This window comes from Mya arenaria, chromosome 4 (genome assembly GCF_026914265.1).
Source record: "Mya arenaria isolate MELC-2E11 chromosome 4, ASM2691426v1".
NCBI classification, from domain to species: domain Eukaryota; kingdom Metazoa; phylum Mollusca; class Bivalvia; order Myida; family Myidae; genus Mya; species Mya arenaria.
The window spans coordinates 8717969-8862147 of NC_069125.1; the positions used below are offsets into that span (position 1 = coordinate 8717969).

The following is a 144179-nucleotide window of genomic DNA, read 5'->3' on the forward strand; positions in this document are numbered from 1 at the left end:
GCTTACTAGCCATATTATTAGAAGAGTAGAATTTGAGGAATTGTCACATCCATTTCTCACTTAAAAGAAGTGATGAATGGCACACTAATATCACCTTGTTTAGTGTTTAAAATAGCTGGTAGTTATGATATGACAATTGATTTCTGAACGGTTACAAATTGACTAACCCAATGTATACAAGTTAACCAAGATTGAGCGGTTACAAAGGAGAAAGGTTTAGAAATGACCATATCCCAACAGAAGTTATTGATTTTTATCGTTTTTTGTAGATCTAAGGTGTCATTTTATTTATGAAACAATTTTTTTTACTAAGCATTAAAATATTTCTTATTTTGAAATAACATTGACCGGTACAAGTCAATTTTGCTTGAAAAAAATAAGTTGTAATGATGAATTGATAATATATGTAACATATTGTTGCCATCTCATCTAATTTGTAATCAATTATAGTAAAAAATGCTTTTAAATTAAGAACCAGTTGGACAAGAAATACAATAAATAAAGGAAATAAAAAGTGTCACTTCCCAATATCTTTCAAAAAGAGTCAGATATGCTTGTTATAACTCTTGATTTAAATTTGTCTTACTGTCTCCAGAAGCAAATTGAGTATAACTTTAAGTAGCCTGGATAAGGTATTACTACAAATGTTTTGGGACAGTCGAACTTTTTTCTCAGTCAATTTTGGTTCATATCTAAATTAGCTTAATGTCATTCATTGGTTGTGCATGAATGATCATTCTAGAATATTAAAAAGAAAAGAAACATATATGCTGGTACAATGTACATTGATAACAACATGTGGGAGCTGTAACACATGTTTTCTAATGAACATATCAAACGTGCTTGTCAACCAATTAATCAAAGCACTAGGGAAAACATCTCTTAACTGTCATTTTTATTCCACTTCAAACATTTTTTTACGTTCACCAGCTGTTTCTGGTTATCTCTATTGAATGTAAAAGGACTAAAAAAGTGGTTGGTTGCAGTGATTTGTTAATCATAAAAGCAGTAATACTAAGCACACATGGATTCTTTATCATTGCAGATCTTGATTCTAGGATTAAAAATATTCTTGTGAATACATTATGCTATTCCGTCACAGTGGCAGCCAGGTCTTTAATATATGCAAATGATCATAAGGCCTTGACATTCTGTGGGCGGAGTTAATGCCTCAACTGTTTGATGCCTCAAAATCTTCAGTTGCTTATTTTATCTGTAAACAGTAGTATTGACAGTAAAAAATTTAAACAACATTGTCATTTTTTAACAGCATGATCGTTTAAAGTAAAATAACATTATCTTTTTCAGACACACTGAATGTCGAATGCACTTCATGAAGTGAATCAAAAATTACTACAAAATCAAAATGAGAGTGCGGCAAATGATTTTTGTTACTGTGTCAGTTCTTGCCATGTGCACTCTATTCATGTACCTGCTCAGAGAAGAGGAGCCAACATATACCAGCAAGAAATTGGTTCAGGGGATTATAGACCGCAGTAACCAAGTTGGCAACAATCTTACCCTTGCCAGAGATAAACTCGATGACATGGTTGTCAATGAAAATGATATTGTATCTGTTGCTAAAAGAGTGAGTAAGCACAACGGAACGGTTCTTGTAACAATGATAAATGACGCTTATCTTTCCTTTACATACAGCTGGTTGTGTAATACAAAAGACATGGATATTCATAAATCAGTGCTTATCATTACGACAGATGAGTCTTCAAAGACAAAACTTACGAGAGACTGGCCTGATGTGACAGTGTTTTCTATGGATATGACAGGTTCTAAAGGTGACCAGACTTACAGTCATGCTGGGTATGTTAGAATCATGGTGAAAAGGACAGAGATGCTTTTAGCTATATTAATGGCTGACCTAGAAATATTCGTATTTGAAGTGGACTGTCTTTGGCTGGCGAACCCTACTCCTTTATTGCAACAAGAAAAGAGTTATGATATCTTGGCAAACCCTGTTGAAGGGGTTGTAAAGACATATGCTGGTGGCTTTTTGTATCTGTTTACAACAGATAAAGCAAAGAGGCTTTGGAAACGTGTGACAGAGATGATGGTTTCTCTAGGCGAGAAGTTGGACAAAATGAAAGAGGACACATATATCTCCGAGGCAGATAATGACCAGCAGTACCTTACCAGGCTTATAAATACAAAGTATGTTATTGCCTTATTGCCATATATACTTAGGGTTTAAGCCATGGGTTAGTAAGGGCAGGGTCCTCCACAAAAGAGATAGGGTGCTATAGGTGAAAAGAGTGGGCTGCAAAGAAGTTTATCAAGTATTATAAACTTGACAAAAAATGTTAGAAATGTGTTGAATTGAAGAAAGTTTAGGTTTAAACTGTCAGATATATATTTACTTTGTATGTATTTATGATCATATTAAATATGAATTTTAATAAAAAAAATAAAAAATTGATAAACCTGTAACCATGAGGGCGGAGGAGTACTACGTTGTGTCATGAAAATCAGGGTGAAGCACTCTTCCATAATTATTTAGCTGAACCCTAACATATATATACCGGTATTCACATTCAGTCAAACATTGTAGGTATGAAGGAATTGCTGTGAAGGAGCTGTCCCTGGAGACGTACGCAGATGGGAAATGGTATGGGAAGTCACCAGAAGAACGGAACAAATTACATCCCCTAGTCATCAACAACAATTGGGTTCTAGGTTTGTTAATTTGTTAAACGGGTACAATATTAGATGATGCAAAGATATTTGTTTTTATTTGAATGCATTATTATCAGTGATTTTTTTTTGGAAATATTTTTACCGCCTGTGCCTTGCAAATTGGGAAAAAATGTCCAGATTGGGAAAAATACAAAATCAGATCAAAATAGCAAATATAATGGCTTACATACATATTTTCACCTTTTTATGCATACTTTATGCTGTTAAAGAGTTCGTCTTTTCAAGATTTTGTTTATTTTTCAAGAAAATGTTTGCTACTTATTCACTAACATATTAATGTGCAAAATATTATAAATGTACAACATGTATGGGGAAAATGTACAATTTTTCGCATCCATGGTGAAACAGCCTTTAGAAGGCAGTAAATGGCACCAAAAAAAATCACTGATTATGTGTAACTCATTTGACTCAAAATGACTGTATTGATCAAAACACGTAAAAGCAATTAATCTGTGTACAGTTTAAAGCTGCACTCTCACAGATTGGGCGTTTTAACAACTTTTTTTATTTTTTGTCCCGGAACGAGCTAATTTTAAATTTAAGTTAAAAAAAATGATGTTTTATGCATTTTTCTTAAACTGTTTACGGTTTAAGCCATAAAACATTAATTTTTGAACAGAAGTATGAAAATCTGTGATCTGATATTTTGTCAGAAGTCTTATATCATTGGTTTGCAGATTTTTATGCAAAATTTGCTCTTTCCAAGACAAAAAATAAAAAAGTTGTCAAAACGGTAAATCTGTGAGAGTGCAGCTTTAAAAGGAATTCATGATGTTTAGGTGCATTTTTACTGTAAAGTTCTGTGAAGTTTATGACCATGTATGAATTAGAAAAAAAAAATCTTATGGTCTATAATGTTGATGTTTTTATTGAAAAAACAACAACCTTTATAGTGGCTCTTGAACCGTAACTCTTGGCTCAATTTATAATAGAAGAAAAAAAAAACGTAATGTAAAAATATTAAGTTGATCAATATCTTTTATTTCGATTTTTTTTTTTCCATTTAAGCACACGGATAGGAATTAAAGCTCAAATTTTGGGCAAATATGAATAATAAACATGGGTGTGTGTGTAAACAAGCATAGTTTCTTTTAGTATATATAACAGGAATATAAATTTCCTGATTGGAAGCTTGTTCTTTAGTCAAAAGGTGAAATTACTCAACAAGTACCTGAGCCAGTGTTACAGATGCTACTGCATATTTGCCTTTTGTCTCTGGCAACATGTGTACCAAGTTTAATTTCAATATCTCATACATGCCATATTCCCTGGCGGGGGGAAAAATCCCCCGGAATTTCTACCCATCCCCTGGTCCCCTGCCGGGGGATCCATATCCCCTGGAATTTAAAAAAATATTTTTTTTTTTTTATTTTTTTTAAATCTTGCATTAGGTTGACAGTGAAAAGCATCAATAATATTATGAGTGTGAAATTCCATGAAGGACCATGATGACTAAGTCCAAAAATTATTGTAATTTGAATGTATTTCTGTATTTATTCTTATATTATAAATGCAGATATTGCGCAAATTTTCGTCGCGTAAAAATCCGCTGGTGTAATATCAAAATCCCCTGGAATTCAGACCAAAATCCCCTGGGAAGCCTCTCAGAAATATGGCATGTATGATATCTTTAAAAGTTTTTGAATTATGGCCAAATTTAAAGTTTATGCTCACCACCAACAACAATGCCAATGCTATGAGTAAAAAAATGAATAAATTTTGGATCGATTTTTAAGCCATTTTCTGTTAAGTCGGAACAGCAAGGTCAAAATTGGTCCAGACCCGCAGAATTGTTGGTTTTTTGAAGCATTGTTGTTGACTATACCTCAACTTTTTAAAAAAACAACAATAGAAAAGCTAAAGATCATCTGACCAATGTAAAGATATGTTTAAATATATTTAAACTGAATTTCAGGTAACCAGAAGAAGATAGAACGTGCTAAGGAATGGAAACATTGGTTTATACGGGAAGATTGGTCATGTGATATGGACCTTGTACGCAAAACTGTCTACCACTAGCTTACTCTACAATGAGCAAACACAGAAATCTCATAGTCCCAATGTACCAGTCATACATGTATCTGACAGGGGTTCTGAACTTCAGGATAAGTCCTAAAATCAAGATAAAATGAGAGTATTTTACTACAGATGAATGGAAAAAAAATGCTTTTACATTTTAAATCACAAATAATAGGAAGTACCTTTGAATGAATATAAATGACGTTGTAAACAATTTCAAAAAGGGTCTAAGCCCCTTAGCCTTGCTATTGGCATGAATCCTTCATACCCGAGCAGACCTGTGGCTATTTTTTAGGGAGTGTCAATTATTAGCTGTTAGAATTCCTGTGCAGATTGTAACATGTATTAATTTTCCTTGTTTTCCAAAGGAAAGTTACCTCATTCTTTTACCACTGTAAATTCTGCTATTTCTCATTATCATCAACTATATAAGCGTGATACATGTTTCCTTAATCATTGCCGCTGGTTTTAACTTATGAAATGTGCTTGAGATTAACTTGTTATCCTTCAGCTTTCATAATCGAGCTCATTATCGAGCTAAAAGATATTAGCATAAACTATATACACAGACTGCCATATTTCCATAGTGGTTCATTGTAATTGTGTGCCATACCACACTGTTTAAAATCATCATTTTTAATTTCATAACAGCTTTTTTTTTTATTATTGATGAATGTTGAGACAAGTGTGTAGTTTTATGCATATATTCTAGTCTGAACCTCCAAAAAACTTGTGTTCCATGGGAACTTGATGAAATCATGTCTCACTGGCTGTTCCAAGGGGGTTATTTAGTCATTCATTAATAAAGCTGTTTTGATGGGTGTAGTTTATTTGTGTTGTTTGTATGTTTGTGTCTCTTGTTCATTGTTGTTTGGGCCCTTATTTGCCTCATTTACCTCATTTACAGTGTTCATAATATTTTAATTTAATTTACTTGGTTTGTCCCTGCAGTTTTCTATGTGTTATTCATAAACCTTTTTAGTGCTGATCATGTCACAGTAGAGAATGAAACCCTGCTTTGGTGTCATATGACCTGTAAATTATATTTACAATGTCATAAAATCTGGAAATGCCTCGTGATTTCTGACATTGTTAAACTGCATAAACTCATAGTTATTTCATGCTAGCTTATTGGTAGGTGTGACCCCTTTGATAAATATGATGAATTTTTTTTTTTTTAATAATGTCATTAAATGTTACTAATAATTTTACAGGACATATGACACCAAAGTAGGAGTTCATTCTAATCAAACTGCTGTGGATCATGTTACAAATAATAGGGCAATACTGAACATTACATGTTCATATTAATTATTGGGCACTCTGATTCATGGTACTCTAGGCTGGTATTTATAAAATGCATTTAAGGCTATTTCCTAACTTAAGTCATTTTCCCAATTAAAGAATTTCACTGGTAATATGATATGATAATTTCTGAAACCCATTACTTCACTGAATAAACATACTTCATATTTAAAACACTAATTTTTTACTTTTGAACATTTAAATTAACTTAAGCAACTTTATGAATGACGCAGTATTGAAGTTATTTATAAACCAGGTAGTCAACTACAAAAAAATATGTAAAGTTTTACTGCATTAATGAAATGAATTCTGTCTTAACTGACTAATTAAACTATATCTTTCAAAATAGATTTAAAAAAAAGTATGCCACGGTAACTATTATTGTTATTTATTCTAATATGTATGATCCCTCTCTATGTGTAAAGGTTCATTTATGTTGCAGTCATGTACATGTATGTCCCATAAACACAGTCAAGTACCATACCAAAAAGAGTGTTCATATTGAATGGTTTTCTGTTTGGCCTTAAAAAACATTTTCATATCGGCCATTGCCAAATATTTTCATTCATCACAGGTTCGATTATGATAAATATGTTGTATGCCACAGTGCGTGTATACCATTTGATCGTAAATTGCATCATAAATGCTACATCGGAAGGCAACATTTTGCTTCGAATGAAGACTTTAAACAAAGATAACTTCACTATTTCTTCATCATTTATATGAAACAAAGCGCAGTCTAGTTACGTCGCTTACGGAGCCCCGCCTTTGGTCGTTTACCAGATTTTGATTGACATTTGAGTTAAGTTTTTTAAAACACTTCAACAAACCTTTTCATTAATTTGGAAATTGGTTTGTCGAAGTGTTTGAAGAAACTAATCACCTTATCAAACTTTTATATTAACACAAAGGTGGGGCAATGTAAGCGGCATAGACTGCCCTTTGCTTTATTTAAAATGGTGTAGTAAAACAAAAGTTATCTTTTGTTGAAGTCTTTATTTTAGGAAAAATGTTGCCTTCCAACGTAGCATATATGACGTAATTTATCACGTGGTATACACACACTGAATAACCTCAGCGTCATGTTTTCATTGTTTTGCTATATAATAGGAATATGAGTGAATTGAACTTCAGCCAGTATTAGAAATGAACCCAAAGTTAAGGAAATCAAAAGGAAAGGTGTTGTTATTTGTGATGTGTATACATATTTAATATTGGATAGATTTCTGTATTTAAGCTTTTCAATATTTCCAATTATTGTTTAAAGAAAGTAACATTAACACTGTAGCGTTTTAGCTAAGAAGTTATTGAAGGGTGTTGACCCTATCCATTTCTGGTAGCACCCTTCTGCCCTTATGGAGATCAACATAATTATACAAACCTTCTTGGGCTTGAGCACTTAAGATAACCAATATTTCCTTAATTTGTTTCTTTTAAAAGCTTATTAATATTTGATTATATATATATATACATACACACTTAAAATATCTGTCAGTTGAAACCAAAACTTCTTCAATTAAAGAAATTTCTGACATCATTGACAAATTCATAATATCTTCTTAGCTGAAAACAATGCTTTTCACCCGTTGCACCCCGTCCATTTTCTGTCTGATTTATAACTAGAGAAAGCTTGGACCTATGGTCCCTGAACTTGGTAGGGAGGTTGGTCATGACCATCGGATGACCCTTAATGATTTTGAGGTCAGTAGGTTGAACATCAGTCAATTGCTTGAATTGCTTCAAAGTTGACTTTCAAACCATACTTAGTATATTTCTATATGATACAATATTTTAAGGAAAATGTTTTCTGCAGGGGTAATATTTTTGAGATGATTTTCAATTTTGATGAAAAGATAAGAACTTATCATTAGATGTTTTCTATATACATGTATGGCCTCTGAGGGACCAGACATTCAGTAGATACTCTAACTGATGTATAGTTTTTATGTATTCAAATATCATCTTGCATATGGTATTGTTTTAATTTTTAATATTACAAACTGTGATGGGTGTTGATATTGCTTATTTGATAGATTTAAATATAATTATGTCTTTAGTCTTCAGATATTATATAGGTTTTAAGTGTAGTTTTATTGTTTATGGTGCTAGTGTTTTGTTTTATTTCTATTTCAGTATTTTCACTTCTAATAAAAGTGTCTTTTCACAGTAGCTTTTTAGACCATATTTTATTGAATAATAATTGTTTTCGAAGGTGCTGTTTTTGTTTGATGATTATGCAGGGAGGGTGCATGTCGAGGGGTGAAAGCGAAAAGGTTCTATCTGCTTCTTTATTTAATGTCACTTAGAACCTTTTCGCATTCACCCCTCGATGTTTGTCCCGGAAAGTCATAAAAAAAACTCATAGGCAAAAATGAGTCTTGTTGAGATATTCATGTTGACCAAGATATATGATGACAAAATAAACATATAACAATGCGTAAGTTAAAAATTAAGGAGCCTTTTTAGGAAATGTGTTAAAATGGCTGTTCTGCCTGCTTAAGAGGTACGAAACACCATATAAATTCAAATGTCACGTTTACATCAACAGGACTCCTTTTCGCTGACGATGTCAAAAATATTAAGCCAAGAGTATTTATGATAAATGTTCAGTCAAAGATGTGAACATGGTTATGCTAGAATTCCTTAAAGCTGCACTCTCACAGATTGAACGTTTTGACAACTTTTTATTTTTTGTCTTGGAACGAACCAATCTATGTGAAATTGCATGGACACCAGTGACATAAGACTGCTGACAAAAAAAAATCAGATAGCAGATATTCATATTTAAGTTCAAAAATTGATTTTTTCGAACGGAAATATGAAAATCTGTGATCTGATCTTTTGTCAGCAGTGTTATATCATTGGTTTAATGATATTTACGCATATATTGGCTCATTCTAAGTCAAAAAAAAAAAAAGTTGTCTAAACAGTATATCTGTGAGAGTGCAGCTTTTAACTTTAAAATCCGTATTCCTGTATCCACGTTTTTAAAATAAATTTTAATTATCTATGGCATTGTGTTGTCTTTTGAACCCCATTCCAAAGTATGAAGCCAAATTGTACTGATTTTAGCTAGACTATTTGAGGAATAAGACGAACCATATCAGTTGAATAGCAGTTGCAGCTTGGATATAACGCTTTATCAATTTTGTCCATATAATTATGCCCACCTTTGAAGAAGAGGGGGTATATTGCTTTGCACATAACATTCGGTAGGTCGGTATATCAAAGCTTGTACGTGTGATAACTGAACTATTCCTGGACCTATTGTCATCAAACATGACATGAAGCTTGGGCCTGACCAGTAGATGACTCCAATCAATTTAAGGGGTCATCAGGTCAAAGGTCAAGGTCACAGTGACCTTTAACGGAAAAAGGTTGTCAAAGCTTGTCAAAGTGATAACTCAACAATGCCTGAACCTATGGTCATCAAACTTGACATGGAGGCTAGTCCTGACCATTAGATGGCCCCTATTGATTTAATGGGTCATCAGGTCAAAGGTCAAGGTCACATTAACCTTGAATGCTATAAGGTTGCCTGAGTGATAACACGTCAATGCTTGCTCCCATAGCCCTTAATCTTGACTTGGAGATTGGGTTTGACTAGTAAATGACCCCTATTGATTTTAGGGGTCATCTGGTCAAAGGTCAATGCCACAGTGACCCTGAACGCAAAAAGCTTGTTGGTGTGATCACTCAGCAATGCCTGCAAACTTGGCCGTTAAACTTGACATTTAGGTTTGGGTGATCGGTAGATGACCCCTGTGGATTTTGAGGTGAAAGGTCAAGGTCACAACTCATCCTCACACTTAGAATGGTCATAATTTTAAAACTGCCTCAAAGGTATCCAATGTCAATGACAAATCAGCTGTCATTTCGGTCCATGCATAATCCATTCAAGTGTCCAAATATTCTTGACAACATGGCGCTCAGGGAGTACCATGAAATATGTGGTCTCTTCACGTTATAGATGGATAACAGACTAATATCCATATCATGAAAATTTAGTATGAGATAGAGGAGTTCAGGGCCCAGCCAGGGATTGAGGGCTTAGACACCTAGTGTAACTTTCTCACTGTGTGGGAACGTACACCGGATATGCCTAAAAAATATGTCTGTTTCGGGTAACCCGACCCTACCTTTAAAAATGCGCCGACCCTAACTATTTTTTTCCGTTTCTGAGCAAAAAAAATATTCGTTAGCGAATAGAGTGTTACGAAGGGCGGATAAATGCAGATTTTAATCAGAATTATTGTTTATATGATAAAACAAAGTCAGGCAATGACAGTAATGTAGGAAAGACTGCTATGTGCAAGAAAACACTCTGAATTTACGACAGATTTAAAAAAAATCAACAAAAAAAATCCCTACCTACCCTACCTAGAAATTTTGGGAAGGTTACCCTAAACAACCAATTATTATTTTTGGCCTAAGTAAACAGACAATTATGCAGTTGTTTTTCTTTACCACAGGTAATATCTTGCTGTGTTAACGCATATCTACCGTATCCACAAATCAAACAGGTGTTTGAACTAATAGCTGAATGCTAAATTTGGCCTATGGTATACTTTAAAGTGCTTACGATTTAGCAGACCTCGAAAAATGTTTCTTCAAATCTGAGATGATCACCTCGAAACTTACAGAATTTCGACAAGTATTGTTATTTTAAGGAAATATATCGAATAAATAAAAATCTGAATCGAAGGATTTCACAAGCATAAGCTCAACTATTTTTATTGTAAGAACTGGCAATGTAACTTTTAAACTGTTAAAGATATGCCCTTAGAAATTTTGAGAAATGTGTCCTGGTGATAACATGTAAAATGGGACAAAAATTGAAGGTAACACTGTTAATATACAATATACATGTATGTCTGTTTCCAACTTTCAAATAATCTGCCAAAAGTGGGAGTACGATTTGATAAGAAATTATTGAGCAAACTTTAGTTAACAATGAGTTTGATCCATGCTCTCCTAAATGAACGTATATATGCAAGCTGCTTAATTATCAGGGTTGGTCACAATACATACTTTCTCACTGAAGTGAACGAGCAGAGACCATTATTCTGTTCTATGTAATAGCAACATCGACCAAAGCTTAGAAAAAAACTTCACGTGTTCCAAATTTGATCACAATATCTCATTCCCTACTGATGACTTTCTGTGTGCAAAAAACGTACCTACTTGATTTACACAGCAATACTTTATATATGAATAGCAAACACCACATAAATTATACGGCCATATGTTTTGTGTTCCCCAATAAATCATATTACTGGCGTATTTAAAATATTTAGATATTTGCGACTCGAACGTTGATGCTTGTGAAAAACACATCATGGTTAACTAATCTGTATGAATGAAACAGTTTTAAGTGCATACAGATACAAAAAACAGCAACATTTTTTGCTCTCATCCCTCGATTTGGACAACATCGAACAATTTCCCTCGAGCTCGCGTATAGGTAAATGGCCGTTATCATTATCACAGTCTCTTTATTCTAAATACTAGTGCATCTTTACTATCCCCAGTCAACTTAATAGCTATCCCCTGCGCAGTTATTTATTTGCTTCATCTATCCCCAGTACACCAACAGGGCATCAAAACGTATGAATATCTCCGTAACAACAACACATATCGTATTGATATCTAACACATTACTAGATAATGTTATTACAAATAAATCGCTCGATTCAGTATTTATTTTGATTTTCAAATTGTTGATTTATGTTTGAAATCGTACCACATAAATGAACATTTGTGAGCGATCATGCAACTTTCGGCGAGAATTGGGCTATTATACAAAAGAGGAGACACATTTCCATCATAGTCGTATATTGCACATGATCAAGTTATTCGAAACTCTTCGATTTTGATAAATATATAACCATAAAATACAAAAAATGTTAGAAAAATTTTCATGTGTCAAAATCAAACGCTTATCGATTTATCACTTTTTGAGCTATGTCCATTCCCCCAGAGTGTTTCTAATTCTATGGTTTGGTCAAAGTTAGTCAGTATGTCATGTTTATTGATTGGTCCAATATATATCCAATTCTTACTCTTAACCAATTATATTTCATAAATGACAAACCAGCAAAAATACATCAAGTTATCAAGTTTTTATACAATTCGCTGCAATTTTTGTTTCAGTTTAATAAATAATGTGTTTTTCAAAAATGAATAAATATTCTTTTAAACAAAAATCGATATCGTATCTTCCACTTGCATCAGAAAGGGATTGAAATGGGTTTGTCCCGTTAGATGGTATCAATATTACTGTACATACTACAACCAGCTGTCGCAGGCATGCCGATTGCGACCTAGCCGTTTTAACTAATAGCAAAATACGGGCACTTGTCAATTTTAACAATTACGTGTCCTGTTTGTAAACATTGTCTTGTCAAGGAAGTTATTATATTGCAAATCCCGTGAGTAGTACGTTTTGACATTCATATTAGAAAGGTTTTGACTATTTTTCGTCTTTTTTTTAAACGATAAAGATTTTATGTTCGAATAATTAACGATTTATTTGCAATACTTTCGTATCGTTGGGAGGTTTTATTTTTTATTAAACAAGGTGTTTTTTTTTTAAAATTTTGTTCAGGCGTTTAGTTTTCATACTCACCAAAATGTTTCATGCAAAGCTGTTTCAACTAGTAGTAAAGGCTATTAATGCCAGTACTAGTAATATGACGTAAAAGTCCAAGAGGGGAAGTCCATTTTACTGATTTACTGTAAACCCACTTTACTCTTTACAATCTCAAAAACACATATGGCCATATAATATTGTGGACACCCAGTTGTCATAATACAATTGTTGACATTGTAAACTCTCTAACTTCTTGATACCAGTGCCACTATTGTCATTAGACTGACTCAATGGCTATGCAGTAACTGTGAAAGGGTACATGTATATTTATGTTATTCATATCAAGGTTTAAGTTACATGTATTCAGTTTAATTGTCATTTACACAGTGCATATGATTATCAGTTTGTACCAAAAAGGTGGGTTGTTAACACAAAGTGATAGAACAGTAGCCAATCAACCTAGAGCTTTACAGGACAGATATTATGCACCAGTCAATTGTAACCACGGTCCTCCCAGGTCCGGGGAACCCGGGGACTTTGACTTTCGGCCCAGCCAACCCCTGGTAAAATCCCCACCCTGCAGGGACAAACAGATGGTAAAATCCCTGCCAAATGCCCCCTCACCCCAGGGACCCTAGGTAAGCCCCATTCCCCGCTATATTTAAAGCGAAGACACCGCATTCACCCGGCACTGTGTGGCCACCTGAATGGTAAAAACACAGCCCATTTCTCCGACTATCCCCGGTATACCCCCGGACCTGGGGGGGGGGGGGCGTGGTTACGATTGACTGGTGCGTCATGCAATCAATAAACTCACAATGTGTCATCAGTGTAGGACCACATATATGCAATCATTAACAAACTCACTAGATTTATATGTCATCGTTTGACCACAAATATATCATCATAAACGAACTCACTAGATTTGTATGTCATCAGCATGGGACCACAGATATACAATCATTAACAAACTTATGTGCTACAGTTAAAAGTCTGTTTCTATGTCATCGGTGTAGGACCACAGATATATGCTTTCACCAACAAACTATAAACACTTGTATGTTATTAGCATAAGTCCACAGATACATGTATGCAGTGGCAAACAAATTATTTAAGTACATGTATGTATAGGAGTAGGACCAGGTTGGGCTCAACAATGTAATGTTCTGTGTTATGTATAATAAGAACATTAAGTAACATATCCTTGTAAATGAGTAAGTCAGACCCAAAACGGGATTTGTTTGATAGGTTTATTCTGTACAACAGTTTGACAACAACTAATTATGATTCTTGAAGTTTTGAATGATTATATTGTGTGGATGCTTTGCTGACTTACTAGCTGGTAGGCCGAGCTTATCAGATCATGCAGAGCATATCAGAGACCATTACAAAAAATCACTGCAAACTTTTCTTAAAACATTTACCCTCCAAATATATTTAACTTGCCCCACAAAAAATGGCTTTGATGAATGGAAATTCAATCCATATATAAGGAGACTGTTTTTACAGTAAGGTGCTGATTGGTCAGACTCATGCACGAGGATTTCATGATATAGGTGTAAAGTTGTTATGTGGTCATTCTACCAGTTGACTTCATGCTGTACACATCTTTTATTTCGTATGTGAATAATAAAATGAATCCAGACAAATGAATGAGGCTCAACATTCATACTTTGTGAGTCGGCACTTGGCAAATGAGCAACGGTTTCAAGGGTTAACCGTCTCTGGTTTTTCCTGGCCGGTCGGTGGCACAGTGTAGGGCACTTGTAGCCAATGCTTATTTTAGTGCTAAAATGTACTTGTTTTACATATATATCTTACGTGTGTTTTTCTTTGTCGGCTGCACATCATCACTCAATAAACTGCTCGTCTGGTATTGCATAAATGAGTTGTTTTTAGTAAAAAGGAAGTAAACCAAAGACTACTTAATTTCAGACTGAGGTAATAGACCTCTAAAGCCAACCATGGCAGACGGTTTTGATCCGTGTGAGTGCGTATGGAACCATGAAAGTGCTATGCAGCGTCTTATGAATCTTGTAAGTATTAATGATGTGATTATGTCTGAGCATTTTAGCGTTTTTTTCTCACTTTGTTCACCTTTTATTTATTTTTGTAAAGGCACCAAATTATAGTATCAAGCTGTTGACCATAAATAACATATTTTGATTCATAGCCTAGGTACATATAACTTCATGAAATTTTAGTAACATTTTGAATGGTCCTGCTTGCACTGATTACAATTATGTAAAATAGTGACATAAAAGACGTTATACTTAATTGACTTAAATAAGATACAGTTATATTGTATATTTTTCTTTATTTGAATTGGAAAGGGATGTAAATGAGCAATATTTCGTCACCACAAAAAATACTTTTTGATGTAATTTTATGTGACAATGTCTAATTTTACAATATTTTTTATCTGCTCAGGGAACACTTCAAAATGATGATGTGTATCAAAATAATGTGGGGACACCATGCATCCAAATTTAACATAATTGTATATGGGATTCCTTAAATCATCATTGGTGCATACATGCCATATTTCTGAGAGGCTTCCCAGGGGATTTTGGTCTGAATTTCAGGGGATTTTGATATTACACCAGGGGATTTTTACGCGGCGAATTTTTGCGCAACATCAACATTTATAATATAAGAATAAATACAGAAATACACTCTAATTAAAGTAATTTTTGGACTTAGTCATCATGGTCCTTCATGGAATTTCACATTCATACTATTATGGATGCTTTCCATTGTCAATCTAAAGCAAGTTTAAATTTTTTAATTTTTTTTTAAATTCCAGGGGATATGGATCCCCTGGGGGGGACCAGGGGATGGGTCGAAATTCCGGGGGATTTTTTTCCCCGCCGGGGGATATGGCATGTATGTTGGTGTATAATTATCGAGATAGTATCCATGCTAAAAAAAACAAAAAACATTGATTTCCAGTTTATCACATTAAAGTACACCATAGCCATGATGCTAAGAATGTGTACCACAATTAGATTTATAATTGCCGAACCTCAGATGAATGAAAATGGTCTGTCATTGTAATCAGATTCTTGGATGAACAAGCCCAAATCCTTTCACAAGTGCTTGGCATCAAAGCTTAAACAAGCCCTGCTATACAAAATCCAGAATTTGAGCAAGTCCTGAAAGCATTTTACAAGTGCAGGGCTTGCAGTCTTGTTTCAATTTTGACCACTTTAGACTTTATGTCTCTTGACGACTTCTGTAAGACTAAAACCGTTGTATAAAATGAATAACTGATGGGGTATTTTAAAAATCTTAACTTGCAATTAGAAGACTGTTTAGGATTATAATTCTAAATATTGATTAATTTGGTGCAAAAACAGTTTTCAATTTTGTACAAATGAACGGAAAAAATGTATTTATATTTTGCTAATCATGCCAACCATGCTAGATTTAGCCCATACAAAATCTGACAAACTAAATTGTGGTGGCCTAAAAAAAATAACCAATATTATGTTTCCCAGCAGATTGTTTAGTTTAAGCTTTCAATTCAAACATTGCATTTGTATAGCTATGTTACAGTCAAACATCCCATGAATTAATAATGGATATTCATATCATGATTTTCAACATTGATATTCTGTTTCAGCCTGATAATATTGATTTTAAAATTGATGGCTGATGTACATGTACTTCATCAGAATAATTCATGACAATGTTTATTCAATAGATATTTATAAATATTCAATGGCAGACAGTTACAATGTATCATTGACTTTCACCTGAACTTAATTTTTAGCTCGACTATTCGAAGAATAAGGAGAGCTATACTACTCACCCAAGCGTCTGCGTTGGCGTCAGCCCTTGGTTAAGGTTTTGCGTGCAAGCACACATAGGTTAATATCTCAGCAACTACTTGAGGTATTGCATTGATACTTGATACAATGGTACTCAACCATTCAACCTACTCAATTAATCAAGTTAGATAACTCTAGTTTGCATTTAATTCAAATAATAGGCATTTATTATTTGAGTTAGAAATTGGAAGGTTTTGCGTGCAAGCACACATAGGTTAATATCTCAGCAACTACTCGAGGTATTGCATTTAGACTCAATACAATGGTACTCAACCATCAACATAGAAATTCTGGTTAAGGTTTTGCATGTAACCACTTTTAAGTCAATGCTTCAGCAAAAACATCATGTATTGCATTAAAACTTTACACACAGGCTCCCAACCATTGAACCTTCTTATTTAATCAAGTAAGATAACTAACTCTTTCATATTATATAATTTTTGCCCCTTTATTATGCGACTTAGAAATTTTTGCCCCTTTATTATGCAACTTAGAAATTCTGGTTAAGGTCTTGCATGTTAGCACACATAGGATAATATCTCAGCAACTACTTGATGTATTGCATTGAGACTTCATACAATGGTATTGAACCACCCAACCTAATTAAATAATCAAGTTAGATAACTGTGTTTTGCAAATAATGGCCCTTTATTATTACACTTAAAAATTCTGGTTACAATTTTGCATGTAACCACATATATGTTAATATCTCCACACATCATGTATTGCATTGATATCTAATCTAACAGTGATCCATGCATGTTTCGCCAAAACTTTTCAATCCTTACACTGAAAAGCGGCGGAATAGTCGAACGCGCTGTCTCTGTGACAGCTCTTGTTTTGAGTCAATTTGTATTGAAATATAAAAAGTTCCTTTGTTTCTAGAGAAAAAAAGCTAATCTTGTTATTTAAACCTCATTTTAACTCGATGACTTTTAAGTAATTATTATATGTTCACCTGTCCATTAGATTGGTAATGCACCAATGGTCTTCACTAATGCATGAAATGCCTGCAATATGAGATGTACCTATAATTGCTGTAGTTTATTAGTTAAAACAATTTGTTAAGAATAACTACAGTCTGGCATAAACAAGACTTTGTATGTACACATATGATGATACAGGTGGCTGAGACCCCTCTTATTTGTATTCAGGGGATTTTTGATGGAGGACTCGTGACTCAAGAGGGTGTTTCAAATACAAATCTCACAATTTGGCATTGTATTTGGATAAGCAGACCCTAGAATTAGTTGAAATATTATAATTACTGTATTTGTAATGCAGGATTTTGGTTAAAATTGAAGGAGTATGCCTTAATGGGAGGGAGGAGGTTCAGGTGTTACATCCTAAATTTTTTAGTTGCAAAACCTTCATCATATTTTGTATGTTACAGCTGAGGAACTCCCAGGATGCCTGTACGGACACACAGTGCTTCAATGAGCGTAAGTATTAAACTATGTAACATTAATAAACACCATGAAAGCTACACACATGGATTTTTATGGGATAGTCCCATTTTCCCCCTGAGCAAAATGTATCTCATTTTCAAATAAGACTGTGTGATTAGTGTCATAGTTTAAATACATGTTGCAGTTGTAATAGATGTAAAATAAATAAGTTTTAACTAATGATATATTAGTAGTAAATTAATGATGTACACAAGCAGAGGATTATCTGTTTTCCATTTCCCCAATTTGATGTGATCACTGATTGCTAGCTTATGTACATTTACATGTATCAGAATCTAGATCAGGGGTTAGGGTTTGATCGTCAATTAGAGCTTCTTTGATAGTTAGATTGATCAGTACTGGTTATAATCAAGGGATGTCTAATGGTCTGTAATCAAATGCATGTAGCTAATTTGTAGTATATATCTACATGTACATTGTATGTATGTTACTACAAAAAGGCTCCTGAAGGTTTATAGTTGTTATTATGCCCCCCTTCGAAGAAGAGGGGTATATTGCTTTGCACAGGCATGTCGGTATGTCGGTCGGTCCGTCGGTAGACCAAAGCTTGTCCGAGTGATAACTCAACAATTCCTAGACGTATGGTCATCAAACTTCACATGAATGTTGGGCCTGACCAGTAGATGACCCCTATTGATTTTGGGGGTCATCGGGTCAAAGGTCAAGGTCATAGTGACCTTTAATGGTAAAATAATTTTAAAGCTTGTCCGAGTGATAACTCAACAATGCCTGCACCCATGGCCCTCAAACTTGACATGGAGGTTGGGCCTGACCAGTAAATGACCCCTATTGTTTTTGGACGTCATCAGACAAAAGGTCAAGGTCACAGTGACCTTGAATGGTAAAAGGTTGTCCGAGTGATAACGTGACAATGCCTGCACCCATGGCCCTCAAACTTGACTTGGAGGTTGGGCCTGACCAGTAGATGACCCCTTTTGTTTTGGGGGGTCATTGGGCCAAAGGTCAAGTTCACAGTGACCTTGAATGGTAAAAGGTTGTCAGATTGATAACTCAACAATGCCTGCACCCATGGCCCTCAGACTTGACTTGGAGAATTGGCCTGACCAGGAGATGACCCCTATGGTTTTTGGGGGTCATCTGGCCAAAGGTCAAGGTCACAGTGACCTGGAATGGTAAAAGGTTGTCTGCGTGATAACTCGACAAAGCCTGCACCCATGGCCCTCAAACTTGACGTGGAGGTTGGGCCTGGCCAGATGGTCCCTATTGATTTAAGGGGTCATTTGGCCAAAGGTCAAGGTCACAGTGACCTGGAATGGCAAAAGGTTATCCGAGTGATAACTTGACAATGGCTGCACCCATGGCCCTCAAACTTGATTTGTAGGTTGAGCCCGGCCAGAAGGTTGTCCCTATTAATTTTAGGGGTCATTGGGCCAAAGGTCAAGGTCACAGTGACCTTGAATGATAAAATGTTTTCCAAGTGATAACTCAACAATGCCTGCACCCATGGCCCTCAAACTTGACATGGAGGTCGGGCCTGACCAGTAGATGACCCCTATTGATTTTAGGGGTCAAAGGTCAAGGTCACAGTGACCTTGAAAGCAAACTCGACAATTCTTGGACCTATGGTCATCAAACTTGACATTAAGGTTGGGCCTGCCCAGTAGATGACCCCTATCAACTTTGGGGGTCATCAGGCCAAGGTCAATGTCACAGTAACCTTTAACGCAAAAAAGTGAACAAATCTTCCCCCACTGATATCTCAACAATGCCTGAACCTATGATCATTAAACTTGACATGGATGTTAAGTCTGACCAGTAGATTCATAGAGCCAAAGGTCACGGTCAAAGTGATCTTGAATGGTAAAAGGTTGTCCGAGTGATAACTCAACAATGCCTGAACCCATGGCCTTCAAACTTGACTTGGAGTTGCATCTGACTTGTAGATGACCCCTTATGATTTAAGGGGTCATCGGGTCAAAGGTCAAGGTCACAGTGACCTTGAACGAAAAAAAACTTGTTTTGTGATAACTTGACAATGCCTGCTCCCATGGCCCTCAAACTTGACATTTAGGTTCCTGGTGACCAGCTGATGACTCTGGATTTTGAGTTCATAGAGTCAAAGGTCATGACAGTCATAACACACTTTATCCTCACACTTTAATGGTCATAATCTTAAAACAGCAACAAATCAGCTGTCATTTTGGTCCATGCATATTTCATTCAATTGTCCATATAATCCTGACAACATGGCGCTCGGGGGGGGGGGGGGGGGGGCATAATGTTTGACAAACATCTCTTGTTTGTTCATTAGTTTCATATCAAATCATAAATAAATGTTACCTTCTTAAGAGTTTATTCATGTTTTAAAAGGGCAGAGTGCTTCAAAAGAGCCCCGACAGGGTGCTAATGGAGAAAAGGGCACTATTTGTATTGGGCTGTGAAAATCTTGAACACATGAATAGGATACCATGTGGGCTAAATTGACATTTTATTTAGGTTTCAACTGCCAAATATATGTTTAGTACCGGTATGTGAAAATTTATAATTTTTTTGTAAGATTTAAGCAAAGCATCAGAAATACTTCATAGTCTTTAGCATTTTAGTTTAAACATATTTATTTTACAACGATTGTGAAACAAGTTATTACAACATTATATTAATCACTCTCGTTGGCACGATTTTACGCGAGAGTGTGGTCTTGTGTTGTGGGGGAAACCGGAGAACCCGGAGGAAACCCACTTGTCCGGCTTGGTGACCACAAACCAAACTCACATGCGCCCAGGCCGGGAATCGAACCCGGGTCGCCTAGGTGAGAAGCGAGTGCGCTAACCACTGCGCTAACCGGACAACCAAGCATTTTATTGTATGAAGGCAGATGCCGGTGCACAAGCTGGTCTTAATAAGGGCAGAAGGGTGCTACCAAAGAAGGACATGGTGCAGCAACCTTTCATAACTCTTTATCTTAAACCCTACCTTCCCTCTTTCAGTGCCTGGCGGGGACCAGAGCCCAGATGGCGGTTTCAGCACGATGATGCTGATGTTGTTTGGATGGCTCGTCATGGCTACGGCACTGTTCCTGTTCAGGCCGAGGAACATGAGGAATCTGGGGGACACCAAGCCGGCTAACAATGTAAGGCTAACCTTGAAACATTGTTTGGTTGTAGTGATATGGCAGAGACGGGTGGGCGCTGACTTGATTTGGACATGAGACAGACTCAAATTTCAAAACACTGGAAAATATCAAATTTATATTTTCACTGTTGACAAAGTTATATTCACAGATAAACCTCTAGTATGAACTACCAGAAAGCATATGCTTTGCTTTTTAAACAATGTGACAAATATAGTATGTTTTTGTGAACAGTTTCGATAAAAAAAAAATGAAGTAATTCATGTCTCTGTTTCAGGATCCCGGAAATCCTCCGCCGCCATCCCCGGGTGTGCACTAGGGGCCATAACTCTGCACACAGTGATAGCCACATCTCCATGCAAGGGGGGCTACTCCTGACACAAATCATCATCTTTAAAAAAAAACATCCCTGGTTGTGTGACAGTCAAATTTAAAATCATTGTTTTGTGGAAATTTTCTTTAGCATTGTTCTTGTTTTTGTGTGAGTTATCTTTAATATGCTGTCACTAGAAGAACAATAAAACTCCATACTGTGGAAGTGTAGAACAATAAAACTCCATATTGTGGAAGCTATCTTTAATACCATGACCACTGAGGGAGTTGCCTTTAAAACCATATCAGGTGTAGCAAGTGGAATTTAGTATTCATGGAGTTATGTTTGAAACCATGGTGAAGATGCATCCTATAAGTCATAACTTGTGCATAATTACTATCATTAAAACAATTCATGATTTTATTACATGATTGTATGATATGCATGTTGTTAACGGTAGCTTTTTCAGTGCTATTTGACTTCAATTAGTTCTGTTTTAACAAAAGTCAACATTACTGCTGATCAGAATTTTCAACTCTTGTATGGATATTTGGCATTTTGGTGAGGGAAAATACAAAAAAAAAGAAAAGTAAAAAAAACTGTAACCATGAGAGATTGTACATCGAATCAATGGGCAGGATTTGAAATTACGGAATTTGATGTAACAATGCACTTGTATTGTACAAACTTTCCTGATTAAAGTTTTAAACACATGTCTTTATTTTTTGACATTTAACTACTCAAATTACTACAAACATGTGTATAGATATTTCTCATTCATTGGTATCCTGAGGCACAATATTTATTACAGTCATGCATTTAAATTCTGGTATAATGATTTCCATATTTGGATACGGTTTTGGTTAAATTAAATCATTTAAATTTGTGAAGGGTTGAATTTACATCGTAAAAGCATAATTCACATTCTTGCTTTAGTTGTGTGTGTATTTTTACCTTGTCTTGTTTTAAAGAAGAGTCAAAGCATAGTTATAGCCTAGGCGTCATTCTTGTTGGCGTGCATATAACATAACCTTGGCCATAATCAAGGTCGTAAGTACCGCTCAAAATATTCAAATAAAACATGGTACACATGATTGCCAGAGATTGAATGCACATGTGCAGCAAGGCCAGTAACTCTAGCTTTAATAATTGATGAGTTATGCCCTTGTTTGATTGGAGAAAACGAACAGACAAGCATTGGTGGTTGCTCTCCGGCGCTCTTGTTCAAAATTGTTATATTATGCACTCTGTCACATAAATTTATTTTATTGTTAAAACTTGATGTTTGTTGCTGTACTCATAAATATTTTACACAAGAAGTGTTATAAAATTAAAATCAAAAGGATTATTGTTGTTCAATAATACTTAGTGAGTGTTTTCCTTTGTTTAAAGTAGATTGAATATTTAAGTGAAGTTCAGATATACACAACCATTATTTATGAAAAAAAAATTTCTAAATAGTCTTGTATTGTATGCACCACTGTTATATTTTTTTCTTATATTATTAAGTGGTTTATGGCACTGTTTTATAATTCTTGTAAAATTCTCTCTTTTTTTCAAAGTTGAATAAGATCACTCCTACAAAATTGAAAAAAGAAATCTTACTCTCTTAATTGCTGTAGGTTGATTGATTTTGCAAGGTTCAATTTTTGTGATTATTTTGGGATTGGTCATTTTTCTTATTAAAAAAATCAGTACGCCAATGCTGTTTAAACCAGTAAATCAATTTTTTACATATTTTTTTATTCATGATCTGATTGACGCACTTTCATGATCTAATTGTTTTGCGAAAAATTGTGCACTTAAAACACTTGCAAAATTAAACTAACCTACAGTAGTCGTTTCTCATTGTTAGTTTGTGTAACTGTTGTCTGCTACATGCTTGTTTCTTGTTATTGCATGAGGTTAATAAAGGGTCATCACATTTAAGAGAAGGAATCTTTTTTTCTAGTCCCTGCATTTTTGCACAATATCTTTTGCACTCTTTTATTAAAAACAACTTGCATGCCAGGTAGTCCCTTTAAGACAAGATATTGCTTGCTGCCTTGTCATGCCCCCTTCAACAGAACCCCCCCCTCCCCCCACAAAAAAGGGAGAGACTTTACTCCCCTTCAAAATGATGTTGATCCCTGTGAAGAAGAGAGTACTGGTATGAAGCTTGACTTTGTTATGTCCCTCCCCCCTCATGAACAAGGGAGACTACACTTCCTTTAAAAGTCTTGCCCCCTATGTTAACAGATTGGTATATGAAGCTTTTCAAATATTATTGGTATTAACTTTTTTAAACTTCTACATGTGTGCTGTATAACTATGGCAGCACATTTTACTGCATAAGAGCCTTTTTGAATGGTTATTATACAACTCCATTTAATTGACCAATAGATGAAAGCCTTATGACCTGGCATATACCGTTTCCAATTGAGCACTCTTTTTGGGCCTTTCTGATTGGGCATAATACGTCGGTTTTACCAAAATTAGGAAATCCAATTTTGTCTAGAAATAAGAATGGCTTAAAAATAATGCAGACAAAATAATTTTAATTAAAAAAAATTGATATATATATATATATTAGGGATGGTAACGAGTACCCCAGTACTCGATCAATCATCCGAGTACTAATTCACTACTCGAGAACTCGGAAAAAAATATTTGAAATTCACCAAATACACGACGATGTAACAGTTCTGGCGCGTTACCAACAAGACACTGTACGGTCCCTCTTATCCCCTTTGCGTACACAACTGACCACTAAAATTAAATGACAGTTGTGAGTGTACAAACTTCCAACAAAGGGCCCTCAATTGCAATTAACATTGATATCAATTAGCGAGGTTTTACTACCGGTCCATCTCCTACACAATTATATTGTTTACCAATTAGTTTTCACCAAACAATGCACGTTGACGAGGTAACTAGGGACATAAGTCATAAATGGGCGTTTTTTGCAATTCGAGCCATGTATATCATAGCAGACCACACCTTCGAGACATCAGTATCATAGCAGCAGACCACACCTTCCCGCCATTAATATCAAAGCAGACCACATATTCGAGACACCTATATCAAAACAGACCACCCATTAGAGCCATTAATATCAACGCAGATCACACATTCGAGTCATTAATAACAAATCAGACCACACATTCGAGCCAACTATATCACAGCAGACCACACATTCGAGCCATCTGTATCACAGCAGACCACAGAATCAAGCCATCTATATCACAGCAGACCACAGATTAAAGCCAACTGTATCATAGCAGACCACTGATTCGAGCCATCTATAAAAAAATATCATAGCAGACAACACATTCAAGCCATCTATATCATGGCAGACCACATATTCGAGCCATCTATATCACAGCAGACCACACATTCGAGCCGTCTATAGCATTGTAGTGCCGCAGAACACAATTTCTAACCACCTTGACCATGGCACTTTACACATTCAAGACATCTATATCATAGCAGACCACACATTTGAACCACCTATATCATAGAAGATCACACATTCGAGACATCTATATCATAGCAGACCACACATTCGAGACATCTATATCACAGCAGACCACACCTTCGAGACATCTCTATCATAGCAGAACACGCATTCGTAGCAGATCACACATTCAAGCCGTCTATATCATGGTAGTGCCGCAGAGCACAATTTCTAACCATCTTGATCATGGCACTTTACACATTCAAGACATCTATATCATAGCAGACCACACATTTGAACCACCTATAGCATAGCAGATCACACATTCGAGACATCTATATCATAGCAGACCACACATTCGAGACATCTATATCATAGCAGACCACACATTCGAGACATCTATATCATAGCAGACCACGCATTCGAGACATTAATATCAAAGCAGACCACATATTCGAGCCATCTACATCATGGTAGACCGCAGGTTCGAGCCATTTATATCATAGCAGACAATACATTCAAGCCATCTATATCATGGCAGACCCTACATTCGAGCAAACTATATTACAGCAGACCACTAATTCGAGCCATCTATATAACAGCAGATCACAGATTCAAGCCAACTGTATCATAGCAGACCACTGACTCGAGCCATCTATATCATAGCAGACAACACATTCAAGCCATCTATATCATGGTAGACCACATATTCGAACCATCTATAGCATGGCAGACCACACATTCGACCCGTATATATTATGGAAGTGCCGCAGAACACACATTCTAACCATCTTGATCATGGCACTTTACTCATTCAAGCCATCTATATCGTTGCAGTGCCACAGTATTACAGCAGACCATTCATTCGAGCAATCTATATCATGGCAGATCACACTTTCGAGTAATATTTATCACAGCAGGCCACACATTTAAGCCATCTATATCATGGCAGATTACACATTCGAGCCATCTTTATTATGGCAGACCACATATTTAAGTCATCTATATCATGGCAGACCACACATGCAAGCCATCTATATCATGGCAGACCACACATGCAAGCTATCTATATCACAGCAGACCACACATTTAAGTCATCTATATCATAGCTAACCACACATTTAAGCCATCTATATTATGGCAGACCACAAATTTGAGCCATCTGTATCACAGCAATCCACTCATTTGAGCTATCGATATCATGGCAGACCATACATTTGAGCCATCTGTTTCATGACAGACCACTCTTTCGAGCCATCTATATCATGGCAGACCACACATTCAAGCCATCTATATCATGAAAGACCACACATTCGAGCCATCTGTATCATGGCAGACTACACATTCAAGCCATCTATATCATGACAGACCACACATTCAAGCTCTCTATATCACAGCAGACCACACATTCAAGCCATCTGTATCATAGCAGACCACTAATGCGAGCCATCTGTATCATAGCATACCACTAATTCGAGCCATCTATATCATGGCAGATCACACATTCGAGCCATCTATACCACAGCAGACCACACATTCAAGCCATCTGTATCAAAGCAGACCACTCATTCGAGCCACCTATATCATGGCAGACCACACATTCGAGCCATCTTTATCACTGCAGACCACACATTCAAGCCATCTATATCATGGTAGACTATACATTCAAGCCATCTATATTATGGCAGACCACACATTCGAGCCATCTATATCACAGCAGAACACTCATTCAAGCCATCTGTATCATAGCAGACCACTCATTCAACCCATGTATATCATGGCAGACCACACATTCGACCCATCTATATCATAGCAGACCACTCATTCGAGCCATCTATATCATGGCAGACCACACATTTGAGCCATCTATATCATAGCAGACCACACATTCGAGCCATCTATATCATGGCAGACCACACATTTGAGCCATCTATATCATAGCAGAACACTCATTCAAGCCATCTGTATCATAACAGACCACTCATTCGACCCATGTATATCATTGCAGACCACACATTCGAGCCATCTATATTATGGCAGACCACATATTTAAGTCATCTATATCATGGCAGACCACACATGCAAGCCATCTATATCATGGCAGACCACACATGCAAGGGATCTATATCATGGCAGACCATACATTTAAGACATCTATATCATGGCAGACCACACATTCGAGTCATCTATATCACAACAGACCACAAATGTAAGCCATCTATATCACAGCAGACCACACATGCAAGCCATCTATATCACAGCAGACCACACATGTAAGCCATCTATCTCACAGCAGACCGCACATTTAAGTCATCTATATCATAGCAAACCACACATTTAAGCCATCTATACCATGGCAGACCACAAATTTGAGCCATCTGTACCACAGAAGACCACTCGTTTGAGCTATCTATATCATGGCAGACCACACATTCGAGTCATCTGTATCATGACAGACCACTCTTTCGAGCCATCTATATCATGGCAGACTACACATTCAAGCCATCTATATCATGACAGACCACACATTCAAGCTTTCTATATCACAGCAGACCACACATTCAAGCCATCTGTATCATAGCAGACCACTAATGCGAGCCATCTGTATCATAGCATACCACTAATTCGAGCCATCTATATCATGACAGATCACACATTCGAGCCATCTATACCACAGCAGGCCACACATTCAAGCCATCTGTATCAAAGCAGACCACACCTTCGAGACATCTCTATCATAGCAGAACACGCATTCGAGACATTTGTATCATAGCAGACCACACCTTCCAGCCATTAATATCAAAGCAGACCACACATTCGAGCCATTAATATCAAAGCAGACCACACATTCGAGCCACCTATATCATAGCAGACCACCCATTCGAACCATTAATATCAACGCAGATCACACATTCGAGCCATTAATATCAAAGCAGACCACACATACGAGCCGTCTATATCATGGTAGTGCCACAGAACACAATTTCTAACCATCTTGATCATGGCACTTTACACATTCAAGATATCTATATCATAGCAGACCTTACATTTGAACCACCTATATCGTAGCAGATCACACATTCAAGCCGTCTATATCATGGTAGTGCCGCAGAACACAATTTCTAACCATCTTGATCATGGCACTTTACACATTCAAGACATCTATATCATAGCAGACAACACATTTGAACCATCTATATCATAGCAGATCACACATTCGAGACATCTATATCATAGCAGACCACACATTCGAGACATCTATATCATAGCAGACCACACCTTCGAGGCATCTATATCATAGCAGACCACAAATTCGAGACATCTATATCATAGCAGACCACACATTCGAGACATCTATATCATAGCAGACCACGCATTCGAGACATTAATATCAAAGCAGACCACATATTCGAGCCATCTACATCATGGTAGACCGCAGGTTCGAGCCATTTATACCATAGCAGACAATACATTCAAGCCATCTATATCATGGCAGACCACACATTCGAGCCATCTATATCGCAGCAGACCACACATTCAAGCCATCTGTATTACAGCAGACCATTCATTCGAGCAATCTATATCATGGCAGATCACACTTTCGAGTAATATTTATCACAGCAGGCCACACATTTAAGCCATCTATATCATGGCAGATTACACATTCGAGCCATCTATATTATGGCAGACCACATATTTAAGTCATCTATATCATGGCAGACCACACATGCAAGCCATCTATATCATGGCAGACCACACATGCAAGGGATCTATATCATGGCAGACCATACATTTAAGACATCTATATCATGGCAGACCACACATTCGAGTCATCTATATCACAACAGACCACAAATGCAAGCCATCTATATCACAGCAGACCACACATGTAAGCCATATATATCACAGCAGACCACACATTTAAGTCATCTATATCATAGCAAACCACACATTTAAGCCATCTATACCATGGCAGACCACAAATTTGAGCCATCTGTACCACAGCAGACCACTCGTTTGAGCCATCTGTATCATGACAGACCACTCTTTCGAGCCATCTATATCATGGCAGACTACATATTCAAGCCATCTATATCATGACAGACCACACATTCGAGGCATCTGTATCACAGCATACCACTCATTCGAGCCATCTATATCATGGCAGACTACACATTCAAGCCATGTATATCACAGCAGACCACACATTCAAGCCATCTGTATCATAAAAGACCACTCAATCGAGCCATCTATATCATGGCAGACCACACATTCGAGCCATCTATATCACAGCAGACCACACACTCAAGCCATCTGTATCAAAGCAGACAACTCATTCGAGTCATGTATATCACGGCAGACCATACATTCGAGCCATCTTTATCACTGCAGACCACACATTCAAGCCATCTGTATCATAGCAGACCACTCATTCAAGCCATCTATATCATGGCAGACTAGACATTCAAGTCATCTATATTATGGCAGACCACACGTTCGAGCCATCTATATCATGGCAGACCACACATTTGAGTCATCTATATCACAGGAGAACACTCATTCAAGCCATCTGTATCATAGCAGACCATTCATTCGAGCAATGTATATCATGGCAGATCACACATTCGAGCCATCTATATCACAGCAGACCATACATTCAAACCATCTGTATTACAGCAGACCATTCATTCGAGCAATCTATATCATGGCAGATCACACATTCGAGTAATATTTATCACAGCAGGCCACACATTTAAGCCATCTATATCATGGCAGATTACACATTCGAGCCATCTTTATTATGGCAGACCACATATTTAAGTCATCTATATCATGGCAGACCACACATGCAAGCCATCTATATCATGGCAGACCACACATTCGAGTCATCTATATCACAACAGACCACACTTGCAAGCTATCTATAGCACAGCAGACCACACATTTAAGTCATCTATATCATAGCTAACCACACATTTAAGCCATCTATATTATGGCAGACCACAAATTTGAGCCATCTGTATCACAGCAATCCACTCATTTGAGCTATCGATATCATGGCAGACCATACATTTGAGCCATCTGTATCATGACAGACCACTCTTTCGAGCCATCTATATCATGGCAGACCACACATTCAAGCCATCTATATCATGACAGACCACAAATTCGAGCCATCTGTATCATGGCAGACTACACATTCAAGCCATCTATATCATGACAGACCACACATTCAAGCTCTCTATATCACAGCAGACCACACATTCAAGCCATCTGTATCATAGCAGACCACTAATGCGAGCCATCTGTATCATAGCATACCACTAATTCGAGCCATCTATATCATGGCAGATCACACATTCGAGCCATCTATACCACAGCAGACCACACATTCAAGCCATCTGTATCAAAGCAGACCACTCATTCGAGCCACCTATATCATGGCAGACCACACATTCGAGCCATCTTTATCACTGCAGACCACACATTCAAGCCATCTATATCATGGTAGACTATACATTCAAGCCATCTATATTATGGCAGACCACACATTTGAGCCATCTATATCACAGCAGAACACTCATTCAAGCCATCTGTATCATAGCAGACCACTCATTCAACCCATGTATATCATGGCAGACCACACATTCGACCCATCTATATCATAGCAGACCACTCATTCGAGCCATTTATATCATGGCAGACCACACATTTGAGCCATCTATATCATAGCAGACCACTCATTCGAGCCATCTATATCATGGCAGACCACACATTTGAGCCATCTATATCATAGCAGAACACTCATTCAAGCCATCTATATCATAGCAGACCACTCATTCGACCCATGTATATCATGGCAGACCACACATTCGACCCATCTATATCATAGCAGACCACTCATTCGAGCCATCTATATCATGGCAGACCACACATTCCAGCCATCAATATCATTGCAGACCACATATTCAAGCCATATTCAAGTATATCATGTAAGACCATACATTTGAGCCATCTTTATCATAGCAGATTACACATACAAGCCATCTTTATCACAGCAGACCACACATTCGAGCCATCTATATCATGGCAGACCACAAATTTGAGCCATCTGTATCACAGCAGACCACTCATTTGAGCTATCTATATCATGGCAGACGACACATTCGAAGCATCTATATCATGGCAGACCACACATTCGATATCATGGCAGACCACACATTCGAGCCGTGTATATGATGGCAGACCACACATTCAAGGCATGTATATCATGGCAGAACACACATTCGAGCTATCTGTATCATAGCAGACCACAAATTTAAGCCATCGATATCATGGCAGACCACACATCCGAGCCATATGTATCATAGCAGACCACAAATTTAAGCCATCGATATCATGGCAGACCATAAATTCGAGCCACCTATATCATGGCAGACCACACATTCGAGTCATCTATATAATGGCAGACCACACATTAGAGCCATTTGTATCATAGCAGACCAGAAATTTAAGCAATCGCTATCATGGCAGACCACATATTCAAACCATATTCTAGTATATCATGTAAGACCATACATTTGAGCCGTCTGTATCATAGCAGATTACACATATATACAAGCCATCTTTTTCACAGCAGACCAAACATTCGAGCCATCTATATCATGGCAGACCACAAATTTGAGCCATCTATATCATGGCATACTACACATTCAAGCCATCTATATCATGGCAGACCACACATTCAGGCCATCTATTTCACAGCAGACCACTCATTCAAGCCATCTGTATCATAGCAGACCACTCATTCGAGCAATCTATATCATGGCAGACCAGACATTCGAGCCATCTATATCACGGTAGACTACACATTCAAGCCATCTATATCATGGCTGACCACACGTTCAAGCCATCTATATCATGGCTGACCACACGTTCAAGCCATCTATATCATGGCAGACCACATGTTCGAGCCATCTACATCATGGCAGACCACACATTCGAACCATGTATATCAAGGCAGGCTACACATTCGAGCCATCTACATCATGGCAGACCACACATTCGAACCATGTATATCAAGGGAGATCACACATTCGAGCCATGTATATCATGGCAGACCACACATTCGAGCCATATGTATCATAGCAGACCACAAAGCCATCGATATTATGGCTGACAACACTTATAAGTAGGGATGAAAGCGAATATCCGAGTATCCGGATATCACGTAAGTATTCGGATACCAAAATGGGTATTCGAATATTCGTTAAGAATTAAAATTTTCATAAAATAGCTTAGCAGAGACATAGCAATTGTTATAAAACTTTTTAGATGAAATATTTCAGGTGATCAACAGTGTCTGTCGCGAAGCGGGTATGTGTCACAAATCGTCTGCTAATTGGGTGTTTGCACAAGGCATGATATTGTGTCCTTGTGCAGCACCCTGTGAAGTTCTATGGCCTTGTTTACAATGACAAGTGTTGTTTTATGATCTCAGATGTGCTTAATTGAAACTAATTGGCACTAGTTGATAGTAAACATGTTTAGTTTATTGATAAATAAAAAAAGTACACGCATGTAAATAAAGAAAAATCAGATCGTCTTTTTGTCTTCTTATCTTTTCCGCAATTATATCCTTCATTTCAAAACACCGCAGAAATTGTAGGTATTGCATTAAATCAAACAATGTAATGAAATAAAATTACAATCGACTATCGAATAATCAAAGCGTCATTTAACATGAAACCTGCTGATAAATAACTCGAAAGCACGTGACCGAAACCAAGCAACCACCTCGGCCAAAGTGACTATCAAATTCGCGAGGTGTTTATAAATGTGGTATTCATGACGTAAAATGAGTTATTTAGTTTTGATTATAACATTATAAATTATTAAGACTGAGAAAGAATGAATGAAAAAGTGAAATTGCCATATGACGAATTATAACTTTAGTGGATAATTAGTGGACAATTGTGTCAAATAACAGAAGGTGGGTGACATATAGTAGGAAATTTACTTATTATAAAAACAATTTGATAGGAGTATCCGGATAGTATTCGAATACTTGATACGAATATCCGGATACCGATTTGGTATCCGGTTTCCATCCCTACTTATAAGCCATCTTATTCATGGCAGACCAGACATTCGAGCCTTGTATATCAAGGCAGACCACACATTCGAGCCATCTACATCATGGCAGACCAGAAATTTAAGCAATCGCTATCATGGCAGACCACATATTCAAACCATATTCTAGTATATCATGTAAGACCATACATTTGAGCCGTCTGTATCATAGCAGATTACACATATATACAAGCCATCTTTTTCACAGCAGACCAAACATTCGAGCCATCTATATCATGGCAGACCACAAATTTGAGCCATCTATATCATGGCATACTACACATTCAAGCCATCTATATCATGGCAGACCACACATTCAGGCCATCTATTTCACAGCAGACCACTCATTCAAGCCATCTGTATCATAGCAGACCACTCATTCGAGCAATCTATATCATGGCAGACCAGACATTCGAGCCATCTATATCACGGTAGACTACACATTCAAGCCATCTGTATCAAAGCAGACAACTCATTCGAGTCATGTATATCATGGCAGACCAGACATTCGAGCCATCTATATCACGGTAGACTACACATTCAAGCCATCTATATCATGGCTGACCACACGTTCAAGCCATCTATATCATGGCAGACCACATGTTCGAGCCATCTACATCATGGCAGACCACACATTCGAACCATGTATATCAAGGCAGGCTACACATTCGAGCCATCTACATCATGGCAGACCACACATTCGAACCATGTATATCAAGGGAGATCACACATTCGAGCCATGTATATCATGGCAGACCACACATTCGAGCCATATGTATCATAGCAGACCACAAAGCCATCGATATCATGGCTGACAACACTTATAAGTAGGGATGAAAGCGAATATCCGAGTATCCGGATATCACGTAAGTATTCGGATACCAAAATGGGTATTCGAATATTCGTTAAGAATTAAAATTTCCATAAAATAGCTTAGCAGAGACATAGCAATTGTTATAAAACTTTTTAGATGAAATATTTCAGGTGATCAACAGTGTCTGTCGCGAAGCGGGTATGTGTCACAAATCGTCTGCTAATTGGGTGTTTGCACAAGGCATGATATTGTGTCCTTGTGCAGCACCCTGTGAAGTTCTATGGCCTTGTTTACAATGACAAGTGTTGTTTTATGATCTCAGATGTGCTTAATTGAAACTAATTGGCACTAGTTGATAGTAAACATGTTTAGTTTATTGATAAATAAAAAAAGTACACGCATGTAAATAAAGAAAAATCAGATCGTCTTTTTGTCTTCTTATCTTTTCCGCAATTATATCCTTCATTTCAAAACACCGCAGAAATTGTAGGTATTGCATTAAATCAAACAATGTAATGAAATAAAATTACAATCGACTATCGAATAATCAAAGCGTCATTTAACATGAAACCTGCTGATAAATAACTCGAAAGCACGTGACCGAAACCAAGCAACCACCTCGGCCAAAGTGACTATCAAATTCGCGAGGTGTTTATAAATGTGGTATTCATGACGTAAAATGAGTTATTTAGTTTTGATTATAACATTATAAATTATTAAGACTGAGAAAGAATGAATGAAAAAGTGAAATTGCCATATGACGAATTATAACTTTAGTGGATAATTAGTGGACAATTGTGTCAAATAACAGAAGGTGGGTGACATATAGTAGGAAATTTACTTATTATAAAAACAATTTGATAGGAGTATCCGGATAGTATTCGAATACTTGATACGAATATCCGGATACCGATTTGGTATCCGGTTTCCATCCCTACTTATAAGCCATCTTATTCATGGCAGACCACACATTCGAGCCTTGTATATCAAGGCAGACCACACATTCGAGCCATCTACATCATGGCAGACCACACATTGGAGCCATGTATATCAAGGCAGACCACATCTTCTAGCCATGTATATCATGGCAGACCACACATTTGAGCCATGTGTATCATAGCAGACCACAAAGCCATCGATATCATGGCTGACCACACTTATAAACCATCTAATTTTATGGCAGACCACACATTCGAGCAATCTATATCATGGCAGACCACACATTCGAGCAATCTATATAATGGCAGACCACACATTAGAGCCATTTGTATCATGGCAGACCAGAAATTTAAGCCATCGATATCATGGCAGACCACATATTCAAACCATAAACTAGTATATCATGCAAGACCATACATTTGAGACATCTTTATCATAGCAGATTACACATACAAGCCATCTATAATTATCACAGCAGACAACACATTCGAGCCATCTATATCATGGCAGACCAGAAATTTGAGCCATCTGTATCACTGCATACCATTCATTTGAGCTAAATATACCATGGCAGACCACACATTCAAGCCATCTGTATCACAGCAGACCACTCATTCGAGCCATCTATATCATGGCAGACTACACATTCAAGCCATCTATATCATGACACACCACACATTCGAGCCATATAGATCACAGCAGACCACACATTCAAGCCATCTGTATCATAGCACCCCACTCATTCGAGCCATCTATATCATGGCAGACTATACTTTCAAGCCATCTATATCATGGCAGACCACACATTCGAGCCATCTATATCACATCAGACCATTCATCCGAGCCATCTATACCATGGTAGACTACACATTCAAGCCATCTATATCATGGCAGACCACACATTCGAGCCATCTATATCACAGCATACCACTCATTCAAGCCATCTGTAGCATAGCAGACCACTCATTCGAGCCATCTTTATCATAGCAGACCTCTCGTTCGAGCCATCTATATCATGGCAGACCACACATTTGAGCCATCTATATGATAGCAGACCACTGTTTCGAGCCACCTATATCATGGCAGACCACACATTCGAGCCATCTATATCATGCCAGACCACACATTCGAGCCATCTATATCATGCCAGATCAATCATTCGAGCCATCTATATCATGGCAGACCACACATTTGAGCCATCTATATGATAGCAGACCACTGTTTTGAGCCATCTGTACCACAGCAGACCACACATTCGAGCCATCTATATCATGCCAGACCACTCATTCGAGCCATCTATATCATGCCAGACCACTCATTCGAGCAATCTATATCATGGCAGACCACACATTCGAGCTGTCTATATCATGGCAGACTGCACATTCAAGCCATCTTTATCATGGCAGACCACACATTCGAGCAATCTATATCATAGCAACCACTCATTCGAGCCATCTATATCATGGTTGACTACACATTCAAGCAATCTATATCATGACAGACCACACATTCGAGCCATCTATGTCACAGCAGACCACTCATTTAAGCCATCTGTATCATGGCAGACCACTCATTCGAGCAATCTATATCAAGGCAGACCACACATTCGAGCAATCTATATCATGGCAGACCACACATTCGAGCCGTCTATATCATGGCAGACTGCACATTCAAGCCATCTATATCATGGCAGACCACACATTCGAGCAATCTATATCATAGCAACCACTCATTCGAGCCATCTATATCATGGTTGACTACACATTCAAGCAATCTATATCATCGCAGACCACACATTCGAGCCATCTATATCACAGCAGACCACTCATTTAAGCCATCTGTATCATGGCAGACCACTCATTCGAGCAATCTATATCATGGCAGACCACACATTCGAGCCATCTATATCATGGCATACCACTCATTCGAGTCATCTATATCATGGCAGACCACACATTCGAGCCATCTATATTATAGCAGACCACTCATTTGAGCCATCTATATCATGGCAGACTACACATTCAAGCCATCTTTATCATGGCAGACCACTCATTCTGGCAATCTATATTATAGCAAACTACTCATTCGAGCCATCTATATCATGGCAGACTACACATTCAAGCCATCTATATCATTGCAGATCACACATTTAAGCCATCTATAGTATTGCAGACCACACATTCGAGCAATCTATATCACAGCAGACCACACATTCAAGCCATCTATATTATGGCAGACCACAAATTTGAGCCATCTGTATCACAGCAAACCACTCATTTGAGCTATCGATATCATGGCAGACCATACATTTGAGCCATCAGTATCATGACAGACCACTCTTTCGAGCCATCTAGATCACGGCAGACCACACATTCAAGCCATCTATATCATGACAGACCACACATTCGAGCCATCTGTATCACAGCAGACCACTCATTCGAGCCATCTATATCATGGCAGACTACACATTCAAGCCATCTATATCATGACAGACCACACATGACTTTTTGATATGTCAATCCTGCCAGGGATCATACATATGAATTAATAGAATTTACAAGATAATTAATTGCTTTGCCTGTAAATATGGCATACAGTCAAGATTGTCTAAGGGTTTAATAAACAAACAAAATGTTTTTCTACTTAATTTTATTGCATTTAGTAATTTGATGCAATATCAAAATGAAATGGATTTTTATTTTTTAATCAATAGTGTATGAAAATGAAAACATTAATATATGTCAAAAATTCATTTGTCAAACAAAGACAAACTAATAAATGTGGCAAAATATTAAATTTCTTGTCTTAATAAATTAAGAAAAGTGTAAAATAAAACAGTCATTAGAGATTTAGCAATAATATATATAATGATGAGTCTAAAATCTCAATAAAAACATAGACATGTTTAATGCAAATAATTTATCTAAATTTTATACAACCTATAAAAAAAATTAATAGATAAAATGATACTATTATGACATTTGATCGGATTATGATCTGACCATTAATAATTCAATAACTTTGTTTAACAAAAGAATATATCTATTAAATCCAAAAGCACATGCATTGATTTGGCCAGGGTTATCACATGACTAGTAAACCCCTCCATTGCTTAGAGAATATTTATTCAAGGATGGTGTGAGGCCTGGTCAATTGCCCTAAATAGTAATGCTGAAACATTGAACTGTTACAAATACATATGGATGGTTGATGATGTTCTGAGCCATGTACACATCGCTAAAAATGAAAATGCGCGAGTGAACACATGGCCCACAGAATAAATCCCATTTGATATGAATATGTGCTTGTGAGTCTTTTAATGACACATCTTATTCTAAGGGACTGTACAAACTGGTCTCGTATGACTCCTGACACATTTTACATGTCTTTTGAAACCGATTTTATCAACTGCCAAGTGCCGACTCTGGTTCCTCATCTGATGAAGAATCAGGATGATTTGTCTGCTGTGACACTTTCTGAAAGAGGAATATTATATTTTATGTATGGCCTTTATTACGGTTAGGTATAAAGTCTTTCTTATAAATGGTTTATTTTACCCGTAACACTATGGAAAAAGTAAAAAATAAAAATTGATCTATTTACCTCTTCTTTAATAAATCTTCATATTCGTACAATTCTTTGTCAAACCTTAAGATTAGTCATATTGGTCAAATTTTGTCTAGACTTTTTTTCTAAACTCATATATTCTGAGCTTTCAGCATGAACCCAGTGGGATTTACTTCACAGTTTCACAGTCCTATGGTTTTAGGTGCTTGATAGCATTCACCATTCTTTCAGAGCCCAAAAAAGGATAATTTTTGTTTGGATGTATTTATCAAAGATCAAAATATTGCACTTTTTAATGTGAAACAGTAGAATCTATTTACAGTCAAAACTCGTTGGCTTGATATCCACGTTGTCTACAACTTGATTAAAAGGATTTTCTTTCACTATATGTTCATATGAAGTTCTGGGATGGCTCAATTTCTCAAGGGTTTGTATTTCTCCACGCTCAATGTCATTTTTGCAGCCCCTAGTAAGAATTTCAGACTTTGTTTTGTTTGCTTGGCTCAATGTCATTTTAGCTTTCCAGGTGAGAATTTCACACCTTGATTTGTTTGCCTGCCGTCATTTCGCAAAAGGCGCTTATTGATTAGACTTGCTTGAATGGTGTCATACTTATTATTAAATGGAACTGGCTTAACAGTTTGAGCAAAAATGCAATCATTTTAATTTCTATCTTTAGTTGGCACGAGTACAATACAGCAAAATTATTTAATTACATGTTTAAATCTCAATGCATTTTAAGAAGGCCTCATTCCCGTTATAAGGGACTTCAGATGTTTGGAAAAATTGGGGCCTGAAGATTAATTCAGTCATATAGTCGATCATATGTCATTAAAACAAGAACTTGTATTTCACTGACCAACTGCAGCAGCTGCATGAGTTTAGTTGGGTCTTCACCATGCGCAATATCCACAAAGTCTTTGGGAACAGCGTATGCTCCATACGGGTTGGACTGAACTCCCGTCTCTGACTCGACACAGCGCAGCAAGGGATCTGTTATCTGCAGGTATTGAAATACAGGCATTTGATCACCATGGTCAAAGTAAATATTTGCCACAAAAGTTTATTAATTGGTCTCCGGAAAACCCAATTCTGCCAAAAATGGCCCTTCAGTCACCTTACTAAATGGGTTAAATTCCAATAATAAATAGATACAGATCTACTACAGAGTATATGAACAACATACTCTGATAACCACTCCCTCCTTCTGTACAGTTTGGCTTATCATCCATACTCCATCCTCTCAGGAATACAAAAGATTTCCAGCAGTAAATGCATGTTATTCTACTACAGCATACATTTACAACATACCTCTTCCACCTCTCCCTCCTCCTATGTATGGCAGGGCTTATCAGTCAGCAGTTCCTACCAGGTGTCCAGAAGACTGTTAGTCACCTCCAGCAGTAAATACATGTAAACCTACTGCAGTGTACATGTACAACATACCTCCTCCATCTCTCCCTCCTCCTCTATATGGCCGGGCTTATCAGTCAGCAGTTCCTCCCAGGTATACAGGAGACCGTCAGTCACCTCCAGCAGTAAATACATGTAAACCTACTGCAGTGTACATGTATAACATACCTCATCCACCTCTCCCTCCTCCTCTGTATGGCTGGGCTTATCAGTCAGCAGCTCCTCCCAGGTATACAGGAGACCGTCAGTCACCTCGCCAAACGGGTTAATGTCCAGCAGTACCAACTTGCCCTGTGGTAGGCATCAAAGTTGTTACTATTTAAGAAAAGTTGTATACCGTAATTAATTTTTGTAAATCTTAAATAGCACATTCATATAAGTGTTCTTAATCAGCACAAGTGTAAGTACTTGGCTGGGAAAAAAGATAAGAGTTTAGCGTTGTTCATTGAAGAGTCTTATATTAATTAACTGCAATTCACAAAGGATGAGAATAGCTTTCAAACTCCCATCCAGGAGGTATCTCAAAAGGGCATCGGTAAATACTAAAGTACACCCAATATGTGTGTGACATTTTCAATCAATCTAAATAATGCTATATATATAACAGGAGCTGTTACAGAGACAGCCTATTATACTATTTCACAAGAATTCCTTAGCTAAATAATAAAGGGCCATAATTTGAAAGTCAAAACCTGTTGGCTAGATACTGCTTGGCTCGATTTCTTTGTTGACTCAAACTTAATGTTAAGGACTGACTTTATTTCACTCTTTGTAAGCATTCCAGCTTGGCTGGTTATTTGCGAGGCTCAAAGTAATATGGCCAGTCCCAGGGATATCGAATCAAGGGGTTTCGACTGTATATGCAAAAAGGATTTATTGAATTTGATTTATTAAAAAGGTTAATTGATGGAAATCCCATCTACAGTTTTGATGCAATAGATGGCATATTTGATGAGCTATTGACTTAAATGTGCTTACATGTACCGGTATGCAAAACCTTATCCAAGGTGAAATGCTGTTGTAAATGCAAAGTTGAGTAGTATAGCTCTCTTGTGAACGAGGTAAAAATGGATGAAATGTGAATTCTGGTATTGATGTGCTTAATCATTAATGTAAAATCTTCCTTACTTCTGTACCATTTTTTCTTTATTTGTCTTAATTGATTTGATATTACAACTCGGTCAAAAATAAAGAGTTCACATCATTACATGGTTGTTTTCATATGTATTGTAATTTACCTGACATCTTCTGTAGACATCAAAACAATCTGAAAATTGAAAATACATTAAAACAACATAAAACAAGTAATTGCACACTACAAATCAATGTAATATTCATATTTCAAAATTTTATTCATCCTTTTTGGAATATTAAAACAATATTATTAATTGTGGTAAATCTAAATAGTGAGTAAGAGTGCATCTATAAATATTTCATTGAAATAGTCCCTCAGTATCTAATTACTGTACTTTTAACCATACTGTTCTTCACTATATGTTCATAGAAACACATACATTAATTCACTGATCCAAAGACGTTTACTCACATGACTTATCTGGGAAGTTGTCTTTGATGATATGGTAGAAGAATGCCTGTATATCTCCCTCGATCTCCTTCCTGTTTTCTGGTATAAACTTGTAGTACATATCTGTGTGTCTTTGTGAAATGCCTGTAAGCAAAGAACCAGACAGAATGTTAACAGTCTATTAAATTTATTTCACGGCAAATAACAAAAACTTAATAATTTGGTATAACAAGAAGTCCATGATGGCCCTAAATCACTCACCTGAGTTTAAGTTTTAAACCTTTCTTTTTTTGAGAATGAATGAGTTTATTGGTTTATGGCAATCTAAAAAAGTCTAGATTTTTAAACTGAAGATTATAAGTATCTTCCATGGCCGAGAGTGTAAGATAGGTTCATTCCGACCCGAGTGTGGGGTGTTTTGCGGAAACTCGGTAAACCCCGTTTCCGCAAAACACCCTGCGCAAGGGTCGGGATGAACCTATCTTACATGAGCGGCTATGGTAGATGCTTTTTCTCCCACCTCAGTTTAACAAAATAAAGTAAAAATGTAATTTTTGCTGGAACTCTTTCGTGGTTGTCATGGTTATGCGTGCAGTGATTCAGATTATGTTAATAGTCAAATTGGTCTTAAAATAGTTCTAAGGAGAGTGAAGCATTATTTCTTAAAAGGTGCATAAAAACTGTTTTATGGTGACATTTGAAGCGAGAAATAATTAATTAGCATTCTAAATATTGCCACAAGACAAGATTTTCGTGATGCTACAGAAGACAGTCTTCAACAAGGGAGGTAAATACAATGTGGTGACCATTAAAAAGGAGTTCCATACGGGTATTTTATCTTCGCCCGTGGGCAAGATAAGAATTTCTAGCATGGTTAAATTATTGGATCTACTTATCTGAGGTGGGAGAAATATGTGTCTATGATATATATATATATACAAGTATCAATGGAGCAGTGTATATAGTATTAAAATAACATATTGTAAATCACCAAAGCCTAGCATTTATAGGAACCCTAAGTCTTAATGTATTGAACCCGTAAAAAATTGTAGCAGAGTGTTGAACAAGGGGAATGGCTCGACAATTATCAAATAAAGAGTTATGGACCTTGCTATGCTATGTGCATATTGTCTCTAAACAACATGTGTACCATTTTTTATTTGAATATCTTGATTAGTTTTAGAGTCATGACCAATTTAAAGTTTTAGCACAAAGACGACACTGCCAGTACCAAAAACATCGAAACCAAGGCTATGACATTACCCAGTCATTATTTTTTTAAAAGACAAGCATATAAGACACGTGGGAACATATTTATGAACAGTCTTAAGTCTGAGACCAGATTCAATACTCAAAATTGCAAATATTCATTTTATTGTTCCTTTCCTTCAAGCAGAGCATTGATGGTAAACATTGCTGAATTATAGTATTATTTAAATGTTTTACCATTATTTACATATAGTTTACAAAATGAATTGAATTAAGATGATTTTTTGTTCCTTCAGAAAAAATATTTTCTGAGTCTTGAGTCTAGACTCAGACTTCTAGACTCAAGACTTGAGCCTGTTCATAATCATGGTCCCAGGTACTTGGAATTTCTATCACTCACCTATTACTGTATTGCCTTTTACAAAGCACCTGAACTCGTAAGCTGGATTCAGCTCCCGCCATTTTCTCAACACAAGCTCGTACTTTACAGTAGTCTCATTCTTCAGGTTCTCGTCATCAGTGCAGAACTTAAACCTGACATTACAAACAAAATATAACTGCGATGAGTACATGCTCCCTGTCAGAAGTCATTAGGCATTTTTTGAACTTAGAATTTCAAAATATTGCCATGTTGCCTCAGCATCTAAATATTTAGAAGATGTCCATGATTTTTTCTTTCCCTTTTTCTTTTTAATTCTTCACAACTACACAAATATGTTTAAAATGCAATTATACACTCTTAAAACCCTGGCCCCAATTTCACCAAACATCTCCCATATGAAGTCCCATATGACAGGATAAAGCTTAGCTCACGATTTTAGTTTTGATATCATTTTTGCAATATTAACATTCTTAAAAATGTTTGAACTTCAAAAGGAAATTGACTGTATGCTTATCACAATTTTCATTTAGCAAAATTATGATTATGTAAGAAATTTGACTTAATGAAATAATTAACTTAAGCTTCTTACACTTAAGAAGTTGGGAGCCAAACTGAAAAGAATATTGCCTACTGTAACACCCACCAAGGAGCTGCCCTGGACCTGCAAAGGGGCCTTACTCGACCCCTTGAACCCCTATCATAAAGCTCAGGGATTTTTGCTTCCTGCTATTCTCACCCACAATTTATAGATCACTTTTAAATATGACATTGCCCAATTCTATCAAACATTACTATTTTTTTTAAACGTATTAGATAAGGAACAGTTCTTCATAGATCCTCAATTGTACTATACCAGAAAGTTATTTCATAAACACAATAATTGGGCTCCTTTTGACACATACGGTTCTGTGAGATCGTGTGAGATGAAATCTGAACTCTTCAGAAGGAGGTAGACATCACTAGGACAGGTGCACTTCAAGGTGCGGTCAAACGAGATCCATGATGCATCCTAGAACAGGCAAACAAGTAAGGCATTTACACTTCAGTCATGGCTTATCAACTATTGTGTGACAATATTTCAAAAGAATGTTAATAGAGAGGTTGTGGAGAACTTCTTGTACACTGTATGTAGGTATGGACTTAACTTTATGTGTACTACATCATCCAGGGATGTGTACATTGTACTAGTTTATAATGGCATGCCCAAAAACATGAGGAAAGTGATTTATGCAAGTATCAGGGAGCCTTAAGAGTATAGCTTAAATACAGATTCTGACCTTTACACAAAACATAAACTTATACATGTAGCTACAAATATAAGAACACATACATGTGGTGTTTAGCAAACCCTCTAATGTTTGAATGAGTTCTTTAATCTCATACATAACCTCTGCATTGTTTTTAATGAGTTATTTTTATCTTATACACATGTTTGTTTTAAAAGCAAAATCTGTGATGAATTGTTTCATCTCATATACATGTAGTCTTTTAATAGCAACCCCTCAAATGCTTTTAGTGAGTTCTTTTTTCTCCCAGCTCAGATAAGTAGATCCAATAATTTAACCATGCTAGAAATTCTTATCTTGACCAAGGGCGAAGATAAAATGCCTGTATGGAACTCCTTTTTAATGGTCACCACATTGTAATTACCTCCCTTGTTGAAGACTGTCGTCTGTAGCATCATGGAAATCTTGTCTTGAAGAAATATTTAGAACACTAATTAATTATTTCTCGCTTCAAATGTCACAATAAAAAAGTTTTCACGCATCTTTTACAAAATAATGCTTCATTCTCCTTAGAACTATTTAAAGACCGATTTGACTATTAACATAATCTGAAATACTGCACGCATATCCATGACAACCACGAATTATCACATATCCATACGCAATTATCTTCACTAAGCACAAAAGAGTTCCAGCAAAAAATACATTTTTACTTAATTTTGTTAGAGGTGGGAGAAAAAGCATCTACCATAGCCGCTCGTGTAAGATAAGTTCATCCCGACCCTCGCGCAGGGTGTTTTGCGGAAACCCGGTAAACCTCGTTTCAGGAAAACACCCTACGCTCGGGTCGGAATGAACCTATCTTACACTCTCAGCTATGGAAGATACTTATAATCTCATTTACATGTGGGGTTATAATAGCAACTCCTCCAATGCTTTTAGTGTGTTCATTTATCTCATATACATGTGGGGTTTTAATAAAAAACTCTGATTGTCACTGTGTTTAAAGTGTTCTTTTATCTCAAATACATGCACTATTTTAATAGCAACCATTCTTCAATTAAGGAACTCTTATAACATTAATTTTCTGGGATATTTCTAAATCATTTTTGTAAAAATATTGTCTAAGCCTATAGCAGACTACCTACCCGAGGTGCGGACCAGTTCAACTTTGGGAAAACCTTGCCGCCCATTCTTCTTATCGCAATTTTGAGAAGAGATTCAAACTCTGGAAAACTCGGTGGCTGAAAACAAACCAGTGACACACAAATTCAAACATAACTCTCTTTGGTGTTTCATGTAAATATCCTATTTATTTATCTGTAATTAAAGAAAAAAAAATTGAACTATATAACCGATTTATACTAAATATTCAGTATTTACTGGGTCAATAAACAATATAGAATAACTTCAACATAACTTCAATCCCTCTTCAAACCCATACCCAGGTATAGTAAAATTCCATTCAAAAGGTAGTACTGTATATTGTTTAAATTCAGTAAGGCTTAGTTTTGGCATTTTTTCACAAATCAGGCAGGCCACAAACTTTACAGCAGTGTGATTAATAGACCTAACAATTATGGTTCTATCTGATGATTAAACAATTGTGTACCGTTAACAAATTTGAAACCTCATGAAATAGGCCAAAATAAAAAGTCACAATATAGAACCTCGCTACATTAAAACATTCTACAGTATATTTGATCGTTATTAACCACCAACCTCTGCTACTGGAGTCATGATGTCTTCTGTAGCCCAGTCCACAACATTCTGAAATTCATTAATAAATAAATTATTTAAATATAAAATTATCTCGAGCATAAATTTACAAACATACCTAGAATTTTGTCTTGTTTTGAAAGAGCCAAGTTCTCAAATTGTTATCATGTAACATTTTTTTTTTTTAAATACACTTTTAATGGCGTTGTATCAATAATAATAATACATTGTTATGACAAACTGCCATTTAAGGACTAAATGATAATGGTATTCCTTATGATTGTTGATAATACGGGCCAATAATCTTTATACTGTAGCATTCACAGGACTACAGAATTAAGAAAGGCCTATTTCTTACATCTGCATATCTGTTGTCATCTTCATCCTCATCCTGGTGAGCTGCCGACAGAGCCACAGAGCTGTAAAATTGTAAAATATTTAGTAAAGCATTTTTCCTTTTCTGCATACAAAGTCCTTTTAAATGACTTTAAATAATATGTCACTAGGCATCTCATATTCACATATAATGATCTATGTGTGGGTCAGATTCCTTTATATAATTTTCAAAAATAAAAATTTACAAGAGCTGGCACTATGTACTATTACTCCGCTTTTATTAAAGAATTGCAGAGTTTAGTAAAACATGCATGGATCACTGTAAAATTAGTTTACATGCAAAACCTTAACAAGAAATTTTAAGTACAAAAAAGTTAAAGGGGCAAAATTTATATTAAATGCATGATAAAGTTATCTAACTTTATGGTAGCGCATCCCTAATGGTCACCATTTCAAACTTTGATCAGCTTGAATATTTCTCAATGAGTATCTTTTCCTGGATTCAAAAACAAAATTTAAAAGATATTTACTGTGAAATAACAATTTTATTTAAATTTGAATTACCCTACCCCAATTTCAGAATTGTCGATAAAAACGACATCACCGGAGAGACAAGAACAATCCTTTATTTCATTTATTTTTCATTATTTCGGTAATAATTTGGTATCAGAGTAACAAGAAATATATTTGCTCACAGAAATAATACATAATTGATCACATCACCAAACAAATATAAACATACAGTACTGAAATAGCCATATGGTATTTAAATTTCAACATACTGTTTTGACCGCGTCAAAATTGGAATATCAATGTTTAAAAGCAAAAATTACTAGTTCTAGAAATACTCATGACCTGTTCTTTTTTAATAATTATCTTTAATCTTTTGGGAACATTATGCCAAAAAAACTAAATGTTTTACCGTCTCATTAAAAAAAAAAAAAAGTTTGTAATTCCCAACCACCAATTTCAGCTGTGCCTGCAAGTTATAAAATCTTCACAAAAGCTAATATTTATGGTTAAAAAAGTATTTAATTACTTTTTAATGAAACTACAAAGTTAGGACCACATATCTAGAGTATCAATGCAATGTATAATGTATTTGCTGAGATAATGACTTAAAGGTGGTTACATGCAAAACCTTAAAAAAGTAATGTTGATGCCGACTCTGGGGTGAGTAGTAAAACTCTCCTTATTCTTCCAATAGTCACTCTAAAAAACTGTGAATTACCTCTCGGGAAGAACCACTTGATCTGCCAGCAGGTAGTCAACAAACTCTTGAGGCAAAGGTATTATTTGACTGAAAAATAGAAGAATACTTAAACATTTACATGTAAATCAATATTGTCAATGATTTGGGATTTATTTTCTTTTTTAATATTATTATTATTAAAGTGGAAATTCTACCTTGTCAAAGAAATTTGGAACATTGTCAAGCTCAAGTTGCGAAACCATCAATTCACCAGAGATATTGTCCTCAAAATTAATTGTCCTCCTTTTAATTTTGCAAAATATTATGTTACATGTAAAAGTTGTCATGCTTTTCGGATAGTCAAACAACTTGCTTTTAATCAAATCATTTAACAAATTAGCTTTACAGAGCCTTACTAAACTGCTGAGTTAATTTGGCTATATTCCTTAAATGTAATAAAGGGAAATATTTTCCCAACTTGAATGTCAAACATTAGAAAAAATACTTATACTCATCCTTAATACTTATTTTTTTGTCAAAAACTTATGCTTTTTCCCTATCAAGTGACAATAAATAACAAAACATTTCCTAATTAATTAAACAATTATACACTACAGTCATCATGTACATATACATGTACTTTACTTATAATGTCTACCTAAACTTTAGGCTGAAGGATAATGTAACTTTAAAGGCCTAGTGTAAGCCTTCTATAAGTGACCCCCCCCCCCCCCCCCCCCCCAAATCGGTGTGTAGTGCACAACCTCTGTGTATTGATCTTAATCTACTTGCCTTGATCCCTCTTATCAGATCTCCAATCTGAGTATCCTGCTGGGCAGTTTAAGAGGTTTCATTATAATATTGGACCCTAAATGGCCCTATAAAGCCAATATACAGGAAATTGGCCCCTACTGTGACACCAGTGCAATTAGAAGATGCACAGCAGGGGATTATCATGACAAACATTCCTAAAACTAGGCCTGTAAGACTCTTTTCTAGTTCTAACATTTATATGGAGTTTCCCTAGTACAATGGCTTTCCTTACGAAAATTATCCAAATTCAACAAGTCAATGTACCTTTTGATTGTGTATTCCTTGAACTGTGGGTACCAAGCAGAGAAGCTGCAGTTGAGAACTTCTGATATCTTCATTGTTTCAATTGACTTATAATTTACCAAATCTAAAAAGGTATAATTTGTATTATATATAGGGATTAAATATGGTACAAAATCTTTTACAAGTATTTTAAATATAAGTATTATAACAATAAAATAATATAAGTATTATTATGTCAGTGAATATTTTTCTGATAATGGTAAAATAAAACTGTAGTTCCAAAAAAAATGTTTTACCTTTTAAAAACATTGGCTATTTCCAAAAAGACTTGGTGATTTCATCACAGTTTTGAAATAGTTTTCTATAAATTTAAAGCTTACCAGCTCTTACATGATATCAACATGTCCGTTTAAAGCTGCACTCTCACAGATTGACAGTTGTGACTTTTTTCTAATTTTTGTCTCAGAATCAGCTGATTTTGGCATCAATGCCTCCAATTCAGCCATTAAAGACAACTTAAAATAGAAAATATCTAGTTTGGAAAACTGCCATCAACTCATTTTCCTTAAAGCATAAGTAACGATTTAAACATACATGCTATATCCCCAGACAGGGAGGAAACTACCACAGTATTCTAACCCACCCACACCCCAGTCCCCTAGCAAATGAATCAATATGACCCATTCAATTGAAAAAAAAAAGAAGAAAAAAAGGAGTGTGTTTCTGGAATTATTATTTCATGAATGACATAATTAATACCGATAATTATTATCTTTGTTCAGTGCTATCAGAATTGAATGTGCTTCAGTTTATAAACATTCTAGTACTGTAACTTCGCAATGTCTTGTTGTTGTTTGTAAATAATTCATTAATATGCTGATGATTTGTATATTTATGCTATAAAGTGACAAGATGATGGTTTTATAATATGTTTTTTGTATTTCTTATTTTGTATTATCCTTATATTACGGCATGTTTGCTACAATAACAATTTGTATTGGCTGTAAAATATCAATTTTTTATTAATAATTTTAATGTAAACATGAAAAACTACAATCTGACTTTTTGTTAGCAATCTTATATCACTGGTTTCCAGACATTTACCCAAGAATTGGCTCATTCAAAGACAAAAAAAGTTGTCAAAATGGGTGATCGGTCAGAGTGCAGCTTTAAGTCATTGCATCAGATTCTGTATCACCAAGTTACTTTATATATGAATGTCAGAATAAATGAACCAGATTGCAACATGGTACTGGCACCGGCACGACATTATTGTTATTATCTACTGGTAATTCAAGAACATGTCTCTCTACATTGGAAATCAATAATAAATTAAACTAAATTAGTCAAACTGTGAAGTACATGTATATTAATATCCGAAATCAATTGCTATCCGCATGTAGTCGACATGAGGTAAATAAATTAAGTTTTCACAGTATTTCTTCGCAAGAATTAATGTCAACAACTCAGAAAGCTGTACTTTGTTATATATTTTAAAATGTCCATCGTTTAACTAAAAATTTTATGCACAAAAATAGTAGTTTACTTGCCCTGATGCAACTTTAGTGTTGCTTAGTTTGCGGTTTTCACTACGCGAAATTAATTCATACACAAGTTTCACGTGTTTTGGCTGTCAAAAAGGTAAACATGATTGTTCATCGCCCAGGACCCTTAAAACAGCAAAACAAAACCCACAAACATGGCAAACATAGAAGCAAGAGTCAGCGGGAAGAAGGGGGTAACAATTTGTTTTATGCCACCTACATTGTTCGCTTGTTTTACTTTTTATATTTTGCTATGATTAGGCAATACCCTGAAAAGGCTGAATCAGGGTTATTCAACATGAATCCATGATAATGATGTTTAACTGTTCAATATCTGCTTGTGTAATCATGTATTCGTGTTGAATAACTTTTTATACCCCGAAAGTGCACATGATCTCCTTGGGCATTTCGATCGCAACAAGCAGGTGGATACCATCATACTGGACTTCAGCAAGGCGTTCGACGCAGTGCCTCATCAACGACTGCTCCTCAAGCTAGAGAATTATGGAATTCGAGGACCACTACTGAAATGGATCTCCCACTTCCTGACTCTGCGAGAAATGTGTGTCGTCGTTGAAGGTGAGAAGTCCCGGCAAGTCCCCGTTGGATCCGGCGTCCCCCAAGGCACTGTGCTCGGACCCTTGCTGTTCCTCTGCCATATCAACGACTTGCCCGAGAGAGTGAAGTCCACCATCCGACTTTTTGCTGACGACTGCCTGCTATACCGGGCGATTAACTCGTTCCGAGACCACAAACAGCTGCAACAAGACCTAGACGCTCTACAACAATGGGCCAATGACTGGGGGATGAAGTTTAACGCGAAGAAGTGCTACCTTCTGAGCTCAAAGCACAAATCCAGCTTCTTCTACCAGATCAACAACTCCATACTACAACGTGTAGAAACCAACCCCTACCTCGGCATAACATTCTCCGAAGATATGAAGTGGAATAACCACATAACCAACATAGCAAAGAAGGCCAATTCAACCCTTGGATTTCTACGTCGCAACCTCCGGTACTGTCCAAAAGAATGCAGGAGGAACGCATACCTGGCTCTAGTTCGGTCCAAGCTCGAGTATGGCTGCGTCATTTGGGACCCCTACTCAACCAGTGACATCAACCGACTAGAGAAAATCCAGCGATCGGCAGCACGCTTCATCACTAGGGATTACCGCTCTCGACATGATGGTGCGGTCACAGAGATGCTGTCCCAACTAGACCTCCTCCCACTTCAAGAGAGACGTCGCCACCAGCGGTTGACCTTTCTGTACAAGATGGTGAAAGGGCACGTACCGGCCATCAATATTGAACACTATCTCACACCTTTGAGACCGAAACGAACAATTAGGGCTAAACGTTTTGAAAACTTTATCACCAAAAACATTGTGGAAAACTCAGTGAATAATAACAAACAGTGCTTTTCAAATATAGATAGTAGATCAGCCAATTTCAAGAACTCATTCTTCGTGAGAACTGTTCCAGAGTGGAATCAATTAAGTGACAGTGTGGTAGATTCATCAACCATAGATTGCTTCAAATCAGCTCTACTTACAGACAAATAAAAACTAATTTTATGCGCACACCCCCGTCAAGTGAAAGCCAGTATTGGTAGCTTTGACGTACCCATACAGATACAGATACAAGTGTCCGTGCTGTAACTTTCCCTTGTATGGACAGATTTTAAAATAACTTGCCACATGTGTTTGGCATACCAAGACGAAGTGTCCTGCGCAAGAAATGTGTCCCTACCTCCTAGGTCAAGGTCACACTTAGGTGTTTATTCACAATGGAATGCTGCATATAAGGACATAGAGTATAGGTTGTCGTGTCCGTGGTGTAACTTTCCCTTGTATGGACAGATTTGAAAATAACTTGCCATATGTGTTCGGCATACCAAGACGAAGTGTCGCGTGCACGAACTGTGTCCCTACCTCTAAGGTCAAGGTCACACTTAGGTGTTTATTCACAATGGAATGCTGCATATAAGGACATAGAGTATAGGTTGTCGTGTCCGGGCTGTAACTTTCCCTTGTATGGACAGATTTTAAAATAACTTGCCACATGTGTTCGGCATACCAAGACGAAGTGTCGCGTGCAAGAACCATGTCCCTACCTCTTAGGTCAAGGTCACACTTAGGTGTTTATTCACAATGGAGTGCTGCATTTAAGGACATCGAGTATAGGTTGTCGTGTCCGTGGTGTAACTTTCCCTTGTATGGACAGATTTTAAAATTACTTGCCACATGTGTTCGGCATACCAAGACAAAGTGTTGCGTGCAAGAACCGTGTCCCTACCTCTAAGGTCAAGGTCACACTTAGGTGTTTATTCACAATGGAATGCTGCATATAAGGACATAGAGTATAGGTTGTCGTGTCCGGACTGTAACTTTACCTTGTATGGACAGATTTCAAAATAACTTGCCACATGTGTTCGGCATACCAAGACGACGTGTCGCGTGCAAGACCCATGTCCCTACCTCTTAGGTCAAGGTCACACTTAGGTGTTTATTCACAATGGAGTGCTGCATATATAAGGATACAAAGTATTGGTTGTTATGTCCGGGCTGTACCTTTTTCTTGTATGGACAGATTTGAAAATAACTTGCCACATGTGTTCGACATACCAAGACGACGTGTCATGTGCAACACCCATGTCCCTACTTCTAAGGTGAAAGATGCACTTAGTGTTTATTCACAATGGAATGCTGAATATAAGGACATAAGAATGTAGGTTGTCAAGTATGGGTGATATTTTTTATGTTCAGAGGCAATTTAAAATAACTTGCCATATGTATTTGTTTGATCTTTAACTTTTCATGTATTGACCTTGTTCATAGGTCAATGTCACATTCGGAGGCATTCGTCACATACTGTGACAGCTCTTGTTATAGCTCTACATCAATATAACTTCTATTAAATGTAGCTCCAATCCAATTTTGTTTGATTGAATAACATAATTTGTCCAAGAAAATTGTAATTTTACACTGAAGCGCAGGTGATAAACAGTACAATCAATATTTAGATTGAAAGTTATTCTATGCTGTAGTTTTTACTTTAAGGATGTTTTGACTATTCTTACTATTAGACAAACTGTAGACTGATGGTGTCTCGGAATATTGCATCAATATGTGATCATTCAGATTGATAACTTTTAAAATAACTTTTGAATATAATCTTTAAATATAACCTTTAAGCACTAGCTCTTTTTCAAAATTGTCTTATTTTGTTTTAGGGAGAGTCAGTGTGAAGACTATTTCAAAGAAAGCAACCAGTGTGAAAAGAAAGAATGACAGAAAACATCAGGTACGGTCTTGGTGTTTGAATATATATTTTATAATGATAACATCATAGCAATTCAATGATTGATTCATTTATATTGCCATTTTTTTTCATAACTCATAGTGACATTACCGGTATATTAATTATTTTAAATTTTGTAAATTGTTTTTACTTTCATATAGAGGGCTAACAGTAATCAACTTACAATTCCTTTAAAAATGATTCCTCTTTCGGTTTTCTATAATATAACTGTCTGCAAATGTATAATTGAATTGACTTTCTTAATTCTTAAGTAATTATATATTCTAGTGTTGAACCATGCAATATAATTGGCATCCAAACTACCATTAATTCAATATTCAATTAAATATTGTGAAGCTTCCATTAAGCTTACTGGGCTCAACATAAGACAGAATGATATCACTCCTAAATTTTTATGTAGAGTAAAAGAAAGAGTGTATACCCAACAGTGTTTGACCTTTTGACAGCTTTTGTCACAACAACTGCATTGGGATTACATCTACCTTAACAGCAAGGCTGTTGGAAGTGCCCTATATGGCTGACACTTTACTCCTCTCTCTCTTTTACCCTTTTTCCAACTAAACTTGGTTGTATTGACCCATACAGGTCCAATTACACTATTAAAGTAGAAAAAATGTATCCTCGAAAGGGGATTTGTACCCAGTGCCTTTCAACCTGCAGACAACACCACAACCACATCGCTATAAAAGCTGATGGAAATACCCTATATGGCTGACACTACATGAAGTTACATACATTTAGCACTTAGCTCTTGCATTATACAATGAAACTGACATTCATCTTTGTTTATAGTCATCACAACATCGGAAACAGAAGCGTGAGGAAGCGTTCAACAGGAAAAGAAGTGTTGGATGTTCAGGCACACCACCCCATTGTGTGGTAAGGCTGTGGGATTTTGTATTCAGCTTAATTAAGCTTTACTTGGCATTTTAGTGTTCTAAATATGTTATGGATATAAAGATCAGATAATGCACACCATTTGTACATAATTATAGTGGACTGGTGAAAAATTATATTTTAGAAACTAATTTGAATTACTGTTTTAAAAAGTTTAATGTCAGAAGTCTGTTGATAGCTTGTAACAATATCCATAATTGTATTATGGCAAAAAAGAGTTTTGAATCATCAGTCTAAACTTACACCTTATGCTGATATTCTGCAACTCCTTCAGTTGGTATTGGCTCTTCATTCGGATGTGGATGTGTCAGATTTCGTGAAATCTTTGCTGGCCTGTGATGATACTCTGTCAACAGAAAAAGCAGGCTCCAACATCACACATGTCAGGTTTGTATCCAATGTTCACTTCATTAATGGTAAAGCATCCCTTTACTCCATTAACAGAATTGATCAGGAATATTTGTGTTAAAATGTTAAAAAAAATACCAGAAAATAGTTGTTGGTACAATTGATTGACTTGTATTTTTCCTTTTTATGATAGTGCAATTTACATTTTAGCATACCTCATATCATAGTTTGTAAAAAATATATACATAGCATGTACAGGGATAGAGTCCTGAGTTTGTGTAAGTAAAAGAAAAAAATACGCAACTATGTATGGCTTAAATTTGTCATATTTTCCATTTCTCTAGTCTTTTGTATAAAAAATGTATTTGATGTTCATATTGTATTACCCTCAAAGGGTTATGACATCACAGTATGTTGCTATATTGGGTCTGATTTGATTTGAGTGACATCATTTAACAAGTGATATTCATACGACGTTACATTTATAGGCTATTTTTATGTTGTCAATTACCTTTCTTAAGCAATGAATACTCAGCTGAAGAAAATTTTACCAAATTTTTAATTGCCATGAATTATTATTTAAAATGTACTATAAATATTTAGATTTATCGTATTTGTTTTGAGGGCACATTGCCATTTTTGCCAAGCAGAGGTAGTTACGTGTGCTACATGGAATTTGCTCTTGTGTCTTATCTTCATACAGCATGAACACACAGAAAAGGTGATTATTTCTGCAATTTATGGCAGTATTATAAAAGTTAATGCTTTTTCACTTCAGTATCCCAAGGTTCAAACAACGCTTGGAAATTCTTACCAGTCCCTATGGTAACTTGTACAGTGTGCTAGATGGAGCAAAGTCTGCCGACTCTCTGGTGCTAGTTGTCTCCCCTGACAAGGGTGTGGACAGTTTTGGGGAGGGATGTCTCTCGTGTCTCCTGGGTCAGGGAATGCCAGCTGTTACCATAGTTACCAAGGTAAGTGACCAGGGTGTAGACATTTTGGGGAGAGCTGTCTCTCATACTCTCCTGGGTCATGGACTTACCCAGATATGGTCTGTCCTGATATAATTAAGTTAATTGAATGTTTCTTAGATCCTGATATAGTTAATTTATTGTTGGAAATAAACATGAAACAGAGAGAAAAAGAATGATGAGTGAATATCTTAAACTAACCAGATGATATTTATAACCGAAACATCCAAAACTGTTCAATCATCGCAACTTTAATATTTGCATTATTGATTAGATAGAAGTGTTTGCTTCGGATGAAAAAACCTCAGCATTATTTGTTCAGTTGTTCGCTTTTTATTCATTTTGAATTTCGTTGTTCTGTATATTTTCATTTGTTTCTTAATTTTCATTTTCAGGGTTTAAAGTCTGTACCGCAGAAAAAACAAAAAGATATCAAAAAACAACTTCAGAAGACAATGGAAAGATGGTAAAAAAATTCTTTCCTAATAAATGAAATGATTTACTAAATGGACAGCACATGTATGTCATGTCCTATATTTTGTAAATTTTACAGGGTAATATTGTAATTTTTAGCTCTATCCTTTTGTTCATTTGGAAAAATTTATTAAAGATATCTTGGCCATATTTTGCGATTTATTTCATCTAGCACTTTGTTATATTCTAATGTTAAGTTTTGGAACTTGGTGACCCCATATAACTTTGGTATTATTTACAAAAGCATCAGTTACTGATTATCAGTAAATCAAAATGAATTACTGAAAAAAACATTATTAATAAAAATGAACAATGTTTTTTTTCCGATTTCCCCTCCTACTTTTTTTTTCCCTGACCCTGGATGTTTTTACTGCCTTGAGATATAATGTTTCCTTTGATTGATTTGTATGTTTTAAATGTTAAAAATGATGTGTTTTCGGCTGTTTACAATAGCAGTGATGCTTATACTATGTGTATCAATGTTTTTGAAGCATTAAATCTGTAGTTTCTGATATTAAACTGAAAAATATATATAAAAAAATGGCTTATTAGAAAAATATTCCAAAAAAAGTTTTTCGGACCTACCAACCATATTTTAGGGTGGCATGAAACCAGAAACAAACATATTTTTAGGCATTATTTCAACTGAAATTTTACTAACCTTGCAAAAAGTTTTTTTTGTAATGTTTGATTTTTACACATTCTTTCTCTAGACATAAAACACATAAAATGATCCCGATATAATAATGGGGTCACCAGGCACCCAAAATACACATAAATGTACCCCAATGTACAACAGTGCATATTGCAAATGTACCTTAAGGAATTAAATGCTTTGAAAGTATTAAGTTTGTCAATCTCTTTTGAAACACATGTAGGTTTCCAGATGAAAAAGTTCACACCCCAGACAGCCAACAGGAGTTCATGTTGATTTTACGGCAAATAACATCACAGAAGCTCCGAGACATCCATTTCCGGGAAAACCGGGCATATCTTATGTCTGAACATGTCAGCTTTGAAGTCAGTAAAGACTCAGTAAGTTTCTATATTATATAAACATTTTCATGTACACTTTAATTTATGTACCGTATAAGGTATGCTGATATTGGCTATTTAAAAATATGTCTATTGTTTTAAGCTAAACAATCCATGCTCTAGATCTGGGATAATTTTACAAATAAAACATTAATGTGAAAGATGAAATTGCAGTAATACAATATATTATTTGACAGTATGAAATGGTTGAAAATGAACAGTTTAGATGCTTATATTTTGAATATCACTTCAGTCTTCCTAACATCTTCTAGCGAGATAATCTATGTGCTGCCTTTTCAGTATGTTTTTGTGTCCTCTAAATTATTTCCTAATTGAAAGAAGGATTATTAAGAACTTTGCACTTGCATCATTTCCAAAGATAGCCTTTTTTTATCCCTCTAGACCTAAATTTATAAATGCTTTTCCAGGAGGAGTATGGAACCTTGAAGGTGACTGGTTACGTTCGCAGTCGGACATTGAACACCAACAGACTGGTACATGTGACGGGGCTTGGGGACTTCCAGCTGTCCCAGGTCGACCTTCTCGAAGATCCTCATCCGCTCCAGCCCAGGAAAGCAAAACAGGTATTGAGAAGAGGGCTAATTTGTACCTACAATTTGTGGTCCAAATTCACAGTGTATTTCGGTATTAAGAAAAATTCCGATTCTCTTGGAATTGGGAAAAAATATACCGGTATGTTTTTCACAAAATGGGAATTTTTGATAAATAGTTATGTTTGTTTAATATTTTCAAATTCTTTCTTTAATTATTTACCTTTGGGCTTTTTTATACCTTAAAAAAAGTTGATGATAGTTTTTCAAACACATTATGCCTATTGTTCATAACTTTGTGAACTTTAACGATGTTGTTTATGGCATCTCTGTTAACTTTAAAAGGAGAAATATTTAAAGATGTGCTATAAATATATTGAAGTTAAATAAGCATAGCTTAATCATTTGATTCAATAGTTGTGTAAAGTACTACAGATCACGTTCGTGGGTGTTCACTAAACTTTTAGAGTATTAAAGATTTGAAGGTAAATAACAATCCGGTTAACAAAATTGTTAACTTTAACAATTTTCTGAACAATTGGCCAATTTTCGTCAATTAAGCAAATTTGGAAGTTTTATTAAAAAAATTGGGAAAATCATGCTTTACGACTTTGGGCACATATAATTATATTTTGGCTTTAAAATATCTAAAACAAAATCATAGTATTCAGTATGAGAAATTTCATGTCAGTATTTTCTAGTTCCATACATAATAACTTTGTTATTAAAATAATGACCTTTTTGACCAGTTGCCAACGCTTATATAATTAGCTACAAGAATTTCATCTTTTAATGGGTGAGTTTATCATTAACTCTCAGAATAATGTCATTACTGATTATAATAGTTGTATCAGTTCATGTAAAGAACAACATTAATATTATTAGAACCGGTATGTTCCTTTATTAAACCTAATAACAGGATGTTGAGATGGCCGAAGGCAGTGAACCGACAGTTTTAAGCGTTGTGAAACCAGACCCGGCCAAACAGGAGGGCCTACTAACAGAGGCTGAAATTGACCCCATGGAGGGAGAACAGACCTGGCCTACAGAGGAGGAACTGGCACAGGCTGAGGGTATGTGGGGGGCAAATGGTGAAAAGGGGAGGTTTGATTGACTAGGTTAACTAGGAGTAAGTTGGTAATAAAGAAAGCAATGCTTGAATGTCTTCAAAGATTTCTAAAGTCAGAAACTTCTGTAAGGAATTGAATGAAACTTCAATAGCAAGCATGGCTGTGAAGCTGAGCACAGTGTGAGAATCGTAACTCATGGTTTTAAAGTTATATCCCTTTGTTCTTTATTTTATTTAAACAAATATGTTAAGAAGATGTACTTGTATTAAGTTCACATTCTTTTCGAACTTTTCATCCATATACCTTGCAACTTTCACTCTGAGATGACATTTTTTGTTAACTTGCTTATGTTAAGCTGGGCAGGCATATGTTAAGCTGGGGAGGCATCAGTTTTCAAATGCAGCTCTTTGAAAACAACATTTCTAGTTACTAAAAAGAGTGATCATAAAAACTTGATCATATACGATTTCCTTTAAAAAAAACTTATTACCAGTAAATCATACATGATAATATAATTTTAATATATGTAATTATATAAATTTGAATTTCACCGCGTATTGCAGCTAGTCAGAAGCAGATGAAGCGTCGTGTACCAAAGGGAACCTCGGATTACCAGGCCTCCTGGATTTTAGAAGATGAGGATGCGGTATGGAAAACTTGAATTCACATTCGTACTAAAACTTAATAAGTGCCTATTTTTTTTATACCCATTTCTTGAGTTGTTTCAAACAGTAAGTCATTTTATGAATTTTATTATTATTTCTTTAAAAAGTTTATCATGATACTATGTTTAATAATTGAACGATACTTTCATGGATTTGATGCTAGTGACAAGTATTTCAACATGTGTTGCAAGTGAACATTTATATATTTATTTTGATGAACAAACACCAAACTTTGATTGTCAGTTACAGACATTTGTAAACTCAGGCTGAAAATCATCCAATTTTCAATTGTGTTACCAAGTAATATCAAATGAACTGTTATGAGTCACTACTTAGGATTACTTACCATTGGTACCGCAGTTTGTTCACATTTCACATGAAATGAATGTTTTTGATGTCTGACACCTTATCATTCGAGAGTCCCTTTAAATAATAAAATTAAAACTGTAAACAAGATTTCACCATTTGTTGGTAAATTAAGTATGGCTTTAAGATGTGAAAGTATGAAAAAGGTCTAGATTAAGTAATTTAAAAAAAACCACACACACAATTTATTGATTACCCGTATAAAAGAAACTTGCAAGAGAAATATCAAAGAAAATACAACATGAAATGCCATAAATAAATGAAGAACCTCTAAACATGTTCATTAATATCAAACAGGCTGAGGGTGATGTTGAGATGGATGAAGGTTCAGATGCCGACATGGAGGATGACATAGAGGCAGAGGCTGATATAGCTGAGCCTGACAGTGACGGCCTTAGTGACAGTGAAACAGGAGAGGACATTGATGAGGATGAGGAGGAAGAGGAATACGAAGAGGTTTGGCAAATATTTGTTTTATAGATTTTGTTGTTTTTTGTGTGGCCTGAAAAGATGACATATAGGGGTTACTTTTGTCCCCGTCGGCGGCGGCGTCCGCGGCCCATTTTCGCTTGTCCGGGATATATCTCCTAAACTATTAGTGATATCAACTTGAAATTTCATATGTACATAGATCTAATTGAGGGCAAGTGCAGTGCACAAGAACTGTTACTCTTGCTTCCATATTTAGTTATTGCCCTTTGTTATTTTTCATGCTTAAAGTTTTGTCCGGGGCATATCTTGTAGAATATAAGAGTTATCAACTTGAAACTTCATATGTGATAGATCTCATGGAGGGCAAGTGCAGTGCACAATAACAGTAACTCTTGCTTTCTTAGTTTTTAAAGTTATTGCCCTTTGTTAATTTTCATGCTTAAAGTGTTGTCCGGGCAAAATATCTTGAAGAATATAAGAGGTATCAACTGGAAACTTCATAGCTAGATAGATCTCATTGAGGGCAAGTGCAGTGCACAAGAAACGTTACTCTTGCTGCCATATTTTTAGAGTTATTGCCCTTTGTTAATTTTCTTGCTTAGGTTTTGTTCAAATGCCACCTACACTTGAAAGTTAAATGGCAACATCATTGTCTATAAATGAATAAAATGCCAATCAAACAGCTATAATGTCGACAGTAAATAATTCGTCAGGCGACACATCCGACTCGCAGAGTTCTAGTGTTTACTATTTTTAACTCATCTGTTTTTGAAGAAATATTTCTTAGCCTTGGTGACCCTGTGCAAAAACAAAAACTAAATGCAGCTTGGTACACACGCTGCCAGCAAGATACATACATGCCATATCCCCCGGCCGGAGATAAAAAAATTCCCCTGGAATTTAAAAAAAAAATAAAAAAAATCTTACACCATTGCGGAATTGTTTCTTTACATTCAGTTTCACTCACATTCACTTTGACATTATTACCTGATGTAAAATATCTAAAAATAAAAGATTAAAATATTACTATTTTGGAAAAGGAAGAAATTAATAATTTTCATGCCATTCTCTTAGTGTCTGAATGTCTTCATAGCTGATTGTATTTAGCAGAATTTTTTAAAAGACTTTGGAGGAATTTACAGTATTACAGTATGACATGACAGTGTATCATAAGGATATGATAAATCATGACATAAAACAATTCTGTATAATGAAAAAGTTAGAGGTTTTCATAGCAAAATATATGTGAATACATTTTTTCGTACTTGCATCTAAAATACTTTGAAATTTTGCCAACTTAAACCTGCCAAAAAATCCCCTAGAACACTACCAAAATCCCCCTGAATTTTCAGCCTTTCTGAACAAATCCCCCTGAATGGTCTCCAGAAAATATGGCATGTATAAAGATACTTTTGTGTTACAAAAGACAATATGCTCATGCATGGAAAGGCCCATAACTCTAACTTCAATATGTTATGCCCCTTTTTTGCTGAAAAAAACAAGATTAGGCAAGTTTTGGCATTCAAAATGCAACACTTTTGTTCTAAGGTTTAATACTCACAACTATTTTGTAATTGCCTTGATTTTAACATAGATCTCTGTTGATGCTATTGTAGATCATATTTGGTTCAAATGAGACTGAGAGATACAAAAGGCAGACTTAGAGACCTCTAGGCATTTAATATTGTAAAATTGCCTTGAGTTTAAACTTTGAAAGAAATACTAGGTCAGGCAAGAAAAACAAGTATGGCAATAATTTTTGGAATTACAAACTTATATAAACTTCATGACTATTTGGTATAAAGTTAATGGTTAAGTTTTGAAACAGAAATCATTGTCTTTCTATTAAGACAGCAAGCAGCTTGTTATTCCAGTTTGTAAAAGAAATATTTTATAATTTTTAAGGCTGTCAATACATTTATATATACATGCAAGCAGCAATTCAAGGTAAATCTTATAAATACCACACATGTTTGACATGTTCGACTAAAGCATTGTTAAACATATATCTCTTCCATTATTGTTTTTTACTTTGCATATTTGTATACATCTGTTCTTTTCTTTAAAACATCCTTTTCTCTTATTATGTATTTTTTTGTCTCATATACGCTGTCATGTTATCATGAACTAGGTTCTTAGAAATAAACTTGTAGCTAATGATAAAAAAGATACATGTAAAAGTGTGCACAGACATACAGATGGAGTGATTATTTAACATTGGGATTGGACCATTTATAGAATATGTAAATGATATTCACAGATCACTGTTGGTAAGGACGAGGACGCACATTATGATGAACAAATGGACATGCAGGAGGAATTGTCCATGCTCGAGAAACTCAAGAAGGAAAAGATGCATGTGACATTCCCAGACGAGGTTGATACACCTCAGGGCGTGAATGCTCGCACACGCTTCCAGAAGTAAGTGGCTTATTTTAATAATTCATTGTGTTAAGGGGTAAATAAAGCCCCCCTTTCATGATTATGATATGTCACAAGATGTGAATGCTTGCATAGCTTTTGTAAGAATGTGGCTTATTTGGTTCAAATTCATATTATTGGGTGAAAATCATGTAAGCTGCACTTGCCCTTTGCTTACACTGTGACACAATGCATGTCAGAAGTAGCTGACAGGTCTACAATTGATTTTCCTGATTTTTTTTTTTTTAATATATTTTAGTCTGACTGGCACTGGTGTTCATGATGAGGGGTCTTGAAAAACATAAATGTCCTTCCTGGTATTTTGTTAATATCATATAACTTGCAAGGAATAAAAAATTAATTTAGTAATGTTTTCTGATTGGGTTAGTACGACATCATTTAACCAATTATATACAACATTACAATTATCAGTTATGCTTTTATTTTCTCGCTCATTCAGAAGGAAATTGTGATCAATTCTTAACTAAACATCTCAATCTCTATTTAAATTGGTGAAACTTATCCAGATACCGCGGGTTGAAGAGTTTCCGCACCTCTCCCTGGGATCCCAAGGAGAACCTGCCACTTGACTACGCTAGGATATTCCAGTTCAATGACTTCCGAAGGATGAGCAGGAAAATTCTCAAGGCTGAAGATGATGAGGAGGAATCTGAAAATAGCGTTTTGGTAGGTGGCCTCTGTAACGCATTTTAATTGTATACAAAAATTGGAATGGGTTTAAATTTGAATCCTAAAAGTAAAATATCGTTCGATGTTTATTTTTTACAGATATTTTCTTTTTTATATGAAAAAATGCAAAAATGATATGAAAAGGCAAACATTTCATGAGATAAGTATTCATAAACTATAATATTAAGAATTTTATTAATCTTTATTATACCCCCACAAACGAAGTTTGAGGGGGTATATAGGAGTGAGCTTGTCGGTCGGTCTGTTGGTCTGTCTGTCGGTCGGTCGATCTGTCGGTTTTCATGGTTTCCGGACGATAACTCATGAAAGGCTAGACAGATTTGAAAAATTTTTGGTACACAGGTGTGACATCAGAAGATACAGGTCAAGTTCGATATTGGGGCTGGTGGGGCCAAGGTCACTGTTACTAAAAATAGAAAAATGGTTTCTGGACGATAACTCATGAATGGCTATACGGATTTGAACAATTTTTGGTACACAGGTGTAACATCAGAAGATACAGATAAAGTTAGTGAGCTTGTCGGTCGGTCGGTTTTCATGGTTTCCGGACGATAACTCGTGAAAGGCTAGACAGATTTAAAAAAAATTTGGTACACAGATGTAACATCAGAAGATACAGGTCAAGTTTGATATTGGGGCTGGTGGGGCCAAGGTCAAGGTCACTGTTACTAAAAATAGAAAAACAGTTTCCGGACGATAACTCATAAAAGGCTTGACAGATTTGAAATTTTTTTGGTACACAGGTGTAACATCAGAAGATACAGGTCAAGTTCGATATTGGGGCTGGTGGGGCCAAGGTCATGGTCACTGTTACAAAAAAAAGAAAAACGGTTTCCGGACGATAACTCCTGAAAGGCTAAACGGATTTGAACAATTTTTGGTACACATCAGAAGATACAGATCAATGTCGATATTGGGGCTGGTGGGGTCAAGGTCACTGTTACTAAAAATAGAAAAATGGTTTCCCGACGATAACTCATGAAAGGCTTGACAGATTTGAACATATTTTGGCAATAACCTTGGAGTTATGGCCTCTTTTCAAAGGAATGGTTTGCCATTCCTGTGTCCAGGCAGCATTTGGGGGTATTTGTCACTCCTGTGACAGCTCTAGTTCTGTCTGTTTGTAATCTTTTCTTGTCAGTAATGTATGTGGGACCAAAAACTAATTTTTTGAGGTAGAATGAACATGTTAGAATTTTATGATTATTTTGTAATATTCACCTTTCAGGCATGGTCATATGTACGTCTTCATATCGCTAATGTGCCGAAAGATTTGTATGGTAAGAGATCATTTACCAGATAGCACAGATTTAAGAAACTTAAACCTTGCCTATATAAATTCTTAACCTGGAATATATCTAAAGATTTAATCAAAACTCATTTTGAAATGTTACACGTTGTTTGTGTTTTTCTCAATTAAAATTGCATTCTATCATAAAATATGTTTGTCAAAAACTGTCACCATTACAAAGAAAAACTATTCTGCAGGAAAAAAAGTAATAGAGTACAATTCACTAACATTTTTTGCTCTAGAATAAGTTTTCTTGAAATGTTTTCAAAATTTTTTTAGCACATGAGATAATATTTTTTTAAAACAACATTTTGGATAAAACTATAATCTTGCATGGTAAAATGAGTTGAGGTTGAGATTTGACTTGTAAGCATTATTTGTAATATTGGGGCCTGTGTTGTTTGTTTTAAGATACTTCCCTATCCGTCTATTCATCTTAACCCTTAAGCTGCTGATGGCGATTTTAAAGGCTTTGCAAACAGCTTGGAACCAGACCAGACGCCGAGTAACTCGGCGCCTGGTCAGGTTCCAAGCTGTTTGCCACTCGGTCAATATATCTCCAAAGTTTTAAGTAAATTGAAAGAAATTTAGAATAAACCAGACAACATTTTTGAGCAGACGACAATTTACCCAGCATGCAAAGGGTTAATGTTACATGGAAATAAGATGCATTTTTTGAAATCCAACATGAAACAACAGTATAATGGCAATTATAAAGATAATGGCAAGGCTACGACAAAGCTTACTTTTGCGAGAAGATAGCTGAGGGCTATTCCATGTAAATATATAACCCCCGGGGGGTAGGCACTTTTAAATTATGCCATCCCCCTACAGAAGCAAATATAAAAAAAAATACTGGTAAGCATGATTATTTCCCTTGACTACTCTAACCTTTTACCTCCTGTTTCGGCAATGAACTGAACAGATTTTCAAATTATTATCCTTATTTCATATTCAGATGAACTTCCCGAGGACACGCCCCTCCAAATGTTCAGCCTCCTTCCTCACGAGCACAAGATGTCTGTGCTCAACATTGTCCTGCATAAAACCCACGACCTGGCTCGGCCCATACAGTCCAAGGACAGATTGACCTTCCATATAGGTTGTCGGAGGTTCACGGCCCGTCCAATATTCTCACAGCATACAAATGGGAATAAACACAAGGTACATTTTTTCACTCTCAAGTCTTTATTATTACAGCTTTGCTAGGCTAGAACAGCTTCATTCCTCATAAGATGTTGGAGGATTATAAGTATCTTCCATGGCTGCTCATGTAAGAAAGGTACATCCCAACCCAAGCGAAGGTTTTTTGTGCGGAAACAAGGATTGGAATGAACCAACTTACACTAGCAGCCATGTTAGATGCTTTTTTCTATCACCTCAGTTAAACAAGATATAGTTAAAAAAATGTATTTATTTCGCCTGAACTCATAAGTGCATAGTTTTAAAAAATTAGTTCCGGAACCTTATTTTTTCTTTCCCTATGGGCAAGATGAGGATTCCCAGCATGGCAAAATATTTGGATGTTCTTATCTGGGGTAGGAGAAAAATGCCTCCACAGCATAACGAAATAAGAATGGGAATGTACACAACCTATTGATTTAGTTGTTGAAATCAATGTTTTTTATGTGAAGCAACTGATTTTATTCATGTTTTTGATTGTTCACAATGTTTGTTGACCATGTCTGAAAAAGGCAAATTTTCCTTCGGCAATCATGATCTATTTTCCATCTAATTTAGTTTGAGAAGTTCTTGCCGCGAGAGGGAGCAGTGGTGGCCACGATCTACGCCCCAATAACGTTCCCACCAGCTCCAGTACTCGTGTTTCAGGATAGGCCTTTCGGTAAGGGGAATAACTCTATACATTTGTAGTTCATCATGCACCAAGCAGACATGGCTGTAATTAGTGCAGTTACCGGTACATTTTACAATTTATTTCATTGATAGTTTAGTGCTTTATGACAAAATGAATTTGTTTTTATAAGGTTGTAATGTCATTATATATGATCTACATGAGCATTTGAGCTTTTTATTTGTATTAAACTGCACATTATATGAACAAACTGCTAAGTGATCCTTAAATATTATTACTATGCAGTGTACAAGCTCTCGATTTAAATTACGGTTAAAGAAATTCAACATGTTCACTAAATAACTTCTCTCCTCTGTAGGTGGTATAGAGTTAGTAGCGAAGGGCTCCCTGATGTCCGTGAATCCTGACCGGGTGATCACTAAACGGGCTGTGATCAGTGGATACCCGCTTAAGATCAACAAACGATCATGCGTGGTCCGATATATGTTCTTCAACAGAGGTATGGGACTCAATTATATATCAACATATCTCATGTACCTTGTCAGATGTCTTTTGAGTATACATGTCAAGGTATATGATAAGCTAAGATCAGGTGATAAGTACTAATTTTACTGTAGAAAATATTTTATGATTGATAATAAAGCAGAAAAAAAAATATATAAAGAAAATCATTGCAAATTGAATTTCTTGATATATGCTCTGCCATTCATTATGCTTCATGTACCATTTGACCTAAATAATGATTTGACCTTAAATATTTAGCATTAAAGTCAAGGTCAAAGTTTGCTGTAAAGTACTTTAGTGTTGTTATTGTTTTCCAACATTCAAAATTAGAGTGAGCTTTTTCTTGTTGATGACACAAATGAGGCAATCTTTGAAGACATCATCTTGAAAGTAACCCTGTAATGGTATAGTTCAAGAAACTTCTATAGTGCAGTGGGAAACAATAGATAAAAGCAAAATAGGAAATAATTATTTTGAATGTAACAAGTAAAATTTTTGTGCAACACATATACATCAAGTGCCTTCCTGCTTATAAGGGAGCAGCGTAATCTATCACATGCGTATCACCTTATCGTACTTTCTTGCATTATTAACACAACCAATAAGCCTGTTATCCCTCGACTATTTCAGAGGACATTGAGTGGTTCAAGCCCGTTGAGCTAAGAACCAAGTGGGGTCGCAGAGGGCACATCAAGGTACCACTAGGTATGTTGGATTTATTTCCTACTACTGTAAATTTGATGTTAGATAAACTTCTTGTATAATCAGCAAGGTAAATGACCTCTGTCTATCTATAATTTACTTAAAAATCGGCTTAGTTTTATTATGGATTCATTTGTGGTGTACTGACCAGCAATTGACATTGGATGTTGGCTTAGTTGACTGTTTTCTTACTTCGGGAGCTTTTGTCCAATCATCACCCAAGTAAGACAGTGCCTGTATGGGCAAAATTATCAGGATTAGCAACCAGCCATGTTGCCCAAGTCACTTCAGAAGTTCAGAAATATTATGGCCCTTCAATCGCTTAAACAAATTTAGAAAAAAAACCTAAAAAAAATCATTTGGTTTTATAAGAGACAGTTTTCGGTCTTGTTATCTATTAAATATTAATTGAATGACCACTCATGCAATATGCTTTGTCATTATATTGACAACATCTTATAATTGTCATCTGTAACCTGCTTGATTACATATTGATTTCTACACATTAGGAACTCACGGCCATATGAAGGTTGTATTCGATGGACAGCTTAAATCCCAGGACACAATTCTGATGAACCTTTACAAGCGGGTTTTCCCGAAGTGGAGTTACAGTCAAGCAACGTCACGACCTAAAACTATCAACAAACCACTGAAGGTCATCTCCATGGAAACTATAGAAGAAGCGACGGAGGCTAAAGAAGGGGCGGCCTTCGCTTTGTTTGACTGACATGTTAATCGATTAAGCTTGATTGTTAAGAATTTCTTAAGACAAATTAAAAAATAAACTGAAATTTGAGTGTTATCCAACATAATTATTCTATAACCACACAAGGTCAAACAGGTGTTTCAGCCCACAGGGGAGATTTTTTTTCGCTATTGCACTTAGAATAAGTTGAACTAAATTAATAATAATTTTATGTCGAGTATGTGAAAATCAACTTTAAACTTAGGTTCTCAAGAGCTTATAATTATGTAGTGAGTAATGCTATACAGGACTGGTAAAATATCTACGTGGACTTCTATAAACATGTACATGTCATTAAAAACAGTAAACCATACCTAAGTGACAAGTACTACTGATAAATGAACAAAATGTAATCTGGGAAGCTAATCCCTTGAACAATAAACTAACCGCTGAACGACCAACTCTCGTGAACAGAATAATACAAGTATAATATTCATGTGAAATATTCGCAGTTCTGAGAATGAGGTTGAAATCAGTTTTTTAATTCTACTTCATGACCATTGCTTAAACTGTGGCCTGGACAGACACTAGAGTTAAAATTTGAAATATTGTAAAAACAGATTTGTTTATGCTCTTTTCAATGATTTATTGCATATATCAATGTTTTAATAAGTACGTTCACATAACAAGACATGTATGTAACATCATATTCTAAACAAAAGCTTATTGTATATTTGATTTACTTTTAACTTCCAATCACAAACAAAGATCCCTTCTCTGTTTAGAAAATATCCAACAAATCAGAAAAAATGAAACAACTACAGCAACACATGAATTTGTAATGAAAGAAGGTTCATGTAACAATACTGTATTTCAAAATGTAGGTACATACAATTCCAGCTTGCATTGTACATTGTCGAGAGTAATTAACCAATCACATCTATTTTTCAGCTCAAGTACAGTACAACAGTACACAGAGTCATATATTAACATGTCACTGTCAAATGAAGTAAACCATTCCCTATGTACAATGTGTGCTGTAAACCAACTCCAATTCATTTAATTACAAAAAACATGTAATTCAGGGGCAAGTTGCTCAAGAATAAACCACTTCGTAGTGCGACAAAGCACGTGGGACCATTATCATGCTCCTATGCAACATTTATTTTCATCTTATGAAACACTTCCATGTAACATATTGCAAAGATGTTGGTTACCCTTCGCTCGATAGCAATTGGCCTAGGAATTCACAACTGACCTCTCTAACAATCTTAGGTCCCGTATAACAGGATTAAGTATGCTCACCTTTTATTGTTATGTGTTATTGAAAAGTATGTCAATGAAAGTTATGATAAACTCAAAACCAAGTTTAAGCAAGTGACTTGGCTATTAAAAATGATATATGATACTTAAACCTGTTATGCTTAAGATCTTTAGAGAAATTGGGGCAAGATGCCTTAAGTCATTTGAGTCACTTCTTTATGGTGACATTTGTGAAGACAAAAACACTGCCAGTGTATGCCAAATGGTTACCTCCTGTGGATGCCAATGTTTGTCTACCTTGGATTCTATGTTCGTCTGCCAGTGCATGCCAATGTTAGTCTATCAGTGGATGCCAATGTTAGTCTATCAGTGGCTGCCAATGCTTGTCCACATGAGACCAATATTTGTCATTTTTTTCTTGATGGTCACTTTACAGAGGTATAACACAACAGTACTCACACATATTAGCCATAAGCAACATGACATAGTATGTGCATGTGGATATTATCAACAGATTTTGAGTTATTATCAAAAAAAAAGGTTTATACACTACTGCTGCTGCCAGTAACACCAGCTCTTTGACAAAATCTCAATGTCTTCAAAACTTAAAGAGTTTAAAAAAAAACATGTAGCAATAAACGATTACAGTTACATAGCCAGAGATTAAATGTACTGGTATGTGTGTTAGTTCAAAGAGAATTTGCCTCCTAGACAAATGAGGCTCTGCCTTTTCGTGTCACTAAAATAATGTTTAGAACATCTAATCCACCTGTCCATCACCCTGTGTTCTCCTGCTGTTGCAGTGAGGTATGTAAGCCAGGTAAGCTAGGCAGATGTAGTTTGTTACTTGGTACCTAAAATAAACAAAACACTATTGCTCTTCAGGGTAAACATAACACAACAATACAATGTCTTTACTAAATTGTTTTGCAAGTTCCAATACTGGGCCTGCTATTCATACAAGTAGTGATAATGTAACAATTTCAATCATTCTGAGTCAACTACTTGTGTACTTTGGATTTCAGTGATCTCTCTTTAGAGATGTATTTTGTTAGCATAAAAAGGTATTTTAGTTGTCGTTATACAGAAAACATTTAAAATATTGATATAAGACTTAGTGCATGTGCAACTATGACCATAGGGGCAATTTACATTTTTTTGTAAACTATTTAAATTATCCAGAAAAGGCTCTTCAAAAACAAATTCTGAAAATAAAAATAAAAATCCTAAAGGAATAGTCCGGCCCTAGCAGATTGGGCCTACACATAGATTTTTGCCAGAACACTGTTAATGCCCCTTTGCATCAGCTTTAAACTAGAGTTGTCACAGTGGTGACGAATACCCCCGAATGCTGTATGGACACAGGAATGGCAAACTATTTCTTAGAAAAGAGGCAAAACTCTGAGGTAATTGTACACTGCATTTCCACTTGTCATGCTTAGCCGAAATATGTCGTTTTAATTAAAATCCATTGAGTTATTTAGAAGTAATAGTGCTAAAAAAGTAACCAAGGGAAATAACTCTGTCATGAAATGAAAAAAGTTCTGGTTCTTGTACACTGCCCTTCCAATCCTTGTGCTTAACCATTTTGTGAAGTTTAATTTCATTTCAAGTTTTGCTCTAAACATTGTGAGTAACAAAGGGCAATTACTCTGTGATTAGCTGAATTAGAGTTATGGTTCTTGAACACTGCACTTCCTCACATTGTCTCTACCATTGTGTGAAGTTTAACTTAATTCCATCCAGTAGTTTTCAAATTATGCTTTGGACAATAAAATGTTACAAAGGGCAATAACTCAGTGATTAACTAAATTAGAGTTACGGTTCTTGTACCCTGCACTACATCTCATTGTGCTTTACCATTGTATATAGTTTAATTTAATTCCATCCAGTAGTTTTCAAGTTATGTTTTGGACAAGAAAGAGTAATAAAGGGCAATAACTCTGTGATTAGCTGAAATAGAGTTATGGTTATTGATCACTGCACTTCCTCTCATTTTGCTTTACCGTTGTATGAAGTATAATTAAATTCCATTCAGTATCTTATGCTTCAGACAAGAAAAATTAACAAAGGGCAATTACTCTGTGATTAGCTGAAATAGAGTTATGGTTCTTAATCACTGCACTTCCTCTGGTTGTGTTTTATCATCATATTAAGTTTGATTCAATTCCATCCAGTAGATTTGAAGTTATGCTTCTTACAAGGATTATTGCAACGGACTGACCAACCACAGGGTGACTCCAATATACCCCCAGGCCTCCTTCAAACTTCCTTTGTTGGGGGTACAATTAAAACAAAAGATAACAATCTACCAAACTCACCTGTATGCACAATTTCAGCTTGTTTGTGGAGTCACTGACCTCTTCCAGGGCCTCTAGTTTCCTGTACAGATACATGTGTAAGTGTGTATTTTGAACTTCCATAGCACAAACTTGGAGATTTATTGAATTAGGTTATCACTCAACAAATCATTCTACAGCCATTTATGTTATTTAATGTTTTTTGAGTAAATAGTTTGATGATTATTAATAATATTTGCTAATCGTACCATCATTCATGAAAGAACATAGCATATTTCCAAAATATGACTAGCAAACTAACTATTTGAAAGTATATAATGGCCAGCAGTCAATTGTATAATACTGGTTATCTTTTTGGTTTGGTAAAGGTCATTAAAATTGTTATTGATTGGTCAATATTTATCCAAAAAAATGTATTAACCAATCGAATCATTTAAATACAGATAACTGGACCAATTGTACAAAACTGGATAACTTTTCCATATATTATTTTTTGGTTAGTTTGCACAATCATGCAAGGAAATTAATTGGTCAACTGTCATTGTTGGAGGAATATCAACCAATCAATTGGCTGTTGGTGGGCAACTTAACTAAGTTTTATACAATTAAACATTATATATTTTACAACAATTGTGAAGAAAGTTGTGATAACTTATAGTAAGTCACTCTCGTATTTTTTTTTAATCATTAGAATTCACAGTTATAGCCTATCAATGAGGGTCATTACTATTCCCTGGTGAAAACACCTACGAATTTTTTTTCCAACATTGCCAATTTTTCCACTAAATCCTTGCAAAAACAGATTAGCCAATATCAAACTGTGTTTGTTTTCTGACCAACATGGGTCCAAAATGAAATTCCAAATGTTATGTTTTGTGAAATAAAAAAGTGACCCCAAAACACCTTCTCATGGAAGAGTCAGTGTATTCAAAAAAGAAAGAAACTTGATTTAATTTTTCTCTATATCCTGTTTATTTTGTAAAGCAATCTTGTTCATTTCCAGACCAATTTTGAATTTTAGTCAAAATGATGCATTTTTTCCAATCAGAAGGACCCAATTCCCAAATATTGGGAAAAACACTGCCTTATATGAAATAAAGGAAAATTTAGACAGACAAAACTCATCGTTGCTACCTCTCTTCCTGTCTGATGGCTGCCTTAAGCTCCTGTTGTTGTTCCCCGTGCCTCCCCACCATGGACTCCAGCTCTCCCACTGTCTTGTGCAGCGACCTCACGCTTCCATAATTGCTCCTGGGTACCTTCAACTTGGCTAGTTCTGCATTCAACCTAAACCAAATGTTTAAAAGTGATTTATAATACAACAATTTATAAGAAAGTTATGTTAACTTGATATGGTAAGTTATCTTATTGGCACAATGTTGAGCAAGACTGTAGTCTTGTGTGAGAAACAACAGAAACCCCACTTGTTCGGCTTGGTGACCACCATCCAAACTCATATGCACCCAGGCTGAGAATCGTACCCAGGACAACTTTGATAAGAAGCATCATTCGGAACTCCTCGGCCATTTTATCGAAAACAACCTCGGATGTATGCCGGTACATCTGTTGAAGGAGTTCGTAAAATTTTGAATTATATCATTAGTTAAATGTAGTGTTTTAGAGTTGTATTTATTGATTTAAGTTTAAATTTATTGTCATTGAATTGTATTATAGCAAACATAATGAAGAATCCCAAGATTTAAGTCACAAAGTTTAACTGCTAAATAAAATTACTACGCGATCTACTTGCAGCGGACTTAAACGTACCACTTTTTGAGTGTGTAAACCGTCCAAATACATCCAAGGTTGTTTTCGATAAAATGGCCGAGGAGCTCCGAATGAAGAAGCATGAGAGCTTAACTTGTTATTTGGTTTGTAATTTTATGCACAATTCCTCAGACCTTTATCAAAATTAATGAAATAGTAATTTACCTTAAGATTGCAACAATATGTGAAGAAACATTTTGTAATATATTGCAATTTTCAGAGCCTGTATTGCGATTTATTGCAATAGTTTGAAATATATTGTTAACTTCATAAAATATTAAGCCCCATATTTTTCAAACATAAATCATTAAAAACAGCTGATAAAAAACACCTTTATTGTAACATTTTTCTTATGAATCAAACATTTAAAAGATGATTTATGAACTCTAGATCATCATGTTCCAACATTACAAGTAATTCCTTATCTTTTGATGAGTTTTGTACTGATAGTATCAGAGTACACATTTTCTGTGAAGTTCATGCTATCTTTTAAAAAAACTATCTCAATGATTTGTACTTACAATCTACCAACATCGTTCATTTTACGATGAACATTGTCGTTCCTGGAAAACTGAGACCTGCTTTTCACCAACCTGTTAAATAGATCTGTATTACAACAATGGTTAAGAATACATCATGCATTGCATATATTGAAAAGGCTCACAGAAGACAGTGGCCACATGCCTATTTCTGGAGTCCACCTCAGAAAACCAGGGGATTTTGACATTAGCCAAGGAGATTTTTAATTGGTCTCAAATGGGTTAATATCTCATACATCCTTCGGGATTTTAATCACTCCATCCAGAACATTTTTATTTTCTTGTTCTACTTCTCAAAGCATTTTATTTAAACTAGCATTTCTTTTTAACTGATATGCGCTGTATTGATTTATATCAGTTGTAAGAAAATATATTGTTCTTATTAATTTAGTCATGAATTCATTTTATCTAAAAAAATATATTGGAGGATGAAAACTGGGGGATATGGCATATATGTGTTCTTAAACACTAGCTAAAGAACTTCAGCGAACACATTATATATTACCTTTTGGGACGTGTTTAATGTGTAGTAAACATCAAAAAAATAAATATCAACATTAAAGTTATGGAAGCCAAAACTGCTTAAAAACATGTGAATTATATTAACACAATTTAATAACAAAATTTCATCAATATTTTTCTTCTATCTGAAGTTAAATGACAAAAATATATATCCATTTAGTGTCTTTAAGATCGAACCTTTTGAATATTTTTAACCAGTACACATTTAGTCCATACTATAACCAACAGAATACTTACTTAACAGTACTGTCTATCAAATGATCAAGGTGTTCCTTCAGTGATTTCTCCAGCGGCTTCCAACCCTTCACCAGTTTCTTTTTGTATGTGGAGTAGACATTCTCTCGGATATTTACTTGTGTTGTTGTGGTAGAAGCTTTCCTTGTTGGATCTGAACGTCTGCTGACTGCCTTCTGTCCAGTTGTAACTTTGTATCTGGAAAGTGAAAAGAAATTAAAGCTGAAGATTATTTATATTACATTCAGGGATACTTTTTTATTATTTGACATTTCTTACGTATCTGTGTTTTGAGTCTGCCATACTCATAAAATTGCCAAAAGACTCATTGACGGAATTTTGGTGGACTAGGGTGGCACCATATTGGGGATCTTTGCAGCATTTGCAGCAAGCTTAGGCAGCACTGAGACTACTACTAATAATCCTACTCCCAGGGCAGCAGAAGTCCAATGATTTGTACACAGACAGATATTTTGACAATTTTTTATATGGCAATACTGTAAGCCATTTAGGGATTAAAAGCATATCTCTTTTTGAGTTATTTTTTTACTTATGCAGTAGGTGGGTGCTACTTAACAGGTGTGATTTTGATAGACCATGCCAGACTGACAATTACAACTGCAATCCAGGGACTTTGCTCCATAGGTAGCATTTAGACAATGAAATTGGTAAAATGGTAAGCTTACCATACCTTATCCAAACTTGTCTTGCACTGACAATTTAACTGAATAAGGGTATTACAGCTGTTTACTAGCCTATGGAATATGAGTTGAGAATACTTTTGTTGGCTCTAGGTTTAAATGTTTATATTTATAATACGTATACATTGTGTTTAGTCATTCTAAAATGCCGTCCAGGCTTTTTTTAATGATGGTTAGGCTAACCATCATTAAAAAAAAGCCTGGACGGCATTTTAGAATGACTAACAATGTGTTGTAGTTTACACAGTTACTTGGTAGTTTATGCTATGTACTGTATAAATTACAATGCATTCAAAGTACAGTTAAAATTTACGTGTAGGCTACAAGACTTTTGTAACATAAGTTTGGTAGTTTACCTTTTCGTTCTGGTAGTTTTGGCTGGTGGTTTCTGGGCTGTTTGATTTCTTTTTGTTACCTTAATTTTTGCCATTTTTAAGTCAAACTCTCCCGCCAGTTTCTGCGCTCAAAAATATCTAGAGTCGTAAGATTAACTGTGTCGGTTAAAAGCAACCATTTGTTTATAGGACTACATTCTACCATTAGTTGACAGACAATAATTCTAAGTTTATTCATACATGTTATTGTGTGCAAAAAATACTGAAAACTTGAATAGGTCGGCAACATTCTTCCAAAATGTTCTTTTTGTTTTCATTATTAATGGAAAATACTGCATAAAAGCTCAAACCCATTTTTACAGCTGTTTTATTTTATATTACCTCTATCTCTAACACAGAAAATCCTTTTCTTTCTTTCTTTTATTTAGGGGGGGGGGGGGGGGTAGAAGGGGTTGTCCACAATCACATATAGTTTCCATTTTCAAGTGCTTATCTTACGGTTAAAAGTGTTGTAACTTGTAAGCAAACAAAGTTATTTTAATATTTTACTTTAAAAACTATAGGGAACAATGCTACACGAAAATCTAATTTTTCAGACTGAACTAAATGCCAGACATCTGGTTTGGTGACTACCAACAGAACTCAATATCGCCCAGAATGTGTATTGAACTTTGGGCGACTTTGTTATAAGCAGATGCACTAAAAAACCGGATTTTTCTCTAAACATCCATATAACCTTGCCTCTATTGACTTAAGAGACTATGTCACAGATTGGCACCAAAAAAAGTTTTTTCTGTAACGAATCTCAGGACAATTATCTAATAGAATGTGTTACACTTTGATATCATAATATAAAAAAAGTACCAAAATGTAAAAAAAAAATTGTGTCGGAGACCGTGTTCGAACCCGCTTCGCCAAAATGTAATTCAGCGTCTTACTCACTGCGCTACAAAGGCTTATTCTAATAGGGTGACATAATTAAGTTATAAACCTACCTCGTGATAACACCCACTAGCCAATCACGCATAAGGAATGAATTCTACCTGGTAGACATACCCAGTAATCTTTTTTAATGGAAAAATACGAAATAACTGCTATAAAACTTAATAAATTGTAAACTATGTGGTACTACAGTTAGTAAGTTTCAATGCATTCTACACATCTATGCCAAGTTTATGTCAGTTTTCAACAATTTTCTTCTTTTTTTCGCTATTTTATCATACGTGAGACTTTAAGGACTGGTACATATCTGAAAAGCACAAATAAGTTTATTTAAAACTTTTATTTTCTTTAATATAAAGACAATCAAAGACAATACAATAATTCTTTATCACAATTCACAAGGTGATCTTTTATGATACAAAAAGCAAAGAAAAATTTAAAAATAATTATACAAAATGCAAAGAAGAATAAATAAATAGCTAGTAAGAACAACAATCAAAAGTAATTGGCCTGCAATTGGCAACATACATGTATGTTTATTATTGAAACAGTCAGTACATTTCTTGACAAAACAAAGTTTATTTTCATTTTCACATTCACACCCATAGCGGAATGGTTACAAGGGGAACAGGGGAACAGGTATGACTGTTCTAAACCTGCCATGACAATAAATTTCAACACTGTTCACTTATACAGCATGCAAGTTATTGAACGTTGTCCTTGACAACATGGTTCAAAAAGATTTCAGCCCCGGCAACCATCGATATAAAAAAATTACCCTTGTGCTAAATCTAATTAACAGGGTTGTTGGAGCCCAAAACAATTACTTCTATTATATGTTTACATCAGTACATATATCTACAATATACAAGATATATTTAAGAAATATAACACACCACTGAGGGTCATATGACATTACGAGGACAGGCCAGTCAGCCGGCTAACGCCTCGGTCCATATACACCTTTTATGGTCCTTATAATGCCATATGGCCTGAAGTGGTGTGTTATATTTCTTTTATTATACCAAACACTTTTCATTACAATTCAATATATTTAAAGCGATTTAAATGTGTTTTATTGAACAAAGCTAATAATGTTTACTTGCGACAAGTTTTCGCCGTTGTGAAAATAGCAAGCCGCACTTACCAATTGTATGACGTCAGCTGTCCATATTACATTTTTGGTGAGGTCCGGACCGGCCGAAAATGTAATATAGACCGCTGAAGTCATTAAACTAGATTTTTCATCAAAATACAGTGATATACGGACCGATCAAGTTTATATATACAAAGAAGAGACAAATTTATGTGAGGTATAATATGCATATATATTAGGCTGATTGTTCAAAACTTTGTAAGCTAATAACATATGTTGTTGACAGCACCGTTGTAAACTTTCAGTGTTACTGCTCTGGAAGTTTAATGGATACACTTGTGATCAGGGGCCATTATTACGAACAGTCTCAAGTCCAAGTCTAGACTCAGGCTCAGAAAAGCATTTTTATGAAGGAACAAAAAAATCATATTAATTTAATTTCTTTTCCCGAAATATATGTAAATATTAGTACAATACTCAAATAGTAATATAAGTTCAGCAAATATCTTCATCAATGCTTTGCAAGAAGGAAAATTACAATGAAATGAAATTTTGCCCTAGTGAGTATTGAGCTTGGACTCAGACTTGAGACTGTTTGTAATCACTGCCCCTGCTGTGTTTTAGCTGTACTCACTTATTTTTAAATATGTGAGCAGATCATCAAATATTTCACGTTTAAAACTCAACAAGGATGTCATTAAACACATTGTTACCTTCAACAAAGTTCTGAAGTGCCCCTTGTTAGTTAGTCAGTTTTAAAATCAAATATACATGTTTGTGCAACATATAGGGTGTCTGTGTTTGTTCATTTGCAAGCATTTTACAAAATACTTTTGATTTCATTACAGTGGTCTGTCACAAGATTAGGCTTATCTAAAACAGCCAGGTTATGTAATTGTATTACTATCAGTTAAATACTGCATCTTCATTTAACTTAGGGCTATTCCATTTAAACAAATAACCCCCGGTGGGCAGGCACTTTTGAAATATACCACCCCCCAACAGAAGCAAATTTACCCTTTCAGGGTCCAAATTAGCAAAAAAGGACACCCACCCATATACTATTTAAATAATTGCCTTCCCCCCGTTTTACTGGAATAGCTCTAACAACGGGCTGATGGTTCAGAACTGTTTTAGGTTGTTAACATCATCATTGTTAACTTTCATTTTTTTACTACTCTGTAAATTTCATGGACACACTTGCGATATGCTTTCATACAAATATTAAAACAACTGTTTTCAGCTATGCCTGGTTCATCTTAGTATATCAGCCCATCATAAAATAGTTTACCTTAAAAAGTTTACAATGATGCCACTAAAAACGACCCTCTAAATATTTGAACAAATTGGTTCAATTTCACTTAAAATGATGTGAACACGCAAACATTACTTTGATCTGAAATCAATACATCCATATATATAATACAGCAAGGGGAACAATACTGTGAGTATGTTATCAAAAATTAAATATAAATAATCAACATGTTTATACATTTTGTATTATTACACTTAACAAAAAGAATAAACAACAAAATTACTAGCTGTAGTAAACATATACCAGAATTCAAAAACAATGATTATATATTTTGTAATTTGAATGGGTTTCATTTTCAGGAGCAAAGGTAAAGTAAGGCAGACTTCAGTCTTGTAAAATCTGGGAAAACTCGTTAGCTCTGATAAACATCATGTCCTTTTCTCAGCAATAGATTTTACTGGGAACTGATATGGACAGAAGCAAACTATTTTTTTATGTTTGCCTAGCCTGTATTTACTCTATAAACAGAAAAACATAAAAAGTAAATTTGCTCCTGTGCCCTGTGTAGTAGTGACCCACATATTTTAATTTTCTAATTTTCTGTTTTTAAGTATTTGGAGAGTTTAAATAATGAATGTTCCACCCCACTCCCCCCAATTAATTTTAAGTTTGAAACCCCAACTTTTTGAGTTTCAAGTAGTAACTATTGATAAAACAAGAGCTGTCACAGTATGTGACGAATGCCCCCGAATGTGACATTGACCTACGAACAAGGTCAGTACATAAAAAGTTGATCTTGCCTTTACTTGTCAAATACATATGGTAAGTTATTTTAAATTGCCTCTGAACATAAAAAATACCACCCATACTTGACAACCTACACTGTTATGTCCTTATATTCAGAATTCCCTTGTGAAAAACACTTAGTGTATCTTTCACCTTAGAGGTAGGGACATGGGTCTTGCACACAACACGTCGACTTCGTATTTGGAACACATGTAGCAAGTTATTTTAAATTCTGTCCATACAAGAGAAAGTTACAGCCCGGACACGACAACCTATACTCTATGTCCTTGTATGCAGCACTCCATTGTGAATAAACACTAAATGTGACCTTGACCTTTGAGGTAGGGACACGGGTCTTGCACGCGACACGTCGTCTTGGTATGTGAAACACATGTAGCAAGTTATTTTAAAATCTGTCCATACAAGGGAAAGTTACAGCCCGGACACGACAACCATTACTCTATGTTTTTATATGCAGCACTCCATTGTGAATAAACACTATGTGTGACCTTGACCTTTGAGGCAGGGACACAGGTCTTGCACGCCACACATCGTCTTTGTATGTGGAACACATGTGGCAAGTTATTTTAAAATCTGTCCATACAAGAGAAAGTTACAGCCCGGACACGACAACCTATACTCTATGTCCTTATATGCAGCACTCCATTGTAAATAAACACTAAGTGTGACCTTGACCTTTGAGGTAGGGACACGGGTCTTGCACGCGACACATTGTCTTGGTATGTGGAACACATTTGGCAAGTTATTTTAAAATCTGTCCATACAAGGGAAAGTTACAACCCAAACACGACAACCTATACTCTATGTCCTCATATGCAGCACTCCATTGTGAATAAACACTAAGTGTGACCTTGACCTTTGAGGTAGGGACACGGGTCTTGCAGGCGACACATCGTCTTGGTATGTGGAACACATGTGGCAAGTTATTTTAAAATCTGTCCATACAAGAGAAAGTTACAGCCCGGACACGACAACCTATACTCTATGTCCTTATATGCAGCACTCCATTGTGAATAAACACTAAGTGTGACCTTGACCTTTGAGGTAGGGACACGGGCCTTCACGCGACACGTCGTCTTGGTATGTGGAACACATGTGGCAAGTTATTTTAAAATCTGTCCATACAAGAGAAAGTTACAGCCCGGACACGACAACCTATACTCTATGTCCTTATATGCAGCACTCCATTGTGAATAAACACTAAGTGTGACCTTGACCTTTGAGGTAGGGACACGGGTCTTGCACGCCACACGTCGTCTTGGTATGTGAAACACATGTGGCAAGTTATTTTAAAATCTGCCCATACAAGGGAAAGTTACAGAGCCGGACGGACGGACGGTGCGATTTTAATATGCCCACCTTAAAAATCAACATGTATATTCATAATGTGGTGAGTATAAATATAACAAACAACATTCTTTAAAAGAACATAACAACATGTACATTATACATACACATGTATACATGTACTACATTGAAGTAAGCACTTAATTGAAGTCCAACATAGGGTTTAAAACACTGAATATGAATATAACACAACCATAGGTAAAACATACAGATTGAACAGTTTGTTTTTATTCCTTCAAGGACAAAAAAGCATCATAATGAAAACACTGTACAAGGACTGGTAAAGAACTTGGTGTAAGCTTAAAACTAAATGTTTTCCTTAACATACAATAATAAAGGAAAGCTTATTTTGTGACAACATGAGGGTTTCTGTGACATCAGAGGCTGTATTGAACAACCACCTTAGATTTCACTTAATTTAAAGATTAGAATCCAAGCATTTTAATTGGACTGTAAGATTAACTGGCCAATGGACTCAATGGAGTCACTGAGGCATCTCTAAGGATAAGAACGATATTGAATACAGCCTTGATGTTAGTTCGCAACAGTTTTATAGAGCTATAGCGTTGCCAATAGTTTCTGCCACTTTATATCACATTCAACTCAACATCATCTCTATTTTAAATATCTTTTGAATCATATCTGTCTGTTTTATCAAGTTGTCTTTATTCTCCCCATGCAGCCTGCATAAATCCTTTATCATCTCTGTTTCTTCCGCCTCCCCTGTTTTGCCCCTTGCTGAGCTCCCCCTGTGGCACCCCCCAGTATGACATGGCTCTCGCTGATCTCCTCCTGTGACACGCCCTCCGCATGCTGCAGCTTTCCCTGGGCCTCTACATAGAACATCACGTCACGTAACTGCTCACGAAGCTCAGAGATTTCCTGGAGAAACAAAAGTTAGCTTAGATAATAAAAGTATGGTACGTATGTATGTATATCATGCCTCCAACAAGAATGACCCAACGCAATTGGTCCAGGACTGGTCACGTGGTGACCCCATATTTTTCCATATTGGGTAACTAATCTTTATATCGTACTAAAATGGCGTCTATTTTCCGATTCTAAAGAATAAATGAAAAATTTCCCATAAATCTACCAACGTTAACAGGTTGTATCACCCAATAATAATAATAATAATAATAATAATAATATCTTTATTTTAAGAAGGTGACATATTAAGATCATGTACAAAACTACAGAATCTTATTTTCGATATGGCCCTCTGAAACAGAATGAAAATATGGCAAATAATCATAAGACAAACATGAAGACGATGCTAACAACGATGACGATGATGATGATGATTATAAGTATGCTGTTGATGCTGACGATAATGATGACATGATGATGATGTTGAATCAATATTAGACAGATACTCTCAGTTAAATATAATTATGAATAAAACATCACAATTTGTATAATCACAAGTTTCCTATGAGGTACTGTTTGACCTTTATTTTATACGTATTAAAGTTTTTTGATTCTCGTATTTCCAAAGGTATATTATTCCAAACAATTCTGCTGTAATATGTAAACGATGCTTTCATATAATTAGTACGAGGTCTAGTTTGTAAAACAATATCTTTGTGTGCCATTGATCTTAGCATATATACATTATTGTCTGAAACTGTCATAACTCCAATATGGCTTCCTTTGCCCCGTATAACTCATATAGCATAGAATGTAATCTAGAATAGACCAAGATCACTGTACATGTTGCTAAAACAGTCCTTTGGTTCTTGCCAAAGAGAATGTGCACACCCATGCTACTTGCAAAGCCTAAGATGCAATGGAGTACCATTGATATCTACTCGGTTTTAATGACATTTACTTAATAAACATGAAAGAACACAAATAATTGTGATTCAATAAATCCTTACCTGCAGCAGTCAATAAATAAAGCAAACAAAGTCTCTGTAAATTAAAGTTTACTTAATATTCATAAAAAACATAAACTCAAAATTCAATATAAATGTGATTTATAAACTCTAAACTACATTAGTTAATACATGAAGAGAACAAAGTCACTGTAATTTCAAGTTTACTAACTTAAGCACTGCAATGAATTTGCATTCTGCGAACAAAAATGGTCCTTTACATTAAAGCAAGGCCCTAATATACAGATTTATAGGTCTGTGATTAAAGCAATCAACTACTGTTGTTTGTTTCTACGTAAGACATATATGTAGCCTCTACCTTATCTTTGGCATCTGTGAATTTCTTCATTTCACATTCAAGGGTGGTAACTCTCTGTTTCCATTCATCCTGGTTTCTCTGCAGGCTCTTGTTTATCTCCCTTTCCTCTTGTAAGTCATGAAAAACCTTCTTCAATCTGGTTTGCAACTGTGATAAAAAAAAATCACATGGATCAAATCAAACACTATAATATATTTTGTAGTATTTAATGATATTAAATCTAACAGCACCCCAATATCAAATCTATTTATTTCCCCTCAAAATATGAAGGAGCTTGAGGAAGGCAATAACATCTAACTGTTATCTGTATGGACTTTTCCCTGACATGTTTGTCCTTGGTTTACATGCAGTATGATACTCGATACTCTATGACATCTAACTGTTACTTGTAGCACATTTTAAGAAAGCAATTCAGAATATCAAGTAACTCGAGGACATTTTCTTTAAAATTTGTTTGTTCTTGCCAACATACACAGGGTTCCCATGCAGTTTGATACTCTCTATCACATTTAACTGTTACTTGTGTGCACTTTTTCTCTGACATAACTCTGACTTTGCCAGCTTAGTCCAGGTTCACGTGCAGTATATATTCTATGACACGTAGCCATTACCTGGGTGCTTTTTTCTTCCCTTACATGTGTTTGTCCTTCTCGGCAAACTCTTTGCTCACTTGCAGTTTACTACTCTGTGAGATGTATCCTTTACCTGGGTGCACTTCTTCTCGGACATGTGTTTATCCTTGATGGCATACTTAAGGTTCATGTGCACTAAACAATATGTGACATGTAACCATTACCTGGGTGCACTTCTTCTCGGACATGTGTTTATCCTTGATGGCATACTTAAGGTTCATGTGCACTAAACAATATGTGACATGTAACCATTACCTGGGTGCACTTCTTCTCGGACATGTGTTTATCCTTGATGGCATACTTAAGGTTCATGTGCACTAAACAATATGTGACATGTAACCAGTACCTGGGTGCACTTCTTCTCCGACATGTGTTTATCCTTGATGACATACTTGAGGTTCATGTGCACTATACAATCTATGACGTGTAACCCTCACCTGGGTGCACTTCTTCTCTGACATGTGTTTGTCCTCGATGGCATATCGAGGTTCAAGTGCACTATACAATCTACGACATGTAACCGTTACCTGGGTGCACTTCTTCTCTGAAATGTGTTTATCCTAAGATTCACGTGCACTATACAATCTATGACGTGGATGTTCATGTGCACTATACAATCTATGACATGTAAGCCTCACCTGGGTGCACTTCTTCTCCGACATGTGTTTATCCTTGATTGCACACTCGAGGTTCATGTGCAGTTTGCTGCACTGCTCAGCTAGGCTCATGTTCTCTTCCTCTAGAAGATGGACCTGGTGAGATAAAAGTTTATAAAACATATTGAACGTATATTATTTAATGGACAAACCTACACATTTTTTGCTCACTATTTTTTCTCTCATATGCACACCAAAAAACTAGATCCAGCATTTTCAGAACAGGGGATGTTATGATAAAACTTCTTAGACAAGAAACACTAAAACCTAAATCTGATTGGTCAGTTAAAATAACACTCCAATTAGATAGCAAAATATCCGTGCCTAGCCTGTTAAACCACTTAAGTTTCTTTGTAAAACCAGGTACAGATTTACTAAATTCTTTCTCAGCATAATCTTATCCATAAAGAAATTTTAATGAATACTTAAACATAGATTATTCAATGCAATATACAAGCAAAACCGGTGTATATTCAGAGTTCCAACAGCTGATTATTGTCAATCCTAACAGCCAGTGTCTTTTTTTTCGAATAAGGGATTCATGCCCAAAGAAGGGTAAATTGCCTTAGATCCCCTTTAAAATTGTTTCCAAAGTAATTCATATTTCATTTCAAGGTACATTGTACTTTCTACTGTTTCTACTATGCAAATGGCCGAGCAACAAACAATCTTTACAACTGTACCATAGTCTCGAATTAATTAATATTAATTGCATGATTAATCCTGAACTAAAGAACCATCTTAAGGAAAAGCATCTTTACATGAGTATTAAAGTATTAAGGTTATATCTGTTTCTACATCTGACAACCTTGCTTTTTTTTGCCCCTAAATTTTAATTTAATGGCCATACCTTTTCGAACATGGCGCTCTCTACATCACCCATCTTCTCCTCAAAGTAGAGTCGTTGAGAGTCTAACTGGTTTGTCAGGAGGTATGTGTACTGTAAACATACAAATGTGTTTGTGCATATATCCATAACTGAGTCCATGTACTCATATTTTTCATTCCATATTTGTATTTTACCATATATTTTTTTGATACTTGTCGACCCCCTCCCCTTACAATTGCAATAGCTAATTAACATGGACCTCTATAAATCAAATCATGGTTTTACAGATTTTTTATATTTTCTGTCTTGGAATAAGCCAATTGTGAAACAAGTGACATGAGACTGCTTAAAAACGATCAGATCTCAGTTTTTCATATTTCTGTTCGAACTGTTATGTTTTATGACTAAAAGCTTTAATAAAAAAAATGCATGAATATCAATTATTGAACATAAATATGAAAAACTGTGATCTGATCTTTTGTCAAAAGTATTGTATCATTGGTTTAAAGACATTTACGATACGGTGACAGATACCCAAAATTCGAAGCCAAAATTATAAAAAAGTTGTTAAATGTCATTCTGTGAGAGTGCAGTTTTAAGGTCAAAGAGAAAAAAGGAAAAGATCAGCAATCAATTTGAAACAACAACAATTAATTCGTTGGTTTGATAAAAGTTAGTCAACATGGGTATTGATTGGTCAATGTTTTATCCAATAATAGCTGTTAACCATTCAAATTACTTGCACAGTCATGCAAACTAGCCAAAGATAGCCTAGGAGGGATAACTTATCCAGTTTTAAACAAATAGCTGCTGTACATTTCAAAGACACTGAAATCCAACATTCACTCACCTCCAGGTTAAGGGCATCAATTTTCTCATCCTGCACGGGATTCCCGCCCTCATCCACCTGCACGAGTTTTCCGTCAGATTTGTTTTGCACGAGCCGGTGTACGTAATTGTCACCGATGTAGTCCCATACCTTATTGTTGCCCAGCTCCATGGCGTATGTGTGCTGGGTCTCTTGGAAATGCCTGCAATAGAAACATTTGGTATTGTTAATATGATAAATATACTTCATTTGGAACTCTTTTATTCAAGGGTTTTCTGTATATTTAGCATGGATCACCTGTTGTAAATATAGCATTTTCATGTAAATTTAACACTCGTCAAAATATTATTGAATAAATATTATATCAGTGTTACTACCTGATAGTTAGATGACATGAAGAGAATTCTTAATGATTAAGAATGGGCGGAGTGAGCGTAGCGAACGAGTCCTTCTTAATCATTAAGAATTCACTTCATGTCATCTAACTGGCTTAGAATACAACCTCACAAAATCTGACGCAGGGAGTGTGTAGCTACGGATTATTGGCAGTAGGTGGACTTTTTAATACGCGCGAACGTTGAAACTCTTAATGATTAAGTCTACTACTTAATGGTTGCCTTTCTGCAAGTTCATTGGCGCAAAATGTACGGTAGGTTGTATTCTCAACAGTACAATTAATTGTTTTGAACAGTGACCTAAAATTTACGATACTTTTTCATTAAGAAGTATTTGTAAAGGGTGTAAATATTTCATTTTTCATTGAAAAACATAAAGATTTATTTATAGGCAAGTTATTTTTGTACCGACTAGCAAATGACCAAATAACAACATGAAAAACCCAAAAGAGTAAGAGTTTGGTATAATTATCTTCTATTGAATGTCGGGTAAAATGTCAGAAGTTTCTACTAGGGATAAAACGATGATCGAGTATTGTCGAAATTCGATTATTTGTGTCCGAGGTCAGCGATAATGGATTTCATTATTCCATAATCGATTATCGCTAATGTATGGCAAAGGGAAGTAACCGTGTTGTGTATGTATTGATTTTCTTTAAAACGGGAAATGGTACGGACTTATACGGGGTTATACGGCAATTTATTCTCAATTATTTTAGAATTAAGTTATCTCCTTAAAACATTTTACTAAATTATCAATTGTAACCTGGAATGTATAACAAAACAGCATATAAAACATAACTGATTGTAATATGTTTATTCATTGAAAGACATGTATGTACAAACCAATACAGTTTTGGATATATTTGTGATATATTCATTTGTTCCGTTTCGATTATATAATCGATGATTGATCGAAATGGCTCGTCCGATTATTTTCGATGATCGATTATGACTTTGGTCCGATTTTCAATCCCTAGTTTCTACACATCCTATTTACCTATAATTGGTATAATTGATTTGAATCGGATATGAAAGATCATGCAAACTTCAATAACCAAAATAAGATTACAAACAATATTAAATTGAAAATGAAAGATCAAATAATAATATATTTACTTGTTCATTTTTAAAAGATTGATCAAATATTATATACAGTTCATGCTAGTTTATGTATGAATCTTTGTTAAAACATACACAAAGGGGCAATGTTATAAACGGGCGGGCGTGAGATCAAATGCAGCAAGACTAGAGATCACGAATTTCAATACATTAATAAGTGTCACAAATGTTATTGAAAGATTTGCCTGTAAAATGAAATAGACTTTGCCTAAACTGATAGTTATTAGTTTCAAAATTTATATCATGGCACTAAGAAATACAGATTTGAAAAAAGCAATCATACAAAACTTGCTTTGATAATATGACCCCATGAGTGTACACAATTTTTAAGTCTTGACTTGAATAATCACCTGTAAGCATGTAGTCCTATATATCTCCCACATCCAATATTGCCACATATCAAACAAATCCACAGGCTCTGGAAATAGATTTGAACATACAATGTTCAATAAATCCATACGACTCAACCCAAAACCGGTTGTCTAGTTAGCACAGTGGTTAGCGCCCTCGCTTCTCACCAAGGCGACCTGGGTTTGATTCCTGCCTGGGCGCATGTGAGTTTGGGTAATGGTCACCAAGCTGGATAAGTTGGTTTTCTCCAGGTTCTTCGGTTCCCCCCCACAACACAAGACCACACTCTCGCGCAACATCACAACAACGAGAGTGACTTGGTTATCATAACTTTCTTCACAATCATTGAAACAAATAAATAATGTTTAAACCAACCCAAACTCACATGTAAGGGACGTTTAGATTTTGTTCAGTATTTGGGCATGAAAGTTTAAACAGAAAACAGAAATTGTTATGCCTTTCCTGCTTAATCATTTTTCTTAATATCATGAGTCAAAGAAACAAAATCTTTTTATGGTATCTATTCAAGAAAAGAATGTGTTTTATCTTATTTGAAAGAGAACAAATAAAAACAAGAGCACCGCGAAACGGAGCATTATACGGCAGAAGAAGATTCAGCTTGAGGTCTTTAATAAACATTTAGGTTATGCTAGTATACTGCTTACTAGGTGTGAAGTGTTTACAATAAAGGCTTAAACTTCCAATATTGAAACGGAATTGCTAACGCCCCCCAGTGAAATTAGCCTTTGAGGTACGGACCTGGAAAGCATGCTTGACAAATCCTTTTAATGTAGAGATGATTTGTATAAAGTTATTTGAAAATTGCTTTAGTAGTAACCCAGTTATGGCCTGGACATGGAATTGCTAACGTCCCCCCCAATGGTGATTCTAGTGTTTGAGGTATGGACCTGGAAATTGCGCGCGACACATCCTTTTAATGTAATGATGCTTTGTATAAAGTTATTTGAAAATGACTTTATTAGTGACCAAGTTGTGGCCCGGACACGGATTTGCTAACGCACCCCCATGGTGATTCTAGCGTTTGAGGTATGGACCTGGAAATTGCGCGCGACACATCCTTTTAATGTAGTGATTTGTATAAAGTTATTTGAAAATCGCTTTATTAGTTACCAAGTTATGGCCCGGACATGGAATTGCTAACGCCCCCCAGTGAAATTAGCCTTTGAGGTACGGACCTGGAAAGCATGCTTGACAAATCCTTTTAATGTAGAGATGATTTGTATAAAGTTATTTGAAAATTGCTTTAGTAGTAACCCAGTTATGGAATGGACATGGAATTGCTAACGTCCCCCCCCCCCCAATGGTGATTCTAGTGTTTGAGGTATGGACCTGGAAATTGCGCGCGACACATCCTTTTAATGTAATGATGCTTTGTATAAAGTTATTTGAAAATGACTTTATTAGTGACCAAGTTGTGGCCCGGACACGGATTTGCTAACGCACCCCCAAGGTGATTCTAGTCTTTGAGGTATGGACCTGGAAATTGCGCGCGACACATCCTTTTAATGTAGTGATGATTTGTATAAAGTTATTTGAAAATCGCTTTATTAGTTACCAAGTTATGGCCCGGACACGGAATTGCTAACGGACGGACGGACAGACGGACGGACGATGGAGGCCATAACATAATAGGACCCTTTGGGCGTATAAAAAGTAATTGAAACAGTAATAGTCAGAAACCAACTAAAACACTATCATTTTGACCACTCTAACACATGTACATGTATGTAAGTATAGAAACTCAAACTGGATAATTTTGTTTTAGACAACGCACCTCCTGCGAGCCACACTTCATACATCTGTTTTCATCCACCTCCTCCGGAGTCTGACTGTACCGGCAAACAGGGCAACTGAAATAAATGACAACTATATAGCTTTATATTTCAAGTACAAGGACATTATGCCGGCACTTCCTCCGAGCTCTTGTTAGCCAAACCTTATTCACTTGTGACAATCCAACTCCTCCGGAGTCCGACTGTGACGGCAATCATGGCAACTTAAATAAATGTCAAATATTAAGCTTGCTTTTTCAAGTTCCAGGGCATTATGCCGGCACTTCCTCTGAGCTCTTGTAAGCCAAACTTCATTCCCTTGTCATCATCCACCTTCTCCTGAGTCTGACTGTATCAACATAAAGGCCACCAAGGGAGAGAGGATATGAATAATGTGTGTGACATTAATAAAGCATTACAAACATAGCACTTACAACTCTTCAAAAGAAACCTTTTCAAATGATATATTGTTCAAATGGTGCACAGAATTGCCTGGCAATAAAATTTAACATTCATATTTGCTTAAAAAGAATCACAATACCTGGTATCAAACCACTAACTGAGGCCATGCATATGGAAGGCGTGGTTACACAGAATGGTCAGACCACCATCAACTACATACCTGGTATCAAACCACTGACTGAGGCCATGCATATGGAAGGCGTGGTTACACAGAATGGTCAGACCACCATCAACTACACAACTGGTATCAAACCACTGACTGAGGCAGTGTATATGGAAGGCATGGTTACACAGAATGGTCAGACCCCCATCAACTACATACCTGGTATCAAACCACTGACTGAGGCCATGCATATGGAAGGCGTGGTTACACAGAATGGTCAGACCACCATCAACTACACAACTGGTATCAAACCACTGACTGAGGCAGTGTATATGGAAGGCATGGTTACACAGAATGGTCAGTGTCCCAGCCACTACACAACTGGTATCAAACCACTGACTGAGGCAGTGTATATAGAAGGCATGGTTATACAGAATGGTCAGACCACCATCAACTACACAACTGGTATCAAACCACTGACTGAGGCAGTGTATATGGAAGGCATGGTTACACAGAATGGTCAGACCCCCATCAACTACATACCTGGTATCAAACCACTGACTGAGGCCATGCATATGGAAGGCGTGGTTACACAGAATGGTCAGACCACCATCAACTACACAACTGGTATCAAACCACTGACTGAGGCAGTGTATATGGAAGGCATGGTTATACAGAATGGTCAGTGTCCCAGCCACTACACAACTGGTATCAAACCACTGACTGAGGCAGTGTATATGGAAGACATGGTTACAAAGAATGGTCAGACCACCATCAACTACATACCTGGTATCAAACCACTGACTGAGGCAGTGTATATGGAAGGCATGGTTATACAGAATGGTCAGTGTCCCATCAACTACATACCTGGTATCAAACCACTGACTGAGGCAGTGCATATGGAAGGCATGGTTATACAGAATGGTCAGTGTCCCATCAACTACATACCTGGTATCAAACCACTGACTGAGGCAGTGCATATGGAAGACATGGTTACACAGAATGGTCAGTAAACCATCAACTACATACCTGGTATCAAACCACTGACTGAGGCAGTGCATATGGAAGACATGGTTACACAGAATGGTCAGTAAACCGTCAACTACATACCTGGTATCAAACCACTGACTGAGGCAGTGCATATGGAAGGCATGGTTGCACAGAATGGTCAGTAAACCATCAACTACATACCTGGTATCAAACCACTGACTGAGGCAGTGCATATGGAAGGCATGGTTGCACAGGATGGTCAGAATCCCATCAACAGACTCATCCTGCAAGCATAAAAACACTTATGTTTGAAACTGAGTTTATAGTAAACTGATTGCTTTTGGTGCATGAAAAGCCATGGTTTTTGTTTCATTATTATTTTCAATATACATTATACTTGAAATCTAAAATACAAAAGATATTAATGTTCCATGATTTCATCCATTAAGAGTCTTTACACCAAACACGATTTATTTTACATTTCACAGATATAAATATAATAATTTAATAAAACAAGGTGATATGTTCACAGCCTTTAAGAAATACCCATGTCTGAAGACCAAGGCTTATAAAAAACTTATTCCAGTAGAAATAGTAGTGCTCTAGACCAAAAGGATTGTACTTTGGCATGTTACATTACAAAACTGTTTTTTCCATCAGGCCTATGAATGTTGAGGCCACATGACCTGCGCTTTAAAAATCATTTCATGAAGACTGCTGGTCACAGCTGTATCCTATATTACAAAATTTCAGTAAAAGAATTGTAACGGTCACATAAGAATGCCTTTTTCTTTCATGACTATGATTTTAGTCAAGTTAATAAAGAAGTGGCTGTACCATTCTCTCCAGACACACTGGACAGTTGGGCAGCTCTGTCATACCTGGGATCGGCATACACGCATTCTGAAACAAAAAACATGAATGCCAGATAACATTGAGAAAATGTTTTTAAAAAAATAAATAATAAAAGATAATCATTACATTATTAAAGTAATATTCTGTTAGAAAACAAATATCAATTTTGTGACATTTATGATACAATATCAGTCAGTCTTCACTTAAACATCTTATGAAAACATTTTTCTATAAACTGATTGTAGGAATTTTCATCTTATTTAGATACACAAAACAGACAAAAAAGATTTTCAAATTTTCAAATACATGTATTTAAGTTATAGATTAAATGCAAGCAAGTATTATTTATTTTAAACTAGTTCATCAAGGTGCTTAACCCAAGATAATCTATATATATCTCAAGTTTCCTTCAAATCGCTTCAGTACTTTCCAAGATACGACCTGGTCAAGCATAAATTATGAAAACATTGTTATGGGGAGCTAACTTGATAAATATGTATGGTAGGAGTACAGTGAGTGTGCACTGCACTTCTTCTCATTGCCATCAAACTATGTACCAAGATTTATTTCAATCCCATCAGTACTACATAGTAGTTTTGAAGTTATTCCATCCTGACAAAGGAGTGACAGACACATGGAAGGACGGAAAGACAAAGTAGCGACTAAATGCTCCTCCCTTTGAGGAGCATAATAAGACTCACATATTTCGTACCTCAGACTCTTTAAGCATCTCCACCTGTCCAACATACACCAGGTGACAGATGTCAGCCTCTATACTGTTGAAGGTCACATTGTTATAGGTGCTGTAATACTCGTCTGCTAGGGACTGTAATATGAGAAATTATTAGGTACAACAGGCCATTTGCACTGCCCTAGAGGTGTAATCTTGTAAGCGATATTCTTTTTTTGGTGTGTACATTCATACCTCTACCAATGGGATTGCCGGACAGATTCTGAATCAATCATTTAGAAAATTACTATTAATGAAACAACTGCAAATGTTCCATTTAGTCATTAATTCATTTTATAAAGTTGGTTATTCAGATGTTTGCTCATGCAAGCTGGCCAGTAAAAAGACATGCCTGCACACACTAAGATAGTTATAATTTATTTTTACTTTACTTAAAAATTAAATAGGCAGCCAGGTAATGCGAATTTAATGGTTTAAAAGACAATACTAAACAATAATTGCTACATAAAATGAGCCTTTTGTTCGGCTTGTATCAATTTTCATCTTCAAAATTTAAAACAATCAAAGATACGGCTAACAATTTGCACGACTGTAAAATAAATGTGTCGTCAAATGAAGTAAATAGTTATTCCATTTTATTAAGTTTATAACATAACAATATTTCCTCCATGATGAACAAGTCTAAAACATTAAATCCAGCCTTAGCCATAACATGGATCCAGATCAATTATTATGCTTGTCAAGTTTTCCCATTTATTAACAAAGATTATTGACTAATTATTGGAGGAGTACACAAAGCTGAATAAGAGCGATGCAAAGCAAAACGCTTAAGCTCATCTTTTTTTATTCATTCAAACAAGTGTATAACTATATAATTATTTAGGCCAAAGTTATGGGTCTTGCAATACATGTTTATATTGTCTCTGGCAACATGTGTTCTTAGTTTCATTTAATGCCTTGAACAGATTTTTAATAATGGCGAAAGTTTTTGCGCAACATCAATGCGGACAACAAAACTTGCTATGACAAAACTTTGATTTTTTTTTTTAAATAAAGCTAGATTAAAGTTTTGCCTAACATTAATTCTCACCTGATCTCTGAATTTGACTAGAACCATGTACTGGTTGGGAGCGCCGTCCCTGATGATCCTCATGTACTCAATTCCTTTCCTAAAAAAGATAAAATTTAGAATTACATTCAGGTTGTGAAGAGAAAAACACTTTCCTTACTAGTAAACAAGTAAATAATCTACAATATTTCACTGTGGTGAGCACCAAAAGCAATTATTTTCACTCATTATCAAAGCACTTGTGGCAAAGTATTTTGTGGCTTATAACTGTTGGTGCTGACCAGGGTTGCTAAATATCCGTCAAATTGCTGGTTTCGACCACAATGAACCAATTTCAGTAATGGCTAAAAAAACTGTCTAAATTTCTTTCATTTCTTCCATAATTTCGGTCCAAAATGGCTAAGTAAGTAAAAAATTAAATACACAAACCTCATTTGTCATCACTCTTCATTACCCCACTAAACGTGTCAAGATAGACTGCCCCTACTACATCTTATCAGCTTATTTGTTAATTGGAGGTCCAAACACGTGGTAGATGACAGGGGACACAATTAAACAAATTATGTCATATAACATGTCTGGTTTGATTGGCCTGGACCGATTGAGATTTCACTTTTTAAGCAGGCCTGCTGCTGCCTTTAACACAATTAGGCCACATTTAATAAATATTCTATCAGGCCTTTCCTGACCGACTCACAATTATACCAGTGACCCAAAATATTTTTTAGCTTGTCTTGTGTTTGTTCCCTGTCTTATTCCTTATGGTTAAAAACCAACATAGCTTCCCACCTGTCAACATGTAGGTCAGGTTAGACCAAATAAACTTTTTATTTATTGACATCTCATCTTTCATTTCTTGCTTCATGTTTCTTCATGTTTTTCATCCTTTTTTAGCTCGTTTTTTTAACACTTCAATTACCTAACTAATACATAACTTTTTCGGCATGTACATTTAAAAATTACAATGAATTACAATAGTAACAATGAACATCTCACTCTTTAAACATATACCAACAAATAACAGATTTAGATCATACAAGAAAGGAGCGTTGAACTTGAGCAGGTCATGTATGGTGTACTTGGCAGGTACAGCCAGCATACATATAAGCTCACTCCGCGCTGTGTCCTCGGATAATGATGTCATGTGACTGAAATATAAAGAGATAAGCTATTCCCAAACATGTGATGTCTTTAAAATCTAAAGAAAAATGTCGCACCCTAGAGATTTTTGTTACAATACATTATGAAATGTCTTTTTAGTTAATATTATTTTATGTGACCTTGATTGAGACGAAAGTTGATAGCTTATAGTAGCACGTCTGAGTCCCTTTCCTGGATAGAAACTAGTACTGTTGTCCCTTTTGAGATGCTATGAGAAAGTTCTCTTAGTGGGGATCAACCCAAATCTTATTGGGTGAGAGGCAGACACCTATACAAATAGACCAATCTTGCCCTAGTGGGGATTGAAAACACAAACTCTAGAGTGAGAGGCCGACACCTATATACTGTCATCCTGGTTGGGTTTGAACACACTTTCTCTTTTGTGAGAGGCCGACACCAATATACTGTCATCCTGGTTGGGTTTGAACACACTTTCTCTTTTGTGAGAGGCCGACACCAATATACTGTCATCCTGGTTGGGTTTGAACACACTTTCTCTTTTGTGAGAGGCCGACACCTTTTCCACTTTTTTCACCAATATGCCTTTCTTACAAGCTCAATCTAATGTTCCGTGTATGCTTATTGGATCTGTATCCATCAAAGACAACAAGCTGTACTTGTTAGAATTCAGTGTTACTAGTACATGTAATATACTGGTAGTTTTCAACGCATACGGTATCAATCAAGATGTAAATACAAATGTAAACTTTTTGTAACATAAGTTGATTAATAAAATCAAGTTTGAGTCTGGCGCCAATTTCTTGCAAAATCTTAAGCATAACAAGCTTAATTATCTTAGTTCATGTAGTCAAATTACTTGCTTTAATTTGAGTTTACAAAATAGGAAAAGAGTTCATCATGATAATTTTAAAGAAGCTAGGTAGGAAGGGGCAATGTTTGTTGTTTTTTCCCTCTTTTTTGTTTTAGTTCCAGTCAAAACAGCAAAGCAAGTGGTGTACGCTTACCATTAGATGTTGGTATATATAGTGTATTAAATAATTAATACTTTGTTTTTAATTGTATTTAACACAAATGGATTTTGAGCGCAGCAACATCTAAAAATCAGCAAATCAGAATTTTGTTATATATAGGTTAAAAATAATTATTCTAGAGTTAAAAGGTTTTACAACGAAGGGTCAGATTTGCTTTAACCACAGGTATATTCTTTTCAGGCCTTACTTGACCCTTAAGTACCTTTGGATAGGCTTTCAGAAGTTCATTGGTTACAAGCTAAAAATGTGCATGAGGTACGATATTGGAATGTTAGCTTGTCATACAAGAAACTCAATAAAAAGAGGAATAGCATTAATCATCAATGTATGAGCCATCAATTTCTTAAAGAAGTCATAGTAACAGCTCTGGGCATACTTGTCCTTGTATATGTGTAGAATTCCTTTCAGTTTCTCAACACCCGGGTTTCCAGAATAGAAATGCAGGCTGGCCATGCCCTTGGGTGTCGGGCTCTGAGACTTTGGGCGTACACCAGTGTCACCCTCCATCGAGCCCACTGAAAATATGAATCAGATCATGCATACATTATATTGCATTAATCTTCAAACATTACAGATGTACATGTACTAGCATTATTCATGTATGTCATGATAGAGGTAGCATGCAGTTTTATGTTTGCTTAAATTACAAAACATTTTAGCTTTTAGCTAAACACAGTTGGAAGGGTGATGCACCCAGCCCTTTTATCATGCCCCCCCCCTCCGAGGCCAGCATGTGTACCCTAGTGTCTACATTATGGAAGGGTAATGCACTCAGCCCTTTTATGGTGGCACCCCCTGCCCTCATGGAGGCCAGCATGTGCACCCTACTCAACTGTTTACATTATGGAAGGGTAATGCACCCAGCCCTTAAATGTGGCACCCCCTCCCCCTGCCCTCATGGAGGCCACCATGTGCACCCTACTGTTTACATTATGGAAGAGTAAAACAACAAAATGAACCCCCCAAAAAATGGGCAAGTAAAAAATCCATTCGGGCAGGTGAAAATGGCTAGGTGGTTGCCCAAAGTGCAACCAAGTATTAGAATAAGCGTCAAGCCCTGTACTGTTTACATTATGGAAGGGTAATGCACCCCCACCCCCCCTGCCCTCATGGTGGCCACCATGTGCACCCTACTGTTTACATTATGGAAGAGTGATGCACCCAGCCCCTTTATAGTGCCACCCCTTGCCCTCATGGAGGCCAGCATGTGCACCCTACTGTTTACATTATGGAAGGGTGATGCACCCAGCCCTTTTATAGTGCCACCCCTTGCCCTCATGGAGGCCAGCATGTGCACCCTACTGTCTACATTATGGATGGGTGATGCACCCAGCCCTTTTATAGTGGCACCCCCCTGCCCTCATGGAGGCCACTATGTGTACTCTTCTGTCTACATTATGGAAGGGTGATGCACCCAGCCCTTAAATGTGGCACCCCTGGCCCCATGGAGGCCAGCATGTGCACCCTACTGTCTACATTGTGGAAGGGTGATGCACCCAGCCCTTTTATCGTGGCACCCCCTGGCCCCATGGAGGCCATCATGTGTACCCTACTGTCTACATTATGGAAGGGTGATGCACCCAGCCCTTTTATCGTGGCACCCCCTGCCCTCATGGAGGCCAGCATGTGCACCCTACTGTCTACATTATGGAAGGGTGATGCACCCAGCCCTTTTATAGTGGCACCCCCTGCCCTCATGGAGGCCAGCATGTGCACCCTACTGTCTACATTATGGAAGGGTGATGCACCCAGCCCTTTTATCGTGGCACCCCCTGGCCCCATGGAGGCCAGCATGTGTACCCTACTGTCTATATTATGGAAGGGTGATGCACCCAGCCCTTTTATCGTGGCACCCCCTGCCCTCATGGAGGCCAGCATGTGCACCCTACTGTCTACATTATGGAAGGGTGATGCACCCAGCCCTTTTATAGTGGCACCCCCTGCCCTCATGGAGGCCACCATGTGCACCCTACTGTCTACATTATGGAAGTGTGATGCACCCAGCCCTTTTAGTGGCACTCCCTGGCCCCATGGAGGCCAGCATGTGCACCCTACTGTCTACATTATGAAAGGGTGATGCACCCAGCCCTTTTATAGTGGCACCCCCTGCCCTCATGGAGGCCAACATGTGCACCCTACTGTCTACATTATGGAAGGGTGATGCACCCAGCCCTTTTAGTGGCACTCCCTGGCCCCATGGAGGCCAGCATTTGTATGCATCTGTCTTCATATAAGTATAGACTTTGATATTCAAATACATTACTATGATTAAACTTATAATGTGATTATAAATACATACAAATTTAACATATTTGGTTTAAATATAATTCCTAACATTTACTGTCCGATTCATAATGTTTAAATTCTTTACAGTCTGATACAATTTACCCTTTTCTTCCTTAGCACCATCTCCCTCTTGCAGCACCCTGCCCTTATTTAAACTGGACTAAATCCCTATCTTATGTTAATATATATATGCACATGATATTGGGTGGGTAAAGTTTTATGCTAGAGTTCAAATGATCTATCCTAAGCTTAAATTTTACACTGTGTGACCCCGCTGATTCAGAGTAAATTCCAATTCAATTCATATGAAAAGTTTCCACACACTGCAGACTTACCCTAACAATCAAGCGCCATATCTTCCCAATACAAACAGTTTTGTCAAACTAAATTTTTCATACATCAAGCAGTAATTTGTAAAATCAAAATAGCTGGCCCTGAATTTTCACACTCAATAAAAAAATTAAAACATAAAAAAATGATTATAATTCCAAACCTAAAATTATAATACCAAAAATATTTTTTCAATACTTTTTCATATTTTTGGTATTATAATTTTAGGTTTGGAATTACAAGATTTCTTTTAATCGTTTTAAAAAAAATTGAGTTTAACTTTACCTTTTCCATTTTTCACTGTTGTTGATACTTCCTTGTCTTCCAAGCTTTTTTTCACAGAAGTGGTCTGGTCATTTTTTACATCTGATGACACAATGAATATTAAAGGTGTGCAAGTTCGTTTTAAAAAACATCTAAAAAGATACCTATGCAACGCAGCTGTATAAAAGTATAACATAAATAGAAAAATCTAATTTAAAACCATCCAAATACTACCCCTACAACAAGTTAAGAAAGGCTTTTCAATTTTTGGCTTAGATCATAAATATCTATTTATAGATTTTTTGGCATGTAGTTTTTTCATTCTTAAAGGGACTCGCTCATGTTTTTTGAAGTCCAAGAATTTGAACAACGTTAGTAACGCGATTTAACAGAAGGCTTAATTTTAATATCAAAGAGTAAAATATTTGTAAGTGTTTTCAGATGCATAACCGTGAAGACAAAAAATGATGCCAAAACATGAATGAGTCTCTTTAAAACAAAACTAGGCTTTCTGTATGGAGCTGAACTTCACAATGTGCCTTTTTTTCCCCCTTTTTTGGCAATTTCGTTTCACTTAAAGCACCGATGATGTTATCAAATGTTCAGCACAACAAGGGTATCACTCATTTGTACTTTGTTTATCAAAGCAATTGTGTTTGAGTGCTTTTCAGCTACCAGTATAAACCCTTAATTGGCTGAAGTTATAACATTTTTTTTAATTCTTTGACTTAATTTTCTTAAAACAATTTTAATGTCAATAGACAAAACATCTGTTCACTATTTTCATTATGATGTTTTATCATCAACATTTTCTTCACATTCCACACATTTTTTTTTTCAATAACGGATGTAACAAAACGTGAATGAGGCCTTTTAATGATTATATGACTCTTTATTACCAACTCCACTCCCATCCAAGCCAGCATTCTTCAAGCCAACTTCACTCCCATCCAAACCAGCCTTCTTCACATCAACTCCACTCCCGTCTGAACGAGCCTTCTTCAAGTTAACTCCACTCCCATCCAAGCCAGCCTTCTTCACATCAACTCCACTTCCATCTAAACCAGCCTTCTTCACATCAACTCCACTCCCATCCAAACCAGCCTTCTTCACGTCAACTCCACTCCCATCTGATCCAGCTTTCTTCAAGCCAAATCCACTCCCATCAGATCCAGCATTCTTAATGCCAACTCCCCTTCCCTCAGATCCAGCCCGAACATAGAGGCTTTCACTCATTGAACTGTCACTCACAAACTCTTCAATAGCCTCTAGGTCGTAATCTAAAAAAGAAAAAAAATGTAAGGTTTTTGCTCTGCTTGCTATATAATGATACTAATGATCAATATCTTAACCAGTTCATGAAAAAATATTGCTTAATGTCTAAGAGATTGAATAAAGACTGTTTTTAAACAGTGTTGTTTAAACCCATGCCTATCATTCTGTTTCACTGCAGAATATAACATGGGAAAATAGGCTAGCCATAATTCTAAAAGCATGAATATTCTAATTCAACCATAGCTGAGGTGTGTCTCAGCTGGCATTAATTAAATGTCAAGAGTACAATGACTGAGGTTTTTAATTTCAATTTATCAAGGGTAAAAATAGTTGGCTTGGTCAGTCATCAATGGAGTTATGAATAGATTGGGCATGAAAGATAGTGAAACAACATGAAAGTTAGAAAGTCAATATGATACTAATATTGTAATCCTTGACACCATATGTTATTTTGCTAAACAGGACATTACCCTCTCATATAAACTTTGTTTAATTAAATATGATGTTTTGTACTTTTTCTTATGTTTCAGAATTACATTTACATTGTTTGTAAATATTTTGAATTTGATGATAAGCTGTAAATGCTTAGATTGAAAATAATAATTATGTTATCATATGTTAGTAACAAATAAAATATGTTCTAAAAGTACCTTTACTGAGATAAGTCTCTATTTGGATCTCACTTATTTTTCTAGACCCTCTTAATTCTTCTAAGTAATCACTGTCAAGCTTGGCTGGGAATGTTTGTTGTTCACTGAGCACCTTGGCGTAACTAGCCTTGGCTGTCGCATTAAAACCCCTCGCTGAAAAAACAAACAGTTTAAATATTATATATTTTACATTGACGGTGAAGGAAGTTGTGATAACTTATACTAAGTCACTCTCGTTGGCATGATGTTGCGCGAGAATGTGGTCTAGTGTTGTGGGGGAAACTGGAGTACCCGCAGAAAACCCACTTATCTGTCTTGGTAAACACTAACCAAACTCACATGCCCCCAGGCTGGGAAACGAAACCCTGGTTGGCTAGGTGAGAAGCGAGTGCGCTAACCACTGAGCTAACCAGACAACCAAATAAATAAATAGTTATGGTCTCTTAAACAAAACAAATAGGGTACAGATTAGCAATTCAGTATAAATGTTCATCACTGAATAGTGTCCATCACAATTCACATGTATACAGAGTATCAAGAGTGGATATTGAAATTGGATTCCTTATTAAAGATAATGGACCAATTGTTTAGACCTTTGTTAAAGTTAACATCGTTGTTAATCTTCATCTAAAATAAATCTGACCCGGTCGGTAGAATTACCGAAATCCCGAAATTCTGGTAAATACCGAAATCCCCTTTCATTTTCATAGGTATATATTGTTTTCTTTTATACGCCAGGATTTCATACTTTATTGTGTTCGAATGTTGTATGCCGTAATTGTTGGAGGTTGGAGGTTCTGGATTGTGTCCATCTAAATTTAACATTTTTGGCGCATACATTGATGTCATTTTTGCTTCGACTGACTTTTTTTGTAGAGGAACATGTTCAAAGTAACATTCAATTTCGGTCGGTGGAATTGTTGGAGGTTGGAGAGGGGTGTGGGTGGGGGTGCTGGTCGTGGTGACTTAAACCCGGGACCCCCTTTCATTTACATAAGTTCATACAAAAGAAGAGTATACTAGGAGGTAATTATTGGAAGTTGGAGAGGGGTGGAGAAGTCGGAGGAGGGGTGGGGGTTGTGGTGACTAAAACCGGGACCCCCTTTCATTTTACATAAGTTCATACAAAAGAAGAGTATACTAGGAGGTAATTGATGAAGGTTGGAGAGGGATGGAGAAGTCGGAGGAGCGGTGGGGATGGGGGTTGTGGTGAATAAAACCCGGGACCCCCTTTCATTCGCATACGTTGATAAAAAAAAAGAGTATACTAGGAGGTAGTTGTTGGAAGTAAGAGAGGGGTGGAGAAGTCGGAGGAGGGGTGGGGGTGGGGGTTGTGGTGACTAAAACCCGGGACTCCTTTTCATTTTACATAAGTTCATACAAAAGAAGAGTATACAAGGAGGTAATTGTTGGAGGTTGGAGAGGGATGGAGACGTCAGAGGAGGGGTGGGGATTGGGGTTGTGGTGAATAAAACCCGGGACCCCCTTTCATTTGCATACGTTCATACATTTAAGAAGAGTATACGTTCATACAAAAGAAGAGTATACGAGGAGGTAATTGTTTAACTCTAACATAAAAATGCCCATAATATATTGTACATAGCTATAAAAGACAAACAACATTCAAGCAATTCTTTGAAAGGAATTTCAGATTTTTTTTTATCTTCAATGGTTTTAACGATCCGAAATATGCATATCCGAATGTTCAACTACTTAAGTGAAATTAAGTCTTACCTTTAAACTCTAGATAGTTAATTATATTGGATTGGTCAGATATTTCAAACCGAATGTTCAGTAGAGCGACTTTCATCTCTCAAACGGCTCAAATGCCGCTATAACACTAAATATTGTGGTTTTCTATGTCTTCGGTTTTTCCACTCAAAGAATTATGAAATAATTAGACGAAAATATTTTTAAGAAGTTGATTAAAAAACGTCATTTTTTGTGGATGAATTGTGCAACTCTGTAAAGTACATTGACAGATTAACAGACAATTGTTTTTATTAGTGAAATTGGGTTATTCCTTAGTTTAAAAGGGGTTATTTCAATATATAATTCAAATAAAGCTTTCGTCCTACAAAATTACATTGTTGATCAACATACATGTACATTGTTTTGACAGTTGATATGTCAAAGTGGATGGTACCAACGTGGTGTCTGCAAACATGACAACTAAATCAGATAACGACATTCTCAAAGGGATTCATAATCCTGACATTTCACACGTTTTGCATCCTTTGACAATTCGTCATTTAGCCAGGGAATGGTTAAAAGAAGACGCCCCGAATTTTGACTATGGGGGATTTGTTGTGGGTGAAAAAGAGGAGACCGCTGTGTTGCTCTTGAAATCTGAAGGTGTTCTTGCGGGCAAACCTTTCTTTGATGCTATATTTAAAGAGCTCGATTGCACTGTAACTTGGAATATTCCTGAAGGTACTTTCCTTACACCAGTGAACGCAGTTGCAACCGTATCGGGAAAGGTTAGGCAAATTCTGCTCGGGGAAAGGGTGGCGCTTAACATCATTACACGTGCTAGTGGAATCGCATCTGCAGCCAAAAGAATTCGGACTACTGTGGAAGATCTTGGTTGGCATGGAGAAGTTGCAGGAACGAGAAAGACCACCCCCGGTTTTAGAATGGTTGAAAAGTATTCCTTGCTGGTGGGCGGTGTCTCTACGCATCGATACGATCTGTCTTCTATGATAATGCTAAAAGATAACCACATATGGACAGCCGGTAGCATTACCCAGGTATGGATTTTGGAAGAATTTTATCTGATATTTGTTTAAAGATTATAAGTCACTTTGTTAGAGTTAATCACTTAACAGCTGATGATTGAGCTACCGTAATTTCTGCTAACTATGGTATCTAGTTGAAGAGCTCTTATTCTTTCGCAAGCGATATAATATGTTAGGATAGACTCTTTGTATCACAGAAAAACTATAAACTGGCAAACAACGAATTCGGACAAACAATTTGTCACTATATAATATCAGTACAGAGAACGTTTTCGTCATAAAATTATTATTACAAACACATTCGAGTCAGAATATTTTTTTTTAGAATTCGACTTAAAGAATCAAACAAAAATATACCAAATTCAAATGTCCTTCAGGTACACATTTCCGAGTGCGAGTATAAATAAGCTTAAACAATAATAGTAATGGGTTGTCGTTGTTGAGTTTATAAAGGTCTGCCCGCGCCCTATAGTGGCTGCATTATGGCTTGACCCCGTCACATCCCCTAGTGTGACTGAAACATATTTTTGATGACATGGGGGGGGGGGGTATTCCCACCGTTTTGTGGGATAATCGCCAAATTAGTAATTTTGAACCCCATATGCCACTAATAGTAATGGGTGGGTGTGTAAGCTTAATTATACTCGCACTCGGGCCTTCCCCATTCGGCGAGTGCTCCGATAAGATTGTTAGGGGTCGAACTTGCGATCCCTTGATAAACAGTGAAATGTCTTATCTCTGGAGTCCATGTACATGCATTCATAGTTCGACTTCATTGAGACAACGCTTCAGACTGGCAGGCGTCAAAATAATACCCTTCTAGCTACTTACCGTTTTAAGGTCATTCTTTAAATGGTTATTACTTACTTTTCAACATTTAAGGAGGCTAAAAATTTAGGCCTGCGTTCGTCGCGTCGCGGCACGTGTATCCCGCGTCCAGTCATATCACAAAATTATTATTGTGAAGATACAGCTGAACTGCTAACATTACATCTGTGTCTTCACAGCAATTATTTTGTGCTGTATGTAGCACCAAAAGTTTTTCACATACATGCCTGGAACTTCATAGGTACTCTGGTCCGCATGGGCTGTTGTGCACCTGCCATTTCTTTCACATTTCACTCCACTCCACTTTTAACCATTACCTAAGTCCAGGCGGCGCCTTTGAGTATTCATCACGTGACTGGTAGTTCTAGAGGATTTTAATTTTAACGTTAATAATTTTAAATCTGTAAAAAAGTCATAAATTGCAAAAAGTGGATTGTTGTTGTTTTTTTCTTTTCACTTCAATAGCTTTGTGTGCACTTTAAATACTGGCCACTGTTGATTTTCATAAATATATGGCAAAATAACCAAAATATAACACTAAAATCGACTAAGATCATTGTGGAAACGGGCCCCTGGTGACCCCATATTATTTGGTATCACTTGAAAGCGTTTCGTGTGGATACAAAGAAAATGTAACATGTGCATGTACAGTCGAACCCCTTTGGCTCTAACTCCCATGGACCGGCGAAATACCTCGAGCCTCGAAAAATTCGAGCCAAGCGGGAAAACTTTACTTCAGTAAAAAGAAACCGGACCTTTATATTCAGTTCGAGCCAACGAGGAATTCGAGCCAAGCGAGTTCGAGCCAACGGGGTTCGACTGTAAATAATATAACATACAAGTCGTTTTAGCCTTCAAAGCTTGTAAAATATATATCACCAACCGGCTAGATTTCAGTTGAAATAAAAACAAAACAAATTACAATTTTTGAAAATAAATAAATATGAGGTTCTTTCAGTTATTGGTCTTATATAATTGTGATCAGCAATATATCAGTATACACCATTCAATTGATATCAACATTTGTATTGGGTCACCAAGCATCAACATTTAGCATGAATTTTTTTACTGCAGCTGAGCTATCAGAGATTACTTGTGGGTCGGGATTCCTTCACATAGACTTAATTTGGTATGGCCTTAATCGGCTTCAAACATTGGAATTAAAAAGCACGGATTCAGCTAGACACATTCAAACAGTCTAGTTTAATAAATGCGTACACAATCAATCGTATTTGTAAGTTCAAGTTTATCTGTCGTACTCTACAACAAATATATATTATACAACAAACGTTCGTCTTGATCTCCGCAACCGTGATCAATATTCCATATATATTTTGCTGCATCTTACATTCATGCATTGCCATAAACAATTTGTGTGCCATTTGATTTAATGTATTGGAAACTATCCGTTTAAATTTTAATCAGAAAAATTGAATATTGAATAAATTAGCCATTTAACAACTTCCATAATTATTCGACCTTTTATCTGAAAACTTAATGCGAATTTATGCGACTTAACGAGTATTATAAATTTTAAACGGTATTTTCATTTTATAATTTATAAAACGTTTAGGTTTTAACAAAACCTGAGTGAGCATTTGAATATTAAACTTATCTCAAATAAAGAGGATACAAATACACACACAAACACATGTTTGCCTCCCGTCTAGTCATTTCCTCAAACAATGACACATATTTCTTTGTGCATATTTCATATCTGTCAAAGTGTAAGACTTGGAAGTAGGTGCTGCCTCTCTTCCGAGCTGCCTCTCGCCCTCTCTTCCAAGCTGCCTCTCACCCTCTCTGGCCGTCTCCTCAAAGCTGCCTCTCGCCCCCTCTCGCCGTCTCTTCAAAGCTGACTCTCATCTCCTTTAGCCGTCCCTTCCATACTACCTCTCGCCTCATTTCGCCCTCTCTTCAAAGCTGCCTCTCGCCCTCTCTTCCAAGCTGCCTCCCGCCCTCTTTTACTAGCTGCCTCTCTTCCAAGCTACCCCCACCCTCTTCTAAGCTGCCTCTCGCCCCCTCTTCCAAGCTGCTTCTCGCCCTCTATTCTAAGAAGCGTATTGCTCTCTCTTCCAAGCTGCCTCTCGTCGTCTCTTGCAAGCTGCCTCTCGAACTCTTTTCCAAGTTGCCATTCGCCCTCTCTTCCGAGCTGCCTTTCGCCCTCTCTTCCAAGCTGCTTCTCACCCTCTCTCGCTGTCTCCTCAAAGCTGCCTCTCGCCCCTCTCGCCGTCTCTTCAAAGCTGACTCTCATCTCCTTTAGCCGTCCCTTCCATACTACCTCTCGCCCCATTTCGCCACCTCTTCAAAGCTGCCTCTCGCCCTCTTTTCCAAGCTGCCTCTCGCCCTCTCTTACTAGCTGCCTCTCGCCCTCTCCCGTCCTCTCTTCCAAGCTGCCCCCCCTCTCTTCTAAGCTGCCTCTCGCCCCCTCTTCCAAGCTGCTTCTCGCTCTCTATTCTAAGAAGCGTCTTGCTCTCTCTTCCAAGCTGCCTCTCGTCGTCTCTTGCAAGTTGCCTCTCGCCCTCTCTTCCAAGTTGCCATTCGCCCTCTCTTCTAAGCTGCCTCTCTTCCAAGCTGCCTCTCGCCCTCTCTTCCAAGCTGCTACTCGCCTTCCAAGCTGCAGCTCGCCCTCTCTACCAAGATGATTCTTGCGAACTCTCTTCCATGCAGCCTCTCGCACTCTCTTTCAAGTTGCGTATTGCCCTCTGTTCCAAGCTACCTTTCGCCCTCTCTTTCAAGCTGCCGCTCGTCCTCTATTCCAAGCTGCCTCTCGCCCTCTCTTTCAAGCTGCCTCTCTTCCAAGCTGCCTCTCTATCAAGCTGCCTCTCGCCCTCTCTTCCTGGCTGCCTCTCGACATCTCTTCCAAGTTGCCTCCCGCCCTCTCTTACAAGCTGCCTCTCGCCCTCTCTTACAAGCTGCCTCTCGCCCTATCTTACATGCTGCCTCTCGCCCTCTATTTCAAGTTGCCTCCCACCCTCTCTTCCAAGCTGCCTCTCGCCCTCTCTTCCAAGCTGCCTCCCGCCCTCTCATACAAGCTGCCTCTAGCTATTTATCGCCTTCTCATACAAGCTGCCTACTGCCTTCTCTTCCGAGCTGCCTCTGGCCCTCTCTTCCAAGCTGCCTCTCGCCCTCTCTTACAGGCTGCCTCTCGCCCTCACTTACAAGCTGCCTCTCGCCCTCTCTTCCAAGCTGCCTCTCACCCTCTCTTCAAAGCTGCCTCTCGCCCTCTCTTCCAAGCTGCCTCTAGCCCTCTCTTACAAGCTGCCTCCCGCCCTCTCTTCCAGGCTGCCTCCAACCCTCTCAATCAAGATGCCTCTCGCTCTCTCTTACAAGCTGCCTCTCACCCTCTCTTCCATGCTGCCTCTCGCCCTCTCTTCCAAGCTGCCTCCCGCCCTCTCTTCCAAGCTGCATCCCGCCCTCTCTTCCAAGCTGCCTCCCGCCCTCTCTTCCAAGCTGCCTCTCGCCCTCTCTTCCAAGCTGCCTCTCGCCCTCTCTTCAAAGCTGCCTCTCGCCCTCCCTTACAAGCTGCCTTTCGCCATCTCTCGCCCTCTCTTACAAGCTGCCTCTCGCCTCCGCCCTCTCTTCCAAGCTGACTCCCGCCCTCTCTTCTAAGCTACCTCTCGCCCTCTCTTCCAAGCTGCCTCTCGCCCTCTCTTCCAAGCTGCCTTTCGTCCTCTCTTACTAGCTGCCTCTCGCCCTCTCTTACAAGCAGCCTCTCTTCCTAGCTGCCTCCCACCCTCTCTTCCAAGCTGCCTCTCGCCCTCTCTTTCAAGCTGCCTCTCGCCCTCTCTAACAAGCTGTCTCTCGCCCTCCAAGCTGCCTCTCGCCCTCTCTTCCAAGCTGGCTCTCGCCCTCCAAGCTGCCTCTCGCCCTCTCTTCCATGTTGCCTCTCGCCCTCTCTTCCAAGCTGCCTCTCGCCCTCTCTTACAAGCAGCCCCTCTTCCTAGTTGCCTCCCGCCCTCTCATCCAAGCTGCCTCTCGCCCTCTCTTCCAAGCTGCCTCTCACCCTCTCTTCCAAGCTGCCTCTCGCCCTCTCTTACCAGCTGCCTCTCGCCCTCTCTAACAAGCTGTCTCTCGCCCTCCAAGCTGCCTCTCGCCCTCTCTTCCAAGCTGCCTCTCGCCCTCCAAGCTGCCTCTCGCCCTCTCTTCCATGTTGCCTCTCGCCCTCTCTTCCAGGCTTCCTCTCGCCCTCTCTTCCAAGCTGCTCCTGCCCTTTCTTCCAAGTTGCCTCCCGCCCTCTCTTCCAAGCTGCCTCTCGCCCACTCTTCCAAGCTGTCTCTCGCCCTCTCTTCCAAGCTGCCTACCGCTCTCTATTCCAAGTTGCTTCCCGCCCTCTCTTCCAACCTGCCTTCCGTCCTTTCTTCCAAGTTGCCTCCCGCCCTCTCTTCCAAGCTGCCTCCCGCCCTCTCTTCCAAGCTGCCTCTCGCCCTCTCTTCCAAGCTGCCTCCCGCCCTCTCTTCCAAGCTGCCTCTCGCCCTCTCTTCCAAGCTGCCTCCCGCCCTCTCTTCCAAGCTGTCTCTCGCCCTCTCTTCCAAACTGCTTTCGCCGTCTTTTCCAAGCTGCCTCTCGCCCTGTTTTCCAAGCTGCCTTCGCCCTCTCTTACCAGTTGCCTCCCACCCTCTCTTCCAAGCTGCCTCTCGCCCTCGCTTCCAAGCTGCCTCTCGCTGTCTCTTCCAAGCTGCCTCTCGCCCTCGCTTCCATGCTGCCTCTCGCCGTCTCTTCCAAGATGCCTCTCGCCCTCTCTTACAAGCTGTCTCTCACCCTCTCGTTCAAGCTGCTCTTCGCCGTCTCTTTCAAGCTGCATCTCGCCGTCGATTGCAATCTGAAGATATCGTGGGATCAAGTACCACCAGGCCCTAGCCCTCTATTTTGACCTCTAAAAGGACACGATCACTGCTGAGTCATGTTTGTTACGCTTTGCAATCTTACGAATAACAGACATGCTGTAATAAGCTTGGTTCCCTGCTTGCAGAAAATACGTCAGAATATATAAGTAAGCCAGAAGATATTGTTTAAAATCTGAATGACTAAGAAGGGCTCGCTTGCTTCCCTCCTGCCGACCTTTTAAGCATTGAAACTTTACACAATATTTTCTAACTATTAAAAATTAGTAAGTTAATTTTAAAATATATAATGTTTTTGTATTACAGGCCGTAAAAGACGCCCGAGTTGTCGGTGGATTCTCCCTCAAGATAGAGGTGGAGTGTCGCAGCCTCGAGGATGCGCGAGAGGCGGCAAGCGCCGGAAGTGACGTCATAATGCTCGACAACTTCACGCCACAGGTTCGTAAAGAAGTTCGTAAAGACGAAAAAGGCCTTAACAAAAGCGTGACTTGATTGTTCTTGTGTATCGAGGGCTTAACGGGTGACATCCTTTTATATTAAAATAGAGTTACAGCAACCTTGAGCCAAGCCCTTGGCCAATGATTACGAACAGTCTCACGGTGCGTATCCATATCGGTACCCTCTTTGCGAAATCTACTGAAACGGTACCCTTTTTGCACATGCCCCGGTCATTCTCTGCTGAAAACAAATCGGCGATAGACAACAAGCCAGTTAATGATCATTCAACTGATGAAAGGAGGTGTGTCATGTGCAAAAGAAGTATACCACGGAACACTAGAATGTTATAGCTATGTCTTTTTTAGTAATGTGCCCATTTTTCAATTACTGCAACTCCACAATAAGCTACACAATATCGATATGTCTTGCCTCGCCCACCGCCTCTGCATGTTCTGCGGGCTTAAATGGACCACTGGTTTGATTATGTACACCCCATACATATTACATGTATTCATTTATATATAATATTCATACAAATGGCAATTAAATGTCTAAAATATGTGTAAAATTCATAAAAACACCGTACTATTGATTTTTTTATATCACAGGTAGCCTCTCTCTCATTTTTTAAAAGCACGGGTACCCTCATAGGACGGTACGTATCTATAGCAAGTACGCAAAATATCTGGAATAAGACTTTATATAGTATTCTGAATGAATGTTGGTTTGTATCTGAATCATATTTAAGATAGTTGGGGTTTTCAAGCAGTCTTTGTATGATAGCATGGACACAGAAGTTTACATGTATGTATTTTAATGTCACGCTAACCACATGTGACGGTCCGCTGTAGGCGGCGGATGTGCGTTCATAGTGTAACGGTCCGCTGTAGGCGGCGGATGTGCGTTCATAGTGTAACGGTCCGCTGTAGGCGGCGGATGTGCGTTCATAGTGCAACGGTCCGCTGTAGGCGGCGGATGTGCGTTCATAGTGCAACGGTCCGCTGTAGGCGGCGGATGTGCGTTCATAGTGCAACGGTCCGCTGTAGGCGGCGGATGTGCGTTCATAGTGCAACGGTCCGCTGTAGGCGGCGGATGTGCGTTCATAGTGCAACGGTCCGCTGTAGGCGGCGGATGTGCGTTCATAGTGCAACGGTCCGCTGTAGGCGGCGGATGTGCGTTCATAGTGCAACGGTCCGCTGTAGGCGGCGGATGTGCGTTCATAGTGCAACGGTCCGCTGTAGGCGGCGGATGTGCGTTCATAGTGCAACGGTCCGCTGTAGGCGGCGGATGTGCGTTCATAGTGCAACGGTCCGCTGTAGGCGGCGGATGTGCGTTCATAGTGTAACGGTCCGCTGTAGGCGGCGGATGTGCGTTCATAGTGCAACGGTCCGCTGTAGGCGGCGGATGTGCGTTCATAGTGTAACGGTCCGCTATAGGTGGCGGATGTACGTTCATAGTATAACATTCCGTTATAGACGGAAGTACGTTCATAGTACGTATGTTTACTTGGTTGGTAATATGCAAATTAGCAAAGCCCGGGCTCTGTGTGGATTGATAATTTACTGTATATAAAGACCAGCGGACCCCTTCAGGGTCCAGCATGCTTTTCTCTGAAGGGCTCTGTTGGCCTTGTTTGACGTCGCACGTTACACACAGTTAGATGTGAATGAACGCCTTCTTTGGTTTCATATGACCTGTTCAAAATTTAGTGATTTTCGAGATTTTCTGACAATTGTTCAACTGTAATAATTTATAGTTATTTCATGCTAGGTCGTTGGTAAGAGTGGACCCTTTGATGAAACTGACGGAAAAATAAATGTTTTAGATTAAATGTCACTAAATTGTTTTCAGGTTGTTTTATGTGACACCAAAGCAGGAGTTAATTCCAATCAAACTATTGTGACGTTAACACGGTATATGATACTCCGAAATTATTGTTTCGGAATTCGGTCTGCTGCAATATAAACATTCCAATTTTTCAGGCCCTTGTGGACGCTGCTGCAAAGTTGAAGAAAGAATATCCAAAGCTCATCATAGAAGCGAGTGGCGGCATCACGGAAGAAACTATAGCACGATATTGTGATGTCAACGTTGACGTCATCTCACTAAGCAGACTGACGCAAGGTTATGACGTCGTGGATTTTTCGTTAAAAATCCGGAAAGATGGAATAGACCCACGCAACACGCCAGTGAACTTGTGACTGTACCAGTTCAGTTAGTTAAGAGTCATAATTTGTTTACGTTATTTTTCTGTAATAGCGCAATAGTCTAAACGCAATACATTAACTACTCCGTAGATTGTATATTTTCTAGCAAAATAGATCATTTTCTTACATTATTCGAGGACTTTGTTATAGCTTGCCGTTGCAATAAAGTGTTACATGACACGGCATATCTGGCAGATGTTTGACATTTTACTGTCTCAATAAAATGAAATATTTCCACGTGTTTCTTTGCAAACTTGTAGTAAATATGCTTAACCCCAAACTCAACGCAGTGTTACTTGTGCACCAGTCAATTGTAACCACGGCCCCACCAGGTCTGGGGAATAGCGGGGACTTTGACTTTCGGTCCAGCCAAGCCCGGGTAAGATCCCCGTCTTGCGGGGACAAACTGCTGGTAAAATCCCCGCCAAATGCCCCTGCACCCCAGGGACTAGGTCCATTCCCGGCCTTTTTTGGCGCAAAGACAAAACCACCGAATTCATCCGGCACTGCGGGGACACCTGAAAGGTAAAAACACGGCCCATTTCCCCGGCTAAGAGTCGGATGGTCTCCTAAGAGTCTGAGGGACTCCCACGCAACTAAAAGTCTGAGGGACTCCCACGCAACTAAGAGTCGGATGGTCTCCTAAGAGTCTGAGGGACTCCCACGCAAATTAGTCTGACGAACTTTAAAATCTGCGCTAAAAGCCTTATGCTTCAAACCCTGCCCAAGTACATGGATTTAGCAAGGGATAAAATGTGAACAGTGCACCCATTTGGTATGCTATGGCAAGCAGAGTTAAAGCAAAGTAGGTTTATCATGAACTTCTTGAAACGAATGTTTACAAGAGCACAGTGGAGCTAATACCAATCTTTTTTTCTTTAGTTAAACAATGGGAAGAACTCGACAAATATTAAAGCCAGGCTTGTGGACATTGCTTCCCGCATACATGTATTATCCCTGGCAACATGTAGACCAAGTTTCATTTGGATATCAAGGTTCCATGTCGCCGTCAACACTGGCACCAACACTACATTGTTGTTTTTTCTTCAGAAATTATACACGCTTAATTGCCAAATTGGCAAAAAAAGATGTATCCACCCATATACTATTTAAATAATTGCCTTTCCCCCAGGGGGTTAAACGTTTAACTGGAACAGCCCCGAGTCACCTTCTGACCTTTAAAAATTGTTGAAAAGCTGAGCTGAGCTTCAAACCCTAACTCATAAGAGTTGTATGATAAAAGGGTAAATGCTTTTTTTCTCTAAATAAATTTCAGTATAACAAAATAAGATATGATTTAACAGTCTTTTTGATACAGCATTTATTATTTTTCTTGTACAAAACCTGAAATACACAAAACATTCTAAAAATGTTTTAAACAAATCGAAATTTAGGTCATTAACATTTCAAATAAAATCTGACATATATTGTTCCTGCTGAAATATTTATTGAATATTCTGTATTATAGCAGCGCCACTATTACTTGAATGAACAAATAGCAATCGTGAATTGTGAACACACAGATAATTTGGGATCATCATGATTCAATTGGTAAAATATTCAACCGTATGAGGATTTTTCCTTTATGGTGAGTCAAAACATTGATCTAACTTAATATGAAAATACACTTCATATCCAAACACAACATCAATGCTCAAAACTTCATTGATTTGTTCATGTATCTGTAATCATGACTCAATGTTTTCCACAGATGATTTTGTCTCATATCACTGTGGCAATGCCAGTAATGCCTGTTGTCCAGGAGGCAAATACACCACGTTTCTTGATACTGCCAGGTTAGCTGCTATTTCTTCCGCGGCCTCAATCTTACGTAGCTCCACAAGGCCTTCTCCAGCCTCGCCTATTGCCTTGGCAACCATGAGGGCAGCCTCACTTTCACCTTCCGCTCGGATGATGGACGCATTCTTTACTTGTTCTTCCTGAGGATAGATATTCAAATTGCTATTGTGAAAAATATCTTTTGAAAGTTTTTATACATGTAAATGGCAATAATTCTACTTTTGTGATGTAATTTAATAGCTGCAAAAGCCACAAAGCAAACAAGCAGACGAAACCTTTACTGTTCAAAAAGAGCTTCCACAGTGCAAGCATACATAACCTAATGACAGCTGTAGCATGACAATACAACACTACTAAAGCCCTATTTAGGCTTAAAAAGCACACAACTTGAGCCCTGTTTAGCCCTTAAATACCACATAACTTAAGTAGACTTAAATAGCACACAACTTAAGCCCTTTTTAGACTTAAATATCACACAACTTAAGCCCTGTTTAAACTTAAATAGCACGCAACTTAAGCCCTGTTTAGGCTTAAATAGCACACAACGTATGCTTTGTTTAGGCGGAATAGCCCTCAAGTATTTCAGTTATAATATAATACCTTAGTTGGTATGCAATCATTGAAATTAGACTCCTGAAGTCATATACTAGTGATTTACATAAAAGAAATGATCAAGCCCTGCTTTACAAATCCAGAATTTTAGTAGGCCCAGAAAGCAAGTGCAATGACTATAAAATATTTATAAATGATGATGGAATATGTTTATTGATATAGCATCACATGTGTACCTTTTCTACGAGGTATCTTGCCCTTTCTGCCTCCTGTTGTGCCACCTGCTTGGCCTCTACAGCCTGTGTGAACTCTGCGCCGAATGTGAGGTGGGTCTAGGAGGGGAAGGTAGATAATAAAAACATTATTTCATAATGAAAATCTGACATGTTGTTAGCATAGCTATTAAATGAATACTGAAGTCTCAAGGTATAATTACCACTTCCCTAGATTCTACAACCTAAGCCAAGCCTACGTTGTAGTTTAAGGTCGGTCTGGGGAAGGCAAAAGGGTAAAAAATGGCTTGTAAAATTACTTGGCACACACATGCTTTGGCATGGAAAATACATGTGAATATGCTATAATAAAATGAAGTCACAATTGAAAATCGAAGGTACATGCATGAACAGATTTCATTATCAATCACTAATCCATTTTCAATCTGCAATAAACGATAACAAAAATTGAATTCGTAAAACTAATAAATGAAAATATTGTTTTGTACATCACACTCATAAAGTCTAAGGTAATTGTTTCAACACTAAAATTGACCTCCAAATTCACAGTCATATAAATGATGCATATCTGTGTCTTCTAATAAAATTACCCCATTGGCTTTTACGGACAAATTAACAGGGAATACTCTGACTTCTCAGATTTGCAACATGGTGCCATGAAGCCGGCAGTTCTGCTAAAAATGCCTTCCAAGTCGTGTCAGATGATGCTTAAATCATGATTCAAAATTCATCAAATAAAGACCAGTCTGATATAAGCATGACATTTTGTTGTAAAGACATTACATGTAGCATCTGACTGATAACATTGTTTTAACTTTAAATAACTAAAACCAGTATCTCTTACCAGTGAAATATCATCAAGCAGGATGCTGAATGTTTCTGCTCTTGTTATCAGGGCCTCTCGTACTTTGTTGGAAACCACTTCTCTCTGCGTGATCATCTCGGCGGCATCAAACTGGGCCTAAAGTAGGTGTACAATTACATTACCTTTCAGCCTAAAGTAGGTGCAGGTGCACAATTACATGACCTATCACCCTTAAGTAGGTGCACAATAGCATAACATATGAGCCTAAAGTAGGTGCACAATTACATGACCTATCAGCCTTAAGTATGTGTACAATAGCATAACCTATCAGCCTAAAGTAGGTGCACAATTACACATCCTACCAGTCTAAAGTAGGTGCACACTTACATGACCTATCAGCCTTAAGTAGGTGCACAATTACATGATCTATCAGCCTTAAGTAGGTGCACAATTACATGATCTATCAGCCTTAAGTAGGTGCACAATTACATGATCTTTCAGCCTTAAGTAGGTGCACAATTACATGATCTATCAGCCTTAAGTAGGTGCACAATTTCATGACCTATCAGCCTAAAATAGGTGTACAGTCAGTTGACAGCCAAAGGGTTGTACATTCAGTTAATAGCCTAAAATAGTTGTGCAGTCAGTAATGACTTTAATATCAAAGATATAACTGTTTATAGCAAGTATCGTAATACATGTAATTGTGTTGCTATTTTTAACTCAATCTATCTATGAATGTTGTTCCACATAAAATGTATTTGTTTTTATCATATATACTTCCATTTATTGTTACATATTGGGCTGATTGTTCAGAACTTTATTGAAATTAACGTTATTAACAGCATTGTTGCTTAGTTTCAAATCGATACTGTTAAGTTTAATAGATACACTTGTGATCTGCTTTTTTTCCTAAACTTAAAACAGCTGTGCTGGTTCAGATTTAAATATGTGAGCAAATAATCGAATATTTCACTTTTTAAAGTTAACAAAGATGTCGTAAATCACCTTATTACCTTTGACAAAGTTTTAAACAATCTGCCCAATGTCAACATTTATAACCATAAAGTTCACTTTACCAGTAATTAATAAATATTATACATGTAACCTACCACGACAGCCTTTAGGACTTCAGTGGTAATTGAAGGCAGGACTCTTTCATCATAATCGATACCGAGGTTTGTATAAATGGAAGGCAACTTGTCCTGCTTGGGTCGGAACAGTATTCTCAATGTGATCGACACGGTCTGCAGATCTGTAATACAACAAAAGTGTACATATAGATTGCGAATAAAGATATCAGATTTTCAATTGTTGTCAATTATTAATTGAATGTAATAATGATTACCCGGTAAAATTATCGTATTATTTACTTTGGGTTAAGTACAACTTAATACAATAGAAATGGACATAAAAATACAAATTTTAACGTTGCAATATTAAAGCATGAACGAACCCTTGCTTCCTGTGGCTACAGGGATATTTCTGGGCTTTGCTCTGATGTCAAATATGATTGGTCGCTGAACCCAGGGGATGAGAAAGTGTGTGCCCTCTCCTACAACATGCTCCTGTACACCACGGAATCTGTCAAATATTACAGCTCTATGACCGCCATCAACTGAAATTGCAAAAGTACAAAATGCGAGGCACACATTCGGCGTTAGAATAAGACCTGTAGAAGTGTACAAAGTGTGACCTTGACTTTTGAAAGAAAAGCACAAATTTAATGGTGACATACCTTCACATGGTGCTCTACTTTTGTGTAGAGTGATGGAATTCCCAATAATGCTTTAAAAAGCTACTGAAACACACAGTAGTACCAGTACTTTGAAGTCTATATTGTACATGGACCGACGAAATAAGAGCACAAATGTTGCGCCAAACACACCTTTACTTGTGCTGTACAGTTCTGTGAAGTTCAATTTAAATATGATCAACCATAACTCATTGCCAAGTCAAGGTTGTAACAGATGGACACATGGACGAAAGGAATAGTCAATGGAATTCAATCTACATGTAGTAAATGACTGAGTGTAGCCATAATTACTATTATCAAGGTAACATAAATGCTTGAAAACAATTGCGGAAACAATGTCAGTGAAATAAAATGATAAATCACAGGAAGACCATAGTTGACAGCGACGCCCTATAATTGATTACGGACTGAACTTCGACAAAGAACAAAAGCGAGAAAGCACCACAAACTGCTAGCCACATAATGCGCATTTAGGGAACTTTCTTTTACATTTGGATATTCATTTTGTTCCCTTAACGCCACAAGTCGACTGTTTCATACCAGTGTTAAATATATTCTTCAATTGTAACTCCACAATACTAAACACTTCACTGTTAAATAAAAACATAAAAATAACACTTTAATTATTTTAGCCAATACCTTTTACTTATTACACATAAGTTTTTAATGAAACACAAATAATTAGTTTAAATTAGATCGACTTCTGCCAATAAAGCATCGCCATTTTGAAACCATCTAGCAGGTGCCCGTTATCTTTACGCTTAATATACTTAGCGCTGGGATCTCTCATTCTTGGCTAGGAAAACAACAAGTACAAGTGGGATATGGACGCATAGAGTTGCCAAATAAAAAATCGTCAAAGTCTCTGAAGCAGCTGTTTATATTGACTACACAAACTGAAAGCAAGAATACCCCACAATTACGTATTTCGGATGGGATTTAGATTTTTATGCGGAAAATTGCTTAATCAAATTATCCCTGACTACACAAACTGAAAGCAAGAATACCCCACAATTATGTATTTTGGATTAGATTTAGATTTTTTATGCGGATAATTGCTTACTCAAATTATCCCTGCTATCAGTCTCAACAATCTGGCGCAAAAGGTCGTATATATCATGTTTCAGTATCATTACTTACCATTATATAATGCAGAATTCGCAACCGACCCGGCGACAATCAACCCAAAACCGACTCCACCGATTGAATTTAAAATTCTAGACAGCGACATGCTATTTTATCTGTTTAAAACAATAAATTATACAATATTTTATAAATGCAATAAGCTGTCAGTTTCTGTTTTGTGTAATTAATTGAAGAAATTGTGTCAATGTCAAACTTTCGTCAGAAAAATATGACCGCATGCACACCGGAAGTTATTGATGCGTTCGTTATAAATATTCTTTGTAAAAATTACCAACAGTTAACAACCGTACTATTCCGTACCGATACAGGACTTGTCAACCCTCAACACTTCTCAGCCCTTTCTCAAAGCAAAGATTTTTCATCTCTTAGACTTTTCAACCCTTATTTCAAAGACTTGTCGACCTCTTCCTGTTTGGACTTTTTAAACCTTATTTTGAAGTTTGTATTATATTAATTGTCATATTAAAGACCCTTCAACCCCTATTTTGATCTATCAAATACTTGTTTGAAGACGGCAAATGATACCTTTGATCACGGACCTATAAACCATGTTTTATAGTTCCGTGCTTTGATTAAATATATGATTGTTTTAATTACATTAAAATTATATTACTATACTATATAAGTATTACTCAAAATGTGCTCTAGCTAAGATCTCGCCATTGTTTGCAATAGCTCACATTTGCGTATATATGATATACATTTAAAATATGCTGTTTATGACCAATTAAGATCACTTATTAATTGCAATGTGATAGGAGAATTAGTTTAGAGTCGATAGATATATTAGTGATATAATGAAATACAAATAAGTATTAGTTATAAAAAAGGATACTATTGATCCGTGTTTGTTATGATTTGACATTTCTCATTTTGTGTAATAATGTCTGACTTGTGTGCTGAGTGTGGGGAAACCGCCCGCCTCTTACAGCATTCATTCTCTTGGGATATATGTGAACAGTGGCATCATCGGACGAGGGAGTACTAAAGCTTCTATTTTTAGTAGTGTTTGAAAATCGGACTCCATTTGCTATCGATAATCGAATCGAATCGGACCAAGCATTTCGATTTACTATCGGACAATAATCGAAAGTTTATAATATCAGTACGAAAAACATTCTTTATACATAGTATCATCATGATCATTTAAATGGTTAAACCTGGAATCAGTACGTGTAATGCTATTGTCATGCATTTTGCAACAAAAATTAAATTTCCATAACCTTTTTCTGCCTTTAATTACTTATTAATTGTACATCAATTGCAAAATGATGCACACCGCATCATGTAAGTTATCTTAGCATTTCATCTATGTAAAAGCATATGAAGTATTTGTGATTCAGCTTAACATTCAATAACCTGTTATATTGAACAGTTCATTAGAATAACTTAATTTCATAAAACCTTAAAAAAGAGTAAATTAGTTAATTGCAAACGATACCCCAAAAGGTTTCAAAAACAGAATGCATCGAGCCGGGATCACCGGTATTTTTAGGTAAGACAGGTTATTGAAGAAGGTTTTATGAAATATATAAACGATTAAAAACAATTTGTAGCTTTGGGAGAGTTTGTAAGTTTTTAAGCAAAAGTGTTTACATTCACCGCATTTGTGTAAGAGAGTGGCCTTCCTTGTTAAATTGAACTTGAGAATTTTATAATACCTGAAAGAAAAAAAAAGACATTTATTCGACTTAAACCACAAAACACAAAAATAAGTAGTTACCGGATGTAACATTACCGACATCGATTTTGGACACCCATCGATTGTCGCCGACATAGCATTGTCAGCGACGATTTATCGATTGTACTCGATAATCGTTTCATCACTAGTGGACATCATCATCATCATCATCATCATCATCATCATCATTATCATGGAGAAAAATAGAGTATACTTATGTAACTCAGTGGTGTAGTTCACAACGTCAATGTTTTTGTCAATTATGCATTTTTTAAATAATTAATTAACACGGTATCGTCAGTCAGTTCGTGTATTCTTTAAAAACAAACAACGTGTGACTTTGTTGAGTGCTGTTCTGTTTTAAAAAGGAAATAAATGCGGACATCAAGATCATTTACAATATAAATATCAAAAGCTGGCCAACGCAAGAGTGGACAACCGCCTGTCGCCGCAGATTATCAAAAGGGTTTCATTCGAATTCGAAACAAACCACTATACATTACGCCGTTTTATGCACAGTTTATGAAAATTAAAAAAAAAGCAAAACACATAACTTTTAGTTTGTTCTTCACCTAGAATGTATTATGACTCAGTTGTATTCATCCGCGAACATTTTATTTCTTACTTGTTTTTACCTTGAAAACCGTTTTTAAAATCAGATACTACTAAACATTTTTCCTAATTATTCTATAGACAAAATTCACCACCATATATGGTATATGTGTTCAAAGTGTGTGATAAGTATTAACCCTTTACTTCATAGATACGCAATTTTACTTATCTATCCATAGCTCCATAGATACGGATCTTAACGTTTTATCCATAGCTTCATAGATACGTAATCCTACGTATTCGTAATGTAGGGGCATTTATTTTCATACCTGATGCTTGTTTATTCGCTATAAATTCATATTCATGAAGTATAAACATCGATAAATACAATGCACTAAAAAAACACTATGTTACTATTTAAAGAATTTCGGAAAATCGCGAAATAAGGTCACTGGTATCAAAGATGCGTAAAACGTTGACTGCGCAGGTTTGTGGGCATTCCTGTCTCGTTTTCCTCGTGGAAATTTACACAATACTGCAAGTTATAATTAACTACCAATAATACAACTATATTTTATTGATCACGCGCCTGACGTCACAGGTCATGGGTCAAAAACGTGTCAAAATGTCGGCCATGTTGGATCATTCGGAACTCCTCGGCCATTTTTTTCAAAAACAACCTCGGATGTATGCCGGTATATCTGTTGAAGTAGTCCGTATTTGTTTGAATAAAAGCATTAATTAAATGTAGTGTTTAAGAGTTGTATTCATTGCTCTCAGTTTAAATTGATTGCCAGTGAAGTGTATTATTGCAAACATAATTACGATTCCCAAGAGTTAAGTCATAAATTTTAACTACTAAATAAGATTACTACGCGATCTATTTGCAGCGGACTTAAACGTACCACTTTTTAAGTATGTAAACCGTCCATATACATCCGAGGTTGTTTTTGAAAAAATGGCCGAGGAGCTCCGAATGATGTTGGATAAACAAAAAATCATCTGGCTTGTATAAACAAAGGTCATAAATCATTATATGGGACATATGTCACTTCTGTTTCGCTAATCCGGTCATAAAAATGCGCATCTGCTTCTACAAATTGAAAGTAAGTACAAATGTGTTATAAAATAATGACTATCCCTATTGTTAAACTTTGACATGACAACGTGAGAAAAAATATTACGTTTCTTATAAGAAGTATAGAATTCAGGTTAATCGTAACCACTGTGTATTCAATTAACATTCGGAGCTCCTCGGCCATTTTTTTTTCAAAAACAACCTCGGATGTATTTGGACGGTTTACATACTCAAATAGTGGTACGTTTAAGTCAACTGCAAATAGATCGCGTAGTAATCTTATTTAGCAGCTAAACTTTATGACTTAACTCTTGGGAATCTTAATTATGTTTAAGAGTTGTATTTATTGATCTCAGTTTAAATTGATTGCCAGTGAAGTGTTTTAGTGCAAACATAATTAATTCACTGGCAATCAATTTAAACTGAGATCAATAAATACAACTCTTAAACACTACATTTAATTAATGATAATTACTATTATTCAAAAGATTACGAACTACTTCAACTGATGTACCGGCATACATCCGAAGTTGTTTTCGATAAAATGGCCGAGGAGTTCCGAATGTTCAATTAAGTGACCAATGCCGGTGTAGGAGTACAAATAATTCGATGAAAATGTAAACAAACAAGTTGATCAAGTAGATCCAGCATGTTCAGCCTATTTATGAAACCCCAAACCATTCAGCTTCAAAGCCAGTACAGATGGAAAGAAGCTAATGAGCTGAGATGGTATAACCATGCTTTAAATAAATGTCATGCGTTAATTTAAAGAAATAAGGCATATAACATTATGAGTAGACACTTGGTTTAAAGACTTTAAACATAGTTTATTTTCAGAAAACATTCATATGCATTTGTATACACATAACCAATATGAGGTTTGGGCTGTAAGAAGATAAACAACTTATAAGAGCCATTTCCATTAGTTGATGAATTGCAAAATTTGGGCATATCGTGTTTTTCGAATAATACAAAATAACACAAGCCAGTTTTAATGTGTGGTTATGTTCAACCAAAATAAGTTAAACTAGTGCCGTCACAGGAGTGACAAATACCCCCGAATGCCGCATTGACAGAGGAATGGCAAAAAAGTTCTTTGGGAAGAAGCCACAACTCCGAGGTTATTGTACACTGTATTTGCACTAATCATGCTTAATCAAAGTGTGTTGTTTAATTAAAATCCATTGAGTGCTATATAGAAGTTACATCACTGAGAAAATATAAAGATTTTTAATAGTGGTGCAGTGCACAAGCTAATTTGTCAAACATTTAATGTAAGTTATCTAGTCGTACTTTACCATCGTATGAAGTTTAATTCAATTCCATCGAATAGTTTTCAAGTTATGCTCCGGACAAGAAAATTTACAACGGACCGATCGACCAACCACAGGGTGATAATAATTTCTGTTTAAAAAATGGTATCTTCTAAAACAATGGAGACTTTTATGTTTCTGGATGGATTCAAACCGATACCTTAAACTCTCAAAGTATTTGTATTCCTGTGCTTAACAACATAGGCTTAAGCATGAACATTAAAGAGTTTCGAATGGAGTTTTTTTTATTATAGCTGTGCTATCTTAAAATCCATGAAGTAGTACGGTGTTGTGCATTGCACGCACTTCCTCTCATTGCAATCTTTCTAAATACCAAGTTTTATTTCAATCCCATCGGTAGTTTTGAAGGTACGTCCCGGACAAGAAAAAGTAACAAAGGACAACCACTCTGTAATTAGCTGAAAAAGAGTTGTAATTCTTGTACTCTGCACTTCTTCTCGCTGTGGTTTACCATTGCATGATGTAAAATTAAATTCCATTGAGTAGTTTTCAAGTTATGCCCGGACAAGAAAAAGTAACGAATGGCAATTACTCTGTATTTAGCTAAAATAGAGTTATGGTGCTTATACACTGCACTTCCTCTCATTATGTTCTATCATCGTATGAAGTTTAATTAAATTCCATCCAGCAGTTTTCAAGTTATGCTCCAGACAAGGAAAATTGCAACCAACCGACCACAGGGTGACTCAAATATATCCCCGACAAACAAATGGAATGTTTGAGATGAAAAACTATTATAGCACTATGAAAAGGAAATCTTTATCTGTTACGTTAATAAATGGATAAACCGCATAAACATAGTGTATGAGAATAGAGTGAACGATTGGTGAGCAAAAGAGTTTGAGCGTAGAAGGATTGGGCGACTACAACCTTTTTGTTCGCCCTTATAAATGTGTGAACATATTTGAATATATACTTATTTGGTTCAGGGCTTTAGTGTTACGTTACCAAACAACAGAGTGTTTAAAGATGGAGAGCAAAACTTTAAAATGCCAGTCAGTAGCGGCATCTATAAAACGGGTAAACGTGTTCAAATAAGAAAATAGTGGTGACAGTTTTCTACAACGCCACAGTTAATGCAGATAGGATTTTCAACGATTTTCACGTTGTTTTTAAAGAGCTCAGCAGCTAACGCATTGCAGTTCGTATGTATTACTTGAAGTGAAGTTTTTCATTTTGAAAATTAGTTTTCAAAGTTTAGTTTAGTAGAGATAATTAGTTTGTGCTTATGCTTATTACGTCGCTGTTCGAGAGTTTCCCATCCTACTTCTTTTATTAATTTAGCTATGAATACAAGTTTGGCTGCCCCAGTAGTGATTCTTGCGGCTTCTTGTTGGAATTTCTTTAGCTCTTGTTTATCTTGATGTGTACAATGACATCGTCATATTCAAAATAGGTCGAATGAAAGATATATATACATAGTTTCAAGAGATTTACGATCCATCCCAAGTTTCAATTAACGCATAATATTCATTCTCTTAAAATGGTTTTAATGTAGTCAGTTTTAGCACTTCAACGAAGGTCGTTGAAATAATAATTCCCAAATGTTTATGATGATCTACTTTAGTGACTTGTTCGTCCTGCATATATATTGGTGGATGCTGAACTTGACGTGTTTTCTTGATATTGTTGATGTTTCTGTTTTCTTAGGGTTGAATTGTAATAGCCAATGGGATGCCCAGGTAGTTATATCTAAGTCATTGTTGAGTATTGTTGTTGCCTCAGCTGGAACGTCAACAATTATGAAAAATACAATCAGCGAAAAGCCTAATATGTGCATTAATTGATATCAGACACAATATAATAATATATATGAACATAACAAGGGGACGAGAATAGAACCTTGGGGATCACCGGGACTTTTTACGACTACACTACGATTGTACACCTGAGAGAACAACGCTTTGATAACAATCGGAAAGGTAAGACTCGAACCAAGTTATCAGATTTCCGGATACACCGTTCGATTTTAGTTTATGATTAGGTAAATCATGCCGTACTCGGTCAAACGCCTTGCTTATGCCACAGAATCCTGCCCTATTTTTTGCCCTGGTCGGCCGCTTCAAAATTTCGTGAGAGGAAAGGTTTGTTGGTTGATTGTCGAGTCGCCTCGGGTAAAACCTAAGTGAAAAGAATATTTTCATTCTGAAAGAAGTACGTTTGGAAATAAATCTTTCAAACGACAGTTGTTAACTAGGGATGGGCCACCTGAATTGAGGATAGTTGTTACGTGAGCCTCTTTCAAAATCGACGAAAATATATCTTTTGATAAGGATAAATTAAATAATGAAGATTTAATGTTCAGATATTTCATTTGAAAGTTCCCGTAGAATTCGATTGTATATGCCATCTGGACCATAGGCTTTGCCTAGCGGTAAACACTTAAGTAAAGGGGATATTCAGCTGGCATAACCTCTCTATTATTTGAGCAGAAGATTCGTCGATAAGTATTTGGTCTCGAAAATAGTTGTTTAAAAGCTCAGCTTTCGCCTTTGTATAATCTATAACCGATGAGTCTGATTTTAATGGAGGTATTGACTGAGAGGCACTGGACTTGATAAAAGATCCGCCTCCTGCCAATCATTCAGAATTTACGTTGACAATGTATCAGCCAATGGGGTTGTATTCTAAGTTAGTTAGATGACATGAAGTGAATTCTTAATAATAAGAAGGTCTCGTTCGCTACACTCACTCCGCCCATTCTTAATCATTAAGAATTCACTTCATGTCATCTAACTATTACTAAGAGTGAGGCTGTGCATACAAACTAGTTTAAACCCCCAGTAAATATATATTTGACTAACTATTCCAAGACGGTACCTTACAATCCTTGATAAACACCCTTAATTATTGTATATAATATATATGTACTGTGTTGTTTATGGAGTTTTGTGCTGCCGTTCCATGTTTTTGGTTTGTGATTGTTTGTTTCTGTGTTGTATGTCTTTTGGCGTTGACCTTGTGTCATTAAACAGGGTTAATGTTTATACGTTCGACTACTGTGCTTGCTTCTGTAGTTTTTCATATACATATATATGTAACTTAATGTCCTGCGACACAGAAAGAACAGCACAGAAAAACTGCGAATTATATCGAAAGTAAGTAAATTTTAAAATTTGACTCTGATTTTACTATTCACTTATCAACAGTTATCTAAATCATTGATACATATCATCACTTTCTCACCGTTTTAATTCTAAAATTTATATTAAAGATACACTATTACTCCCAAATAAGATTTAACACACTTAATAGAATTGTTTTAATATACCAAAAATGATTAACACATGTCGAAAACAATGGTGCTTATGAAGGATATCGAGTTTAATTTAAAAGAAATGTGCAGAAAACACGGTATTGATACCTTATGAGAAGATAGTAGATCGCAGTAAATCTTTTATCATTCACCAATCATTTAATATTTTTTGCATTTTCAGCTATTAAATACACGGCTATAACATTGTTATCTGTAATTAATATCTCCCATAAATGCATAATTCAGTAAGTAGTTGAAGGTTTATCACTCAAAAATATTTTTTGTTATACATGTGTATGTATTGATTTTAAATGATATGACTTAAATCAATTTTTTTTTGTCCACACAAAAGTATTTTTCCTATTTCGCCATGCCACCGGAATCGTAGCTTAAAAGTAATTTAAAGTATTACCTTACAAAATTCCATGGGGTAAAGCTGACTTTTGTCTTAAATAGTTCCAATTTTACCAAAATGAATAATGGGATGGAAATATTTAAGTTGGCATCAATATTAGTATTCCTTAAAACAACTCTATTTCTGACTAACAAGCTATTTTTTCCACATGGTCTTTGAGTGTTGATAATTTTTTCAGCCTTAACTTTCGATGCCTGGTAACCCATATTATGTTCAGTTATTTATTGTTTTTGATCTCTAATTAGTAATTACCTGTTAAGAGACTACACACCTTATTGCTCCAAAGCCGACAAATACCGAATTTCATTAAAATCAAGCCTTATGAGACTATATGAGCTAGAATGATGCCGATAATACACCATTTTACATGATTAAAATAATAATAGCACATAATGGTTTCCATGTTTATAGTGTGTATATTTCGCATGTGAAAGTCGTGTGATTAGTACAGATCTATACATATACCGACGCTATTTTTAAACTTACTGGGATTTACACGGTAGACAGACCCAGTAGATTTCGAATTGGATGAATATGCAAAAACGGCGAACGATAAAGGTGAAGTAAGCGATGTGATAGACTAGTAAGTAATATTCGATGCGCTGTATACAACGATGTCGATTTTATTGTAAGTTTTTGACTATTTTCTTTTTTTTGCAATGGAATCATCTGGTGTCTAGTCCCTTTAGTGGTCAATTTCTTTTCGATTCACTTCCATTCAGTTGAATAGCTTTTGAATTCACATTTAAGGTCAAGTGTTTTTCCAATAAATCTCGTTTAAGTCCGTAATAATAAATTAAAACGAATCATTCTCTTTCACTGTTTGATGTCCATTTTCTACAGGAAATGCCTAAAAAGTGTTTGTTTACTGTATAATCAGACCCCTTGACCTTCATTGTCCGTACTAAAATTATATTCCAGAAAAATTGTTTTGAATGAGAATATTTCTATGAAAGTTCTATACACATATGAAGTCTGTTGACGCCAAATTGATAACCAAAACGGTAGCAACCATTGTTGTAGACACATTTCTTTGTTAGTTACCTATTTATTAAAGATGGTGCACAGCATTTATACGCTCTTACAAATTTTTGTAACTTTTCATGTGGTAGTTTGTAATTTGCTGTTTCGACAAGATGTCGATTACAAAAATACGTTTTGCTCGGATATATTTTATGATAAAGGTTTTACACGGTCTAACAGGATGTGTGCTGCAGAGTGTGGGAAGGAGCCCGAGTGCTTGGCTTTCTTTTATGGCGACATGGGTAACTGTTACGTCATAAGACAACCTTTAACAAGTTCTGCGGCGTGTGTTTATCGGAAAGGGAATTTATACAAGTCTGAAATCATGTTTATGACTACAACAGCAGCCGTCACCACCACAACCACCGCGGACGTCACAAGCACTACTTCGCCTGGTTATACATTCTAACATAGTATTTATCATAAAAAATAATGCAATTGAAAGTGAATAACAATTACGTATTATAATCTATGACCGTATTTTTCTATATAAATGGCATTTTTCGGGGGTGTAACGCGTTTGTCGATAAAGGTATATTTGTTGTTAAGTGCTTTAATTAAATTTTAAAGAAACTTGCCTACAGATTTAATATTGACATTTTTAACTTGTTCAAATTGAATAATTTTACTGTTATGCAAAGCACCAAACAGCAGCTGGTCAATATTCATGTAAACGTAATTTTCTAAATTAAAACTTTAAGTCGTTCCTTTTTCAATAGAGTTATTTACACAAACAAAATATTATTTTACTATTAATATTTGTTATAACAGTGTAAATGTTACTTTTGGCAAAAAGTAAATAAATTGGCAACTATTATTCCGTTATTATGAAATAAAAAGAAATATTTCGACCGTAATAAAACGAGTGTTTATGTAACTGAAGGTTCTCCGTAGCAATTAAATCCGCATAACTGTCAGTTACTTGTTCCTTGACCTCAACATGTGCTTTTTTATTGCAGTTTACCCTTGCGATGAAGGCTGGAGCGAGTTTCAGGGCTCGTGTTACTTCATGACGGGGCAAACTCTCTCCATTGTCGACGCTGACGTATGTGTTGGTCAGCCTTTCTAGTTGTTGTTTTTTCTCATTTGTGACCTCTATGGAATCCTTTATATTTCCTCGTACACCTGTGCTACCAGTGGTCAAGACATCCCCTGGTTACACTTACAAATGAAATATAAACATTTTGAACACAAGAAATGAAGATAGTATGCAAACACGATGACAAATGATAATAGTTTGACATCAATCAGCACAATCTAAAACAGTTTTTCGTCATGCCTAAACCGCTGTTTTTTAACTTCAACCTTTAACATATCCCTGTAAAGAAACATTTCAATGTTTGGACTCGGTCATTTACCTTTGATTAAGTTTCTCGCTTCAAAATGTCAGTTCCCAAATTCATTTACACTAAACAGTAAAAAGACTTTCGGTTTCCAAATATTTTACCTATTGTATACACTTTTTTGTTTGTAATATACAATTCAGTCATGTCCTCAGAGAAGCGACATATCGTTACACTCCTTTTATTATATGTCTCATTTGATTTTGTCCATGTTTTTTGTAAACGCACTGCTTTTAGTTTAATGCAACGAAACTTTACTTAATTTGACATTGAATAGTTAACTAATAATGTAAACAACTTAAATATACATTAGTGTATAAACACATGCTACTAGGCTGATATGGGTTTGGAGAGTAAACGAAAGTAGCGTGATACGAAATTTTAAATTTGGTTTGCTGTATTTTTACTAAGTGTTGGTATCAACGTGATAAATTGTGTCATAAATGCTACGTCGGAAGGCAATATTTTGTTCTGAATGTAGACTTTAAACAAAGATAACTTTACAATTGCTTTTTAAATTACCATTTTAAATGAAACATAGCGCAGTCTACGCCACCTACAGAGCCCCGCCAGAGTTTGATTGAGAATTTATTTTCTAAAAACACTTCGACAAACCTTTTTACAAAAACCGCGACCTAATGAACCACTGTCAAAACATTAGTTTGGAAACAGGTTTGTCGAAGTGTTTGATGAAACTAATCACTTAATTAAACTCCGGTAATAAAACGAAGGCGGGGCTCTTTTAAGGGCATCGACTGCTCTTTTTTCATTTAAAATGGTGATGCAAAAGTAAAGTATTCTTGGTTTTCATTTTAAGCATAATGTTGCCTTCTGACGTAGCATACATGACGTAATTTATCACGTGGTATACACGAACTGTTACTGTGAGATATGGAAAAGGAAATTGATAGGCAAAGAATAGAAGCAAGATTTCTGACCCAAGCCGATAGTGAGGCTTAAATGTCAATATCACAAGCCATTTGTACCGATTTTGGTGCTTTCCAACATGGACATACATAATCTCTCACCTGAATAGAAGGTGTTATGATAATTTTTTTTGTGATAGTCACTCTATTTAATTAAATTTTAGACGGAATGCAAGTCGCACGGGGCGCACGTTGTCCACGTTGAATCCGAGGAAGAAAACCAGTTTATAGCAGACCTCTCATATACGTCGCGTTTAGGTAAGGCCAGAAAGAATGTATATACAAAAATACGATTTCACTGCCACAAAAAGCACAGAGGAAGAGCATCCAAATGCACTATGGTATATATAATACCATAGACATACGCAAATAAATCAATACCTTTGTCTTGAACACTTTTGGTATAATAGACAGACGACCGTTGGCGTTCGGTCCACGATTCTCTTATTTTATCCTCGAACAAGTAAAACTTTCTGTGTACATGGTCAGTTGTTTTTCTTCTCTAAAACTTTACGAAGGGTTTCTTGCACACACTATGTCACATGGTATATACCCCAAGCTACAACCCTACTATTAAAGAACGAGAACTTTATATCTCCCACCTCAGATAAGTATATCCAAAAATTTGGCCATGCTGGAAGTTCGTATCTTGCCCGCGGGCAAAGATAAAACAAGTACCCGTATGGAACTCATTTTTATTGTCTTCACACAATTACCTCCCTTGACCGTCGTATGTATCATCATGGAAGCCTTGTCTTGTGGCAATATTTAAACTCCAACTTACTTATTTCTCGCTTCAAATGACACCATACATTTTTTTCACGCTGCTTTCAAGAAGTAATGCTGCACTCTCCTCAGAACTATTTAAAAACGATTTGACTATTCAGTATTTACATATTCGGAACCACTGCGTGCATATCCATGACAACCACAACTATCACATATTTATACGCATTTTTTTACTACGCACAAAAGAGTTCCGGCGAAAAACAACAACATTTCAACTTCATTTAGTGTAACTGAATTGGGAGAAAAAGCATCTATCACAGACGCTCATGTATGATAGGTGCATCCCAACCCTCGCTCATGGTGTTCTGCGAAAACTCTGTGAACCTCGTTCCGTAAAACAACCTACGCTCGGGTTGGGATGAACCTATCTTACACTCTAGGCCATACAAGGTACTTCTAATATTTCACCAAACTGAAACCGTGACAGACGACCGCTATACTTAACACAGCTCTTTCGGTTATACAGTAATTTGATAATAGGAGCTAGACTTATATAGAGATGGTACGTACAAAAGGAAATTGGGCCGGATAAAAAGTTCCCTTTTGTGAGATAAGCTCCTATTATGAAACCACTGTGGTTATAATAGTTACAAGGAAACTTTCCCCTGTCACATATAGGAGACGAAATTAAACACAGTAGACTACCTGGTCCGGAATATAATATACTATATAAATGTAAATGACCTTTTAAATAACGTACTTTTATGTAAACTATTGTTTAATAGCATGCATACTTTAACTTTTACATAATAAGTAAGGTAAAATATAAAAAAAAATATCCAAGAATCTGCGCTTGTGTGTAATACGATTCTCAAATATATTTCAAATTACGTGTGCATGTTTATATTTACAGGCGGGTACATCTTCTTTCTTGGAATAACGGATTGCGAAGGCCCGAAGTTTTCATACAAGCTTTATGGCACCACACAGACGGCACCTTACATTAACTTCATGAGCGGAGAAGGCAGTGACACGGCACCAAGCATTTGCTGCGTAACTTTGGACGGAAGGACTCAGCAACAGTGGACTGATTTTTATTGTTATACTAGTGATTCTGTGATGAAGACTATCTGTGAAAAAGAATTGTAAATTTAACTGGAGATTGAAATGTATTGATTTTAATCAATGTTTCTAGCTTTTAAGCTGGATTAGTGATAGTTATTTTGTGTTGTTATGTGTCCGGCAGAAGCAAACATTTACGAACAATGAAATATTAAAATTAAAATTGATTTATTGCATCAATGTCGCCAGGAAAACTGTGCATATGTATCAATGTAGAGGCATTTAATTGATATCAAAATTACATTTATAAAGTACTTACTTAAGACTTATACACAGTTTATGTTATCTGCGCTTTCCAATACCTTATTTGTGTATGTAACCTACTTAATCTATATGCCTTCTGCGTTTTATATCAAGGGACCAATAGCTTATTGTAATACAATTCTTGAAAATAACAACTACTACTGACACCAAAGCATTATTCGATATATAGCACTACAATATGTAGCTTAAATAAATATTTAAAAAAAACCAAATACAAGCGTTTTTTGTTTGTTTTCGAGCCAATTTAAAGTAGTTTATTGTAGACATCTGGTCCCAATTTCTCGAAACTTTTTAAGCTTTATAGGCTTAAGTAGCTTATTTCCATTAGGCTAAATACATACTTTAATTGAAAAATACATACTTTAATTGAAGTTTGTTAAATGAAAAATGGGTAATTCTAATTATCATCAAAGTAATTCTTATCTAACGTATAAAACTCTTAAGTAGTAAATATAACGCAAATTATTGAAACACAAAAATAGCGAGCTTATCTTAATCCTGTTATAAGGGACTAAAGAAGTTTCGAGAAATTTGGGCCTGGATAGCAAAGTATCCTACCATAAGCCAAATGAAAAAAAGGAAAAAAAACAACCCTATGAATCGTAATTTATAATGTTGTTTTAATAAGAACTAAACATGTATCAATTATATTTGTGTTTTGTTTTGGATAAAATATCAATTTTGATTGAACTATACAATGAGGAAAATAGAGAGTGTTTCCAATTCGAATATTTTTTTTTCCAATTTACGACATTGAAGATTTTTTTTTATATTTTTGCATTCATGAGAGTTTTGCCTATTTAAACATTATTAAAGTTCATTTCCTAATTGTAAAAAATGGTTATAAATTCAATTTCGTGAATTGCTGCTTATTTCTGTAGCTTCAAAATTAAGAAAGTAGTTCAAAAGATCATAGTCGAGGTCATCCAATATCAATATTAAACAATATGGAATGTTTGCAAATATTTTAACATTATTTAAATTACAATGCTGTAGTTCAAATATATCAGAGTTTGGCAACGGTTCATGGTAAAGGTTTTCCTAGAACAAATATGTACAACTGGTGGCAATAACAAATAAACCATTTGTATAGCCAAGTGATACATCATTTTAAAGATTTTGCCATTACAAACTCAAATATGCATCTATTCTTAATATTTTGAGATATGACCCTATATTTTTTCATTTTTATCTTTTTTTTTCTGTCAAAATGCCTCAAATTTAAATCATATAAAATAGAATGAAAAAAATATAAAAAAAACAACACATTTTGTTAAGTTCCATAATTTAATACACATATGGCGTATGAGCAGGTAACAAGGTTTAAAGTCACAGAACATTATTTTTCAAACACTCACTGACTGATTGTTGCATTTTCACAATGTAAAGAATTACAAATAGGAATGTAAAATGGAGAAAAAAATGGATGCCTTGGCAACCGTTCAATAAAAATGAAACCGATGCTAGGAAACGAGGCATTTTGTTAAAAAGGAGAATTCTGTTAGTTTATCTTATATTTTTTAGCCTGAAAATTGTTCTAAAGGTTAGTGCTTCACCATCAAGCATTCTAAACTTTTTTAATAGAAATATGACATTGTCATAAAAGTTCAAGGTTAAATGATAAAAATAATTGGATACACAGTATGACCAAATGAATGAACAGAAACAATTTATTTTCATGAGCCGGAATGCACTAAAAGTAACACATTGAATATACTAAGATGTTAAGACAACAATTTCACTGGACTCTGGTTACCATAGCTTCTTTTTAAAATAATTTAAACTTCATGTTGACATGGTACCTTCAGACTCTACTACACAATACATTAACTGTTGAACTTTTGAAACAGAACACTAAACCGCAATAAAATGATCCAATTTATGTTTCATTTTTAAATCAATTTACTTCCAGTTTTATTTCGTAAAGTAAATACTATAGGCAAAATGGAATCAAACTGTGCCTGAAACAAAAAGCGGCTCAATATGGATACTTTTTCACTATTAATTCACTCAAAAAATCTTTACAAAAACTGTACTTATGCTGTAATATATACCCATCATAAATCCACACGCAATACATATCGCAACGGTAGTCCATATTCCACTCCAGTGCAATACGGCCCTATTCCACTCTTGTGACGTCACGTCATAATAAGTATCGTTGCGCGATGTTAAAATGACGTCATAAAACAAAATAGTGCGTCGTAAAAATGACATTTATTATGAAGGCAAGTGATCTAACCAGTAATGTATATACTAGAAGGGTTATTAGTATGCGTTTTGATCCAGAATGTCGTATTCGATTCTAGTGGATTTTTGCAGATTTTGATTTCACTCGGCTTGCGCCTCGAGCCTGAACCTGCAAAAATCCACTCGAGTCGAATACAATCTCCCGGACCAAAAAAGCAGTACTAATAACCCTGTTGTATTTCAGTATTCGTATGATCACTTTGCTAAATACATGTAGATTATTCCTATTTGCTGTTCTGGGATATTACATATTTCAGAGAGAATCTGAGAGATGGACACACTGTCAAATTGCTAAATATATTGTGAAAGTACACCAAGCTGAACTTGTAGTTGTAAGGCTCTATGTTGGAACTCGATGGTGTTAAAATACTCACAAGATTTAGTTGAAAAGTAAAAACAGCCGATCACAATATGTGAAGATTAAAACTTATTTCAAATTAATAATTGAATAATAAATGTTTGAACAGTTGAATAAGTTCTATAGAAAGTGATTTTAGAATAAAAAAAATACAGGATATAAAACTGTTTCCTGGAAGTTACATCTTAAATCATTGATGTTGTGAAATTTGAAACCTTCAAATTATAATCGAAACATTAGTTAGTGATAAAAAATTGTTTTTTTAAACAGTTAAATTGGTATGTCATGCACAGCCCGGTGCCAATTTAACTGTCTAGAAGATCAAAAAGAAATGTTAACTTTCTTAGTACTGAGCGTGAAATGCCAATATATTAGCCAGCGTGCACGCGTCTTAAATATCTCACTTAATCAAACCAAATAATGAATTAATTGAAATTTAGCGTTTGCAATTTGGTTAATGGAATTTTGGTTGTCACAGCTATTTTATATCATAAAAGATAGATTTATCCGGCAATCCATTTTTATTTAATTATTTAAAATGGCTCCAATAAAAATAACCACCTTGTTTCCATTAAGGCAGTAGTTAGTGTTTTAGCGGTTTAAGTACACGATATGGTCCAAATTGAATTACAGTAGAAAGAAAGTAGTTCAAAAGGTCACTTTAAGGTCATCCAAGGAAAAACTGAAATTTGTTTGCGCATTTGTTTACAAAGCTGTACACATTGATCAAATGTCCATGCATAGTTTTAAATAAAAAAAGTAGATCATGGTGAAGGTCATCCAAGGGAAAACTTAAAATTGTTTTCAAATGTGTTTGCGTTTTATAAAAAAGAGCGTGCTCTTTAGTCCAATGGGACAAACGTCCGTCTTCCGAGTATGAAGCATCTATGTACAGTGTATGACAATTGAAAAAACCCAACCACAAACACATCGCTTTTAGTTTACTTTTGAGCTTCAAAATATAATGTCTTCACACACCGATATTCTATAATATATTGCATATAATAGTTGTATTAAATGTATTTAATTAAACAAGATGTCGACTACAAAAATACGTTTTGCTCGGATATATTTTCTGATAAAGGTTTCACACGGTCTAACAGGTTATGCGCTGCAGAGTGTGATAAGGAGCCCGCGTGTCTGGCTTTCTTCTATAACGGTACGGGTAAATGTTTCGTCATTACGCAGCCTCTAACCAGTTCTACAGGGTGTGTTTATCGAGAAGGGAAGTTATACAGGCCTGAAGGCATTTCTCTGACTACAACAGCAGCTTTCACAAGCACTACTTCGGCTGGTGGTAAGTTCTTAAATAGTATTTCTCATTGTATTGAATATTCAGTTGATAAGAATGGGTTATCACTATTTCATCATATCACATTCTATGTCCTTATGTATTATGTATTCATGCCATTTCTAGGGTTTGTAAGGCGATTGTCGAAGATGGTATAATTTTTTGTCAATTGTTTAAATAACACAGGGACTGCAAAAACAGCAACAGGTGGATACTCATTTTAACTTATTTTTGTAAGTGAAAGCCTAAAGCATTTTCAATAGCGTTACTAACGCTTTTCGGCAAAATGTTTATAATTGTAACAAGCATATTGTTCCCACATCATAATGTTCTAATGTTTATGTCTTACCTTACACCACGTGAATGAATCCCTTCAAATAGTGTATAAAACACATGTTATACGTATAGTAAGAACATACATTTACAAAAATATTTAATGCTGCACATATACGCATATTAATGCACCAGTCAATTGTAACCACGCCCCTCCCAGGTCCGGGGAATAGCGGGGACTTTGACTTTCGGTTCAGCCAAGTCCGGGTAAAATCCCCGCCCTGCGGGGCGAACTGCTGGTAAAATCCCCGCGAAATGCCTCCGCACCCAGGGACCCTAGGTAAGGCCAAACCACCGCATTTTCCCAGCACTGCGGGGCCACCTGAAAGGTAAAAACACGGCCCATTTCCCCGGCTATCCTTGGTATACCCCCGGACCTGGGGGGGGGGGGGGGGGGTAGGGGTGGTGGTGGTTACAATTGACTGGTGCCTAATGACATTGAAGGACCTGCACCGACATACATTACTCAAGTTTTTATATGAGAAAACATGTGATCTATTTTACCCAAGTTGCATTTTAATGAGTTGTTTGTTATTCGACCGAAGCAGAGACACTGGAAAGTGAATTCTAATGCTTTATGTGAAAATATACATATAAAAGCACATTCGTCAGGTTTTATCTGAAATAAAATAAAAAAAAGTATACGTGCTTATTTGTTGTATTTAAATACATTTTTGAAACGATACTTCGAGCCATACTTTTTCCGAAATGTATGAAAGATGGTAAAACTATAATACATGTATAACTAAACTGCAACAGAGTACGGAGCCCCTGAAGTATGGAGCCCCTTTAGAGATAAAAACATTTTTTTCGGTAGAAATACGTATTTTTATTTCGTTAAACGAAATATTATTTTGTTATCTCGAGAAAATGGAACATGAATTTCGTTAAACGAAATATTATTTTGTTATCTCGAGAAAATGGAACATGAATTTCGTTATAACGGAATAATATTTAGTTATAACGGAAAACTTATAGCGTTATACCGAAATATTATTTATTTTGTTTTCTCGAAGTTACGGAATAAGAACCCCTTTTTAACGGATGATGTTTCGTTATAACGGAAAATGTATTCCGTTATAGCGATAAACGTATTTCGTTTCTACGAAATCAATATTTCGTTATAACTATTCAATTTTCAGTTAAAGCGAAACATTATGCCATTAATACGAAATAACGGACTTAATATTTTATTAAAATGGGTTCATATTTCGTTATAACAGTCATGCTTTTTATTAAAACAAAATTGTATAAAGTTATCTAGAGAAATATAAAAAGAGTTTGTCACTTTAGGGGTTCAGTAGCAATGCGGGTCTTACCCGCAATACTGTCAGTTTCTTGCTTCTCGACATAAATATGTATTTTTATTGCAGTTTGTGCCTGCGATGAAGGCTGGAGCGAGTTTCAGGGCTACTGTTACTTCATGACGGGGCAAAAACTCTCCGTGGTCGACGCTGACGTATGTATTGTTCAGCCTATCTTTTTTGACCTCTGTGAAGTCTTCTTTTATTTTCCGTACACATGTGTTAGCAGTGGGCATCCCCTGGTAACATTAACAAATGACAACATATTGAACACAAGAAAATGAGGATAGCATGCATACACGATGTGTCTAATACACTTAACCTTATCAAAATACCCAGTTAACGCCCTTAAAACATTCGCCATGCTGTTTAAGTTATACTTACATAACGTTCATTTTTGTTGATATAGTACGGAACTGAAATATTCTGGTTGTTCTTAAACGGAGGTTAAAAGGTTGGAAGTGTGTATTCTAGTAATAAGAAAAATCTTTCATCGAATATTGTTGAAAGTCATTTATGTGCCCCTGGCCTTGTTTTCAAAAATCGATCATAAATCGATCATAAACAAATTAAAGCTCTTGTTACATATTACTTATAGAAAGCATAAAATGTGTTTGGATCACTAAACTTTTAACCCAAATTTTGGAAACTAACGACGACTGTCAAGAGTTCATATTGCCAATTTACCTTTGATTTAGTTTTTCGCTTCAAAAAAGTCAGTTCCAAAATTAATTTACACTAGAAATATGAAATATGTTACTTATTGTACAAACTATTCTGTACGTACTATTTAACCTAGTTCCAAGTATGAAATCGAAAAAATAATCGATATAACCTCTCCGATTATTGCCGATACTCGATTATGGTTTTTGGCCGATTTTCAATCCCAACTCATATATAATATTAGGTTCATAAGCTGCGATATTAAAGTAATTATATAGTAAACATTTTCGAAAATTTATTTAAAAGCATAACAATTGGAAAATATAAAGAAAAGCAGAGAAAAAGTTAGAAGAATGAATAAGGAAGTCAGCAGAATTGGATCGACATCGATAATTTTACTACAGAGACTGGTCGATATAGAAAGAATATGTCAACTTGGTTGTTGAGTCCGAATATCCTTTCATATTTAATTAAACTGCTTTTTCATAGTTCAGGAATCAGTATTGTATATGTAAGTATCAAAAGGAAAAACCTGGCAAAAGTTAAATATTTGTTGTAAATTGGGACAACATCTTACGAAATTTACATAAATGTGTATACATTGCAATTAAGACAGAAAAAACTTGATTTATTAAGTATCACTGTAATTATTTCCCAGGAAATATAAATGAACGAATCCATTTATTCTAACTCTGTTTTGACGTTTTTAGCCCAAAGGCCTTTTCAAAGTGGCACATGAAGGCCTATGCTCTACTAGCATGGCTCTTTTGGTCATTTTCAATCCAGAGCATGTATGTATGGGTAATAGGCAACAAACATATAGTTCAATTGGAATGTTTTGTGTTTGGGTTTGCTGAAAACGTTGCACGTTCAACATCTGAGGACAGTAATGTTGTAAGCAGATTAGTTGCGAGAACTATTATAATATGTGCCAATGACAGTAGTTCATATCCAAAATATGTACATACTAGTAACAGCACACATTCAAAGAGAACCACATGTTTTAAAGGGACTCGATCATGTTTTTGCAGCAAAAAATAGTTTTCCCGGTAATACACCTGAAAACCATTAATTTATCATTAATTTACTCAATGATACCGAAATTGCAGAAAAAATACAATTGAAGTATAAAAGAAATTCTGATTCTAGTTGGTTGCAAACCCACGCCGGTTAAGTCAAGGAAAAATTTGAAAACCGACGCCTAAAGCACTAGTCCACAAGGACATATTCAACAGTCGATGGATAATTTGAACTTTGAAGAATACCATGATAACATCACGTTATAATGTCAATCAACCAATCATGCTACAACGAATCGCTGAAGTTCAAAAATAAGAAATTGTCCAAATGTCATTGCTGTAGCATCAAATAGAAAGTAGCTCAAAAGGTCACAGTCAAGCTCATCCGAGGACAACAACGATGCTCGTTTGCAAAATTTTACACATGGTCCAAATTCCATTGTTGTAACTCTAAAAAAAGAAAGTAGGTCAATAGGGGTGGTGCCAGCTTTGGCATCAGGGGCATAATTTCAACTGTCTTGATAGAGGGTTATTTTATGATGCTCCACAACGAATATAAAAGGTATGAGCTTTGTGGTTTGAAACAAGAAGATTTTGAAAGTTTTCTTGTATAAGTTTGTAGGAAAGTTGTGGCCCCGGGGCAGGGCCAGTTTTGACCCAGGGGCATAATTTGAACCACCTTGGTAGAGGACCACTAAATGTTGCCTTATTCAAAATAGCAAGGGTCTGGGCCTAGCGGTTTCAGACAAAAAAAATCAAACATTTCCCTATATAAGTATACCAAACATGCGACCTCCAGGGCGTGGCCAGTAATGACCCCAGGGGCCTAATTTGAACAAATGCTTACAAGCAATTGTGTTCAGATAAATGCCGAAACGACAGACACGTCTGGTCTTTAGCCAATATAGCCAAAAATCAATCAACCCCAGCTGTAATTTTGATCCCTTTTTAACAACAGCAAGGGAGAGTTGAACATAAACCAACTACACAACCAAAAAACAAGTTGTCTCTCTTGACTTGTCTATAGTCTTGGCTAAAAACAGCGTTTTGTTAATACTTTCAAGGGCCATAATCTAGTCATGCATGGGCGGATCTGGCTGTAGCACTGACGCACAGACGCACTGACGTACGGACGCACATACGACGTACACATTACATCGCATAAGCTCTTCTGGCCTTTGGCCAGTAGAGCTAAAAACTAACAAAGATATTATTTTTACATTTTAATACTTTACATGGCAATGGTAATATTTGGTGTTTGCATCTTTGTGTCGGCCAAAGATAATCTAGGATTTTTAAATATTCTGTTCATTGATTTTACATAGATCGTTTCTGACGAATGCACCAAAGAATAGTTTCAAAGAGTATATTTCAGTCAGTCTATTTTTCCACCATTGCTAGTTTTTTTTAACTAGTGTCACTTGTACAAGGTAACATATGTTTGGTGTTTGCATTTTTGTTAGAGCCAATGATTCTCGAGGATGTTTCAAAGTATCTGTTTATTAATTTATCGTAGATCGATTCTGACGAATGCACCAACGAACTACATAAGAGTCCAAGTTTGACGGTCTACTGAAAAAAGAGCCGGCTGCGGTCGAGTTACGCCCGCTCTATTTTTTGTAGACTTAATGGGTGTTATCAAGGATATCAGTACTCCAAATCGACGTATAACATTAAATCGCAAACCATCGCATTTTATTTGATAAAGGCCACCGGTTCAATACAACACATATTTATATTGCAAAAGTAGCATCGTTTAAACATGTACAAAAGGATACAAGTACACATACAAAATAAATAAATAAATACGAAAGTGCAAGTCGAAATACGCAAATTAAAATGTGTAGTATGCATTCTTTTAAAGAGTACACATTGTAATCAAGTACTATACATGCTCCTAAAGCACATGAAAACTAAGAATCACCCATCTAGCTATTTGCATCCTTACTAGGTCATCGAGACAGCCACCCACACAGGCGCGGTGGATCTAATGGTCAAACAAATCTACGTTAAGCACCTGTCTCAAAAACCCCTGAGACCACACACAATTACAGATGTTACACAACTATAATCATTACCGAACAAAAATACACAAATGACAAGGCATTTAAGTCAAAGCTCTGTTTCAGCAACATCTTTACATAAATAACAAAACCTTTGATCTCGATTCATCCTAGAGTATCGACCGTATTAAATCTCAAGCTTTTGTAACAAGTATCTGGAACAAACAAGAGCATTTCTGTGGAGGCATATTTCTACCGAAAAATATCCTGATAAGGTTCGCAAAATGTTTCGTGTTAACCACTTAATTTTCGCGATAATTAGTTAGCTATTTAGTTAAAATCAGCCTGCAAAACCTTTTCGGTAAGAAAACTATCAAAAGACTAAAACAGGCTTGAAAGTGCCCAAAACTGCCACTGTTACCTTTTCATGCTGTAACAGTTTATTTCACTTAATAAATTACAAAATAATTGATTAACTAGTTAAGATTTGTGTTACAAGTTACCAGTTGTATAAATATATTTATACATAACTGGCAACACGAATGAATCATATCTACTTAACCAGTAGTTATGTTACTATTAAAAAGTCATTTATTAAAAAAGAGTATAGGATAGGACATGTATCCTTGTTTTAAACCTTGTGAATAATCAAAACTGCCTGAGACATCATCTCTTGGAGAGCTAACTCAGGCTTTCACACATACATGTACATCGAAGTAATTGCAGAACATAATCATCTGGCAATGCTATTTCTTAACAATATGTTAAAAAGGCGGACTCTGTCAACTAAGTCAAATGCTTTTCGAATTCCACAAATAAAACATAAAGTTTTTCTACCCTTCATAAATAACTCACGTTGTGCAAAAACATATAGAATAAAAGTATTTTCCGTTGTCTCTAAATCCGGCCTGAGACTCAGAAATATTTTTGGAAATATTCACATAAAATGTTTACATAAAATACTGGTATATATATATTTTACCAAGTACGTTAACGAAATGCCCCTGTAGTTATATGTAGAGTTTTATCACCTTTTTAAATATATCAGGACATATAATGTGATGAATGAACTATAATGTATATGCATCATAGGATGGCACAGAGTAATAAATATAGTAAAGCTTTACTTTAAATTGCATTTTGATATGTGAAAAAATAGTTAATTAATAAAGTATTATCAGCAATATAGATAAATCGAAGGGAGTGATTATTACAATAATAATATCGGCATCAAATTCTAACAAACGTTCTCTTAATTACATATCAAGTTGAATTGAGGTTTGGTGTTTAGACCCACAGGGTACTCAGTCTCGGCCGTTTACTCCCGGATCAACATGTAATAACGATACACCAATGTCATTAAAAAATGGCCGTTGTTTTAAATGGTTCCGACATGGGTTGTATACGCTGAAGCCTTATATCTGCCTTGTGCTTCTTAGGTCGTTTCTTGAAAGATGGAGACATTTCCCCGACATAAACTGTTTTGAGACATTTGTTACAGAATACGCCATACACTAAGTTTCATGCAATGCATTCTTGTTGGCTGGAAACCTTTAACTTTTTTTTTTCTTGTGTAGCCTCTATCTAACATCTTACAAACTACGACAATTTCTCTAGATGTTTAATAATTTTGTAGACGGAATGCAAGTCGCACGGGGCGCACCTTGTCCACGTTAATCCGGGGCAGAAAACCTGTTTATTTCCGACTTGCCACAAACGTCACGTGCAGGTAAGGCCAGCAAAACAAGAATATACAAAAATACGATTTGTTACGTATTGCATGTGGAAGTATAATCGGTATATAATACTTTTTGTTCTGCGATTGTTACTGGTGGAACATCTTTCATATAAGAACACATTTGTTAATGGCATTGTAGTATATGCTTAAGAACATATATACACACAGTATTAGTAACACTGCTATTGTTAAAAGCCTTCACTTCATTTTCAACTTTTAAAAGAAAAGTTAATGATTGATAAAATCATATTTCAAATGCAATAGAAAGGTTAAGGATCGTGGCAAAAAAAGTGTAGTTCGGTAAACCAGAAACAATTTTCTTTGCCTTACAAAGAATCGTGCACCTGTCTAATGTAAGACACAATTTTGTACAGTAGACTAGGTTCGGAACATAACATTACGTTATACGTAATCATACATACATAAGACCTCTTAAATGAATTCATTTCTTTTTTAAATATTTTAGCAGGAAGAACATCTCAATTTTGCCGGCTTTACATCGTTGATCAGGTAAAAGACAAAATCCCAAGAATCTGTTTTTTACCCTTGATGCGTATTTCCGAACTAATACGGAAGTTGCCGAGAATCTGCGATAGTGATACCGGACATCTCATTTTTTTCAAATTCCGTGTGCATGTTTATATTTACAGGCGGGGATCGCTTCTTTCTTGGAATATCGGATTGTGAAGGCCCAAAGTTTGCTTACAAGCTGTATGGCACCACACAGACGGCACCTTACATTAACTTCATGAGCTCAGAAGGCACTGACACGGAACCAAGCATTTGCTGCGTAGTTTCGGACGGAAGGACTCACCAACAGTGGACTGATTTCTTTTGTTCTACCGGTTATTCTCAGACGAAGGCTATCTGTGAAAAAGAATTGTAAATTAAACTGTAGCTTGAAATATATTGATTTAAATCAATGTTTCTAGCTTTTAAGCTGTATTAGTGATATTTATGTTGTTTACGAACAATGAAATATTAAAATTAAAATTGATTTATGGCATCAATATCGCCGGAAGAAAACTGTGC

The 144179-nt window shown here is 36.4% G+C and overlaps 8 protein-coding genes across 12 annotated transcripts; 4 read left to right on the forward strand and 4 right to left on the reverse strand.

Annotated features, from left to right (window-relative positions):
- The first annotated feature begins 1311 nt into the window (after positions 1 to 1311).
- LOC128232796 (uncharacterized) lies at positions 1312 to 9041 on the forward strand. Its single transcript, XM_052946532.1, has 3 exons — positions 1312 to 2166; positions 2564 to 2688; positions 4625 to 9041. The coding sequence occupies exons 1-3, from the start codon at positions 1367 to 1369 to the stop codon at positions 4726 to 4728; spliced, it is 1029 nt and encodes a 342-aa protein (XP_052802492.1). The 5' UTR covers positions 1312 to 1366; the 3' UTR covers positions 4729 to 9041.
- Positions 9042 to 12335: 3294 nt separating this feature from the next.
- On the forward strand, positions 12336 to 22044 carry LOC128232539 (small integral membrane protein 14-like). The gene is made up of 5 exons (XM_052946165.1): positions 12336 to 12464; positions 14561 to 14661; positions 17852 to 17900; positions 20876 to 21018; positions 21296 to 22044. Exons 2-5 carry the CDS (start codon positions 14590 to 14592, stop codon positions 21335 to 21337), a joined length of 306 nt encoding a protein of 101 aa, XP_052802125.1. The 5' UTR covers positions 12336 to 12464; positions 14561 to 14589; the 3' UTR covers positions 21338 to 22044.
- A 15355-nt stretch (positions 22045 to 37399) lies between these two features.
- LOC128231649 (cell division cycle protein 123 homolog) lies at positions 37400 to 49866 on the reverse strand. 5 transcript variants are annotated; one of them, XM_052944695.1, is made up of 13 exons: positions 48669 to 48886; positions 48300 to 48402; positions 47262 to 47330; positions 46053 to 46113; positions 45698 to 45745; positions 45124 to 45219; positions 43652 to 43758; positions 42768 to 42901; positions 41180 to 41302; positions 40872 to 40900; positions 39802 to 39924; positions 39080 to 39220; positions 37400 to 38129 (listed from the first exon to the last, which is right to left on the reverse strand). In XM_052944695.1, exons 1-13 carry the CDS (start codon positions 48679 to 48681, stop codon positions 38058 to 38060), a joined length of 1119 nt encoding a protein of 372 aa, XP_052800655.1. In that variant the 5' UTR covers positions 48682 to 48886; the 3' UTR covers positions 37400 to 38057. The 5 variants fall into 5 exon arrangements, with proteins under 5 accessions (XP_052800655.1, XP_052800656.1, XP_052800657.1 ...); XM_052944696.1 differs by having other exon boundaries at positions 48575 to 48693; XM_052944697.1 differs by lacking the exon at positions 48669 to 48886 and adding an exon at positions 49829 to 49866 and having other exon boundaries at positions 37413 to 38129.
- LOC128231648 (pre-rRNA-processing protein TSR1 homolog) lies at positions 49860 to 68185 on the forward strand. The gene is made up of 19 exons (XM_052944694.1): positions 49860 to 50016; positions 53055 to 53125; positions 53936 to 54022; positions 54315 to 54427; positions 55167 to 55362; positions 55755 to 55825; positions 56712 to 56868; positions 57297 to 57452; positions 58339 to 58492; positions 59053 to 59135; positions 59818 to 59976; positions 62213 to 62373; positions 62901 to 63060; positions 64313 to 64364; positions 65334 to 65539; positions 66116 to 66218; positions 66547 to 66687; positions 67323 to 67397; positions 67904 to 68185. Exons 1-19 carry the CDS (start codon positions 49926 to 49928, stop codon positions 68119 to 68121), a joined length of 2454 nt encoding a protein of 817 aa, XP_052800654.1. The 5' UTR covers positions 49860 to 49925; the 3' UTR covers positions 68122 to 68185.
- Positions 68186 to 68885: 700 nt separating this feature from the next.
- Positions 68886 to 75868, reverse strand: LOC128231650 (uncharacterized). Its single transcript, XM_052944700.1, has 6 exons — positions 75762 to 75868; positions 74708 to 74902; positions 73931 to 74002; positions 72777 to 72929; positions 71664 to 71724; positions 68886 to 70196 (listed from the first exon to the last, which is right to left on the reverse strand). Exons 1-6 carry the CDS (start codon positions 75833 to 75835, stop codon positions 70119 to 70121), a joined length of 633 nt encoding a protein of 210 aa, XP_052800660.1. The 5' UTR covers positions 75836 to 75868; the 3' UTR covers positions 68886 to 70118.
- Positions 75869 to 77013: 1145 nt separating this feature from the next.
- LOC128231637 (BRCA1-associated protein-like) lies at positions 77014 to 103043 on the reverse strand. Its single transcript, XM_052944673.1, has 17 exons — positions 102853 to 103043; positions 101119 to 101271; positions 100093 to 100473; positions 99215 to 99295; positions 96690 to 96828; positions 95198 to 95308; positions 94182 to 94260; positions 93113 to 93226; positions 92383 to 92448; positions 91747 to 91829; positions 89993 to 90068; positions 88197 to 88264; positions 86351 to 86531; positions 85522 to 85611; positions 84654 to 84767; positions 83384 to 83530; positions 77014 to 82069 (listed from the first exon to the last, which is right to left on the reverse strand). Exons 1-17 carry the CDS (start codon positions 102926 to 102928, stop codon positions 81887 to 81889), a joined length of 2142 nt encoding a protein of 713 aa, XP_052800633.1. The 5' UTR covers positions 102929 to 103043; the 3' UTR covers positions 77014 to 81886.
- Positions 103044 to 103215: 172 nt separating this feature from the next.
- LOC128231638 (nicotinate-nucleotide pyrophosphorylase [carboxylating]-like) lies at positions 103216 to 112407 on the forward strand. Its single transcript, XM_052944674.1, has 3 exons — positions 103216 to 103868; positions 109835 to 109966; positions 111949 to 112407. The coding sequence occupies exons 1-3, from the start codon at positions 103284 to 103286 to the stop codon at positions 112165 to 112167; spliced, it is 936 nt and encodes a 311-aa protein (XP_052800634.1). The 5' UTR covers positions 103216 to 103283; the 3' UTR covers positions 112168 to 112407.
- Positions 112408 to 113479: 1072 nt separating this feature from the next.
- Positions 113480 to 118710, reverse strand: LOC128229970 (prohibitin 1-like). The gene is made up of 6 exons (XM_052941910.1): positions 118460 to 118710; positions 117020 to 117181; positions 116676 to 116818; positions 115603 to 115719; positions 114762 to 114857; positions 113480 to 114113 (listed from the first exon to the last, which is right to left on the reverse strand). Exons 1-6 carry the CDS (start codon positions 118548 to 118550, stop codon positions 113901 to 113903), a joined length of 822 nt encoding a protein of 273 aa, XP_052797870.1. The 5' UTR covers positions 118551 to 118710; the 3' UTR covers positions 113480 to 113900.
- Between the last annotated feature and the right edge of the window lie 25469 nt (positions 118711 to 144179).

Coding starts and splice junctions, on each gene's coding strand:
- LOC128232796 (XM_052946532.1), top strand. CDS start 1,367: ATGAGAGTGCGGCAAATGATTTTTGTTACTGTGTCAGTTCTTGCCATG. Junction 2,167..2,563: donor ACCAGGCTTATAAATACAAA/GTATGTTATTGC, acceptor CAAACATTGTAG/GTATGAAGGAATTGCTGTGA. Junction 2,689..4,624: donor CAACAACAATTGGGTTCTAG/GTTTGTTAATTT, acceptor ACTGAATTTCAG/GTAACCAGAAGAAGATAGAA.
- LOC128232539 (XM_052946165.1), top strand. CDS start 14,590: ATGGCAGACGGTTTTGATCCGTGTGAGTGCGTATGGAACCATGAAAGT. Junction 14,662..17,851: donor TGCAGCGTCTTATGAATCTT/GTAAGTATTAAT, acceptor TGTATGTTACAG/CTGAGGAACTCCCAGGATGC. Junction 21,019..21,295: donor ACACCAAGCCGGCTAACAAT/GTAAGGCTAACC, acceptor TCTCTGTTTCAG/GATCCCGGAAATCCTCCGCC.
- LOC128231649 (XM_052944695.1), bottom strand. Junction 46,114..47,261: donor CAAGTGGTTCTTCCCGAGAG/GTAATTCACAGT, acceptor ACAATTTTACAG/CTCTGTGGCTCTGTCGGCAG. Junction 43,759..45,123: donor TGAACTGGTCCGCACCTCGG/GTAGGTAGTCTG, acceptor TGCCTGTTCTAG/GATGCATCATGGATCTCGTT.
- LOC128231648 (XM_052944694.1), top strand. CDS start 49,926: ATGATTGTTCATCGCCCAGGACCCTTAAAACAGCAAAACAAAACCCAC. Junction 50,017..53,054: donor GAGTCAGCGGGAAGAAGGGG/GTAACAATTTGT, acceptor ATTTTGTTTTAG/GGAGAGTCAGTGTGAAGACT. Junction 54,428..55,166: donor TCCAACATCACACATGTCAG/GTTTGTATCCAA, acceptor TTTTCACTTCAG/TATCCCAAGGTTCAAACAAC.
- LOC128231650 (XM_052944700.1), bottom strand. CDS start 75,835: ATGGCAAAAATTAAGGTAACAAAAAGAAATCAAACAGCCCAGAAACCA. Junction 72,930..73,930: donor ATGAACGATGTTGGTAGATT/GTAAGTACAAAT, acceptor CATTTGGTTTAG/GTTGAATGCAGAACTAGCCA. Junction 71,725..72,776: donor GCCATCAGACAGGAAGAGAG/GTAGCAACGATG, acceptor GTATCTGTACAG/GAAACTAGAGGCCCTGGAAG.
- LOC128231637 (XM_052944673.1), bottom strand. CDS start 102,928: ATGAAAGTCGCTCTACTGAACATTCGGTTTGAAATATCTGACCAATCC. Junction 96,829..99,214: donor AACAGTGAAAAATGGAAAAG/GTAAAGTTAAAC, acceptor TCATATTTTCAG/TGGGCTCGATGGAGGGTGAC. Junction 93,227..94,181: donor TAGTCAAATTCAGAGATCAG/GTGAGAATTAAT, acceptor CTCATATTACAG/TCCCTAGCAGACGAGTATTA.
- LOC128231638 (XM_052944674.1), top strand. CDS start 103,284: ATGACAACTAAATCAGATAACGACATTCTCAAAGGGATTCATAATCCT. Junction 103,869..109,834: donor CAGCCGGTAGCATTACCCAG/GTATGGATTTTG, acceptor TTTGTATTACAG/GCCGTAAAAGACGCCCGAGT. Junction 109,967..111,948: donor TCGACAACTTCACGCCACAG/GTTCGTAAAGAA, acceptor CCAATTTTTCAG/GCCCTTGTGGACGCTGCTGC.
- LOC128229970 (XM_052941910.1), bottom strand. CDS start 118,550: ATGTCGCTGTCTAGAATTTTAAATTCAATCGGTGGAGTCGGTTTTGGG. Junction 115,720..116,675: donor AAGTCCTAAAGGCTGTCGTG/GTAGGTTACATG, acceptor CACCTACTTTAG/GCCCAGTTTGATGCCGCCGA. Junction 114,114..114,761: donor CAAGATACCTCGTAGAAAAG/GTACACATGTGA, acceptor ATCTATCCTCAG/GAAGAACAAGTAAAGAATGC.